The 122,840-nt window shown below is 46.1% G+C and overlaps 2 protein-coding genes and 1 long non-coding RNA gene across 3 annotated transcripts; 2 read left to right on the forward strand and 1 right to left on the reverse strand.

Moving 5' to 3' along the window:
• Positions 1–1,722: 1,722 nt before the first annotated feature.
• LOC144172811 (glucose dehydrogenase [FAD, quinone]-like) lies at positions 1,723–67,203 on the reverse strand. The gene is made up of 10 exons (XM_077701437.1): positions 67,067–67,203; positions 64,385–64,571; positions 60,140–60,274; positions 53,723–53,844; positions 32,983–33,150; positions 21,579–21,723; positions 16,719–16,882; positions 15,938–16,115; positions 5,678–5,897; positions 1,723–1,910 (listed from the first exon to the last, which is right to left on the reverse strand). Exons 1-10 carry the CDS (start codon positions 67,076–67,078, stop codon positions 1,778–1,780), a joined length of 1,464 nt encoding a protein of 487 aa, XP_077557563.1. The 5' UTR covers positions 67,079–67,203; the 3' UTR covers positions 1,723–1,777.
• On the forward strand, positions 42,760–49,284 carry LOC144172810 (uncharacterized). The gene is made up of 3 exons (XM_077701436.1): positions 42,760–43,025; positions 44,556–44,825; positions 47,707–49,284. The coding sequence occupies exons 1-3, from the start codon at positions 42,927–42,929 to the stop codon at positions 47,818–47,820; spliced, it is 483 nt and encodes a 160-aa protein (XP_077557562.1). The 5' UTR covers positions 42,760–42,926; the 3' UTR covers positions 47,821–49,284.
• Positions 67,204–96,307: 29,104 nt separating the features above from the next.
• LOC144172760 (uncharacterized) lies at positions 96,308–105,037 on the forward strand. Its single transcript, XR_013323095.1, has 3 exons — positions 96,308–96,588; positions 100,331–100,600; positions 103,477–105,037. It is a non-coding gene; the product is annotated as an uncharacterized LOC144172760 (long non-coding RNA).
• The last annotated feature ends 17,803 nt before the right edge of the window (positions 105,038–122,840 follow it).

Genomic DNA, 122,840 nt, shown 5'->3' on the forward strand with positions numbered 1-122,840 from the left:
TCCCATATCCCACCAAAACCTCTTGCCCTCCAAGCCACAGTAAAGTCACCCATACCCTTATTTGCAGGCAATAAAGCTGAGTAACAACAGTTTTTTCAGGAGTCCGCGTTATAAGTAGTCTGCACAATGGTTTCTCGATATTTGCTGTCGTTGAACAATTAGGACTGAGCGACTACAATTATGACTGGAATCAAGGTGTTTAACATCGTTGCAGAACATATGAACTTATGTGGGAAGCGCAACAAAAATTTGTATACTCAGCATTATTTTTAGAAAGCAAAATGACGTAGTCAAAAGCTAAGCTGAGACAAGAACATTCAATTTGAAACAAGGAGACTGTAAGTTTCAGCGAAACCTAATAGTGTAGAATAAACAAAATTCAAACGCAATAAAATGGCTTTGAAAGCAATCTTCGCTGGTTCTCCCTTTCAGCAGTTTCAATGTTTCTGGACAGGAACGTATGTTGTGTACATTTTCAAGCATACATCTTTTCGAGCACTCGTTCTTCCAGCGATATTTCAGGCGGTGATCTCGTCACCCTATTTCTGTGGTCATATGATTTGGCAGTGGAGTTAAAATCTAAAAAAAGGTACGGGATAGAGTTGTGCACATTTAATTTCATGTTACAGGCCTGCTGTTCGAAACACCATCCTGGTCAGTGCAAAAACGGGTTACGTTTGGGTATCAATAAGAAGAACGCTGGAATATCTCCTGAGCGCAGCGCAAGCAGTATCAATTTGTGACACAGTATCAATGTGATACTGTGTGATGCCACTCTGAACGCCGTGTACCTTTGAAGTAACATCAACAGAATAAAAAACGATAAAAAGTAATCCGTAGAAACCTCGCCGGTAAGGTTAATGACATTCCGGTTTAATCTGGCGAATGGTGAATTATAGGGCTCAGTAAAGTAAAATTGAGAGCCGAAGTTAAGATGACAATGTATTACAACTGTTGTGCAGCACTAGTCATTCGAACTTAACGGCAACCACAGGAATGGCCGATGGTAACCAGGTAGGATTTGTTTATCTTCTTTAAGACACCAGGTGAAAGGAGGGTCCAAGTATAGTGATAACATTGTGCATTCGAATTGTGAAGGTTTAGCTGTGGTGTACTTTTCAAACCTGTGAGCCAATTTTGCAGTAGAGTGTTTCTGGAAACTGGCAATATGGGCGAGCTTTTGCGAACCGAGGTATGAACTTACTAACGTAGTTACAGTGCTGTCTTTTCGAAGAATTCGCAATGTCATGTTGCCAGTGCCTTTACGCTGCGATCTGAAGCCTCTCGCCGTCCCGAATCCTTATGCAAAAAGCGAAAAGGCATTATCAATGCTGATAGTCATCAGTTCAAACTAGCGAGGTTTAATCCACCGCAGGAAGCTTCTAAACTATGTAGCTGTGGGAATAGGCTCTAAGCTTGTAATAAAAAAAACGTATATGTTCAGTACTGTGGTAGTTGTGCTTCTGTATATATGCGTTTGGTGTTTTAGGGTGTGTTCGTCGTTGGATGTTGATTAATTTATTATTTCGGATTTAAAAAATAAAAACGAAATAAACTCTAATCTTTCACAAGTTTTTCATTCGTAAGGAATAAACAGTGATCCATAAGTATCTACAAAAACAAATTTCCGAAACACCTTCCGAAATTCACAAAAAATAAACTCCGGAAGCATGGAGACCAAAGCACAAGTTATCATTCGCGAAACGTTATTTTATGCCGCGTTCTTGTGGGGCGAATTCAAAACAACAATGCCTATTTTGAAGTACCGGCTTCTTATCTAGGCATTATTCTTCAGGATGATAGCAGCGGCCTTATCGGCGATCATCATTGTGGGTGCGTTCAGATTGCCAGACACAATCGTCGGCATTACTGACGCGTCGACGACTCGCAGCGCTTCGAGCCCTCGAACCCTGCGTCCAAAAGAAGACACCAATGAATTTGCCGTGATTATTAACAACTGAGGGCTGCTGAAATTATTACAAGGTACAGTTAACAATGTGCATATAAAGATTTGACAGGAAGAGGGCAACATTTGTTTCCCTGGTACCTTTTAAGGTTCACCTAAAATTATTTCTAGAGAACTGAATAAACACCAAGGAGGGGAAAAGTGAAAAAAAAACGTGGGATACACTAAGACTCTATGAATAAAAGTGAACTGAAACGCTTCATGGAAAAATATGAATGGGAAAGTATGAATAAAACTTCGATATTTACGCACAGATATCCATCCCGGTTCTAAAGCCCTGAGCCTACGAGCAGATTAGTAACAATATTAGAGCCTATATCCCTTGAAGAACTGATGGCTTTTTGACGGCTTCATCCTCGGCGATAGCTTTGTCCCGCACTATCTACTTTCCACTCAGGCAAGAACACCTATGAAGATTCTTCCTCTGACGCGTGCTTCTTATTAGTATGTTTTACATCCAGCATCCACCACGCTTGCTTTTCTACTGCTTCCGGGCAAGTGCTCAAAGATTAGCATTGCTACCAAAAGAACCAGTCGCCAATATAATTTATTTTCCGCAAAATCTGGAATACAAATGCGATGCTACGTCAAATGGCAGTGGTTTAATGCGCACTCTGCGGTCTTCGGTGCGGTCGCAGCATAGACATGTCGCGGTCGCAGCATAGACATAGGCTCGGTCGCAGCATCAGTGCCTAGACATGTACGCAAGGAGTATGGTTCTTCTATACAAAGGGTTTTCTAAACAAGACACAGGAGAATAGACCGCTAGAACGAGTGTATGTATCACTATGTCAAGTTTAAACACTGGTCCTAGTTGGAATAGGTACAGGATTCTCATCTGCTGTCCGGCCTCGTTGTGGTACATAGATGACGCCAAAATATCTGTCCCACTGCGAACAGGCTCGTTCACGTTTTGTTCGCTGCTTATGTAGGGTTATGTCCACGCTTTAGATCTAACCTCTGGGGATTGTTGAGTTCCTAAAGTACATGATAACTAAGAGTGTCGAACAAGTATACGAACACTACGAGGACACTACGGGCACACTACGTTTTTTTTCTAATAAGACAGGTACGCGTGTTGATGCCTGCAAACAGTTTTAACTCAAAAAAAGAACGCTGTAGATTTTGGAAAAGAATATTTGCAGAAAAAACCTACAATATTGGCTGATTAGAAATAAAGATATAATTTCAGACACAGCGTCTACTAAAGCCACTGCTACGCTACTAACTAGTATATACTGCCCCGTACCACTGCGTCAAGAAGACCACAAGTTAAAGAGACCCTGCACCACACTTTGAGCATTCAAAATAAACCTGCACGAAGTTTAGCGCACACCGCCAGGAGCACCTTAGGCAAATATCGCACGTTTACGGGAAGTGGTAACCTTGCGAATCTTTGGCAAAGATGGGCGAAAACAAACTTGGGGCTCTCGTCAATTCTCCTCATTATGCACCGCTTTATTACGTCATTCAGGCATTACCTGTTCGATTTGCTGTTGCTGGCAAATGTCACGTTTTATTTATCGCATTTGCCGTGACGACCCGACGTCGTCGGCGCAGTGCACCAACCTCTTTTATGCCTGAAGTTCCGCGTATAAATTTGGCTTTTGTTTTGTGGTTCGAGAGAACGCGTAGTGTGATCGACGAAGTCAATACCCTACTTTCGACGAGACCACTCGCAAACAAGCGTTAATTGTTTCAAAAATGACCTGCTACCTCGGCGCGTGCTTGCGAGCAGCCATTTTTACCATCTTTGTGCCGCACGAGACGGGATACAGATATCAAGTCGCGTAGAAAAAAAGAAAAATCCACGCCTCGTGATATATCGAAAGCCGCCAAAGAGAACGGCACGAGCCGCTCCCTTCTCCAGGAGAGAGCCGCATTGGATTCGTCCCGCAGTCCAAGGTGGAGTTTTGGGGAGGGAACGATTATGTGCAATTGTTTATCTTAGGTAGCTCCGGTGATACTGAACGGATTTTTATCATCCCTGCGGGAGAAGACAACTGGGGCTATATACTTTACGGAAAAGTTATTCCGAATAGTGGGTGGTAAATGCTGCAGGGTCACCTTAATTACATTGCTTGATAAAAGACCATCCATGCAAGGTTCAAAACTTTCACAATCACCATATCAAAGTTCACACATATTCTAAACAGCCAATGTAAGGTCACAACGCTGCAAGCAAAGTATAAAATTATATCTACACAGAAAGGTGCACAGAAACCCTCGCCAAATGTGTGCTCTGAATACTGTAAAAAGACGTAAATATGGGTGGGTAATATCAGTACGTTTTGTTTGTCAGCCTATGTCTACTTGACTTCACCGTTACCAATTCAGAAGAGATTCTGTAATGGTAAGAGTGTATTGTTTATGTTTGGGGTAATTTTAATGATATAAGTTATGGTGGTGGTGTACTTTGATTGGTATGCGACTATATTTTTTCAACAGAACTTGGTCGCACTGTAGACCAAGTAGTAGGAAAAAAATCTCTTCCATAAATGCACTGAAACGAATGCCTGAGACATGTGACAAAGGCACTGTGCGCACTATTCGTCTGGAACGTGAAAACATCTTTAAACACTTCTATACCACAAATCAAGGCATTTTTATCCCTAAGCCTACCGAACACGCCATACGTGTAATTTTGGCAAATTCTAGCTCTAGAAACTTCATTCAACACGCAAATAGTCGTACCGAAACACACTATTACACTTGAAATTTTTCGTGCTGACTGATGAGTGCAGCCCCGTATTACTGTCTCCTGTAGGCTAGAAAAGCAGTTTTATTTCGTTTAATTACATTTCACGGCATTTATTCAATATTACGTGCCCGAAGACAGTACATAAAAGTTGGAACAGTGTAATAACAAAATAAAATAAGAAGTTGCACATTAGTACAAGAAAACAAAAAAAAACAAGTATAACAAAACGAAATTACATGAGACAATAACCTCTTTAGTCCCAAGAATGCGCAAATAAAAAGGTCACTTGGGACGCTCTTTCATTTGGCTTCTTGCCTATACAAGCAACACCGAAAATTTACAAACGCGGAAAATTAAATAGAAGTATGAAAATTTGATGGTACCAATTTTGGTACTCTGGGTAGGGGCCTATAGAAACAACTACAAAAGAAGTTACAAAAACATTATAGCATCACAATTTCATGGTGCCGAATGGGGTACTCTGGCTCTCAATTTTTGTGAAACGCAAGGAATCAGTTGCGGTTCTGCAAGCGTAGAAACACATAACACTTCAGGCATCTGACTCTTGACTCCCCGCCACATAAATGGAAGCGGCACTTCATTTCAGAGGTTAGATTTTTGTTTAGTATCTCTTCGAAGATGACTGAACATATTGCGCCATCTTCCAGTATTTAGTGAAACCAGGTCTCCCTCTTGCGGCACTACAAATTTGAGCTCGAGAATTTTAAAACATGGCAAGTTGCACCCTTTGAAACAGTGGTACCCAAATGTGTACTCAGGGACTGAGAAGAATAAATAAACGCTAGCAGCACAGTAAAGCCACTACTACAAACGCAAAAGACAACTACGGCGTTCAGGACGTGACGTCTGGATTTTGCAAACTGGTTAATTTGCTACGTGTTACTGTATTCCCTGGTGGGCGGCGCACGACTAAAACGTGTTTTTGTTATCAGCTGTTACTGGCCACTTTTTTTACGAAGTCAGCAAACTGGGCCAAGACTGATGCCCACCTTAGCTCGTGGTCGAGGACAGCCCGATCGTCCGATCCCATGGGACATGTGCAGCAAGCGTGCCACGTGGTGTGTGCTAAGTGTCGTACCAAGCATTCCAAGTAGGAATCACTCCACAGAGGACCTTGGGATGCACACTCTTGCAGTGGTACATCCCTCAGCTCAGCCCCCTGTGCGCGCATCGCCGGGCTATTGACGAGCTTAATGGCCAGCTTTGCCCCTGTTGGAAACATAAATTAGTGCATGAGATGGACGGGCGTTTGAGCGAAGAAGTTCATGTGCACAGTAAGTAAAATCTGCGCGATAAGGAGAAACAACAATCAGTTCAATGTTGCATTTCGGGGCTTCGTCAGACCCTCGATATTCCGTAAGTAGCCATGCCTTAAATTTACTTGTCATGACATGCACTGCAAATAAGGCAGCGACCACCACAAACTCATCTGTTACCTTTCTGTAAAAGCTACTGTTACTTTTCAAGCTTCGACCTGAAGACATTGTGCTGGTAATTTTAACGAAGGTTGTGGGAATTGCGGAGCTCCGCCATCTTTCCTATCCCTCTCGGCCCGCCGCGGAGGCGAGAGCGGTGGTACCTCTCTCTCCGCGGTCGCGCGCTTTCCCCCTCCGGGACGATCCCCGTGAAAGCGGGGGGGCGCGGCCGACCCCCTCACGTGACAGGTTTGCCCGGGAGTTCCGGCGGCCTGGTCCGAGGCGAACGACGGAGGTAGGGCCTTTTTGGACACGAACCATCGTCGGGAGCGGCCGTAAGTTCGACTCGCTCCTTTTTGGCCTGCCTTTGTCCGCCCTCGCGCCTGTCTCTCCCGCCCTGGCTAAGGTGGTCGGTGGTGTAGAACGACGCGCCCGATGTCTCCTTTATTGCATTGCAATAAACGTCGGAGTGGGCGAATTCTGTGTCCTGTGTTCCTTGCTGTTCGCTGCCGATACGCCAAGTTGGTGATCTGTGGCGGTGTTCAGTGGAGCTAGCCGTGCGGCCGGATCTCAAGGATCGAGCTAGGCCGCCGTCAGAACCCTGGTCCCCACATTTTTGGCGCCCGAACGTGGGACTCGTTTTCAAGTGAATCCGAGGTTCGCTAGCTCCGAGGAATATGGCACAGGATTATGAGTTGGTGGATTTGATGCTGTTGGCCGACCTTTGTGATCATGCCCGGGAGGTCCCGCGATGCTCTTCATCAACAGCGCCCACCGCAGCCGCAGGAGCGGCTCGGGTCCCCCTTCTCCACGGCCCCTACGCAACCGCGAGTGCGGCTTGCGCACCAACGAGAATTTCGTAAAGTTCTGAATTCCGCGAGCGCTATAAGTCAGGTGACGCCGCGCTTTTAACCACCATGCGCCGGGCCTACGCAGATGCTGCGGCTTGCGCACCAACGAGAATTTCGGAAAGCTCCGAATTCCGCGAGCGCTCTGCGTCAGGCGACGACGCGCTTTCAACCCCCATGCGCCGGGCCTACGCAGATGCTGCGGCTCGCGCGGCAACGAAAGTTTCGGAAAGTTCCGAATTCCACGAGCGCTCTACGTCAGGTGACGCCGCGCTGTCAACCACCATGCGCCGGGCCTACGCAAATGCTGAAGCCCCATGCGGCGCGCCTCTCGTGCAAGTGAGCACGCAGGCGCCCGTAAGCGAAGGAATGACTGTGGATGCAGCTTCCATCGCGAACGCTCTCGCAGGCGCCATGCAGCAAGTGCTGCAGGCGGCGCGCTCACCCGCTCCCAGGGTGCAGCTACAGATGCCGACGTATAGCGGTTATAACGATCAAGTGAGCGCGAACGCTTTCCTGCTGGCTCTGTGCCGTTACGAGCAGGCGACCGGCATCAGCGAGAGCGAGGTGCTGCACAGAGTTCTGCCCGCAGCCCTAGTCGACCATGCCGCCCGGTGGTATCGAGTGATAGGCCACACGGCGCGCACGATGGATGACTTCCGAACGATGTTCAGGGAGGAATTCCTGCCCCTCGACTACCTCCCGCGGATGCGTAGAGAGTTGGAAATGCGCACCCAAGCTCCGGACGAATCGATGATCGAGTATGTCCGTGCGATGCAGGAGCTTTACGAGTACGCCGACCTACATGCCCCGAACTCGGAGCGGGTCGATCGGGTCATCAGACAATGCCACCCCACCTTTGCCTTGTACTTGAGGAACTGCAGGTGCAGGGATCTCAACGAGCTGGCGGCTGAAGCTCGTCGTGTGCAAGCAGCAATTGCGGCTGCACGCGCGTATCGGCCACCGCCGCCTCCGGTGGAAACACTCGAACCAAGCTGTGCTTGGCGCGGCGTTACGGGCAGCGGACGAGTCGAGGTCGGCTCTACGTTGATACCCAGCCAGCGAGAAACGCTCGGTTTTGGGGACCGAGCGCTGGACCCCTACTCGTATGGGTTGCGCAACGCGGAGGCGATACGGCCGGAGGTCCTGGCAGCCCCGCGCGCAGTGCACACAACAAACCTGTAAGGTGATCGGCCAGCGAATGCTCCCAACACGGGATCGGCGCTGCCCCAGTTGCCTGCACCCGCTCACAACTCGCCCCCGGAGAACCGGATGCGGCCAGCTGGCCGCGGAGCGTACGAGCAGCCTCGATCGGCGCAGCAAGCAGCACGGAATTCTGTTCGCTGTTTCAAGTGTGGCCAAGTTGGTCACATGATGCGAATCTGCCCAGGTGGACAGGGAAACGCAGCGGGCCGCCGGTGAAGTCGCCGGCGGCTGATCAACGCGCCCGAGAGGAAAACATCACCGCGCCCGCCGCATTCCGAGTCGGAGTTCCGACCAGCGCGCCTGCGCCCTTTCTCGACCTCGCAATTGCGGGGCGGAGTTTTACGGCACTGCTGGACACCGGGGCAAGCACTTCACTCGTAGGGGACGAGGTCGTTTCCCATCTCGAGCGCAAAGCTATTCGGCTGCGCGCACGGAAGTTGCCGCTCCAGCTTGCGTGTGGTGATGTTACGTCACGCGGTGCCGTACGCCTCGTCGTGCGTTGGAGTCAGCGTGTACGGCGAATGCGTTTCGTCCACTTGCCCGGACTGAAGGTCCCAGTCATTCTGGGGAGAGACTTTATGTCCAAGGTTGGACTGGTCGTGGACATCGGCAACGGAGGCTATCGGGAGGGTCCGTTTACGCCGCTAAAGCCGTTCGCCGAACCGCCGCCTACAGCGAGGTCGCTGTGTGAGGTCGCCGCCGAAACGTCCCGCGCGCCGAGGGAAGCAAAAGCTTCAGGCGCAGCCGATAGCCGGCGTGCGCGGCACCCTCCGAGCTCGGGCGTTGCCGCTCCCGGCGCGGTTGATTTCTCCTGCGCCGCCAGCCCTCCAGCCCGAAATCAGAGCGAGGAGTTAGGCGCGCTCCTAGCAGGTGCTAGTGAGCTGACAGCGGCGCAGCGTTATCGCGTCGTGGACGTCGGCAACGGAGGTTATCGGGAGGTCCCGTTTATGCCGCTAAAACCGTTTTCCAAGCCGCCGCCCGCAGAGAAGTCACTGCATGGTCGCGCCGCCGAAACGTCTCTCGCGCCGCGGGAAGCAGGAGCTTCAGGCGCTGCCGGTAGCCGGCGCGCGCCGCAACCTCCGGGCTCAGTCATTGCTGCTGCCGCGGCTGATTTCTTCTGCGCTGCGCGCCTTCCACCCCGAGGTCAGGGCGAGGAAGTGAGCGCGCTCCTAGCAAGTGCTAGTGAGCTGACAGCAGCGCAGCGTGACCGCGTCTTGTCGTTGTTAGGTGACTTCGGCGGGATATTCACTGAGCAAGCAGGTTGCACAAGGTTGGTGCAGCACTGCATAGAGACCGGCGATGCTCAACCATGGAAATGCAATCCCCGGCCCGTCAGCCCCGCCAAGAGGCAGGCAACTGATGAGGCGCTGGAGGAACTGCTGAAAGCAGGCATTATCCGCCGCTCGACGAGCCCGTGGGGGTTTCCAGTGGTGCTCGTTCGAAAGAAGGACGGTAGCTGGCGTTTGTGCGTTGACTATCGGCAGCTGAATGCGGTCACGAAAAAGGATGCGTACCCCTTCCCGAGCGTTGACGAAATCGTCGCAAATCTCGGTGGCGCAAAATACTTGTCCATTTTGGATGCCAGCAAGGGGTACCTTCCGGTCGAGATGCGTCCCGGCGATGAATGCAAGACAGCGTTCACTTGCCATCGGGGGCTGTACGAGTTCGTACGTATGCCTTTCGGTTTGTGTGGAAGTCCGAGCACATTCCAACGCCTGATCGACCGGGTGCTCGGTGAGGCAAAGTGGCAGCATGCCCTCGCCTATTTGGACGATATTGTCGTCTACTCCCGCACCTTCGAGGAGCACCTCTGCCACCTGAGAGACGTCTTGGGACGACTCAGGGCGGCTGGCATAACCATCAATCCTGCCAAGGCGCAAATATGCAGCGCTCAAGTGAGCCTGCTCGGCTATCGGATCGAACGCGGACAGGTTTCCCCCGATCCCGAGAAACTCCGGGCGATCTTGGAGTTTCCCACGCCGAAGGATGTCGCCGGAGTTCAGCGCTTCCTAGGGATGATCGGCTACTACCGCCAGTTTATCCCCGCTTGCGTGCGACTGCAAGCACCCTTGACAAAGTTGTTGAGGAAATCCGCCCTTTGGGAGTGGGGAGAGGAGCAGGAGAGCAGCCTACGCCAGCTGGCGAAAGCTATTGCAGACACTGCATCGCTGAAGCTGCCGGATCTGAACAGGCCATTCGTAATCCAAACAGACGCGAGTGACCTCGGCGTAGGGGCAGTGCTCCTCCAGCTGGATGGAGAACAACTGCGACCCGTGGCTTTTGTGAGCCGTGCGCTGACACCGGCAGAGCGAAACTACTCCGTCACCGAGAAAGAGTGTCTGGCCATAATCTACGCACTTTGAAAGTTCGAGATGTACGTAGAGGGGGTCAAATTCACGATGGAGACTGATCACATGGCCCTCACATGGCTTTCCCGCCTCCGTGAGCCCAGCGGGAGGCTCGCGCGATGGGCCCTGACATTGCAACACTTCGAATCTGAAGTTCGCTACCGCAAAGGTGCCACGAATGTGGTCGTGGACGCGCTGTCACGGGCGCCGGTGGACGACACCCAACCGGCCGGAGAGGCCGAGGAGGACGCTGTAGGTCAGCGACCCTTCTCGGTGCGGGGAGAGCGCGGAACGCGGGAGGACCCAAGTTTCGGAAGCTCAGAACACGTGCATCTCGTCGGGGGAGGAGTTCCGCTCGAGGTTGCGTTCAGTCGGGAAGAGCTAGTCGAGGCTCAGCAGGAGGACGTGTTTTGTCGGGAGGTGATCGCCAGTCTTAATGAAGAGACGGACCCTCAGGCAAATCGAACACCGGTGAATGACAGGCGCCGGGAAGCTGCTGGTATTGCGGCTGGCGCGGGCTCTAATGCAGCTGGTATTGCTGCGAGCGAGTTGGAAAGTTACCTGCTTGACGCCGATGGAGCTCTGCTGAAATACGTGCCCGGCAAAAATGACTCAAGTGAGTGTTTTAAGGCCGTTATCCCGAGCAAGCTCAGGTGTGCTGCATTGCAGCACTACCACGACGCAGACGGCCACGGTAGCGCGCCAAAGACATGGCGGAAGCTTTGTCGGTAGGCTACCTGGCCCGGCATGAAGGCACAAGTATGTAGGTACGTACGCACATGCCACGTCTGCCAGGAGCGCAAACCGCGAGGCGGTAAGGCGCCAGGCTTGCTTCAGCCTATCGAGAGCACAAAGTCATGGGAGGTCCTGTCGTGCGATCTGATGGGCCCGCTGCCGCGCAGCAAGAGAGGGTACAAGTTTGTACTCGTGGTGACATGTCACTTCAGTGGGATCGCTGAACTCTATCCGCTGCGCAAAGCGACAGCACAGGAGGTCCTGCAAAAGCTGTCTGAGGTGTTTTGTCGCTACGGATTTCCGGAGCGGCTGATTACCGACAACGCCACGTATTTCACATCAAGGTTGTTTCGTGAAGCGTGCGCGGCAATGGGTGTCAGGCAGCAAACAACATCGTGCTATCACCCCCAGTCTAACGTGACGGAGCGACGAAATCGAGACACAAAGCCACTGCTTGGGGCATATGCCCGGCGGCAACAAGACTGGGATGAGCACTTGAGCTCGATCTCCTTCGCTCTGCGCACAAGCGTGAATCGGTGCACGGGCTTCACGCCCGCATTCCTGATGTTCGGCAGGGAGCTGAACACACCGACGGACACGGTTCTGGCCAGGAGGTCGACCGCAGTCCCCGCGAAAGCAGCAGATGCGGCTTACGCGCGGCGCTTGCGCGAGCGTTTGGCAGAAGTCATCAAGGAGGCTAACCGCAGCCGCGGTAAGGCCAGGGTCGACGAAAAGGCGGCCTACGACCGAGCTCATCGAGACGTGGCGTACCAAGTGGGCGACACTGTCTTGAAACGCAACCACGCGCTGAGCGATGCCAGCGCAGGGTTCGCGGCCGGTCTCGCACCCAAGTGGGTAGGACCGCTCGTAGTCGCCGAGAAGATCTCGCGGCTGAATTACAAGCTGAAAGACCTGAGGTCTGGTCGAATCAGCGGCCCCATTCACGTGGGCGAGCTGAAGCAGTACTTTCCAAGGGGAAAACTGCCGACGCTCCCACCCCGGACTCGCGAGGTCGCGAGCTCGAGGGTGGTGCAAAAGGAAGGTTCCCGACGCACCGCTACAACACCCGCAACAGGCGAGATCGCTGACCGGGTCACCGCCCTCCAGCGCGCCAAGTTGCGCACAGGAAGGGTTGCCAGAGGAAGCTCCTCGCGGCGCGCCAACAAAACGCGCAGCCTACGCCGTGAGGTCCGGCAATGGGTTGCACGGGGTGACTCCAGAGGGCGCCAGCCGGCAGGAAGCCACTGCTGACGCTCCCACTTCGGGTGCTTCGGGGAGGAGGTGCTGAGGGAAGGTTCCCGACGCACCGCCCAACACCCGCGATCGGCGAGGTCGCAGACCGGGTGGGCCAACGTCTCCGGATGGTTCAAGCCCGCACGCCCAGGGTTCGAGCGACCCTCCAACCACGACGCCTCCAAACCACGCCAGGCCTGCTGCGAGCCAGCCGGGCCAGCCGCCACCCCGGGAAGAACGAGAGCCCAGCGGTATGCCAAAACAGCAGCCCGTACAGCGAGTGAGCTGCGCGGCGGGCCGGCTCCCGCGGTCAGCTGATCGCGCCCCCTCCTCCACGTTGGCGGAGGCACCCGTCCGAGGTGCGCCGAGCGCTGGGCTAACTGGCTACCTGGGAGGCAGCACTACGAACGCGGCCTCCAGCCCGGGTCCGGGCATCAGAGGTGGTCACTGCTGAACCCGCAAGTAGCGGAAGCCGCCGGCGGTGCGGCAGGCAAGCGCCCCGTCGGCGAGGGGCGAACCGCTGCGGGAAGTGACCGCCTGGGCGCAGCCCGCTGCCCGGGCCCTGTGCTCAACCGGCCCAGCCTACTTCTCCGGCGGGGCCTGCGGACCTTGGGCCGTCTGACGAAATTAGGTCAACCGGCGGACTGTGGCGAACTATGTGGTGATTGTGGCGAACTATGTGGTGGCAGTGCGGTGCAACGCGGACGCTGGGGCAGTTGCGCATGTTCGGGATTGGACTTTCTTGGACTTGCTCAAGGACGTGTGCCAGGCAGCGAAACGAACGGTGAGGTCATCGTTCGCCGGAGACCTCGAGGTCGAGCGGCTTTAGTCAAAGCGGGGAGGGATGTGGGAATTGCGGAGCTCCGCCATCTTTCCTATCCCTCTCGGCCCGCCGCGGAGGCGAGAGCGGTGGTACCTCTCTCTCCGCGGTCGCCCGCTTTCCCCTCCGGGAGGATCCCCGTGAGTGCGAGGGGGCGCGGCCGACCCCCTCACGTGACAGGTTTGCCCGGGAGTTCCGGCGGCCTGGTCCGAGGCGGACGACGGAGGTAGGGCCTTTTTGGACACGAACCATCGTCGGGAGCGGCCGTAAATTCGACTCGCTCCTTTTTGGCCTGCCTTTGTCCGCCCTCGCGCCTGTCTCTCCCGCCCTGGCTAAGGTGGTCGGCGGTGTAGAACGACGCGCCCGACGTCTCCTTTATTGCATTGCAATAAATGTCGGAGTGGGCGAATTCTGTGTCCTGTGTTCCTTGCTGTTCGCTGCCGATACGCCAAGTTGGTGATCTGTGGCGGTGTTCAGTGGAGCTAGCCGTGCGGCCGGATCTCGAGGATCGAGCTAGGCAGCCGTCAGAACCCTGGTCCCCACAAGGTCATCGGAAGGGAGGCAGCTATGGACCAACAGAGGCAGTCATTTACTCATCTTGGGTTGCTTTTAAAAACCACGCACAATTTGCAGAAGTCAGACTTTTTGTTCGATAGAGAGCACGTTGACCCATTTTGCATGAAGTTCTTCCTGCTCTAATGAAATTTATTCCGGTTTGCATTGCTAACCTGCACCATAACACCTTCTATTCCCTGTACCCGTTGTCAGTGCTCAGAAATTAGAGATTTGCACTGTTTGTCTAAAATTCCAAGTAATTACGAAGTTCCAAAAAGAGACTAGTTGGTCTCACCCTGCACAGAAAGCCGGAGGCAGGAGATAGCGCTTGTTCTTGAAACCACAACGTCAAGTGACACAGTCTTCTACCTGCCTGCGTCCATAACGCGCGGGTGCCGGGACATCCAGAACGGTTTAAAAGGTGATTCGTATTTGGCTGCGCGTCGTCTGCGAGTCACTGAGGCGTGGGGTCCAAATGTATTTCCTGATCAGGCGGGGTTCCTTTTGTCCTTTTGGCCTTCCACCTTGCGTTGTCCAGTTTAGCTAGTCGTCATCCTCCACTTCCCCTGTCGTCTCATATCGCCTTCTCATTCAATATAGGGCCACTCCCTCCTTCAGGGTAATTTATAGCACAGTAACGTGCCCTACATGAACTGGACACACAACGCAAGAACCTGGACACAATTGAACTGGCGTCATATGAACCCCTAGACCTGAAAGAGATTCTGCTTCGGGCCGCTGGTACGGTAAGCGGTGCAGGAGTCGTCTCTCACAAATTGAATGACGTTTCCACCCCTCTACTATCTTCACAGAAGAAGCACATACGATTCAACACCGGCAAGCCTTCTCAATTTAGTAGTGCACTTCTGCTGCTCTAAAACACGTATCAGTAGTCAGCCACAGACGCTTAATTTCTCGCCATTTTTGTCTGAACGACGCTGTCGAGTCATGGCATCATATCAAGGTTCTTTTATGCTTTCATCTTAATTTTCTTGTTTTAGTTATAACCTCCATTGGTACGTTGTCTATGCTCGGCCGCAGCTTCATACTTGTTTTTGTCAGGCTGTGTCTGAGCACTATGTCGCGGGCGGGTGTTTAGTTTGAAGAACTCCAACGCTGATATAACAAAAAGGGCCACAAAACTACCTCCAACCTGGAGATCGCGCTGTTTCCCTTTGTAACAGCAGCGACAGGGTGACAGGAGGTCTTCCGAAAAGAGAATTCTGCCAGTGGCGTAATAACGGCTTTAAAATGGTTTTGCCAAGTCTTTCCCGCGGCTGTCCCTATAAAACAGCACGTGTGCTAACGAGACGGGCTAACGAGATCCTTGTTACCAGGGCGAAGGGACCACAGCGCCGGGCACCACAAAAAGGGCCACTCAAAAAGAAAAACTCTGGCTTTCATGATGTGTACAGACTAACGTGCTGAATGAAGATGTCAGGAAGCGCTACGGGGTTCACGTGGGTTTGTCACCGCCTCTTATGCTGAACAGTGCTTATCTTCCTGTGGAAAAACGTCTTTCAGACGCAGCCGCCATGACTGCGTATTGAGCTCCAAAGCTTGCTTTATTCAATGAAGGACGGGTTGCGTCAACGCTCCTTTGTCGTACCTGTAGGATCCCGTTGACGTGCAGCCACCAATACACGGACCAGATAGGTCATCAGATTATTCCAAGCCTCGTACGGAAGTGCCTAGTTATAGCTCATCAAAAAAAATTCTCAAGTGCTTGCCACTAGGGTTCAGTCGCAGTGCACCATTGTCTACCACCCCTAACCAAACTGCCGTCACACCTGCCCGTAATGTCCCAACGTACCCATCTTGTACTGTTAGGTCGTACTTCATGCTTGAGTAGCCCGGCACCATCGCCGCGTACGTTGGTTGAAATAAAGGTTACAGAAGCAATGTATTGGTTCGGATATTACAAACAAATAAATGTAAAAAAGAGAATATGCGTGCATGTGAGTGAGTCGAGTGGCAATCTAGTGCTAAGCGACGAAAGTGTTTTAAACTCTGAGCATTGGCGCTGAGTGCAGGAGTGTTTTCACTGACAGGAAAGAACCAGCCAATTAATGGTATAAGTGGCACTAACCTTCGACTGCCATGGCAACGTCCTGGGGATGTGACAGGTAGTTAGGATCGATCACCGGTCGATTGAAGGGGTTTTTGGACCTAAGATTGACGTATCCTGTCGACTTTGGCCGGTTTAAAATTGGCAATGCTAGAAAGCCATGATGTCCCTGTTTATGTTTGTAGTATTGCTCGTAAACCTGTAAGAACAATAAACCACCATTTAGTGATCCTTTGTATTTTTGGTGAGACTGATATAATGCGGGCTTAAGGTGCAACAACAATATTAAACTCTAAGATACTAGAATGCATGTTAGAACAACACATACATCATTATCCTGCACCCTCTTTGTGGTAAAATTGGGCTCGCGAAATAAGCATTTTATGCCGTGGCGAAATATTTTTAACTGTTTTAAACCAACTTCAGCGGCAATGCATGAATTAGATTCCGGAATTTCGAAAGCTATGCAACAATGCTTACTTAGAGGTTACCTCCACAATTACCTACTCATGTTGCCTTTAAGCTGGAGGATTTTAGTCCATCAATATTTTACATACTCCTGACAAAGAAGGTGCACATGAGACTTCAAATCCAATTTGGCCGCCGTGCGCATCAGCCGGTTTCTAGTTTGAGTCCATGCAGTATGAAACATGCCAACAAAAAAGCAACAAAAAGGAACACAAAAATGCGAGTGTACCGCAACCTCGATCTAGCTGAAGAACCAGAGTTGGCTTCTTTACGAGAACTAACACACTAACACTACGTATACAAGTGAAATAAAGCTCAGGGGCCAAGGTCTCACTTCGTGCCGAAGGCCAAAGTTCATTTCAAAGAACTCAAAGAAGATTGTAGCCGCTGAAGCAGATTGCAATGCAATCTGTACGTCGGGAAACTCAAGCGATGCGTTGACGAATGAGGTACTTAGAAATGCGTGGGCTTCGCATGATCCGGGAATAGATAACGGGCCTGCGGAAAACAGAGAAAAACAGACAGGTTATATGCGACCGTTTTCAACGGATGCATGTCCCCGGCCATTGTAGTTAATTTAACTGAAATTTTAAAATATCCCGGACGGTTTGCGGCATGGTTTTGACGGTCTGCAAAAACGTTGTGCTGAGAATTATGTGCAGTAGACTAGCAATGTACAGCGAGCAGTGGACCACGACGATTTTTTTCACAGTAGCGTCTCAACGTGCTGCACATCTTCGTATATCCATTCGTTGGTAAATTGGAAATGGTATCTTAGCACGCACACACATAAATTCCGGAAACGATGCTTGAGGCCATTACTGGGAAGCTACGCCGTTACGCAAGAGAGCCGGCCGAGTGAATAGTGTTTACAATTTTGAAACAGTAGTAAATTAGAACAAAGCCTTGAAGCAAGACGAGCCACCAAATACCCATGCTTTTACTTTGTTCTACGCAAACTGAATTCCAAAGGGGCAAGTATCGGTGGCCGACAAACGTCACCCCTTCCGTAGCCGGTATTCAGTTTTCTTGGGGTCCGAGATCGAGCCACAAGCCCGCAATAAGGGTACTGTTTTGGCGATGGTACTTTACAGGACAGGAAACGCCGCCGCCGGTTTGATTTACAAAGGAGCTTTTCACGTAATTTCATGCCGGGGCTTTGGTACGCGCAAGAGGTCCGAGGGTATGCTCCAACTGGTTTGCACTTGTCCCACGCCTTCAGAATTTGAAAGCAATACATACGCCCTTACATGCAAATTCTGCACAAGCCGTTGCTAGGACCAAGCGTCGCTCCAACGCAAGTCCGATAGCGAGTAGAGGACCAAAGTGAGGGAACAGAAGTAATTACCTGTAAAAGAGGGGTCACTAGCGCCAGTTGGTACATGTTGCCTAAAGAGAAAAACAGCGCTAAAGACAGGACAAAGGGGAGACTAGACACAGCGCTGCGTGTGTCTAGTCTCCACTTTGTCGTGTCTTTAGCGCTGTTTTTCTCTTTGAACAAATGCAGAGTGAATAACGGTCTCCGATTCGAACCAAAGCCCACGCAACGTCATTTGAACCTACACAACCAGCATCATGGCCAATCGCTGAATTTAGCTTACGGTGGACCTAAAAACATGTTGTGTACTTGGAGCTAGAAGCCCATGGTAAGCACATGTACCCAGTCCTGTTGGAGCATTGTAATTACAGAAGTATTAAATGTCGTTTACGATATTGGTGTATGTGTAGGGCTTACACGAGCAAACAAGAAGGAAACAAAAGTTATGGTAACGACGGAACCAAAGTATCACGACGATCATAATGTGTACGGACAGAAAATCAAAGCCCGCTTGCACAGCTGTGCAAGCGTGATGTCAAAGCAGAGCTGTATCTTTTCTCACAAAGCTGAAGTCGACGAGCGCCATATAAGCCGCTGAGAACCATTTACTCTGTGTATGTATATGGCGCGCGTAAGCAGAAGACTATGTCAAACTCAAGGTCAAATATATAAATTCTGTATTGGTACAGTGCCGTCTTCGGTCTTCATATAGTTCATCCTCTGCCACAGCAAAGTTTTCGTCAAGCGCTCCCCCGCCGTTGAAGACCTGCGCTTTCTTTTCCTCTTGTTTTTCTTGGCGATTGCATTCTCGCCTAACAGCGCGTCGCGCTTCCTGATAAGCCGCCTCTTGTTTGGGCGTCCGAATCTTCTTTGGTCTCCCCGTCCTCCAAGTGCGCGGTACAGAATCGGAAAGAGTTCGGCCACCGCCGCTGCTGCTGGTGCTGCAGCCGGGGATCCGAGCTTCATGAGAGCCGGTGCTTTCCCCTGGCAACGCGGAGTGAGTGACATCAGGAGAAGACGACAGTAGTTTTGTCCGCGACGCTGTTGGCTGAATATTTTGTGATTACATGACGTTTCGTAAATGAAATGCTAAGTTTTATAATTCGCAGTTTTGTGCATCGGCCGCATTAGCACTGCCTAGAGGAGTACTGACCCTAAATTTCTCGCCTTCCGTTTTTTATGCTGTACAGAATACCTTTCGGTCCAGTAATTACAAAAATTGAAGCAAAAGCTGTCAGCCGCCAGCGCCGAATTATATAACGCATTTATTCCAATCAGTTTCAACTTCGTCGTCGCGCACCAAATGGCCGTTTAAATGCTGGACGGACAATGTTACGTCACGGTTTTGTGGCCGCATGAACTGCTGGTGCTAACGTAAATAAAAAAAACCCTGATGTCAGGAACGTTTGCCGCATCGTCCGCTGACATGTCGTCAGACTCGGATGAGTCGCTGCCACCCGACAAACAGACAGACAGACATACAGACAGACAGACAGACAGACAGACAGACAGACAGACAGACAGACAGAACAACTTTTTTTTTGGCCGCAGCTGAGGTGATTAAGCCGGCGACGTCTTCGCCGTCGTCCGTTTTTCAATATCGCTGCGCTCTAACCAGCACAGACCATCATAGGAACAGCTTGTCGCCACTCTTCCAATCAATATGATCGCGAAAAAGAAGTTTCATATGCGAGAAAGTAGATGTTAGTGTGGTAAAAAATTGTGCTAGGGATTGTTTTCAGCGCTGAATTTAAAAGCGGCGATCAGGTATTTGCCGCGATGGTGAGCGTACGCTGACGGGCAGCGGAGGTTCGGCGGTCCGACCCGGCATAGGTGGAATCGCGGTGCGGCGGGCTGCCCGAAGATGGCGCCACCTGCTCGGTAGAATCACAAGAGGCTACGGCAGGTGGCAGATGTCTAGGTCACCGATCCCCCAAACGGGAATTTCGCCAAAATAAAGTTCAACATGCGAAAAAGGGGATGAAGGTGTGGTGGAAGGTTGTGTTAGGGATGGTCAGTCGCCGTTGTACAGATAGCGGCGACCAAATATTCGCCACGATGCTCCCAACACCCGAGCTGATCCAAGCAACGTAAGCCAGTTGCAGAACTGGTGGGGATGCCCCTCTTCTAAATCTCTCCGCGCGAGCGCGTTGAGTTTCGGTTGCCCTAACTTCTTGGAGGCCCCCAACGCCGGCTTCCCTTATTCTAAAACTGCCGAATCATTTCCACTCCGCTTTCACTGCAGCTCCTCCGTCAACTTCGGGCTATGCAGGTAGGAGTCATCCGAGAAGTGCAACAAGCAAATTCTGCTCGCTGGCTTCGGCGACAGTTCTTGCGGCCGCCGCCGCCCACGAACTCAGCCCACGTTTCGCGCTGCGCGTCGTCCCGTGGAAAATAATGCATCTTGGGGTCGTCGTCGATTTGCTCGGACCGGCTTAGACTGAGCAGTACTTCGCATTCCGCGACCTTACCATAGCAGAACTTTGGCCCGCTTGGTGACGCGCACGCGCCGCTCAGATAAGACACCGCGCAGTTTTCGGCACCAGTGCAAGAGAACACCATGCACCGGCGAAGAACAGAAGAGCAAAGACGTCGTACACGCAAAGTGTGCAAAGTTTACAAGCATTGCTCACAGAGGTACCCCCACGCATCCTGCCGTAACGATGACCACCGACAACACCAGTGCAGGCTATCGTTTCCGGTTCCAAAAACGAGTATATGACGTCACCCTGTACCGGCCAGGCACGCCTGACAGTGTTTCGTCACGCCAATAGCGATTTCGTTTGTGCTGCCGATTTTGTGGTAGCTCCCAGCGGGGAAAATTAAAATCAATTTTTGATGCGATTCTGGCCTTGGATCGCTGCACAAATTTCTGTGAGACATCTGTACAAACTACCGAAGCCAATTATATCATTTTATAGGCATCAACGTTTGGTGTCAGTACTCCTTTACTCGATTCCTGGCCGATCCCCCACATGGGTACGTTTCTCCGCGTGCTCTCACGAGACGCGCGCTCACGTGCGCGGGAAATTTTGGTTGGCATTTTTTATGTTCATTGACGGGGTTAAGAAGAGTTTAAACAGCTCTTCTGTTGAAGAACTGGAAAGCTTATGTGTTAGAGTAATGGGCGTGCAGGAAAAGCTACTAAAACGGTTGCTTAGGATGTTTCTGGTGTTTCTTTAAGCAATAATGGGCATGTGTAATGCCGTTACGTCCTTGGCGTAGTTTGCCACAGGCTGGTACTTTTAGTGGTTGGCGTTCTTTGCCGCGAACCCCTCCCCCCCCCCCCTCCCGGCCAGGACTGTGTAATGCCCTGCATTTCTACAAAAATGCTGATTTGGCGGAAGTAACACGTATAATCGTTGCAATAGCCCAGATGAAAATAATTGGTAGAACAACATTTTGAAAACCAAATATAAAAGAAATAGAAAAAATAGCAAAAATGGCGATGCCTGTAGCCCTGCATTTCCACAAAAACGCATATTTTGCTGAAGTAACACCTGTAGTCGCTATAATAGCGGGAATGGAGGTAATTGGTGGTACAGAATTTAGAAAAACCAAGAAATTGGGCTGCAAAAAAACCACACTCTGGGCAAGTGGCATACGAATATTACGTATACTAGACCATTTTCTGAATTACCGCAGATTTTTTTTTTTGCGCAGAGGCGTAAATTTCTACAACTTTCTTTAGTTTCCAATCGATCTTCTTCAAGCGCGCGAAACTCATCAAAATCAAACAATGTTTTCGTTTTCCTCGCACTTGCTATGTTGACAATTTTTGTAAAAAAGCAGCGCATTAACAGTAGACTGATTCAAGCAAGTAGTATTCTAATTGGTAGAATAAGAAAGGTAATGCGACTGATCAAGTTGCTTTACCTGATCGAGAAATTAGGTAGTCAGTCAAAGTGCTGATCCGCAATAAGTCGATCGCAGCACCTGACCTGACGGTCCCCGCAATGCCTCCGACATGCATGTGATCCTGGAGGTTGCGGCCTACTGGCAGGTCAGCAACAACTCGAATCTGTAACGAAACATTAGACGTCAGGGGAGAAAAATAAAAAAATTGTCGTGGTTTAGCTTTAGTTAACCCTAGTTGATAGCGAAATTTGCATTGCGCTGATTAGGCCCATTGTCGAGGTGTGGTCGAGGTCTGGTTTCTGAGTGATATAAAGACATGTTTGAAATGAATACACTGCTTTGTCATCATTTTTTCGCCTCACGGCGTGGTTTCGGCCTCACCGCTGTACGAGCGGCCACAGTTGGATGTTCTTCTTCCTCCAACGCCACGGCTCTGCGCCGCACCCGGCCTTCTTTTGCGGCACGCGCTTATCGCTGCAGCGCCGGCCTTCTCCCCTTCCTCCGCCAGGTGGCAACATGGGTTCCGCTCATGTTCCCTCCTGCGTTCCCTCCTCACCTATCTCTCGGCAGAAGGATTGCAATCTGGGCTAGTTGAAAAGCCATATTCTTGGATGAACCCAACGCGAACTTAAACAAAGACAAAGGAAGTGCAAGACAAGTTGTATCAACGTGCGTTTGAGAAAGCATGAACTGTCGTTAAATTGCCCCCATTATCCCATCTTTCTTCTAAACCTAATTTTCCTGCCACTGAAATTTCATTTGAGCTTCGTGAACCAACGCCCCATGAAATAATGGGAGCGCTCCACATAGCAGAAAGAGTAGACAAGTGTGTCACCAAGCAAGCGTGTGCCTTTATCCCAAAGAGATTGCATATCTGGGTCCGCCTTGACTGTAGCCGGTGTTTCTCAAGTTGCCTTATCACCGCGGCGTTTGTCAACTTGTTTGCTCATGCGCAATATTTTAATGTGTGCTGTTAAGTCTTTTGTTCAGCCTTCTTGATAGCAAACTTTAGTTTTTACACCTGCGGCTGTCCTTGTGTTCCACTTTCTTCGTCTTTGTTTATCGCGCTGGTTTCATGCAAGAATAAGCCTATCTCTCCCCCGCCGCCAATCTCTCCCCGTTTTCGGGCCGCTGCTTCGTGCCGGGTGCCTGCAGAAGGGGGCGTGGTTTTACCTCTAGCTCTGAAGAGAAAAACTGGCCACCCCGCGAGGACTGCCCGAGGTAGCGTAGTAAAGCTTTTGCTACCAAATTACAGCAGTTCCACTCCAAGTGAAAGCTAACGGAAGTGCAGAGCAGTGATTCGCCATAATGCGCTGTAGCCCCGTCATCTGCTCACTCCTACCACCCATCACGCTCTTCACCACCCTGTCTCACTCCTTTCTTGATGAATGAAACGGAGGTTTGTCCAATTCAATTCAAATTTCCCGCATTCACACTGATCACCTGCCCCTGCCTGAAACTGCGCCTGCGGGAATTCTGCTGTAGTTGTGCTTGCATTTCCTTCCGCACGCACCGGCTTTGCACTGCCCCTTTTTTTCCCTTAATATCTCAAAAACCAACCCAACGAGTGCTCATAACTACCTGAACGCGACCGATGCGGGTTAATTACGTATATGTTGCCTGAAATGTGCCTGCAGTTTTTTTTTTTATTTGCTCTAAAGAAGGGGGAGATGTATGATAAGCGCCAGTGGTTCGGGGGTTTTGAATGGTTATGACTATTTCAGCCGCTTGCTTTTCGAAGCCCCTGTGGGACGCCCATACAAAGGTACGCCGGGCTATATTTGGAACCGTTATCTCGTTGCACCGCCTAGTTCCGGCAGTTGCTCGACATCGAGCGTTTACAGCGAGCTGCGCCGACAAGGAGAGCCCCTAAAGTGCTCGGTGCTTTATATTTCTTGAAGTGTGCAAGGGTGTTAAGCTGAAATTGTGGGTGGAGCCCTGCCTTCAGGGTTCATTTTCCTTCGCTCCTCTCTAGGCTTTAAGTGTCAGGTCCCTCTCGAGCCCTTTCTCGGAGCTGGCCCGGGCTGTAGCTCATAGAACAAACCGATTTACGTTGTTGCCTGCTGAGCCATATGTGGCGACAACGCCTAGCAGCATTTAAAAGGCTGAAGGGACAGTTTTTGTTGTATGGTGGATACATTCTTGCTCGCAGTGTCTTGTAGCAGATGTGCTGATCTGCAATTGTCTGAGTGTTGAGGCTTTTAACACCGTGAGGAATTGTCCCGTGATTGTTTTATTTTGCTCACAACTCTCGTTGAGTCTCTGGGCGTTCTCTATTACCGGACGGGGGAGGGGGGGGGGGAGGGGGCAGAATCACCTTTTGCGAGGCTGGTGAGATCGCACTGAGCTAGTTTCACCCTCTCGTTTCGCTTCTGTTTTCATGGCCTGGGGAAAACGTGATTTATTGTGGGCACGTGCATATGTGGGCTGGATTTATTCAAGGCGTTTGTCCGTGCGCCAATTCGTGACGATTGGGTGGCCTATATAGATTTGGGGATTATGTCAAGGCGTTCTTGCGGTATTCGCACCATCTCTGGTCTTCGGAGCAGGGCGCCGTATTTTGCCTTGCTTAAATCCTCGTGCCTGGTCATCAACTACTATAGGTGCCACATTGTAGTTGGAGACGACGTCAGGGAAAGAGGGAAAGATGGCGTTGTGGTCCATAGCGATCGCTATTTCCTGTGGAGTTTCGTACGATAAAAACTGGAGAGGAATCTGGCGCTGCGATCGTCCACTGCGATGCAGGTGATCGGTAAAAGTTGATTCGGATTGGCGCGCGGTGGCTCGCAGAAAGTACTGTGGATTGGATCCTGCAGCCAGTTTCGTTTTTCCCGTTATCTTGGTGGATCGCATTTGCTAGTGTAGGTAATATGAGGCTTAATAAGATAAAGCTTTCGGAATTGCGTTTGCCTTTGAAATCAGTGTTGCATGCGTACTGAGTGAAAATGTTCAATAACATGAAAATTATCATTTGAGCGATCCGCACGGCCTGCTGCACTACGCGGCGAGCGATTAATTCGCTTCTTCTATCGCGATCAGCCGCTCTGGTCTGCCCCCTTTCCTGCCCCTCAACGTGATGACCGCCGCCCGGAAAAGCCGCACGTGGCAAGAAATATGCCGCGTATCTGCTTTTTTCGTTGCAAATGTCGACAAAAGAAGATTGGCTTTGTCGCAATTGGCCATGTAAATGCCTCCCTTCGCTTTTCCGATCACATCTCATGTTGTCCCTCTTGCGTCGCGCTCGTCCAAAGGTAAACACGCTGAAGGGTTGCTCAAGTCAATCTAAATTAACCGCGTTCCACTGCTCCAGGCCGGGTGCCTCGATGCCAGTGCTGCCGTACGGCGGAGACGCGCGTAAATCGAGGCGCCCCACTTCAACTTTTTTAAAGCCGCGTTGCCCTAGTCCCCGTGCGTTTGAAGCAGAACTTGAAACCTATCTAGTGGAACCTTTCGTAACTGTTGCCGCTTGATTTCTTAAAATGCCGCCAGAAACTATAGTGTCGCTGTGACAGCAGGCGGCGGAGTGAGTTTTTATTCTGCAGTGGATGTAGTACATTATTTCGCAGAAATCAAGCATCCATGAATTTTTTTACAAAGGAACAGTGTAGATATCACTAATGTGTAAATTTTCGGCCTTATATTTGCGTGATATGATGTTCTTGTTGAACATTGGTGACAAACTTGAACATAAAACAGGACAGAGACGTTTATATTTGGTTGTGAGTATATAAGACTATTGCGCAGATTATGTTTCACTTTTACCGGGTGGCTGAATGTAGTCACAGATAGACAGACAAACAGACATACAGACAGTCCAAAATTTGTGGGTTTATATAGCCTTAAAAGATGCGTGACGCAGAAGCTACGGGTGCGCCACTAAAGATCTTCGAAACTACTCAAGCCAACGACACAACAGGCGCATCACCATTTGAGCGATTCGCGCGGCCTGCTGCAATACGCGGCAAGCGATTAATTCGTTTCTTGTACACAGGTTAGCACCCGTTGTTGTTTCTCTTTTTTTTAGCTTTTCTGCTTCTGGGCATTGCGGATCGCTCACTTGGGGATTCCACAATGCCACCTACCTGTGCTGAACTAGATAAAAAGGTGCTGTTGCTGAATATGACAATGGAAACCGAATTCACTGCACTGAACGATGAACTTTGCGCAGAATTGGCCTTCAGCGAACAAAAAATGCCCTTCTATCAATCAGAAATGCAAGAAGACACCAAGAGCTTGACCTTCTTAAGCAAGTATTATGATAAAATTAAGGCTGAACGTGACAGCCTAATTGCAGAGAGCAAGGCCCTGAAAAAAACTAACGAGGAACTTCAGGCTTCGAACCCATCCTCACAAAACATTGATTTGATTGATTCTGGGGTTTAACGCGCCGACGCAACGCAGGCTTATAGGCGCGCCGTAGTGGATGGCTCCGGATTAATTTTGACCGCCTGGGGATATTTAACGCACTCCGAAATCTCATACACACGGGCGTTTTTGCTTCTCGCCTCCATCAGAAAAGCGGCCGCCGCCGCCGGAAATCGAACCCGCGACTACAGAGCCACTGCGGCGGGTCCATGACAAAACAAGTAGCCCAAATTCAACAATACTCTCGTATGAACAACGTCTAGATACGTGGTGTGCCAAATGTCGAAGACGAAAATCTTCCGCAGCTGATTACTCACATTCGATCCAAGGTGAAATGCCCCATCACCCCATCAGATATCGACGTTGTTCATAGGGTGCCTACTCACAACAGTCCGACTGCAAACATCATAGTCCGCTTTGTTTCTCGAAACAAAAGGAACGACTTCCAGAACAAAGCAAAAAGGCTGGTTTGACGTCGTATGATCTTCGGATTTGTACTCCAGCGGCTCCAGTAATTTTTAATCGTCATCTGATGCCAAAGAACAAGGCACTGTTTTCAGAAGCGCTCAAGCTAAAGAAAGCAAGGCAGTGGCAGTTCTTATGGACTGATTAAGGCGTCATCAGAGCTCGGAAAGAACCTCAGAGCAAAGTTTATAAAAGGTAGCGTGGCATGATGACCTGCGTATTATCACCTGAAAAAAAAACAGTGTCGTATGTCCCTGCGAAGTAGTCGAACCGATAAATTTTCCACAAAATATGAAAGATTCATCGCAACGGGAACTTTTGCGCTTAAACATCAAAAGCTGGCAAGCGCACTATGACGCCCTGTATGATTTGTGCGCAAGCCTTAATCACAAGTTTCATTTCATAGCTCTCTCAGAAACATGGTTATAAAATCAAAACACCTGTCCTTATAATTTACCAGGTTATCAGGTAGAAGTCACCCATCGGTCACGCTCGAATCTAAATCAAGTATCTACGCAGCCGTCACATGGGGACAAAGGGCTATACATCAGTTCTTCCCTTCCGTATACTGTTAGCAATGACGTAATTATTTCGTCTAAATGGTGTGAATCACTCTGTCGAGGTGCTATCTGACTATACATCGCGAGATGTAGTTCCCCACAAAACAAAATGTACTCCATGAGGAATAATATATTGGTCACCTCAAAATAGAAGAAAACACTTTTTAGCTGATGTAGGAAATGTACTCTGCAGTTACCGTTATTCTACAACACAAAAAATTATTATGGGCGATATTAATACCGACGTTTCCAAAACGACTGATCTAAATTCAGTTTTATCTGTAGACCTCCTAAGCAGTCAAGGCTTAGAACAATTAATAACGTCACCGACTTCAGTATTAGATAAGAAACAAAGTATGCTTGATCACATAATTACAAATTATTCTTTAAGAACGTTACGAACAGGTACATTTTTGTCAGGAATAACAGATCATCTGCCTGTGTTTGCAATAGCATACTCACACCATAGAATAAAGGAAGCAAAGTCGCGCACTATTTACATTCGCGAAAAAATTTTGAGTTGTCTATCTAGGGTACGTTGGCAGCCTCTGTATGAAGCAGAATCCACTGAGGATAACTTTGACTGTTTTCTAAACTCTTTCGTCGAGAACATAAAACGTGGCGAAGTTACTGTTACCCAATATAGAGCCTCAGTAAAGCGCAAACCAAGGTAACGACTGCACTTCTAAAATCGATCAACCATAAGTATAATATGTAGAAGAAACTCAAGGTCTCTGCAGAACAAGTATACAAAGTTTACAATAAGTTGCTTACACCCCTAAATAATGTTCCAAACCGCAACTATTTCCTCTTGAGAATACCGCAAGCAAATGGGAACATCAGTGAACCTTGAAGGTTATTGATTCTGCCTTAAACAAAACCTGCCCGGCGAACTACGTAAGGAGGCTGGTTGTCAATGATAGCATAGTAACGAGTAGTAGTGCAGTTTCAGAAGTATTTATAATTATTTTGCCACAGTGACTTCTAAGTTAATACAGACTCCGTCAGGGGAAGTATCAATTGACCACAAAAAATGCATAAGCAGTGCTAGATCTTCCTTCCTGCAACCAGTAGACGCAGACAAAATTTATTAGTTATTTTAAATTTAAAACCAACTCCATCAATAGGATACGATTACATTTCGGTTTCTCTGCCTAAAAACACGCGCAACACATCTAAGTGAACATTTAGCGCATATTATCAACGACATGTTCACCTTTGGTGAATTTCCAAGAGGACTTAAGATGTCAAAAATTGTACCGATATTCAAAAAGGAAACAGAACAAAACCATAAAACTACCGACCTATTTCAATCTTATCACCATTGTCGAAAGTTGCTAAAAAAGCGATGCTGTCTTGTTTCGATCAATTTTTTACTGCGAACGGACTATAGCGCAAGAGCAATACGGTGACATAAAAGGAAAGTCAACAGAGCTGGCTCTACTTAACATAGCTAAAAAGCAACAAAATATTTAAAACAAGCTACCTACTATGGACTTGTTCATAGATTTGACTAAGGCGTTTCAGTGATAAGCCCCAAAGTATTTTTAACCAAAAATAGAAAAATACAGCATTAGCAGAACCCCTCCCGAACTGATAAAAAATTGTCTGCTGAATTTCGAGGAATACGATGCGTCAGGGGTGCTTCATCCCAAAGATTTATACAAATAATGGTGTACCAAGGGGATACATTTTAGGCCCTTTTTTTTCGGTGTCATATCAATGATGTACCTGTGTATTTAGAAGAACCATGTGTTTTGTACACTGATGACACTAACATTTTCCTGACAGCCAGCAATCGATCGGACCTCTACAAAAAAGCTTATGGCGTCATAGCCAAATTGTCCGAATGGTTAAAAAACAACCATCGTATTGAAAATGTTTCAAAAAGACAAAATGTTGTCTTTTCAGCTAACAACACCCCTCTATTAAACGATGCAGTCGTACGGCTAAACAATGTTAACCTCGAAAACATGAAACACCCAATGATCTTAAGCGTAAACTTGATTGATTGATTGTAGGGTTTAACACGCCGACGCAACGCAGGCGATGAGGCGCGCCGTAGTTGAGGGCTCCGGATTAATTTTGACCACCTGGGGATCTCTAACGTGCCCCGAAATCTCGTACACACGGGCGTTTTTGCTTTTCGCCTCCATCAAAAAAGCGGCCGCCGCGGCCGGGAATCGAACCCGTGACCTTGTGCTCAGCAGCGCAACGCATTAGTCACTGAGCCACCGCGGCGGGTTTAAGCGTAAACTTAGACAACAAGCTTCTATGGCACAAGCATGTTAAAGAAACTGCATGTAGAATCTACCCAAAAAATTCCAATGCTTTGTAAGGTACGCTTTGTGTTACCCCTTAAAACTATGATTATAGTGTACGCGAGCTTATTACATTCCTGCATTACATATGCAGTCCGTTTATATAGATTAACTTATCGCACAACTCTTCCACCTATCGAAATTGCCCAAACCACAGCTCTTCGGGCTATGCTATGTATACATAGATATGAATCAGTTAAATTTGCATATGAAATGCTCAATATAATGCATTTAAACACTTGTATAAAATATCACGCCCTGATGTTTCTGGATAAGACAAATCGCAATCTTATCACCGGTCCTTCGATTACAGTTACACACCGCTGTGCAATAACTCCCTTCGAACCACTTACCCAACCACATTAGCAGTACCTGAGATAAGAAGTAGCTATTTTTCCTTCACGGCTGCACGCGAATGGAACAAACTATCAGAGAGCATCACGTCAGTACCACCAGTTTATATATTTAAAAAACAACTCAAAGATGAAGTGTTTACATTGCTTGACTCATTTACCCATCTTAGTATTGTTCATATAACCAGTGATCCACTTTTATTGCTTTTGTCTTATACTAGCTTTTTAACATGGTTTATTTTTATATTTCTTTTTTTGCTCTTCCTTCTTTTTTTACGTGGCCAATGACCTTTCTCCTCCTTTATGATTGTCATTTCTTTTTTATTACGCATTTATTCTACAAGTCTTGTTAACAACTGTCTGTACGAGGAGAATGACTCTTTTGTTCATAAATGCTAAAATATATTGATATCTCCTACATCGTAGGGACCCCTTTTACAATTCATTCCCGAGTTCAGGGTTCCCACGTGTATTCTTCCACGCAGATGTATTTCTTTCTGGTACAATAAACTTGAAATTTAACTTGAAACAAAACTTGCCACTCCGGCAAGTTGTCAACCAGTCATTGCCCGCAGAACGAACACAAAAACACAAAGACGGCGGTGAATTTACCTGAGAATTAGGTGTTGCGGCGCCGCTTAGGCGGCAGAGCGATCTTTTTTTTTTTGCAGCTTAGGCAAACTGCTAAATATTTGGGACGGCCAAACGTTTCGTGTGAATGCCGTTTCTACCAGCGTTTATGTTAGTTTCTACTGCGTAGACAGGCCAGCCGGGCCGGTCCGTAGCCACACAGCTACGTGGGCCGCCCGTCTCTGAACCGGGAGCTAGGTGAATGCCCCGGTTGCCGGCTAAAATAACTTTTCAGAGGTGAAATGGTTTTTAGCACAAAAACGTTTGCTAATAATGCAAACTGCCATAGTTTATAGTTTTACAAATTGTCTCTGAAGACGTACTCGTCCTGCTATGTTTAGCAGCAAATGGCCGGCGTGCTCCCAAAACCACCGTGACTTCGTGTCTGCTTTTCATCTAAACGCACCGCGTTATTTCGTTCAACACCACTTTTAGGTACTACTTTTTTCGTGCACGAAGCTATTTCTAGAAGTGAACCGTGCAGGTAATGTCTTCTGGCATAAAAACGCATTGCTCACAGCTGCCGCCATGTTTAAACTCCTCGCAATCCGGTTCCACTATAATGCTTCGTTCCCATCGAAAAGTAAGCGCAGTCTTTGAGTTCGCGTTTACTGTAGCGCCAGATTCCGCTCTAGTTATTATTGTATATAACTCTATGCTCTCTACTATCATAATACCGGTTGGCGCTAATACGGACTGGCATATCTTGAAGTAGCGTCAGAGTATGCTTGATCTTGGAGTCGAGATGTGTCTCCGTTATCAAAAATTCCGTACATGTTATAGCAACAATGTTTGGTCCAGTTACATTTAAGTGACACGCGCATTGTTACAAATATAATCTCATGCTCTGACAGCACGAAAAGTAACGTGCTCCGGCGTACCCATTTCCCGTGACTAAGGGGGCAGACAAAAAATCACGCCATATCCACGGAATGAATGATGATAAGTGGGACGAAGCTCGAGAGGGGGAGATCATCGGTAACCGTAACTCTCCCGTGAAAGTTCGCCCATTACATCATTAACAAAGACGTAAGACTGTGTGCGTACATTGTACAAATCAACTTTTATTTTCGGAGTCAATGCTCCCAGGCCCAGACCTGGTGAAAGACCCCGCGCCATCGAGGACTACCCCGCACCTCCACCACAATTTGTTACGTAGGATGGGACACAACGGTAAAGAAAGAACTTTTATTTAGGGCGAACTTGTGCCCGAACAAGACGAGAGGAAACGAGCAAAGGTCCTTGCGTCTCGTTCGATCTCCGAGAAAGACTGCCTGCGTTCGTGGCGTGATATCTTGCGTGATCTCCCCCTCGCAGTGCACGTGCGCTCGCGCCTCCGTTGGCGAACACAGACAAGCTCGCGCTCCCGGTGCCGAATTTGCGCTGCCGTTTGCAGCCGGTTCTTGCGCGTGCAACGCGGCCCACTTTGCGACATCTCCGAAAGCATGCGGCGGTCACGTACCACGAGACACAAGGGATGGACAGACCCATGGCTTTAGGAGCTTCGCCCCTAAAAGCGACGCGGCATACATGCGGAGTACAGATGCTCAGGGTTCGTGAAAGGAAGTGATCAATTACGCCTAAATAGTCAAATGAATAAAAAATGCTAATTCATAGTAAAATAGCTCCATTTTAAACAAAAATTAAACACATTGTATATTTGCGTCCAGGAGACATATGTTCAGTATCAGTGTTATTGTCGAAAAAAATCCGCGCCAATCCACCCTGTGAAGGCGGTTGGAAAGCGAAGCTGCAAACGACACCCACAACGATTACCCATGCGGCGTCACTTGAATTCGCACACGTGGCTCTACAAAAAGTGAAACCAGAAACAAATAAAATCCCTTAATTGCACCCTTTATTACCGCAAAGAGATGGTCTTTGTTGAGGTTAAATCAGTGCATGATTCCTGAACGGTGGTTGTTTGAGTTGCATTGGTGAAGCACACGAATTAATTTCTTTTTTTGTGCAATGTAAAGGAAGCTCAAACCCGGTGTTAGACGATTTAGACGACTAGCTGGTGTTAGGTAATACACGCGTCCAAGTGGGAAGTGTGCTTTTCTTTTCTTCTTATTACGCAAATTTCAAAATGTCAGCCTTATTCCACTATGCCTTTCTTGGCTTTGTAGACTGCCTGCCTTTCTGTATTTCCTCAACCAGCCCCTAATTTCTTATATATATATATATATATATATATATATATATATATATATATATATATATATATATGTTTGTGTGTATAATCTGGAAGCACACAAACTCCCACAGAGGGCGAAAAAAGTAGGGTAAGTAGACACACAGACACACGAGAAAAACATTAAAAATTAAAAAAAAAAGAGTTTACTGACGTTTCCGGAAGAGGGCTTTCTTTCTTCAGAGTAAGAGTACTATGAAGATAGGAAGTGCACTTCCTGTAACGTCAGTAAACGTTTATTTTTTTAGAATTATAACATCGTAGAATTATAGAATTATAACATCGCAGACGCGTATCTGGTGCAGTGATGATCGATGGTGGCAGCTGCTTTTCTACGCATTTCAGCTAACAGTAATATACTCACCACATTACAAATAAAGGTAATATTCGAGAATCGGCATGCATAACACAAAATATTTTCTGAGAGTTTGGTGCCCTAATTTTTCGTCTTTCAATCTACTTGTTGCGGAGGATCTCTGGATTACTGTCGAGGCAAAATTTGTATATATCATTACCTTTTAAGTGAAAACAAACCTTAAGTTGTTCCAACTCGGACTTGGGGCCCACTCCGGACAACAGCAGCAGCTGAGCCGACCCAATGGCGCCTGCTGAAAGGATTACTTCACGCGACGAACGCACCGTTTGCATCCGACCCTGTTTAAGAAAGCGCACCCCGATCGCTCGCTTTCCTTCGAAGATTACCTGTGAGATAAAAGAATAACACGAAATATTGACGTCATAAACGCAAGCTCTGTTCAGGCCTTCCAATACATCAACACCGATAAAGCCGAAAAAGACAAACTGACAGAAAAGAGGAGCAAGACCGACAAAGAAGCTCTAGTGTGTGCGGAACCAAATTCCGCAAATACTACTTTTCCTTCTTCTCGCAAAATTTGCGCCACCATAAAGCGACGTAACTTTGTTGGCGAACATAATTAAAGAAGGTATTTTTCAGTTACGCGACCACAGTAAAACTGTGGTTAAGCGTGTCCAATCTGCGTGAAGAATATGCAAATCCTACATTGTCGAAAATCGTCTTCACCTATTTTTATCCCCTACTTTATGCTGCGTCGCCTTGCATGAAAAGTGCTTCGTACTAAGTGCTACTGGCAGTATTGGCCTCGAGCACGTATCATGGCGCCACCTTCGAGTGAAGTGACTTGTAGGACGCCGGGTTACACACTAAACTTTTTAACACCCTTAAAGGTGCTAAAAGGGTGCACTCAACATTTTGCACCCTTTTTGCACCTTTTAAGGACTAAAACATTGCTCCGGCACCCAATCATGAGGGTGCCACATATTAAGGGGTGTAAATCTTAACATTTTTACACCCTTTAAGGTGCAAGGAGGGTGTACTGAACATTTTGCACCCTTTTTGCACCTTTCAAGCACCCAAATATTGCTCGGGCACCCCACCTCGAGGGTGCCAAAATTCAGGGGTGTAATCAACAGTTTCATAGGGTGCTACGACCGTTAAAGGGGTGCTAAAAACTATTTCTTCTCGATTGGGGTGTTACCACGGCACCTTATCGTTAGGGTGCCTAAAAGAACGGTGTGTGAATGCAAGCATGCAAAATTGCACAAAAACCGGCTGAATGTTTAAACCACACATTGCACTATTTCACCGCCCGTTGAGAGAATAAATATGAACTCTCCACATAGACCAGGGGAAAGGCTCTAAAATTGCTGTTCGTAAATTGAACAAAACGTGCTGAATGTTTGAATTCCTCTCTGCACTAATCTACTGCTTCTAGTGTATCACAAGGTTCGTTTCGATGTCTGGGTGCACGGGAAGGAAAGGCTACAAAATGCCTCTTGTAGTCCTATAAATAAAACTTTTACGCGAGGCATCGGTGTCCTCAACGAAATCGAATTTACCTAAGAATTTGTTCCCGTATTATTATGCCCCGGGCAAAAATTCCAACAAGACTTTCTTGTTGGGCTCACAGCACGCCTGTGGGGCCAATACGAAGTTCTGTCGGCACTCTATCGTTCCAATAGCCTAGTCTTCCAACAGGGAGTTTAACGTTGATGGCGTTTGTGGGGCCAATAAGAAGCTCTGTCGGCACTCTATCGTCCCAACAGCGTAGTCTTCCAACAGGGAGTTTAACCGTGATGGCGTTTACCGGCTCGCCAACACGATAAGTCAACGCCAACAGACGCATCGTTCGTAATCAGCGGCGCGAGCGCGCCATCAGACAGAACCGACAGACGCCCTGAAGGTGGTTTTTAGGGCCTAAACAGCAGCGTCTATGTCTGGCATAGACGCTAGACGTCAACGTTTGTGTTCTGAATTTTCCCTTCACTAAGTAACAGTCAGACGGACGATAACATAACTATGTGAAGATATGCTTTGGCTCATACCACGGCAAGCGCAATCGTTTGTGGCTGCAGCCTCGGTTGCTCTTCGCCCACAACAAACTGAATCGGCTGTACAGCTTTCTTCGAGGGCGTGCATGGCCAGGATTTCGGGACACGGCGTCGAGTTTCGAAAAACTGACACCACGTGGCGTCGCGACCTGAAGACACAATTCCTTCTCTCTTGTTCTCTCCCCCGCGGTGCGAGAAGCAGGGCCTTCACACAGGGTCTAGCCGCTCGCGACGGTTTCCCAAACAGGCCAGCTTTTCGCCTTTGAAATTCGCCGAACCAGGAAGGAAAAAAAAAAAAACAAGAGGGGAGCCCTCACAAAACGACCCCGCATGGGCTGCGGTTCCCCCGTGTGTAGACTGCCTCGATGCGCCCCCGCTCTGCGGGCGCGCATCGAGGCACCCTACCCGTGTGGACGGGGAGGGCTCGCCCCGCTCGGACGCCTGCTTTTTTCGTGGCGCTCGTGCTGCATTTCTCACTCGAAGGAAAGAGCCCGGTAAAATTTTCTTTCGACTTGTGAAACAATGTGCGTTAGTACGTATCGAGCAGGCTCGGGTCAACTGCAGCGTCGCTAATGAGTCAACTTTTGCCAGTGTCGTCTTGTCGTCTGCTACGGACGCATCGTCTGCTCACCGCGCCGCTCGACCAGCCCGGTGTCCTGGCTATTTCACGGAATGAAACGTGTTGTTGGGGGACGTCGGTTCCGAAAGCCTTTCAGGTCCCATGGGTCACCTTTTCGACATTAAGGGGTCATCTGTTCAATTTGTCACAGGGCATTTTTATTTCCTTCCGCTTGCATGATACTTGTTCGCACTTGGCACATCCCGAACTTTTTTTTTTTTTTTGCTGTTGAACAACTTGCACAAATTGTGTTGGTACATTGATTCGTACATTAGAATTAATCAGGTGTCTGATATGTGGGCGTCTTTTGAAGACGCATGCAATTAAACGAAACGAGCTTTTCTTTTTCTGCTCGCTTTTAATTTCTACGCGCGAACATTCACACCCGAATTCAGGAAAATAATTTTTCCTATGCTAATATCTGCATTGACAAATAATTTGCAGCACAAAAACATTTTGCGTTATTGTTGCAAAGCACAAGCGGTAGAGCAAGATCATAATCTATTATTTCGGGGTTCATAAAAAACCAAAAATCAAATGCCTCAACCCTTACCTACTTTGCGTTAAGGTTGAGGTGCAAGTATACTAACATTATGAGTAACGGAAAACAAAGAAATACGCAATTAACGCGACAGTGCCAAAACAAGCAGATGAGCATATGCAAGTCTTCGGCAAGTAAAAGAAAAACACGTTATGAATGTTTTCTATTGCGTGGGACGCGTCCGCTCAACGGGCTTTCCGGTGCCTCCAAAGCTAAAAAAGACGCACGCCGGCCCGACGAGAACGCTTCTGAAAAGAGCACGTGCTGGATCGACTTGCACGCGCTAGCCCCTGAGGCAGCTTTGCTCAAGAAGAGAAAGGTGCTACTGATTGCGGGTAGGTTCTTCTTTTCTTTTAGACGTACACTAAAATATTTTAATACTCCCCGCCCCAACCACCGGCTAGTGTGCGACATGATCAGTGAACAATATTCTTGGACTAGCGCTCTTACGTGAAACGCCCTGTCCGTCATACTACCTGAAATGGGGTATGCTATACGTTCCCCGGGTATGTGCCGAGTCATAGACACGAGGAGAAGATAAGAAATTGGCTGCGTATCTGGTTGCTTCGCTGCAAATGTATACCATAGCCTTCGGCCGCCCCCGCCTCGTAACATCCTCCCCTCTCCCCCTCACGCTGTTCTTCTCCCCCTGCCTCCCCCATAATTAATGCAATTGAAGTTTGATGAATTAGATTCAATTTTCCCTCGTTTTCTTGGTTCGCGCGCCACCTGTTGGGACCTTTTCTTTCAATTGTTCTTGGAACAGCGCCTCAAAAACCTCACCCCGCCTGGGTTCCTGGCTTCTCTACCTACGCTTCCAAGAGCTGCTGAGGTATTCGTGAACAAGTGCCACTCCCTAACCAAAGCTGATCTGCACCACCTCATTTGGTTTTGCCCCAAATTAACTCGCTATAGAAATTTCTCTGCCCCCACCAACGATCCCGCGATAGCCATAGACCCTCACTCAGTGGGCACTCCCATCCTTCACAAGATTGCTGTATTCGCAGTCACAAGCGGTCTAGCACGAGCTGTATAGAACGGCCGGTCTGCTCCCCTTCCTTACCCATTCCTTTGATCCTATTCCCCCAACAGGCCTAGGGCCAGCCTTGCCCCAAATAAAGGTTTCTCTCTCTCACTCTTGAGGAGACATCTTTCTTTTATTATATTTACTTCTATCTGGCCTGTTTTTGACACCGTCTTTTACCGCATTTTTATTAAAACCAATCGCACGTCTATTTTTGAATAAAAGAACGCTGCTGCGGCCAGTTATGCACTAATGTTTTGCCTCAATTATGCCTAATGCTTTTTTAAAGACGATAGTCTTTCTTGGGCTACTTAAACGCGATTGATTGATTGATATATCTTTATTTGGCGAGCATGAAGCGCAGATGTTAGGGCGCCCGCCCGGTGGACGGCACCGATTCAGCCACCGGTTCAAAAGTTATAAATATTATTAAACAAGACGCTTATATACGCAAAACCGTTCCAAACTTCTAAAACTGCCAAGATTTGTCATACATGTCCCAATAATATGGCGCGAAGGAAACCCCAGGTACATTTGAGGCAAAATGTAAGCACATAACCGGGATTACGCGCGTTCTTTTAAATAAGCATAGACATGGCCTTGGTTTTCACGATAGCAATTTAAAAAAGAGGCGTTAAAACAATGGTTTGACCAAAAAATACGAAAAGAAGCTGGCGCCCGAGCCTCGAGCTCGAGCGCAACCCTAAGCCGAACAGTAGCAAAGGTTCCAACAGATGGCGTGCGAGCTCTGCAGCGCGGGAAAGTGGATTTAATTTAGCTAACCTCCATCGCGTCAGACGCGCGAGGAGTGAGAGAGGGGGGGGGGGAGAATGTATGAGACGGCAGGGGCTGCAGAAGACTATCGCCTTTCGACGACATTTGCAGCGAAGCGAGCAGATACGCGGCCAAGTTTTTCTTCTGAACAATATTGACACATAGAAATATATGCACTCCGCCAGGTTCAGTAGCTTGGGACGGTTTTGCCTATATATACTCCTTGTTCCAGCATTGTTTCATGTTTGGCCCAGCGGCTGAATCGAGTGACAGACGGACAGATAGACAGACAGAAAAGAAAAAAGGACGATTGAGAGTGCACGTTCGGCAACTGGACACTAATGCTTTCTCAATCACTGTATCATAAAAAAGTGCTTAGGTGTCCTCGGAATTTACACCTAGGAAAGAGAGCTGCAATTATTGTGTGTGGCACCGAAGGGTGCACAGAAAAGGCACAGTTCAGAAGCTTGGTGCGCAAGCTTAGCAATAGACGTCTTTTTTTGGAAGTGCCTACGTTCAGTGAGCCAGTTTTATTTGTTACAAGTCTTAATGAAAACCGTTTCTTCAGCTCATTTACACAAAGTTTCATGAACGACAGCATAAAGCTTTAAGAGCTGCATAATTTGTCCCTTTCGACGTCAGTGTAACATTATATGTGCCGTAACATCGTTAAATATCTCTTTTTGCGCAGATGCAAGGCGCCACACAAGGCGGCAAGAAGCTGCTCTTTTTGTGACTTTCTGAACCCTCGCCCGCGCCCCTAGAAAAAAATAAGATACATAATAATTGGTATTGCCTAAAGGAGTTATTAAATAAAGCTCTAAAAAATCTCAAATTCTGACCGAAAACTTTCAAAGTATAAACACAAACGATGCAATCAGTGCGCAGACAGTCATCCATAACCTAATACCTACGCAAATAATAAGTTGCCGAAAGTTTCACACAAATAAGCACACAAATCCGTTCGCAGAAAAGTTGGCGTACGAAAATGTCGGTGCACCGGAATGCTTGCACCGTAACATCCCGCATTGAAATGTTCCAGTACATCGAAATGTCCTAGACCCGTCTAAAATGGGCCGTTCATAGGCGTCTAAATAGTAGTAACTTGGAATCCCAAACATCAATGCTCAACATTGGGGTTAATTTCAGGTGCAGCACTACCATTGCGTTCGTATAATTCACGACACTTTAACTGTAACAGTGTGCTGTAAATGTATAATTGCTTCCATTTCGGTTAAGCGCCATTGACTTTTTCACGTATATGCATGCTTCTTACGGCGTCGTTTATACTTTTTATAACCGTTTTTAACGCATATCAGTTTTTAACTGGTGCTGTTCTGATGGAAGCGCCTTGGAAGCAGTGGAGCGCGGCCACAATTTTAATATTTACAATTAACAAAATATCAAACACATTCTCTAGAGCGCACACAAGAATGAGAAAATTCGCAAAGCTTAAAGGCAACAAATATTGAACAAAAAGCTGCGGGAAAAAAACTGCGAAACTACGGCAATATACTGGGAATTTTTCAAAAGGATGAAAAACAATTAATTAAACTTGAACACACCTCTAATTAATATATTCCCTCTGGTAAAAAGCGTTTAAATAGCATTGGGATGAATGGTACATAAATTGAATAAAATAACAATTTAAACGAAAAAAACCAACGAACATTGGTGAATCTATAAACCGGCATTCGAGAAAACGATTTTTGATAAAACGGACGCCGCTTCGATATAATAGCGTTAAAAAAGCGGCGCTCGTTCAGCTCTTGGCAACCCCCCTTGCGCCATAATTTCAGTCTCAGAAACTTGAAGAAAGTGCTTTATTTTTATTTATTTACTATTTATTTCATACTTCCAGCCTGAGTGCCAGGCCTTAGGCATGTGTGGGAATAGATATATACAGTAACAAGGACGGCATGATTACCTGTATACATAAGAAAAACACAATACAGCAAAAGAAAAGAAAACGCTAAACAGATTACAAATACATTCATACTAATCCGTATGTAAAAAAAGACAAAATGGCATACCTGCGCGCAAACATATGCGTTTTACACCATTTAACGCATCACTGCAGGAAACCGTGCGGATAACTTATTTTCACATTTGACACCGTACTAACATAGCGTTATTTGCCACCTCAGAAAAAAGAAAGAAAACGAAGAAGCAAAAACTGTACACAGTAGCGCGTGTGGACACGTCGTAGGTCCTTCAGGCACAGTTCTTGTGCTGGAAAGTCTCCCCCCCCCCTCCCCCCCTCCCCCCCCCCCTCCCCCCCTCCCCCCCCCCCCCCCCCGCGCGAAAAAACCAGGGGAGCACGCTTTGTTTGCTCTGCGCAAACTAAAAATGAGGAGGGGGGACAGTCAAGTCAGCCAAACCTTTTCAGTGGCAGCAATTATCTCCGCCACTTCCTTGGGATAAACCAGGGGAGCAGGCCTTGTTCGTCCTCGTGCACACTACCGACTGCCTCTTTGTTACTCTCAGCGACAACAGATGGGAACCCTCCCTGGTTCCGCTGAGGAGAGGCGAGTGTTCGGCTGGAGACGGTCCTCCTCTCCACTCCTTCCAGGAAAAAGGAGGGGACGGGGGCGCCACGTAGCGTCAGTTTTTCGAAGTTTGTGGCGATACGCCTCACCCCGGGCATGAAAAGTGTTGCAGGGAACCTACACAAACAACGTTGCAAAAAATCTACAATAACAGGTTTGTAGCCCACAACCTGAAGTACTCAAACCCGGGAGTCATTTTTTCTATCTGTTTTCTGAGCGCCACAATGTTGTGTTAACTAGTGCGGAACGACCTGAAATCCAGCCTGTTCTCATAGGCCGCAGCAGAAAAATTTTAGACGGCCCGGGAACCTCGTGAGTTAGTCGTACAAGCCCAATATTTTGCCACGGCATGCCGCTAGAGCCGTGCTACGGATATCCCGGAGTCGATTTTTCTAGCTGTCTTCGTTATTAAACGGCGGCCGTTTCTTTTTTCTGCCCCATTCAGTTACGCCCCGGACGGGCGAAGCGCCGGGAGAGGGGCGCAGTCAGGTTTCCGCGGCGCGTGTCCCTCAATCCTGGGGATGTATGCAGGGGTTCTATCTTCCTTGTTTGCGCAGGCCGACGGGGGCGGTCGTGTAAAATCATTTTCGCTCGTCGCTGACGTAGGGTTGCCACCTTCCTGGTTTTGGACCGGCCCGACCGGTTTTTTAAACAGCGGGCCGGTTGCCGGTCCATATCTAAAACGTGCCGTCATCAGCCGGTTTTTTGGCTTTTGTGCCGTGATTATGCCCGTTTTGGCGTTTTATAAGCGTCAATTCAACAACTAAGGCGATAAATACGTGTCGACAAGCATAGGCGTGCGCACAGGGGGGGCAGGGGGGGCGCGCGCCCCCCCTAATCATCTGAAGGGGGCGCCAAATTTGCCCCATGCCTTGCCGATGTAACACATGAAAGTAAAATTTCTGCTCAGAAATATTTTGTGTGTGTTGCAATTCCATCACATTGAAATAAAAATTTTATAACCATCCCTCTTTGCACTGCGTTCGCACCGCAAGGCCTTCAGTGAGAAGAGGTCGGGAGTTGCTCTGGGGGGGGGGGGGGCGCAGCGTTAAGACTTTGCCCCCCCAAATTGAGAACTCTGCGCACGCCTATGTCGACAAGCTGCGCAAAGACACGCGAGCAGAGAAAATACGCGGGCGAGCGCGCTGCCTCAGATGGAGGGGGACCTAAGGGAAGAACAAAATAACGAAATTCTACCGCCGCGGTCAGCAATTGCGGTTACTTTTCAGTGAAGCACATGCAGTGCGATTAACCAAGCTCTCAATCACTTTCAGTACAAACGTTATGTTGATTTCTCTCTAAGAAAACACTACAATAAATGGCACTGCATGTTAAAAAACATGGCGTCTTTTTTCAACACAATCCCCCCTCCCCCCCCCCCCCCCCCCGGAAGGCCCGTTTTTTTTTTTCGGGGAAAGGTTGTAACCCTACGCTGCTGTTCTGCCTGCCTGCTTGCTGTACCTATTACGTCGCCGCCACCGCAAATCCCCACTTGTTACAAACTCAGAGGTTTTCGCACTGTTAGCAGTCGTTTTACACGATGGGTTTGATGCGCCTGACATGCCAGGAGTGACATCGCTTGTAGTATTAGAGCGACGTTGCTTGTCTCCAAGACGGTGCCGGTCAAACAAGCGTTATCAACGCCATAATTCTAACGGCACATTCCATTTATTTCGTGGCTGCCGTGGCTTGCGCAGAAAAGGTTGGGTTGACTCCGATAGCTTTTCTTGAGTCAAATAATTGAGCTTTGGCTCAATCGCTTGCAGCGCTAGCAATGCGGCCTCGTCTGCAAGACCGGTGCGTGAGAAACAAGCGTTAGGACAGCCAGAATTTCAAAAATGCAGCATAAACTAGACCATCGTTAAAGGAGGCGATGACTAGACACAAGCGACAATATTCGTTGACAACTTACGTAAGTATAGAGTTGTTTTAGGCGCCTCGAACACCGCCCGCCGACATAGCTGTTTGTTAACGCGTCCGTTTACTGTTTTGTAGGTCAATGGTTCGATTCCTCGTCGAACGTGTTTTTTTTTTTTTTTTTACGTGAGGGTTTCATTAGCTCCTTTTTTAACGACCAGGGTAAGCACCTGTTCCTTGCTTTCTATCACGCCGACATTTACCGCCCTCTTCCTAAACCCAAAGTAGCTCGTTTTCTCGCACGTTCTCTCTTGAGAAGCCCGCCGTGAAAACAAAACCAAAACAAACGTCAAACCTCTTTACAATATCAGTATATATGTCAATTACTTTATGTGTTTTCACTTTTTCTGTTTAAAAACCTTAAATTTAAGTTATAAACACATTTCAGACTTTGAAAGCAGAAAGATAATTACCAACATTACAGTAGTAACACAATTTTCGTCAAACATAGAGGTGCTGCATTTGAAGTCTGGCAACTATCTTTCACTTTTGTGTGTCTTTTTTCATGGCGTTTGTGCCGAGTGGTTGGTGGCGTGATTTAATCTGTTTTATCTATTTCAAGCTTAAATCATAGTTATAGAAGCTTTATGGGTGATGTCTACCCTTCCAACCTACGCGTGTGTTGAACATGGGGACCCCGGAAGAACGATCATCGCCGGATAAAATACTGCGCGTCAAAAGTGGATGACATTGCATCAGAACAAAGCGTGTTCGTGTGTCCGCGAGATGAAGACGACAGTGAAGGAGAATTGTACATACGTTGGAAACATCGTTTTTGCTCGGGTAAGTACGCATTTTTTATTATTCTGTATTTGGTTGGAACGAGTTCTGGTGTTTATGGGTCAGTAATTCGCTAGACCCCCATCTCGTTTGCTCTGAGAGCCTACGTGAGTTAGTATACTTGTTTGGCGCCCAGTCCACCGTTTCCGCAGAAGTCAGCATCAATTTACGCTGAAGCTAGACCTTGGCTACGATGCTCGCGCTATGGTACACGGCTGCTAATAATTTCACATCACGCAAGGCTCTTTAACACCGGGGCGTTTGTTTATGTGTCTCTCAAACAGTGCCTTTGCGGTTGCAGATCGCAGTCGCAATTTCGCGTGAGTGGCACAACGCTGTGATTAGTCCTCCCTCGTGAATACCCGCGGTATACCAAGAAATAACATGAACAGGAGGTTCCCTGGAAGTGCATGTGAAAACGCGTACACGTGATTCCATGGCTGGCGTCTCGTAGGTGTTGTGAAATCTCTCCCCCCCCCCCCCCCCACGAATTCCGTGCAGTGCGCTTCGCAGCTATTGCGCTCGCGAGACCGGCGACCGTACGCCTCGCGGTCTTCGGGCCGCGATATGTGTGCTGTTCTCGTGAAGCTCGACAACAGCGAAATTGCCGTACTCGCTCGCCAACGCGCCCCGACAGCGTACGCGTCGACCGGGTGCTGACGGAGTTGTGCTGGAAGAAAAGCAGGCAAGAGATGAGGGCGCACGAGGTGTAGTTAAACATGAGAATTTACAAAGTGCAAGGTGGAGAAAATAGTATGCAAGGGCCGGAAACGGTGAGAGAGTTCGGGCCGCGCGCCAGCGAGCGAGTGCGGTAATTTACGTTGCCGAGCTTCACGAGTCCGGCACGAATATGACGACGCCCGTCTGAGAGTTCATAGAGGTATAGAATTCACATACGTGCAAATTGAAGGTGAAATGCGCGCATGTGGCCTCGCAGGGAGTTAGCATAGTCTCGGGGTAGGGGAGATTTCACAACGCCTACGAGGCGCCTGCCGATTCTGTCAGAGTAGCTCTCGGGAAGTCTGGGGCTTGATATCAGAGGCATATGTATTGTTTAAATTAGTGCAGAAAATTGAGCCAATTCGCAAGTTCTCATTTTCGCAAAACCGCAGGCCATACAGAGACTAACAAGAAAGCTGTAGGCACTCACTCAACTCGATTTATATTGGAGAATTGAACGTGCAGATACAAGTCGGACATTGAAATGGAGGAGCCTCAACTATCACACACCAGTTCAGATTGAAAGCAAGGGATACAGATGAGCTGCTAGCATGCGTTCCATGCAAATTAGCTCAGTAGCTAGCTTTGCATATATCATGCATACCCCACTCACAGTACCTGCGGGTCTAATAAATACATTCTTACTGTGACCTAAATTTCACTTGGGGTGTTCCGGGAATGTTCTTATTAGTGCCTTGGAGGTTACTGTCTTTAAACGATTAAAAAACTACTTGATGTAAGCATTCGTGCTTTGTGTGTGCTCTTCTTGTATTTCAACAAGTGTCAGCACACTCACAGATTATGCACCTGCAGGTGCTGCTGCTGGCTGTCCTGGGTCAGCTGCCTTCCAGTCCAGTTTCAAAGGCTTTGCCAGGGCCTCCCTTGGCCAACCGACACTACACCTGCTGTACCCAAGTACTGCCTGGCCTTTCGTTGGTGCTCCGTACGCTTTGCCGCCAGGAATGGTCATTCATCCATCATCTGGCCGCTTGGACCACCCATTCAGAAGTCAGCGCATTTGCTCCACACATCGGTCCAGGCACTGCTGCCATATCGGTGCACCCACCGATTATGTACTTTCAGGTTAGTTATTGCATGTTGTGGAACTTGCCATGATGTATACCTGTTAGCAGTGCTGTGGCCTCTGATTATTTGAAACATTTTCATGAAGCAGTGCTGTGCGTATGGAGCATGTCATTGCTTAGCAGAGATATTGAAGAGAATCTGGGGCTGACGACTAAAGGGCAAGAAGAGAAATTGAACTGACTTTGAAGCAAGTATTCGTATGTAATCAAGCCAAGCAAACATTTAGGATCTTTCGATATGGTTTTAAACTTGCAATACAAACTGGTCTACTTCAGATCATACTGGTAATAATCATACTATACCGAAAAGTACATCCCGCAGTCTGTAGAATTCTGACAGCGCTTTTTTCGCAGTCTCTCATGACAGGCACTAATCTCAATGGTTGGAAGATAGTCGAGGTAGCACCAGTCTTTAAATCAGGAGACGGTACTTCACCATTAAATTTCCCTAACAAGCACCATATGCAAGGTCAGGAAACATTTCATCCACTCTCAGGTCGCTAATTATTTATAAAATCACAATATCACATTCGAGTATCACCACGGTTTTCACAAGGGTTACTTGAGAAACAACTTTCAGGATTTGTTCACGATCTACATTGATCCATTGACACAGGCTTACAAACTGCGGTAGTTTTTCTCGATTTTTCTAAAGCATTCAATCGCATTGCACACCACAGACTACTTCTCAAACTTCACCCTAATGTCCTCACTTGAGCAAAAGATTTTCATTCTTCTCAAATGCAGTTTACTTCTAATAACTATATACTTCTTTTGCTCGTGCCACTTTGTTGTCCCCCCAGGCAGGTTGCTTGGTCTATCTTCCATGTTGCATATCCTCCCATGTAGGTCTATTTGCAGATGATGTTGTAATTTATCACACAATTTCTTTCAACTACTACCGTCAATGCTTTCAATCTGATCTTAACACAATTAACTCCTGGTGCTGCAAATGGCTAATGTCGCTTATCTCTAAAACAAAGTGCATGACTTTAACGGTGGCAAGTCTCGGATTGTAAATACTTACTTCATTAACAACAGCCTGATTACCTCTTGAGACAAAGGTGTTTTGGTAGGCCGGTAGGGGAGGGGGGATTGCATGGTAGATTTCAAAAGGTACATCGATTGGGAAAATAAGACGTGTGATTAATATTTTCTTTTGCACTCCAAAACTCGCTTTATTTCATATGTTTAACCCACTGCCGTGGGTAGGGTGGTGTGCTGTGGAGGCGAATGTCGGTTAGATACCGCTTGGTGTAGCCGCTTTTCAGATGGAGGCAACACGTAAAGACGCCCGTGTTTGGAGATTTCGATGCGCACAAAAATACCCAGATGGTCAAAATTAATGCGAAGCCTTCCCCTACAGTGCTCCCCATATCCCAAGTGTAGCTTTGGCGTGTTAAACCACCGTTTTTTTTTCATGTTTTTGGTATAGTACCAGCTGCTGTAGCAGGTGCAACTTAAAGGTAAAATTATACATAATGTTTCCAAGAGCTAAATATAAAGGCCATATTGAAGTGCGTTTATGGGTCTATCTCATAGCAGTAGTGAAAGGTTATATACTCTGGTGCAGGTTAAGAACGCCAATGGCTCATGTGGTGTAGTCCAGTGTTTGACGGAATGCCGTGTAGGCAGGTAAAAGCATTATTGCAGTGATGAAACGTAGGTCACTGACCAAGTCAAGAAAGCCATTTAACGGTTTGTTGCTTGTTCACGGTGAGCATGTGTCGTGGAAAACGAAGCTATATATTGGGCATTACGCGGCGCAATGAGTTTGCATAGATATGGTGCAGATTGCCATCCATTATGTTGATAATGTTGGGCGTCGTCTGAACAATGAGGGACTCGAGCAGTAATCGAGAAGATAGATTGCACTCAGTTGTCAGTAATTTTGTCTTGTTCCAGTCGACCACGTGTCCCGTCCTCTCACGGTGCTCTGCCAGTGGACTTGTTTTTGCATGGCCCTTGTTCACTTCGTTCGAGTGCTGCATTAATTTTCTGTGCAGATTGCCCGTTTCGCCAATGTACACTGATTTGCATTCAGCGCATGGAATCTAATAAACAATACCCGGAAGCCTGGAGCGTGAGAGGGGGTCTCTCACGCTGACAATGTCAGAACGCAGCTTGCTAGTGGGCACATGCACAATGTATGCACTGCGTGTCTTGAAAATGTGTGCGAGAGTTTCACCGATGTGTGGGACGTAGGTAATGGCTGCACGTTTTGATGCAGTCGTTGTCCTGAATATAATGCCTAAAGCATTATATTCAGAAAGAAGCGAAGAGGGCGACTAGCAAGAATCCACATTGACATTAGCAGGCAGAAGCGTCCACAAGGCCTGTGTCAAAACGTGCTGCAATTCTCGTCCTACACATCAATCAAACTTTCGCACGCATTTTCAAGAAACACATTGTGCACATCGTGCAGGTGCCCACTAGCAAGCTATGTTCTGACATTGTCAGCGTGAAAGACCCCCTCTCACGCTTCAAGCTTCCAGGTGTTGTTTATTTTTTGAACAAAAAAAGTGCCATTTAAACGTGACACCTCCTTCCTTGCCGATTTCTGATGCCTGATTGTTCAGTTTGTGGGGATACGTTTAGCAGATTGCTCACATGTCTAACCTGTATTTGTGCTTGAGCAGTCAAACGCTGATGTTAGCAGTGAAGTAGGTGAAAATTGTAGTTTGATTGTAGTTGTGTGCAGATTACCTACATTGTGTTAATTCGTAGAAAAGCAAAATTGAGGTAACCCTGCTAACTGTTCCGCATTGCAGCATTTTATTATGCGAACGTTAAGGAGTTCAGCTGCTTGTTAAAGGTGAAATAAACAGTGGTACAAAAAGAAGAGCATCTACTAAACAGAAATATCTTCACAATCGCAGGATGCCAACGGTCCGCCTACCAACTTGTGTCCTGCATCGTTTCTGCTGGCTGGAGCGGTTCATGGAGCATTTTCCAGCTTCTCAAAGTTTGTGGTCAAGCGCTCCTCCAAGTGAAAGATGCCGCAGAGGGATCTTTTGTTTTAATGCCACAATTTCACGTGCTCAGCAGCAAATTTACTCGTAAGGCTTTTTAAATATTCATCACCCAAGAGGGCATGTTACCTTCGTCTTCGGTGGAATGTGTCTGCACTCAGGTTATTTGTGACAGAAACAAGTGGACCACGTCATGAGAGTCATTGAGGCCTTGTTGATTGTGCATGCTTCTGAAATGACATTTTCATTAAGCTGAATACTTTCCACATATTACGATTTGTGAACAAATTATGGTAAAAGTCATGATTAGTTGTACTACACTGCAGGAAGGAAATGCCAACATACGTTTTAAGCGCCTCTGATATTTCAGATCGTTGGCTGGTGAGCAATAAAACAAAACTGAAATTTTTAAAAAGTAAAATCAAATATTCGTCGTCACCAGTGCATGACCATAGTAAAAGCTATCTAGTCACCAAATTTAGAATTAGACGCGAAATGCCAAGAAAAATATGGAAATAAACTAGACAGCTGGCTACAATAAACCAATTCGTAAAATTCCTCAATGTCTATCAAGTGATGATTCAGGCAGGTTAGTTAAGATGTCAGTGGGTTTACACACCCAACTTGCAGGGAAGCACATGAGCTCCCAATATTAACAAGTTTTTAGTGAAGACCGTCTTCCTTCATTAAGCTGCTTTGCACATTGATGCCAGTCTGATAAATGTCCTGAATTTTTGTTATGATCAATCTTTGTATGGGAACCATATATTTTTATATGATGTCGCTGTGTATTTCTGAAACTGTATCTAGTCACTAATTCCAATTTGTCGTGGTGAGGTTTTTTCAACTAATTCGTAGCTTTTTTGACAATTATGGTATATTTTGTGTGCCTAAAGGAATGCCTCATTGCATGTTTAGCCTATCTAGTGTTGAAAGCGGACATTTTGCTTCAAAGTGGAATGTCGGGCTAGCAACAAGGTACTTCGCGTGCTGCTCACTTTCATTCATGCCATTATTTTTTTATATTATCATTTAAAATTAAAAGCCAACCAATTTGCTGTCATTTTAATTTTGTCACCTACTTTATACTTTCTTTTTTTTCAACTTTGTGTAAGGATTGACTATCAATATTTTTATGATACCAAGGCGTTGGACTGGGCTAGCTGGTACATGTTTGAATGGATCAAAAACCATAGGAAAACCCAGGACACAGAAGAGAACGACGGGACAAACTTGTGCCGTCATTCTGTTTTAACTGTTTCCTGTGTTTACCACTGGTTTTTTATGCATTCAAACATTTTTTATGAGTTTGTTGAACAGTGATTAGTTTAGGTGTGTTCAAACAATTGTTGGCTGCGAAGGCTCCCTGTAGCATTTGTATAAGTGCTCTCTGCTTTTTTTTTGAGCCAATACCCCACCACCAGTCTTCATGAGGTGGTCTTTTGTAGAAATAAGTTGAAATAAATATTTGTTTGCATTGCTTTACATGTTTTGAAAGAATTTCTTGTTCATTCTTGTTTCATTCAACCCCGTTTCAGAATCCTGCTTAAGGCATTTCCTCTGTTATTTTTTTTCAGAACCAGGAAGGGTGCTCATCCTCGGTTCTTGCTGAAGCAGCAGTATCTATACTTCACACGTGAGCTCTGAACACACAGTAATTATGGTATGAAACATTATACCAGTATAAGCCGGCTTTGTAGACGTCATTGTAGATGTCAAAGCTCTTGACAGTGTAGTCCAATGTCTGGTGTAACGGGCAATGTCTACAACTTCTAAAAATTAATTTTGTGGCTATAATGTTTGTGATTATTTTAAAATGCACGTCAACTACTATTTAGAATCGCTGTCTAAATTGGCAGCCATTTTCCTGGTGGATACAGAAAGTGAAAAAGCGCATGTGTAGAGATTTCAGTGCACCTTAAATGTCCCAAATTTGCTAAAGCTAATCCAAAGCCCTCCTTGTGGTGCACTTCATATCCCATGTACAGTTTTGCGTAAAAACAGCTAAAAATTTATGATCAATTTAAACTTATTTTAATGTTTTTAAATGCAAATATTCTCAATTTAAGCTGCCATATTTAGAGTAAAATATTTTGTAACAATTATATAGCTACCAAAGGTTTACAGAAAAGCTTTTTGCTTTTGGTTGTGCACCTTCTTATCAAAAGAAAAATGTTGTTAAGAAAGGCAGAAGAAACCCAACTATGGAAATTAGCAAACCCTAAAGCTGCGGATAGAATGAATGTTTTGTAGAGAATCTTTTGCTGATTTCAGTTCTAGTCAACTCTAAAAAAGTCTATCGACGTAGAATGCTTACCGTGAGGCACCTCGTAATACTAGCCAAAACTAATGGGCCCTGGCTGTTGGCTTTTCATTTGCAACAGTGACAAATGACCCCACATCCACCGGCAGGGACATAATGCAAGGCACCATGTACAAGCTAGCCTCATGATAAAATAATGTTTTCTGAACAATGGCATTACATTTCAACCATGGGCTTCACCAGGGAACTTGTATGCATTGTTCTGTGATGTTTGCAGTTCTTGTTATTGCTATGTGGGGTCATTTAGTCTAGAGGTATGTTTATAAAACTCCAAATACCACCAAACCTTGCAAGTGCTGTACCATATGGATATTTTTCCGTAAAGCAAAAAGAATAATGCAAACGAAAATAAATGGCTTGGGTACCCAACTTTTATAAGTAGATTATGAGCCGCAGTACGGAGGGAACTATATTATGAGCCGCATTACAGAGGAAACTATACATTTTGCATTTGGTCTTCCTTGATATTGAACCTTCCTGCTCAGCTCAAGAATAAGGCACTAAACATTGCAGGTAGCTACCTTGATTGGAAGTTTGATGCAATACTAAGAAGCCAAGGGTTTTAAGGTTCAAGGAAGTTTTGTGTGGTTGAAGTGTTGCACACCTAATTGCTTTCACTGCACAGCATGGTTAGGCTCTGCAGTGAATCTCGAAGGATGTGTACTGCAGTTCGGCAAAGTGAACATATAATTGGTTTTTTACGAAGTTTTGGGTAATCAACTACCTCTAAAGTTATAACTGTACTGAGATGTGGCTCCTGACTTTTTAAATTGATGTTTTAACAATCGGTGACACAAGTTCAAGGAAATTGTCAGCTGATGTTGAGCTTCAATGGAATGTCTCACAGAACCGAGCTTGGAAAGCACGAATGTTTCATACCATAATCGTGTGTAATATTGTGCAATATGTGGTCTCACACCTGCTGGACCTGTGAACCGAGGATGACGCACCCGTTTTGTACCCCTTTAGGTGGGTGCTTTTGCAGAAGATGCTCCTACAGATTGGGGTGCTAAGTAGCACCCTAGGATACTTTTAGGCGGAAAAGGGTGTTATAAGGCACCTGTCTTCTGGGGTGCTTCACAGAGGGTGCTCCTGCGGCGACAAAATCCAAGCACCCTAAAGGGCGTAAAATATTCAGTTTTTAGGGTGCTCCTGCGGCGACAAGCTGAAGCACCCTTTTGGGCGTAAAAATTTTTAGTGTGTATGTTGTCGTCTGCTAGAACACATTTCATTTAGTTATGCGACCGCACGTTTTTTGTTGTAGCCACAGTGAGCTCCCTCCTCGTGGTTGTGATGCAAATTACAGAGAAAAGTTGCCTAAAGACCGCATAATCCGGGCAAGCAATCAGAGACTCGCTTGTTTCCCGGCGACACCGCCGCGGCTAGGTAGTTGCTACCATCGCCACCGACAGCTCGTACACAGCGAGCTAACGCCAAGGACGATACAATTGGTGTCGAGAAAAAAATTCTGTTAATCCATTATGAAATTATTGCGACGTGACATGTACGAGACTGTGTGTGCAAAGAAAATAGACCTCGCTGCAGCGGCGGGAACGGGCCGCTAGGTTGTGATCTCGGCACGGGTACTGCGCGCATTGCCTTTTGCGGCGCATTGAATAACTACGTCGGAATTGTGAGCGAATTCCTTCGCCGCACATGCTTAAAAGTGCTGGTATGATATTCAATTTCTCTTAAGCAGTGCCTATATGCCCTCCCATGTTTTTTTTTTAAATATTTATGCCCTGATTTATTTAACGACGACAGTACTCTGTACTGCTAATATGTTTTCTTTTCGTGACAACTTATCTGCAATGTATGAATGGTATTAACACGAGTTTTCAACGCACTCAGCGGATTTAGATGCGCCTATGTTTATTTTTATTGAAGGCCTCACCGTGAAAATTTATAATTGCAACACGGGCTTTTGTCTCTTTACAATGAGCCTGCCCCTTTTTCTAGCATCGTTCGAGAACTCACGACTGCTCACAGAAGCCACGGCTGGGTACGAGGCGAAGCACGTTGTGGGGTAATGGGGAGTTTTAAAAAAGGGAACCACGCGTTGGGGGGGTGAATAAGTTAGGGTAACCCGAAGCAACACGCTTACGCGCGGCGAGTTTTAGAGTGTCTTTTCAACAGTTATCTCGCCGCCGGTTTCCGATTCCCGGAGTCCGATGTTGGGAACTTTAGCCTTAGCGTCGCGGCAGATATTTCATCCCCGCTATCGTTAAAGTCGCAAAGGACCGTCCCTAACACAACTTTTCACCACACTGTGAACCCCTGTCTCGTATGTGAAATTTAGTATCCGCGGTGAATACTATTTCAGCGATCGATGATCAACATACCTGCCCAGGCCTCGGCCAATTTTTGCGCGCAGGTATCGCTACCCTTCGGCCGCTCGCCGCACCGTGCGTGAACGGGCCGGCAGTGCTGGGACCGACATCCGCGGCAGGTCGGCGTAGATTGCGGCAGATATTTGAGCATCGCTTTGAAAATAACAGCTGATGACACTACCTAGTACAATTTTTCTCCACATTAGAATCCACTTTCGTGAATGTGGAACTCCTTTTCCGCGACCACTGTGATTTTAAAACGCGGCAACAAGGCGTTGCTGCCGAGACCTGCGTCGGTTCGAACCACGGCGGGCAGGCATGGCAGACGTGTGTGTGGATCGTTTCTGCGAACAGTGAAATCTTGATGATTTTCTGCTTCATCCATTTCTTGCGAACGACAAGTGAAACCTAGAAATTTAGTTCGGCGATCGTCGTAGCCTACAATGGTAATCGGGGAAATGAGCCGCAGCTTAGGCTTAATCCGGGTACGATCGCATACGTCCAATTACACCACCATGCTTAGGTCGTTTATGGGCAGCCTACAATGGTTGACAGGATTCTAAAGTCCAGATGAGGTCAAACTACGCTTCACGCACTGATAACTTCAAACGCCGAAAAATAACACGGAAATACACTCAGAAGGCGCGTCCTAAACGAAATGTCACGCGCTGCAAGCCAACTACGCCGCAAGGTAGGAGCGGGGATCCTACAAGTGACGTCAAAACAATCGCAGTACCGGCCTCTCCAGTGGTGGCCGTCGCGGCCAATGGTGACCTGCAGCGGGAATTGAAGCGTAATATAAAAATGTTCGTAAGTGGCGGAGGGGACTGCCTGCCACAGAAGAAAGGCTACCAGAGGGCTAGAGAAGCAGCCGAAGTTATCTGGCAATGTCTGGAGTGTTTTTGGCAAAATGCAATGCAGGAAAGAATTGTGCGCAAGAAGAGACTTACGACGCACTTTTTATTGCTCATGCGCCCTGAAACTATTTAATCCATCATCATCACTCAGACGTGAATCCTCAGTTGTCCCACACAGCGCTGGCCGTGTATCTTCTTTGCCAAACATCAACAAACGTCCCATTGGTTACACGGAGCCCAAAACCTTTCCTTCGAGTTTCCTTCATTCCAGGACACCCTAGGTGTCCCGGTTACGTTTTTCTTGTTCCAGATACGAGAGTGTCTTCCTAATGAGCGGAAAAATACAATGCGGGAAAACTTTTAGAAAGCTTACGTCAAGAAGGAAGGCGTCGAAACGACGTCGTGCCACTTGCCTTCGTGACGTGGGTGTTAAGAGAAATGTGCAAGTTTTCCCTCCAAAGAATTGGCGTGATGAAGGATTTGGCCGCACTGTGGCGCTCTCCGTTCGGTGCGTTCACTTGAATTCGAGAACAGCCTGCGACAGAACAAACTTGCTAAAGCGAAGCTTTTTATCTTTCACCGATTGCATATGTCGCGTCGAAAACACATTGAAGGAGAGTTAACTTTCTCCGACGATGATGAAGATTGTGGACGAAGTGAAAAAAAAACGCTTCCAGTCGTCGGAATCAAACCTGGGTCCGTCAGGTCATAAGGCCGATGTCCGACCACTTCCGCCTTTCCAACGCTGCTGCAGCAGTATGGATTTGGAGAGGGGAGCAAGGGCGTGCAAAATTAGACAGAAAAATTATGAAACTGTCTGTACAACGACGATGGTAGTTGAAGGTGCAGGCTTCTTCGTGCGAAATAAAATGGTGAAAGGTCAAAGTCAAAGCCGCTGCGATGACAAGTTCAAACTCCGTGGGAGTCAGGTTCAAAGCTCAGCGAGTCAAAGTCCAAATCATGTGCGAGTTTGGACTTTGCGTGAGAGTTCTAGCAGTCCGTCTGTTCCGTCGTGTACGTTGTTACCGTAATGACCGGGACCCGACTGCGCATGCGCACGCAGAAGGGCGAAGAGGAAGGACGAAGAAGCTCACTACACCGTGGCGAATGCACGGACATGGCAGAAGGCCGGCCCGCGGAACTAATCCCCCTACCGCGACGAATGCCCAAGTGCCTACACGGGCCCCGGTTACCACGGTAACTACGTACACGACGGAACGGACGGACTGCTAAAACTCTCTAATGCCCAAACGCAGACGACCACAAAGAATTCTCTCACGAGAAAGATTCGCTTTCAACCATCGTTGTCTTTAGACTGACGGATGCTTAATTGTTTTGGCTGCAACTTTCCGTGAGTTATCAATATCCCCCAAAATTCACTAAATATTTACTGTTAAACCTTTGCCGCGTATCTGCTCACTTCGTTGCAAATTTCGTCGGAGGACGACATTATTCTGCCACCCCTGCCACGTAAATACCTCTCTTCTCTTTCCAGTCCACCTTTAACGCTCTTGAGCTCACGTTTCGCTCCCCCTATTGTGAAAACGGGGGAGGTTTGCTGAAGCGAATTCAATTTTACCGCTTTAAAAGTGGAAAAGCTTATTTTTAAACTTGGAACACTCCGACGAGGGGGCGCTAAGAGCGCTTTTTGAATTTTCAGGTCAGAAAAATTTTTGAGGCAATATTTTTTAATTTGCAGCCAGTTATTTTTGGGTAAATACAATGCAAATATCACTTATGTTGATGTGTTCCCTACAATAACCCCAATATGTTCTTTTTCTTCAACAATGCTGAAAGTGTGAACATAGCTACTGAATTTAGTGGCTTGGAAATGCCTTGCTTTTATAAGAGCCGTGTTCAAAACTGCGTTTAACGTTTGGCTGAACGGCATGATCCACGCACTCGCAGAACAAATTTTTACATGCAAGTCGTCCAAGAAAGACTATCGTTGTTAAACGTGGCACGCGGTTTCGAGGCGCCATTCACCTAATTTCGTGCGAGAGCAGCAGACATTCCTGGTGATGAACTGTTCTCCAATACAGGTGTGCGGGTAAGTGCTTCCAATTTGTTTGTGATAGTTGTGTAGGCTTCAGAGTACACACACAGGATTAGCGGCGAAGAGTTCTTCCGATCAACCCTCCCAGTGTTTCCATTCTGGCTAGTTTATTGATTGTCTCGCATGCCCCACCATGCATTGCTACCGGGAGCGTCTGTACCAACGGCGACTGTCGCAGTACCGAATAGGAAAGATGCGTAAGGGGGATACCCGCTCGTGTACTGCACACATACGGCGTGAACATTCAGGTTTACGTCCTGGGGTATCAACAAAACGCCCCGTTGCCCAGAGTTGTCATAGCGGTCCTTGCTACCCCCCTTCGCCAAGCATAGGAAACAGATTTATTCACATAGCCAGGAAGAATCTCGAGGAGGAGATGGGGGATCTTAAAGAAGGGCTTTCGTTGGGGCTAGTTGGTATTCCATAACGTCCATCTTTAGCGCATAAAAAACACGCTTGCTTTTGTCCTTGCCTTCAGTATCCGTGTGTTTTTTATGCGCTTAAAATGAACGTTATAAGGGATCTTAGACTCCACAGTAGCTTAGTAGGTAAGGCACCGAACCGGCACCCGAACTCCCGGAAGGTCGTGGTTTCGGTCTGGTGTTCTCTCCATTCCCAAAATAAAACGTACCTTACCATGAAAACTGACTAAGGGCTTCGCCTTTGCTAGATTAGGATTCCTACACTTGGACAGGGGTACCGCTGTAGTCTGTTTCCAACAATTCCACTACCTGAGTTTCCTTCGTAAACGGGAAGGCAAGTTCTCTTGTAGAAACGTTGGCACCGTAGTGAGGAAACTTGTGAAAAATTGTTTTTCCACCAGCTTCCAAGCGCCGCTTGTTCCCTCCTTGCCTGTGTGTCGCTCTGTCTGTCTTTCTCTCTCTCTCTCTCTGTATGTACATTAAGATATATTGTTAGATGATGGCAGAACACGAACAACGGGTGGTCATGACCGATCTATTTACAAACAGATGGGATATATGTACAAGCTGCCATTGCAGAACGACCAATGTGTTCGTCCCGAAGAAGTGCTGCTTCTTCGCCGTCGTTGGTGGATACAGCTGGCGCTACGCCCAATGTGCACTTCTGTTACAGCCTTTACAATATATATATGTAAATATTTATAGATATGTGTGTGTGTGTTTGTGTTTGTGTGTACAACGTAAGTGGAGACAGCGACACACGAGAAAACAAAAAAATAAACGTTTACTGACGTTTCATCAAGAGGACTTCCTTTCCTCATCCTGAAACGTCAGTAAAGTTTATTTTTCTGCAAAGCAGTATCTGTCTAACCCCCCCCCCCCCCAAGTTTTTATTCCGGTGTCATCGATTCACTCGGCGCCGTTCCGGGGCTCCTCCTCCCCACCGGTAGCACCTCTTTCAACACTATTTTCCTTCTCGCCTGCACCGATGCCCCCTCCTAAAGTTGTGCTGGTGGCAGCTAACAGCGTTATGCGGCAATCAGATGATTCCGAAAAAAAAAAACTGAAGCACGGCCGGGCGTAAAAAATGCACTGACGATTACTACAAATTGTGCGCAGCAGGAACTGTAGTCTTCTCGGTCACGGTGCATTTCTGCTGCGTCTGAGGAAGTGTTCGCGTGATCAGTGAACGTACGGCGGCGTGCGCTACTCCGCTGCTACCTCGCAGTCCGCCGCCGGCGGCGGCCAGCACGTTCCAAATCGTGTGTGAACCTCTTGCGCAAATGTCACATGGTTCGGATTAGCCCCACGCAAGGGAGCAGCAAGCATGTTGTTGCATATTGTGTTTGAACCTCCCGCGCAAATGTAACATGGTTGGATTAACGGAGAATGGAACAGCGCCTGGGGAACATGTCAGGGGAAGGGAGCTACTTGGTGGCGACGCATGAAACATGTTTGAGGGCAAGGCAGTGAGAGAGATGTCACCGTAGCCGCACGTGTCGTACTCCACTTCACCCTTCGCTAGACCCTCCTCTCCGTTTTTTTTTCTTTCGTCGCTGCTGCGCTCATTCACTTTGTTACGCAGACGTAAATAGACGCCGCTGCCGCGAATCGCAGGTAACGGCTGCCAAAGGGCTGTCCCCTAAAACGACCAAAACCCGCCGTCGCGGCGTATGTCACTTCTAAGCACGCGTACGTGACCGGTTCCCGGTTTACGTGTGCGCAGTTTGGTAATGAAAAACAGTGGTAGGGAAGAGGGGAGGCGTGCACGCGCAGCTATAGGTTTCATGCCCGTACTGATGGATGGTATGTCTGTTGTGCTGGTACGAGATTTAAACGGCGACGTTAAACAACCCATTGGGACCTTTCCGGAGTCCTTTGTGGTAGAGCGGATTGGGTTTGTGTGTTAGGCTAAGTTCAGATTACAGACGCAAAACCCATATCGTGATCTATGGACGTAAAAAAAAATGTCATGTCACGCAGTTCGGTTAGCTGAGACGTGAAATAACGTCATTCTTTAAGTCATTGCGACAGTTGCGGCAACAGTCTGAACCCAGCCTTACACAAACAGTAAGATGCTTACGATGCGGGAGGGACACAGGCAGTTCCATGTTTATTTGCAAGAACAAAGCTTGGATCCGTCAGAGTGTCATTCAGCTAATGGGCTGGGAGGTATGCTTCATCGCAAATTACGACAAACGTGTTTTGTTTCGTTCGCTCCGTGGACTGCGGCCAGCTTTGCAGATGAATCCGTCTTCACGGAGTGGAAAGGCACTAATGCACTAATTTTTTTGATCTCCTCGTGCGTTTCGCTGTATCTACTCACGTTATTCTCTCGCTGTGAGTATTTCCAGACTGTATATATATATATATATATATATATATATATATATATATATATATATATATATATATATATATATATATAAATTATAAGCTACTGCTGGGTGGGTAGGATGCAGGGCAAATGCATTGTAACAACGTTCAGGTAACAACAATACAAAATATGCAATAAATGACGGGCAGAAGTTAAAGCAAATCATTGTTCTTTTGTTATTGCTTCGTAAGTAAGGCTGATGAAATTAACAGCACTTGAAGAAAAAAAGGAATATTTGAAAGAAATATCCCTGGGTAGAAAAAGGTTTTTGACCACCCCTTGGGGAGTATTTTCTTATAGCCGATCAGTGGGGAATATATGAGAGGCTTTGAGGTAATATTGTCATTTCGAAAATAAAAGAAGGATTTGCTGTGGCAATTGGGGTTTCTTATTGACAGAGAAAAAAAATACTGCTTTAACGGGTGGTGGAATTTCTGATGCGGACATAAGGATATTACAGGCAGTGCACCAGCCACTTTTGCAATCTTTGAAAGGACCTATATTTGTTTAAGAAAACAAGTTACGGATTACCACTGTGTAATCTATAATTATGAAATAATTGTGCTTTCGCGAAGAAGTCACTCATTCTCTGTGGAGGATGTCAAGGAATGCTATAGGTATAGCAGGGATAAGTTTATTGTTATGTACTTCTTATGGGTAAATATTGTTAGCTGGGTGCAGACGCAGGCGGAGGGTAGTTGACGAGTTATTTTTATGAAGAAGGTTTGAGATAGAAAAAAACATTTGGGGGTCGCTGTTCCGCCGTTTTTAGTGAATTGTGGAGATTCGCTTTTTCTGTGTCTTATTCATGGGCTAGTGGGAACCTTGATATCAATGGAGAGGTCCCAAACTGTCGTAATAACAATAAAGCGCATATTAAAAACCGCTGAACACCGGTAGAATTAACAGGTACCCTATAGAAACCAGTGTTATTTATTAAAACTAATTCATTTGAATTTTAGTAGGTATGCTGAAAAATGGGCACGTAAAATATAGGACTGTTTGAGCAAAGGATTTAGCGTGGGACTTTCTGCTTAAGACTATAAATATTCATGCATATACGGTAAAAAACCACCAGGTAACATATAGAGAGAAAGGAGGGAAGTACGAGCTGTTTGTGCTCTATTTTTTGTTGAATGAAAGTTGTGGAATGCCTCTTGTATGGTACAAACTCGCACCCTTCTGTAGTGTGAACATCGCCATCAGCCTATTTATGTCTACTGGGCGAAGAAGGCTATGAAGAGGAGAGATTCATGCACCATCAGCGCATATTGGAGTAGAAGTGGAGACACCGACCAAAAGAAACTTAAAAACTTTAAAACAACAACAAGAATATTTCCTTTGGTCGATGTCTCCGCTTCTACTCCAACATGTTTCCCGACCAGACGGGTTTCCGTCAAACCCTCGACTTCCCTATCAGCGCAGGCATTATAAATAATGTACTGCATCGCCCTGCTCCCCACATGTATGCTACCAATATTCTGCGGTGCTCGTGGTGTAAGAGGAGAGCCAGCCTTGAAATCGTGATCTTGGGAGTAATTTTTCCACTGGTATAGGCTCTACCATCCTACACCTGCCCTTTTTAAACTTGGAAAAGGAGATGGCTGATCAGTACTGCAGGCTGAAGAGGCGTAAATTGAATGAATTTTTGAAGACCCTCATCTCGCCTCAGCTGCAGAGCCACCCTGTAGCTACATTTGTGGCGACTTTCCAAGAGGCAGTTTGGTCGTGGAACAACCAACCTGCAAATTGGACACAGAAGTTATTTCTCAATGGTTCGAAAATTTGCCACACGCGAGTTCGACCTAGCTTCTAAAACTTATTAGTAGTCGGCAGTACGTGAAAATACTTGAAAATTATCAGAACAACAATCAAGTGACCAGAAGTCAGCCTTTCGTTATCTACTCAACGGGCCGATTGCATTCACCTGCTAGTAAACATAGAATCCAACAAAACAGGAGCGACGAGTGCTTACCCGCCTGCGATCGGCCATTGTAGTCAATTATGGGGTAGCCATTTTCTTGACAGGCGTCCAAGAACGCTTGGCTTACAGGCGTCTGAGTGGGGGCGTAAACCACTGGCATTTCACCACTGGTTCCGCGGTATTGAGCTGCAATCAGAAATTACGGGCGGGTTTTGTTGCCTGTTGCAACAAAATGTACCCTGCCCATCTCACAAACCGTCCCAACACAGGAGCCGTCTCAAATACCCGAGCTCTATTAATGGGCGAAAGGCGTAGAAAGCCAGAAAACCATAAGCGGTGTTAATCAGGAGCATGGCAATCAGTGAAGTGGAGACATAGACGTTATTTTCTCATCGTACACCTTTGGAGACACTGTTCCGCAAAATTTGAAAACTGCACTTTCTACTTCGGATGTTGGTAAGGTAGGAAGAATGTAGATTCTGCAGATGATCTAGGAAGAGGCTTGTGTTAAAAAGGAGAGGAATTGGGTTAAGCAGTACCTTATGGTTTTAGGCGAATCATAAATATTTACATATATATTTTATGCCCTGGAAGCCAAAAACCATAAAAATATAGTAAAACTTTCTGGGTATGTACCAGTGTGTCGAACCGAAAAAAATACCGGTTCGGTTACGGTTCTGGTTTACGCGAAATCATTTTTTTCCGGTTCAGTTCCGGTTCGACAAAATAACGTACCAAACCGGTTCGCGATCCGGTTCGGGAGCTTGAACCAGTTCGCGAACCGGTTAGATGAGTTGAATTATCACTGCAATTAAAAAAAAACATTCAGTAGTTTAAATCGACAGTCAAATCAAAATACAAATAAAAATTGAAAATGCTGCTGTTCCCCAAGGGCAGTTGCGCAGTTGCAAAGCAAACTTTCGACAATTACGAGATATTAGAAAAACAGATGAGGTGGTGACGATTTCCCACCTACTTTCTCGCCCAGACTTTATCTTGTCCTAGCGACTATTCATAAAGCCACCGCCAAAAGATTTCACGGTGGGGTATATTTTCTGCCCTTTTCTTTTTTGTTGAAATCGCAATCGTCGCTATGGAGTCGCCTATCACGCTAACCTTGAAGCCTTAAATTTAGGCCTGCGTAATTTGTTAGCTGTCGCCTTATCGAATGTGTTAGCCACACTTTTGTTAAAAGTAAGCTTTAGTTAACGCTCGGTAACTGCATTATTGCTCTGACCACTGCAATTCTTTTTCGATAGCTACACCGGATGTGTGCATTACAATCAGTATATCATCGTACAACCTGACCCCTTGCCATCGTTCCGTGTGCTACATTGCACAATCATATAACAGATGATGCTGTTACAAAATGAAAGGAAAATATGACGCGCGGAGCATGAGATGAGGCTTTTTAGGGTAGAAGCTCTTTAATTCGTCCACAGCAGTACTCCCCGCCGACCCGCCGCGGTGGCTCAGTGGCTCAGGCGTTGTGCTGTTGAGCACGAGGTCGCGGATTCGATACCGGGCAGCGGCGGCCGCTGTTCTGATGGAGGCGAAAAGCAAAAAACGCTCGTGTGTTCGACATTTTGCCACACGTTAAAGATCCGCAGGTGGTGGAAATAATCCGGTGCCACCAACTACGGCGCGCCTCATCGCCTGCGGTGCGTCGGCGCGTTAAACCCTAAAACCAATAAATCGGTACTCCCCTCCGGAACGAGTAGCAGAAGTAATATAACGAGTTGGGAAGTCAATACAAGTGCACCTTCGAAAAAAATCACATCTGAAAGAGACAAAACTACAGAACAAGCCGTAAAGATGATCGCTAGGTGAATAGGACAGTGTGAGGTACCGGACTGCCTTTCTGCACGTGTCATCTGCTTTATTACTGTTTCTGCTTCCAAGACAAGGTCCAGGGCTGGAATTATTTACCAAGGGATCAACTGCGCACCTTAACAGTTTTCCCTGACATATCTGTTGTTATTTGCATGTGTAAAAAAACGGATCTTGTCCCCTATACTTTCCTCAAAAACTGACCACGGAACTGACATACGTCGCATTTATGACACGTTTGGTTGTGAAAGGGAGGGGAAAAAACTATAGAGAAATATTTACGTTTTGGTGCTTTTTTTTACTCATTTGGTTTTACTCAATTTTGCGTAATATTGTAAAACAACGTGATTCTCCTTTCTTGTTTTTTTTTCGTGTAAATACATTAAAAAAACTGGCGCGTTTGATGCCCCGTGCTATATTTCTGCTCCGAGGCGAAGCTTATGTTGCAGGCCGGCATAGTTATTTTAATGAGGTGCTGATAATAAACGTGGATCAAAATCTCGATACACGGAAGTTCACGATTTCCATCTACCTCAGAAAAACGGTCGTTGGGAAGGGAGATCGAGGCCACTTGTGGTCCGAAGCAAACTGCTTAGCCACTGAGGAGCTCCTGCGGTCACACTTGTCAATATTAACAATTTGCAAGTGTCAGACCTTTTAAACAGTTAATGAAATGCATAAAGTTTGCACTAATCGGTTGTGGGCTTTCGCTGTTGCGCAGTGGAGCACTCTTGCAGCTTCATTGCTCCAATAAAGTCCCAGTTAGGGAAGGAGAGAAGGGCAAATTCATTTTATATCCCTTGCAAGCTGCCTAGAATGACAATAATTCGGTCAGCTTGAACTACGCTCGCGCTTCCAGCAGCACCAGAACATTGCTACATTCGTGCTCGTTCAGTTCCTCTGTTATTACATAGAGCGTGATTATGTTCAGTTGCCTGGAGGGGAAAGTGTGCGAGTGGGTATGAAGTTGATGGGACGTGAAAGAAAAAAAAGGCCTAATTTCATTGACTGTGCAATATTAGCAACGAAGGGTCGAACCGTCTCGGCATGAACCAGTAACCGTTATTTCTTTTTTCGGTTCAGTTCCGGTTCGGTTCAGCTTGCTCAAAAAATAATGGTTCGGTTTCAGGTTCAGTCCGGCCAAAATACCGGTTCAGTTCCGGTTTTCAGTTTGGTTAAGTTCCGTTTGGACACCCTAGTATGTATATATATTGCCTAAAAAGGCGTTCTGTGTCCTCGACAAATTATGTAATGGTATTATGGTGGCGTAATCCTGACTGCGCGGATGTCGTAAACCTTATAACTCGGAGACCCGGGTTTAAAAGATGTGACTGCTTCATCTGTACTTCCTTTGCGTTTTAGCGAAAAGTTTTTAGCTCCTCGGCCCACAATGCATATAGCTATATATGCTTGATTGTTCATAAAAGTTTTGGGTGACCAAATAAGGTTTCAATTTGGGCTATTTGGTTCTTCATTATACGGTGAAAACAGCGCTTAAACGAGGACAGGCAAATAAGTACACATATACGCCAGTCCTCGATGAAGCGCTGTTTTAACCGTATAATTGACGTGTCTGGCCATGTAAATAAGATTGTGAATTGTATACCACTGTTGCAATGCTAAGAATATAATCCCGTCTGGAGAATCTCTAAGCTTTTATGCCCTAAAGGAAGGATGTATGAAATCTACAATAATACCCGCGTGCAAATGGGCTTTCATCAGGTAACCATGCAATCAAACAAGATCCCTGAACTCCACGCAGTCCCACCTTCATAGAACAAAATTTTGTAAGCATCCGTTTTTTCCATTACATGTATGCATGTATGTATGTATGTATGTATGTATGTATGTATGTATGTATGTAGGGATGGATGGATGGATGGATGGATGGATGGATGGATGGATGGATGGATGGATGGATGGATGGATGGATGGATGGATGGATGGATGGATGGATGGATGCATGCATGCATGTATGTATGTATGTATGTATGTATGTATGTATGTATGTATGTATGTATGTATGTATGTATGTATGTATGTATGTATGTATGTATGTATGTATGTATGTATGTATGTATGTATGTATGTATGTATGTATACCTCTCGGTTGAGGCATTAATTTCTAATTTTTCTTTCTTGAGAATAAAGCTACGCGATTCCGGCTCAGTTAGTTTCATAACAGCCTTTTGGCGCTGAAGTGTTCGAAAAAAGCCATCTTTTTCCTTGTGGCTGAGGTTCTCAACAGATAAACACTTTTTTCTATCCCTCTCTTCTAATGTGAAGTAGTGTGTTAGAGATTCAAAAAATACTTTGGAGGAAGCGTTTGGCCGAATGGCCAACTATACAAATTATTTGTAGTCTTCCTCAACTAAGAACATTGCACAGTGATTCAAACAAAGCAGCGAAAATGCGAAATTGAGAATGATCTTCAAGGGCGCCCAACACATCCGGCGCGGCACTAACCGTCATGGTCGGGCACGTAGGATGTCTCGATATTCCGGAAGTGCGGAAGCACGTCTTCGTAGGACCAGCCATATGCCCCGAAATTGTCCTGCCAGTTGTCGTAGTCCCTTTTGTTCCCCCGCACGTAGAACATGAAGTTTATAGAGCTAGAGCCTCCAAGGGCACGTCCACGAGCCCAGTTGCACCTCTGGGGGAAGAAAACGGCAAGATAATGAGTAAATGCAATTTTAGGCTCATTGATCTTGGATGGTTGTAAAGAAAACCAAGCTAAGAAAAATGAGTCTTGGTAGATAAGTTCCAGATATGGTTGATGGCGTAAACATTTTGCCAGAAGTGCTGATAGGTAACTGCCTAAATCCAATAAAATTGCCAAAATTTGTCATTGGGATAGAAGTATCAATGGCTGTAGTGACCATTCTGCAGATGTTATATATAACGGTGTTACTCTTTCTGCTCTGATCAATTCAAGTTACCTTGCATTGTCTATACTGAGACAGGAAAAGAAACCAACATGATCTAATCATATAGGTTATGGTGTATGATGTGTATGGCATATCGTGAGTTTCCCTCGCGATACAGACAAACGTACTGATCACAAAACTGTGATCCAAAATAGCCAATTGTTAAACCATGGCCTTGGAGTGAGCGGTTATTACACACTCCCGAGTCCGCAGAACAAAATATAACATTTTGAACCAATTCTCTCGCGAACAGACTCCGGGAGACCACATAACGGTATGAATAACCCCAGGAAACAGAGATTTTCAAAGTTCTACGAGTGGTGCACCGGTGAGCAGAATTTAAAGTCAGTGGGAGGTCAGCGGTGTGCATTGGAAGGTGACCGTGAAGGGCGCCTTTGTTTTTTGACGTTGCATTCAACGACGACGGATATACCCAAAAGTACGCGACAAACGCCGGAACGGAAAATCTTCAGCCATTTTGCTCTGTGAAGGCGGAGGACCAGTTGAGCTTCTCTAACCAAATTTCTGTTCTTTTAAGCGTGGACAGAGGTTCCTTAAGAAACAGATATGCATACAAGCACTAACTTAGTACTAATTAGCACTGAAATAGTGCTAATTACTGATCGGTCAAAGTGCATATTTAAGAGGAGACACGCTTAAAGGACAAAATCGTTTGTTGAACGGCGTGCGACTTTAATGGCTTGCGCGCGTACTAGAAAACACAATATCCGAAGTTCGTTTTTCAACTTCCCGCACTATGAACAACTATCGCTCCTAGGGCACTTCGAATGACGGTAGTTCTTGTTCTCATACATCAAAGTACATAAAACCTTGTTCATATGTCATCCAGCTAAGAGATGGGACAAAATACAGCAAAAACCTATTTAAAGATGTTTGGGTAAAAAACACGAAAAAGACGAAAATAGTTTCGACACCTTCGATAAGCTTTTGCGGTTATTCCAGAATAAAGTTTTTTATTCTAATTCTTTGTTTGTTATTGCGGCCATTGTTGCCAAATGTTCATTTCTACCCATTCATAAATAAGTCTAACGAAATATAAAATATATAAAGTATGTACAAAAACACAAACGGTTCCCCGCGCTTTACAGATTCAGATATTTTCCACCTAAACCATCTTTTCGAAGATCTTGTGTTTATTCAATAAACATACTGTAAGCCTGCTTTTGAATAAAAGAGCATTACAACACAGGCAGTAGAAACTCTGAGACACAGTTATAGCGAGTCCTTCGTACCACCTGTTTCAGGGTGGAATGGAATGAATGACTTTATTATAGGAGGAGGTCAATAGGCCCTGTTGTGGGACACGGGGAAAAGGGGAGGGGAAGATTGTTCATATAAAGTCTGCACTGCACTGTGAGCGTTCACTTAGCACGATATGCACAGGTAAAGTTGTGACCAGGACACTCAAATGCGACGATGATTGGGGCATCCGAAAGGAGCCGTTCAGGAGCCACAAAGGGTGTGTTTGGGGGGACATCTAGAGAGTGAATGAACGATTCGCCATCATACTACTTTATAGAGACCTGTTTTGAGACCGAATTCTGTAATTTTCTGTAAAATTTGGGGGTTGTCTCTGACGTGTTGGACGTGTTCTTCAGAAGTCGTCGGGAGTACTTGTGTGTTAAGGAACTGGTCGCGCTCAGTCGAGTAAGCTGAACAATCCCAGATGAGGTGGAAAAGGTTCGGTGTATTGTTGCTGCCACAGTAGGGGCACCGAGGACTAGCAAGGTGCCTATGCGTTGTCCATTTGGAGATGACGTCCCGAGTGTAGGCCGAGTCAGCGTAGACTTTATTAAAATATAAATTGAACAGGCCTGTGTCACCGCACCGGCAAAATTAAAACAGTTGCACCTGTTTTAGAAGTATCCAACTTTTTGCTACAACAGAACTGCTAGTACTACAAGCTGGAATAAATAAAATGAGAATTCAACATCCGTATTCCCAGTTTTACAAATAGTTACCGCTCCAGAAAAACTCCCAAATTGTATTTTTCTTCGTCATTTAAGTAATCAAACTAATCAGGTTATACCTTTTCTATTATTGCCCTTCAGTGCCGAAAGGAAGGCGCGAAGAGTTTCTTTGTAACAGGTCATCATGAAATACTACAAGAAGTATAGGACCAGTCTTTAAGTGGAAGTACATACAACCGACCACATTTGTAAGCCTATAGTGTTTTAATAAGCGGTTTTAGAATACACACCTTGTCTACCATAGAGAGGCAGGCGTTTCTCTGGGGTTCCGTTTTGTATACCCAGTCGTATTTCCCTCCGACTAGGAGCGGTGCCACGATGGGAACCTGAATCAAGGCGTCCTCGACTCCGCCTGCCTCGACGAGAAGCACGCTTTTCGTGGTATCCGCCGACAGCCGGTTGGCTAAGACACACCCGGCCGAGCCTCCTCCAACTGCAGTGAAATACCTAAGTTATTCTTAAAGGCATTGACATTCAAAAATGCATTAATACGTTGGCAGCTAAACCTTCTGCTGTAATGCCCTGAGTCGGAGTATATTTGCATACAGCTGTGTAGAACAAACAAATTGCAATTAGGCTAACTGCATATTGCTATGAGGCAAGCGAATTTTTGTCTGAAAATTGAAGACATATAAAGAAAGAGCTCAGAACTTAGTTTGAATAACTTCGTGCACATCAAAGCATTTCAGAACGGGTGAAATTCAAATATTCTTGTGCAATAAATCGATGACGAATTTTATCCAAGGCTTCCGCCTTGCCCGGGGAAAAATTGCGCAGATATAAGTACGCCCGCAATGGCAAACGGCGGAAATTGAAAGGGCTCTAGGCAGCCGTGTTAGTGAACGTATGCGCCTGTGGTAACTAAAAATAAGCAATTAACTAGGGTGAAAAGAGGACAACTACCATTTCCCAATTTCTGCTCGCTGGGTGTCTGAGGCAGCGCACCACCAGGTTAAAATACTATACAGGAACCACAAATTTTACCGTCCTGAGCTGTAACTAGAGTATGTCTTCAAAGGAAATTCCGCAATCGTAATTTAAATGAGTAGCGTTGCCGCAAAGTCATTGCCAATTAGTAGCAGTGGTCACATTGGGTTTATTGTTGTAGGCATGAATAGACTAATCAGCCAAATAGTGGCTGCACACAGTCCTCCTCCTCATCATCATCACTACCAGCCTATCTACGCCTACTGCTGGGCAAAGGCCTCTCCCATTAATCTCGAATTATCCCGGTCCTGTGCTAACTGCAACCAACTTATCTCGGAAAACTTCTTGATCTCATCTGCCCATCTAACTTTCTGCCTTCTAACTTCTACACTTTCCTTCTCAAGGGATCGACTCTGTTACCTTTAATGACGAACGGTTATCTTGCCTTCGCATTACACGCCCTGCCCACGTCCATTTTCTTCTTAATTTCAAATATTATGTCTTTAAGACGCGTTTATTCCCTGACCCACTCTGCTCTCTTGTCCCTTAATGTTACACCTGTCATCATCCGTTCCGTTGCTGGCTGAGTCGTTCTCAATGTAAGTTTAACCCTCTTAGTGAGCCTCCAAGTTTCAGCCCCGTAGGTGAGTACCGGTATGATGCAGCTGCCATGCACTTTCTTCTTCAGGGACAATGGTAGGCTGCCATTCATTATTAGAGAATTTCTGCCGAATGCACTCCACCCCATTCTTATCCTTATAATTATCTCTCCCTCATGGTTGGGATGTGGGTTCACAACTTGGCCTACGTAGACCCGTTCGCTTACCACTTCCACTGCCTCGCCACTTTTCTCAAACCAAATTCTTGGTTGGTACCAAATCGATGGTTGCATGCTCTCGGCTGGTTGGTCAGCTCTGCAGTCAAGGTGGGGTCGCTAGCCAAATGCCTGATACAACACCTGTAAACCAATTCCTCTCCAGCACCGATATATATTTGCATTGAAATTACCTTCTACGACCACACGATTATTGCCATGTAATCTAAGCCGAAGTCCTAGGGCTGTACGAGGAAACTTAGGCAGTACCAGAGGCGTTAGAGTGAGAAACATTCATATCTGTATTGAATCACTGAAACTTGTTGCTTACGCCTCACGTTCTTGAAGGGGTTTGGCTTCTTGCCGCTTGACACGATTTGTTTCGCGATTCGGTTTCGCCTTACGATTGGAAGGCAGGCAGATGCTCGGTACATAAGCAAGGAAGCACGCGCACAAGAATATACTGTTGTGAAGAACTCGTCGTACTTTAAAGAATCATGCGTAAATTGAGTTGTTTTAGGAGTTTTGATTTGAGGGCCTAAAATGTATGAAAATAAAGCCCTTATCAAACATTGATAGCTTTATTAGGCCTCGGTAAAATACGTTTTTACACCAACTTGGTCTCGAAGCGCCGCTTGTACCCTGACGGTGGCTATGCAAAAATATCACGGGGCTTAGAATCGCGGTACCTTCAAGGAAAATCAATGCTATATTTGCGGGTATTTTTTGTTCGCTTGACGATGAGACGGCGAGGTAACAAAATCAAGCACAGAACCTTGCCAGGCCAAGTGTTCCTGCGAATATAGGTTTCCCTGTTTCTTACGCCAATATCCCCTCTCAGCTTGGCCCAAAATTATTTCAGTATGTGAGGTTTGTCGAGTGAAATGTGTTGATTTGTATAACACTCGCAGGCCCTCTGGCGGGATCAGGTGGGTGAATATCATTGAAAAAAATATATATATTTTTTAGTAGGAGGAGGATCTGGGTGAAGTTTGCACTTTCGAGGTGCAATGCTTGTTCTGAGAGAGTAGACATCCAACATCGACAATTTTTTTAATGCGATAGATTGCGCTACGGCATTAAAAATTGCGCCTTGTTTCAACAAGGGCAGCCGTATTGCTGTTAAGCGCCATTTTAGGGCACAGCCCTTTGTCGCCCGTCTCTGGGCAGAACCACGTCGCCGTCGTCTTGCCTAAGCGACCGAAGGGGAACTCCTTCAAAAACTTTTAGACAACCAAAATCAAATGGAGGCCAGGCTTGCTAATATTGAGGACAAAATTCATTCCCTGGCGGACCAGTGTGGAAGGCTCCTTGGCCTTGAAGAAACCGTCCGCAACAGAGAGCGAACTGTCCAGTGCAAGCAGGAAAGAATAACTACAATGGAAGATATAGCCCGACAGAATAATTTGATTGTTTTTGGTATTCCGGAAACTGAGAACGAAACGCGAGAAGACATACAGGACAACATGCTAAAAAGCGGATTCACTGAACGTCTTGGTGCCACTGTGTCATCCGTAGAGCGAATTCATAGGCTTGGTTGAAAGAAGGCCAACAAAGACAGAGCTATTATTACGAGGCTTCATGACTATAGCGAACAAATTGCGATATTCAACCAGTGTGAAAACTGAAAGGATCAAAGATCAGTGTATCCCATGATTACTCACAGGAAACTCTTGAAAAGCGGAGGTTACTTTGGCAGTCAGCCCAAAAAGATAAGAAAGAGGGAGCGAAATTCCAGCTTGTTCACGACAAGCTTGATATTTACGGTACAATGTACACGTGGACAAGCAGTCTAATGCTCAGGCCAGAATGCGCCGTGATAATGGAACTGCTTCGAGGGATCGGGGCTGGCAGCAGGCGAGCAATGGAATTAAGCTAATAAACATAAACGCCCGAAGCGTAGTGAACAAGCTTGAAGAATTAGAATGCGTATCGTTGCAGCATGATCGTGATTTAATTGCCATAACTGAGACATGGTAAAACGAACAAATTACGAATGACGAAGTATTTCTTAGTCCATACGGCGTAATTCGTAAAGATAGGGCAACAAGAGGGGGTGGTGTGGCCTTACTGATTAAAGGTTCCATCAAGTATGAGCAGTCACCCCTTTTAGATGACCACGAAAGTGTTTGGTGCAAAATATTTCTTGATCAAACAGCAGTAATAATTGGCGTCATTTAGAGGCCTCCGGGAAGCCCTGTCGAATTAATTCAAAAAATAGATGATCACTTAACAGCCTGAACTAGTACCAAAAGAAGGATAATTAGACTGGGGGATTTCAACGTGGCTGGAATACATTGGGAGGCACGCATTCCTGGGCCTTTAGAGAAGCCTCACGCGGAATGCATATTGGAAACTATGGCAAGACACCGTCTTATTCGGGTAGTTGACAGCCCCACGCTAATACAAGGACAGTGCCAGAGTTTGCTGGACCTCTTATTTTTGTCAGACGAAACATTTCAATACACAGTCCAAATTGAGGAAGGCATCTCTGACCATAAGATTGTCGTGACCATGGTTAAAATTGCTAATAAGGGCGTAGTAAAGAATCCAATCGTAAAAGTTAACAATTTCAAACGAGCCGATGACACATCCATTCTTGGTTTACTAGAAACTGCTATTGATAAGATGCCCAGAGGGAATAACCTGCAGGAACTTTGGGAACACTTCACAGGTACTGTAATTGAATGCTTATCTCGTTTTGTGCCGAGAAGAAAGAAGTGCTTACAAAAAAGAAACCCATGAATTAATCGACATTTATTTGATTAATTGTACACACAGAACACAAATAGGCCGGAATGGGAGTAAATGGCTTGTGTTATAACTCAGTACCAATTCGGAGTTTTCAAAACTCCTTCCAATGGGAGTTTCGCATTACTCCCATTATTTCGGCAGTTTTTTCAGTAGCATATGGGAGATTCATTTTACTGCCACTACAATGGGAGTTTCCTGGGGTACCATTGGGAGTGAATTGTTTCCTCCAACTGGGAGTTTTCAGGGGGCGCATTGGGAGCAGTGTTGACCTGCATTCGAGGTTTTTTTTGTGTGTTTTTGTGCGCCTCATATATATGCGCTGCAGTGGAATTTATTACTGCATTTGGGAGTTCTTAATAAGGGCACAGGCCGCATTTTTATTTTTCGTTGGGGATCACGTAATTTCTAGTCTTTTTCCGCTTCAAACGTTGAATGGCGAAACGTGAAAAGTTTGTTTTCTGCACAGTCATTTATTGCATAAAAATTACATGAATACGATATACGTGTGAACACGTTAATAGGACAATAAAAACACTGAATCAACAAAACACCTACATCGAGAACACAACGTATCTTGGTAAGAACTTTATCTTCTACAACACTCCTCAACGAAAAAAATTTAAGCCATTTGAAAACCATGAGGTCAGCATGTCGTCGATGCGCTGTTTGCTTGCACCTGCCTCCCAAACGCTGACGTTGCCGCACCCCCTGGCACGTTCTCCTGGAAGCCACAGCAGCACATTAATTAGAGGGATAGCAAAACGCTTTAAATCTGCGGTAACAAATACATAAGCATATTGGGCATCTGACCTAAAAAAAAAAAAAAGAAACGGCACTGTAAAGACGCTGAACTTGTCACTCTTGTGTCCGCAAAGTTACGCCAAAATTGCACTTCTGTCCGAGACACCTGCGATCACTAGTTCGTCAAAACGAAGTGTTCTGCTGTTCAAAAAGGTGCGCGACCCTTGTGGCGACCAACTTCTCAAAATGCTTCCTTTCCCTCTTTTCCTTGCGTGTAGTGTTCTGGGAACGAGCTTCAGGTTTTACACCCCGCACTGCCCCTCTCTCCCCTCACCGAAAGTTAAGGAAAAATTTCGGTCGGTGTGACGCCTGCGCGTGCCCCCCTTCAAAAAAAAAATAAATAACAATAAAATAAGCAGTCGTCTGTCGACTCTACAGAATGCTCCCTCGAATGGCGTTTGCTGGTTATAGTTACACGCGCCTAGCGTACGGAGAGCTCCCACGGGGCCCCGACCTTTTCCCTTTCCAGTGAAAGCAATTAATCGCGGCGGCACGCGGCAGTCACCCCCCTCGTAGCAGGCGCGGCTGGCACCACACCTACTTCTCAAGAAAAGCGGCCGCCCTGCGACGTTTGACCGGCCAACTTCACCCTCGCCTGCCAGTAAGCCACAGACACAGCCTAACAAAAACACCTAACAGCCGTCCAGAGTTCGGACAGTTTTCATTCTGCTTGCGAGTGTGAATGAGTGAGTGTTCTGCTCGAGACCCGCGCAAATACGCATTGCTTACATACCGTTCCGCCTCCCCAATGACGTTCCGGGCATGGTGCCGTCTTTCACGCAAAACGCTCACCTCCAGTGGCGGAGAATCGCCCGTGCAGTGGCGCGGGAAACACGTTGAGTTTATTTTACGCTAGGAGAAGCACAAGTCTCCCAAAATGTTGCGTACAATAAAAAACGTGGAAATCTTACCTTGAACCACCTCGCAGAGGCACAACCGCGTTGTTTTTAACGAGCCACTCTCAGCGATCACTGCATTTAAGCCTCGCGTCGGCTCGCTGGCGTATTCCGTCGGCTCGAAGGTCGGTGACACGGAGGCGACGTTGCAGTCCGTCGCACGTCAGTCGAGGCTGGTCCCACAATGTTCGCAGCGAGCTTCGGTTGTTGGGAAGCACTTCACATCCGTTCGTCCGGCCGCAAGTTCACACTGGCAATAAATTTTCGGGGACGCTGGAGCTCACACGACACACGACACCAACTGGCGGCCATTTTGTAAGGACGCGTAGAGGAGGAAAAGGGTGAAGGAGGAGGAGAAGGAAATGGAGGTGGCGTGGGAGTTTTTAATACTCCCATTAGGACCAACGCAGTAATCACAGCCAGATACTGCGTTTTTTGAAGAGGTACAACCGTGGTAAATGCGCTTATTTACGACGGCTTGTGGCCCCCGGTGTAAACTAGCAGTTTTTCCACCATCATACTACCACACGTGGGAGCAGGCCGCCTGTCGTGAGGAGTTTAAAAGACGTATTCCAGCCAAGAAACTCCCATTCAGGCTAACTTGTGTTTTGTGTGTAGGTTTAACGCGCCGACAGTAAAGGGCTCCGTAGTAAAGGGCTCCGTAGTAAAGGCGCGCCGTAGTAAAGGGCTCCGGATTAATTTTGACCACCTGGGGATCTTTAACGTGCGCCGAATTCTCGTACACACGGGCGTTTTTGCTCTTCGCCTCCATCATCGACATAATATTTATTTGAAACGCCGACTGTGCCGGGCACGACAAAAAAGACCGAGAAACTCTGTTTCCATCGCTACGCTTAGTACCCAGGTACGAAAGGAGTTAAAAACTGCTAAAAAACATTATTTTCGACAACGATGGCTGATTATTTGAAAAATTCACCTCAGAAGTTTCGGAGATACTTGGTTGGGTCAAAGCCGGCTACAACCAGTGTACTTTTAAATGGAAAGATTTGCAGTGACCAGTTTCAGTTTCTGAAGCTTTTAACAATTTCTTTAACAGTACATATACTAGCCCAACGGACATGGCCTCGATAAATAAAGAACATGGTAGACATTACGAAAATGACATTGTTATCTTTAAGAAAGGTATAATTGAAATAATTAAATAACAAGAACTCTTCACGACCTGATAAAATACCGAATGAAGTTTTAAAGCGCTATTGCGAATGGGTTGCATTATTCTTAGTCGATATTTTGCCTCGTCATTGGAAACTGGTGCTGTACCGAGTGATTGGCTGCTAGCAAGGATTGTGCCCGTGCCCAAAGTTGGAGACAAGCTGATGGTTGAAAACTATCGCCCCATTTCCATTACATGCACAGTGTGTAGAATTTTGGAGCACATAATTGGTAAACATCTTGTTGCGTACTTCGAAAATAACAACCTCTTTTACAGCAAACAAAATGGTTTTCGCCGACGCCTTTTCGACTATGACACAGTTGTTTGAAACATTTCACTACTTTGCTGCAGCTTTAAATTAAAGAGAACAAATTCATGTTGTTTCATTAAATTAGCAAAAGCTTTCGGCAGGGTATGTCAGGCGAAACTTCAAAATAAATCGCATGGGTAAGGTGTGAATTTACAAATAATTAGGTGGATTCAAGCTTAGCTGAGAAATTGCCAACATTTTGTGGAAATAGCCGAATAGGGTGGTTCGCCGTGGCGGCGCGGGCCAGTGCTCTCCGAAAGTGTGCGGTGGGGAACAGGAGAGGGCAGTATGCTGTGCCCGCACGACCTGCACGACGGCGCGACTCCTTGGCGAAAACGTGAGGGGTGCTCGACGGCGCGACTCCTTGGCGAAAACGTAAGGGGAGAGTGCGCGTGACTGTGATATGCGTTCGCTTAAGACGCAGTTCGCGGTCGCTTACTGAGACACACTTCGCGCCGCCGACGCCGAGGCCCATGATCACAGCCGTCAAGAGAACCCACGAGTGAGTGCTGCCTCGGCGCACCGCTGCGGCGCCCAAATAATGCATTAGGGAGGTCGTAGTCGCCCACCATTTTTTTTTCTTTCTCCGATCACTGTTCATCTACCTATTTATGGATAGATTGTTTAAATGTTCTTCTTATTCTTGTCCTAGTAGCGATATTTTTCCTACATTTAACCCACATCACGACAGCGCAATTATGTACATTATTCCGTCGTTGAAGCTGCCCCCCTGATTGCCGAGCGCCCTACACAAGGGGCTCCGATCTCTGAGATCAAGCAACACACGCGCAAGCGCGAAAGTGATAGTCGCTTCACTAAAATAAATGCAAGTGGAAACGCCCGATCTGGAGGCGTGCCGCTTTGATGCTTACGATGGCAGGCGGCGTGCTCTCAATGCTGCGTAGAGTCCCTCATCGAAAATGGTTCGTGTTGCCTAACTACGGGCTTACTTACTCGCGTGGAACTTTTTCAACTTTCACCTTGACCGAGACGCGTCACGCACTGACATACAGGTTCTGACCAGCAACGCTACTTGTTGGCTGTCAGCATTACAAGCCGGTGCCCTTGATTCAGGTGCTTGATATGTACCCGGCACCTGTGTTCTTTATAGGAGCACATAGGCTCGTCTGCAACAGCTGGCCTATCACTCATTCGGACGTATATAGCCACGAAATGACGTATTCTCTTTTTTTTTCGGCAGCGCTACTTTCAATGTCAAGCATACGGTGGTTTTGTTATACATTTCTGTCAGACCTTCACCTTGGTGGTATACTTCAAAGTGAACTTTTGCATACAAGTGAGCATGCATATATGTTGCACAGAAGGGAATAAAGAAGGAAAACTGTCAGGGGACCTCCTTTGGGAAATCATAAATGGTACATTGCTAAAAATAGGTAGGTTAGGAATGGAAGAGAGCAATACCCTGCAAATTGAATAGAAACCTAGAAACAGAACTGTTAGAAGAACTAGAAATAAGCTTAATACAGATACAAAAGCAAAGAAAAATTGGCCGCGTATCTGCTCCTTTCGTTGCAAATGTCGTCAAAAGACGATAGTCTTTGTAGACATTTGCCAAAAAAATGCCCCCCCCCCCCGCCCTTGCTTTCCCGCTCACCTTTCCTGCTGTTTCTGTACCGTCGCGCTCATCCCAAGGTAAACACACTAAAGGTTTGCGCAAGGCGATTTGAATTTACCGCGTTCCACTGCTACAGGCCGGGTTCCTCGATGCCAGCGCTGCAGTACGGCGGAGACGCGCGTGAATGTAGGCGGCCAACTACAAGGTTTATAGATCCGCGTGGCCGTGCTCCACGTGCGTTCCAAGCAGAACGTGGAACCTAGATAGTGCAACCTTTCGTTGCTGTTGCCGCGTGATTTTTCATATGCCACCAGGAGGCGGCGGTTTTCTTCAGTAGATGTAGAATGTCATTTTTTATCGAAAAACAAAGCATCCATGAATTTTTTAATAAAGGAGCACTGTAAATTTCCCTTGTGTACTAATTTCCTGTCTTATATTTGCGTAATGTCTTGTTCTTGTACAACAAAGTTGACAAGTATGAACATATAAACCAGGCTTAGACGTTTACATTTGGCTGTGAGTATATAAGACTATTGCGCAGTAAGCAGTTTACTTTGGCCGGGTGGCTGAATCGAGTTACAGACAGACAGACGGACAGACAGACATACAGACAGACCAAAATTTCTGGGTTTAAGTAGCCCAAGAAAGACTATCATCTTTAAAAACCGTATGATATGTGAAATCATAATACAATATTAGTGGATGAAGAACACATCCGGACATAAAAGAACAGAAAGTGAAAAAAAATCACTGCTGCGGTTTACAAAAAAACGATATTTCCAAATGGTGGCGAGATGACCGAGAGCTGTGTTATTTAATGTTGAAATGTAATGAGTTCCGCAAAGAGACTGCTGAGAAATAAGCTGTCAGTTTCCCTTAGTTGGTTCTCACATGGGGAAGTAATAGGCTAAACTGAACTAAAAACCAGGTAGAATTTCTAATAAACAGCTGGTTGATATCGGTGCTCACCCTGAGAACAAAATATTAGCGTGTTTATTTTCAGTTCAAATTCACGCATCACTTGCAGAATGTGAAGGTCACGGTGACAATGTAGGACAGGTGCTATAAACGTAGTTAACATAATTACCCGCAGTGCTTGATTTTGCAGTTGGTGAAGGCGCAAGGGATGAGTTTTGTATGTGGTACACCAAGATGACAGGCAGTATATCAGGTGGGTATAAATAAATTAGCAATAAAATGAACAAAGATTACGCAGTGCAAAATAACGGCGCGTTCTGATCCAGATGCGAATACCAAAGGCAATTTTAGACGTGAATTCTTTTATATGCAGGGCAAATTTTAAGTGCTTGTCTAGTACAACGCCAAGAAACGTTATTGAATTATAAGTGTGAATTTTAATGTTTTCGAACCGAATGAGTGGTATCGCGACACCTTCGCTGGGGCGAGAGCCAGAACCATGAAATTAGCTTTTTTTATTCTGATTTGGTTCATTGGCACCAGATGCCAACATTAATAAGATCATTGTTTAAATTAATAGTGAGCTCATCATTTTTGTTGTCTGACGAAAAGATAGTTGTACCATCAGCATACAGAATGGCCTTCCATTATTACATTAGGCAGGTCATTAACATATACGAAGAAGAATAAAGGTCATGAAAATTGATCCCTGAGGGACACCCCAGTTAATTAGAGTCTGGTCAGAGAAACTGTTCAAGTAGAAGGGGAAGTGGAAGTAAAAGAAAAAAAAAAATTGGGGATGTAGAAGTGATGCTCTCTCGCTCTACAGAACTACATGGCGTCCACCTCGTCCAAGAAGCGAATGGGCGGGCCTACTGCAAAAGCAATTGCTTTTTAATGCAAAGCTTTCTACCTCTACCAGCCAACGGTTCTTTCACGGCATGTGGGTCAATAAACTCCCAACGCGGCGGAAGCAGGGGCTGGAGGGAGGGGTGGTTTACTCACGGAGCACACTCTGGATGGCGCGGTGACTTTACCCAGCGTTCCCCGCGAGGAGGTGCCTGCGCGCCGGTGGCCGTGCTGGCGGTACAGCTTTGTCGTCTGCTTTAGCGACGGTTGTTTTGAGCCTGTTTTGGAGTAGCTTCGAGTCCATTGCGCGCTTTCTTCGAACCCCTTCGGGTGGGGCCTGGCACCGCTGGGTACCAACCAGTTTAAAGGGTACAGCGCCCCCTGTCTCGGCAGGATGTGAAGGGCTTGGATGCGCACTACCACTGAGGCAGATGTGGTAAGTTCCTCTGGAGCCGGAGGTTCTCCGACCTAAATAAAAATGGGTACGGGCGTCCGCCGTACGGGAGATCGAGGGTACTGAAACCGTAACACCACGTCTTTTGGTGATATGGGGTACGACAATGTTGGAGATTCTTCGGTACCGCAGGCACCAACCAGTAAAAATTGGTAGAACCACTCCTGTACATGGGATTTTCCCTCGGGATGTATATACCGCAACAGCACTGTCATTGTATTGTTAAGAAGCTTCCCAAGAAGTAGTAGTAGTAATAACTGTATTTTCCCCAAAATTTGTAGTGATTGCACCATTAAGTTGTTTACTGAGTCATCTAGACAGTGGCGAGGGCTTATTGCAAGAGGGGAGCTGTGCTAGAGATGGCAGCCTCCCACTCTGGAAAGGATGATAAGTTATGAAGGGTGCGATGATTTCTTCTACTTGATGCGGACGTTACTGGATGTTACTGGAGTCATGCACGTTTCACAGAGTCGAAGGGGCAGGCTTCGTTACATTTGCCAGGGCATATGATAAACATAAGATGTGGAGTGGGGAATGAGGATGTTTGAAGTTGCCTCGGAAGGACTGCGTGCCTTCGACTGAGCGATGGATGCGGTTAAATAAAAAAGGCAAGATTCTGGCGGAAATAGTTGAGGACACTGCCGAAATTATCGACGCGGTCCTCATAACCAAAAGGTTTCGGGCTATCTTCAAGGGTCCTATGAGGCCCTCGGTGTACCCTATCTCGAGCAGTCTCATTGCCTGTTTCATTTCCAATCAGGTCAGAATGTGCCGGTGGCCATTTGATGTGGAAATCCGGTTAAGAGGTGCGGGCCCTTGCTAGAGGCTTGTCAAGGTTCTAGATGATACCCTGCCATTTAAAAAAATTACTACGGGCAATTTGAAATCGGTTATGATGTTTAGATGTGGAGACCAGCTGTAGGCTATGGCTAGACCACTTGTCGTTTCCTCTGCCTCTGTGCAGGACGTGTAGCTTACAGTTGCTGCAGTGATGGGGCTCCCGTTGAAGTCGACCACCGCTAGTACCGATGCGTTCCCGTCTTGATATGTGGGAGCATCTGTGTATTCCCCAAGTTGTTTGGCAAGGGTCTTCGTTATTGCCTCACGGCGTCCTTTATTGTCGATGGGGTGCATTCGCCTAGGCGTTGGGGACGCTGATGACATCCCTCAGAGGTGACGGAACGGAAACAAGTCGTGTGTAGTGTGGTGTTTGTGGTACAAGGACGAAATACCTCAGAATGCACCAACCGGCAGAGCTGTGCGAGAGCCTCTCTAGCGGGGGGGGTTCACTGTGCCTCTTTAAGTTGGGAAAGCGTATTGTGTATCCCGAGGTGCAGTAGGTTTCCAGTTGATGCGTGTTTTACCTTTTTCAGAAGAGACCCCCCTGCGAACGGAGGCATGTCTTGCTTGTGAATTACGCCACTTGGAGCATCTGGATATTCAATCTTCCTTACGTAAATGATGAATTTACATCGCTGAAGGTAATAAAAATACACTCATATTTTCGGCATTGTTCCGGCCACGTAAAATGTGCTTTGATACCTTGTGAGCATCTCGCAAAAATAGTTGATCTTAGGGCTGGTATTTCTTTTCGCGAATAGATTCTCATCATGGTAAAATCGTATCTTGAGATAAGTACCAGTATATATGGTATTCATAGTTACCCATAGATGTATCTCTCATTTCCGAGGGGACCAAGGATATTAAAGTTTAAGCACCCTATGTCCAGGGCGTCACACTCAACGTGAAGGCAATAATGAACCATTTGAATTACCGGATAGTGGTCAGATGACCTGTAAAAATGTTCTCCGGAGAGGCGCAATATGTGCTTGCTCATTGCACTTCAAGCCCAAGTACTTGGAAGTAAAACATTGTTGAACGTTTCCTGCTGCCATCCAGCGCGGCCTAGCAGTCTGTTTTGCTGTCACAGGTGATGAAAGAATAATTCTCTGGTGACAGCTTGCGAGTTGGTGAACATGATCATTGGAGGCGGCTGGGTTATGACATTACTACACTCCGGTCGTAACAATTTTAATTTTACAAAAACCCACCTGCGGTAATTTGGGGTGAACCTATAGCGAGAAACGTCAGGGTTCACATTCCAATTTTTAAATATATTACCCCTGATCGTTTGATGCTCCGCAAACATTTTAACGAGTGGGGAACACGCTACGGTCTGATTTGTATTGCACCAATATTTTCTCCGAATAACAGAATAACGTCGGCCACCACGATTTGTGTCGCCACGCTGCTTAAACACAGCAAATTAAATCTGATGAGATTTATTTTAATTTAGTGTGAGTTACCCATGAATAGGGGGTTTTAGGAAAGTCAAACGTTGTGTTTTGTACCCATGGCAGCATTACAAAATTGATCATTTTTTTCAGGGCGCTATATTTACGTCTATATATACTCAGTGGTGCCTAAGAATAGCTTCTAGCAATCATGCCTGTGCCAGAGCCGTGGAGACATGCTCACACCAATTCTCTCAAAATCAAAGCCATAACGGCGAGCCACCGCATTGAAAAATGTGATTATAGGCTTAGATGAAAACATAGACCTAAAAGCCTACTATTGAACAGGGACTTATAAAAACATTTTTCTTTCAAGCAGAGCCCCACGTAATTGTATAATTGCTGGCTTATCAACGTTAACTATTTCTGCATTCATGTATGCTCCCTTCTAGCCCTGATACATCTTGTTGAAATGGTGTCTTGCCAGACGCAGCCCGAGTAATATTTTGAAGTCAGTGCTGCATTTAAAGTATTTATAAAGGAAGACTAAGGTTCAAGGTAATAAATCACGTAGAGTGATAACTTCATACATTTCAATCGCGCTTAGTATCGTGTAACTTTGTTGTAAGCAGCCTTTTATGGTGTTTTTGCAGAACATAAGCAGCAGGCAGCAGGGTAGACTCCCTTAACTAAAATGTTTCTAAATTAGGAAGCAATGTAGAGTATTCCACTTTCCAATTATATAATCATACGTCGTCAAAAACGTCCCAGTGTCCACGATGACCGCAGAGGGTGGTACGTCTACGAGTTGAAAGAATGACACAAGGCCCGAAAACAACGTCATAAGCGTACCAACACTGATCCCGACGCCACCCATTGCGAAGGATATAGCATCCAGAATCAGACTTAGTGCCCCCGCCCTACCACAAAACGCTGTTTCAACCCAGAGGGAACAAACCGCTTTGCTGCGCTCCCAGCGCTAATGGAATGTAAAACAGCGCACTGACCTGCAACACCTGTTTTGGCGGCATTGTCGCAGCAGTTGTTTCGCAACTGGCTCTTTTTGCTACTGATTTTTTGGATGAGAAGCTTGTGATAACAGCCAATTCAGCATCCAACGTTAATCCAGCTGAACGAGAGCCGAAGAATTGGCCTTTACTCACGGAGAACTGCTTGCAATAAACCAATGTCAGCATGATAGTTTACCGTAGTTCGCTAATATCATTATTTCCCACATTCATTATTTGTTAAACCACTTTTTCAGTGTTAGCCACACCTGAATCAAGGTGCGTTTTATTGTTCTCTTTTTGTATAGAACAATGAGAACTAGGGGTGTTGACACCGGTGATCATGTTTCGAATGGCCTATGCTCACAAGAGTGGTCTTAGAAAACGCTATTTTGACTTGTCTTGTAAACCATTCACATTGAGTAATTAAAAACGTAACAACAACGTTGACGAGATCATCTACGCTTAGGTCTTAGATGTATGAGGGGTGAGCGTCACGTCGATGTCGACGGAGGATCGTTCTAGACTGTAACTAATGTATTCCCCAATAAGAAGCCCCACGTTTAGAAAGTTAGCTGAGGGGCAAGAGTAGACGCAAATATTTTAAACGCACGAAAAAGAAGAACACGAGCAATCTATATTTGTGTCGCTAAGATGTTGGCGTTGACTTCACAGGATGTGCGTAATGGTTATTTTAAGAATTACGGCGCGGTTTTAGTGTTTCAAAGTACTTGTCCTGTAGCGTGATGATGTACCGAGCGATTTTGTCAAAGTGTTTGTCCTGTAGTGTGATGATGGTACCGATCGTTTTTGTCAAAGTGTTTGTCCTGTAGTGTGATGATGGTAACGACCATTTTTCTCAAAAAGTTTGTCCTGTAGTTGTATGATTGTACCGAGCGTTTGTATTTCTCTGACGTTTGCCATGGGGCGCAATCTATAGTTTTCCAAAAATGATTTGCGCGACAATCGGCCGCAGAGACTTCGGGAAAAAAAATAGCACAATGCTGTGTTGAATTTGGAGTTTCGATCCAATTAACTTTGCTTCTGCTCGCATATCGGCATGGCGTTAGGTTATTACAGCCCGCCGAAAAATTTCGGCCACATGATTTTTTTTTTCATTTCAATGAAGTAAACTTGGCGCCAGCATGAATTTAGTTGAAAATACCTCTTCGGTAACACTTGACCAGCACCTGTTCTGTGGAGGCGTATTACCCCACAAAATCGCTCAGTGAGCCTAGTAATACTGTCGTAATAAAACTTTCAGTTTCTGCAACACAGAATTCATGCAAAATAAACATAACCCAGGTCGTACCCTATTCACCTTGATAGCATATTTTAAGAAACCAAAATAGGTAAGTTGGAATAAAAACACCTGCGCAACTTTTTTGCTTCGTCCTTCGTGCCTAATGCTGTATTTTTAGCGCTCTAACATCCACGCGAATAACTTCCCACTCCCCGCAGCGGGCCCCCGACCCTACCAACCCGCATTCACCACCAGCGGGTCTCTGGAGGAGCAAGAATTTTAGGAGCGCTGGGGCTTCTACGGCACCGGCGTGATGGGTGGCGTGCCTACTTCGGAATGTCCTGGCCTTGTCTGGCAGTCTATGACATATTCACCGGTGTGTGCTGGCTCCAAAGGTCCAGTATTTTCTGACAGATCACTCACTGCTTTAAACAGGGGGAACGGTTAGAATGTAGGCATGAGGTTTTTCCGCACTGCCATATTGATGGCATAGGGTGCCGGGTAAGGAACATAAATTACAGGTGGCCGGGTAGCGTATTCCCAAACCATATCCCGTAGGGGCCCAGGCCGACCACGCCCACTAAGCAGGGGCGCAGCCAAAGAGATTAAAAAAATTGCAATATTTTAACCTCCTTGGACGTAGCACCGTGACGTCTCTACCTATATCTGCGCGACTTCATGCGACGTGGATTTCTTCTTTTTTCCCCCTCCCCTCGTTTCGACTGCTTGGCGGGAGGCCGATGGTTTCGCTCCATGGGCGGGGCTGGCCTGCGGCGCTGGGGAAGCTGACGCATATGTGGTAGAAGCTAACCTTCTGTACCTGAGCCCCTGATCTCTCCGCGCTCTTCTTGCGCACCTGCAAGTTGACGCTGACCTCCCATCGTGTTCCTAAATAAGCGCTCGACTCGCTGCTCGAAGTGCGCGCGCGCGGATGGACGCTTTGACGCGCATGTGGCAGTTATACACGGTCCGGAAAGCAAACACCCTCATTGAAAGCTCATTCTACAGCACACAGAAGGGTATACAATTGAGTTGGGTGCTCTTTCACTATACACGCAGCTCATAACACGATTCGGTGCTGCAGGTAAGGATTACAAGAAAGGCAGCCAATTACCCATGACTGCATTTACAAGCTGTCCTACTCTTGCGAAATAATACAGCTGCATGAGCTGCTAGATTTTGGCACTTTCATAAGCACTATTACATTGAATTTCGTTAACATTAACTTCATTGCGTTATTCTTTATCAGGAACAGTGCCACTAAGGAAAACATTGACATTTTGTTAACAGCAATGGAAGGTGTGAATCGTTCTTGCAAGGGTGATATATTGATATGAAAGACACCAGCTCAAACGTACACGTTTTACACTCGGTCATGAATTCTGCATAATTTACACTGCTGGTCATAACAATTTAGGGAAACAATATCGAAAATATATACCAACCAAGGGCTAAGTAATAGTTGGATTGTACAGCAACTTAAGCACTCGAGGAGTTTAATATATGTCTTCTGTACAGGGCTATTGACCACAGTCTCTTCACTGAAGCCACCAGGCCGAGTTTGATATCAGTAATCATGCGTGCTACAACTCACGCTGTTGCCAATGTCGATTAGTTATTTTTAACAAGTTGTGCTTCATGCACACAGAGATTTTGCTGCATAAGATACGTTATTTATAAATAGACAGCTCCAGCAGGATCCGAATGGCGCTGATGCCCCCCCTGTAATCGGGATAGCACACCAAATCGTTACCAGTTAATTTGGCTCTGTCCATTATTCGACCCTAATCGCCATCAGCTTTAGGTCCCGCTCTAGGCCCCGCCCCTGCGACTGAACCGGAACATGTTAGTCGGGTCTGTGACGATCCCACCGCACTAGAAGCAAATACCGAGTACGCCCTTGAAAACAGACTCTACAAATTGGTGTAGCAGCCTGGCCGACTTTCCCGTTCGGTATACAATGTGAACTGTCTGCAGCGTGCACTGTTTTCAGTATGAACCGCATTGCCCACAGTGTGAACTGTACATTTAAGTGTGAACTGTGCGTTTTGCTGCCACTGACTGACTTTAATGTGTTCATTTTGCGATTAGGACCCCAAGACTGCAACTGTGTTCATTGTGCGAGTTGTGACCTTCCCCTTTTCTCCTCATCCTTGCTCCCCCAGGGCCCCATGGCCTCTCATTTATTGCAGTGTTACACTCACTCAAATACGTATATTCTTTTCGCTGGGACTAATGAGTAGTTGCCCGTGAGCTTGAAGACACGGTAGTCGCAGCAGCGATAAAAATAAGTAAAAAGTTATCTCCTTGGCGCACTATTTTTACGATAGTGAACTCGGAGTCCAAATAGGGCAAAAAATAGTGACTTTTAGAGATCCACTGATGGGTATAGATGAGCAGTTTGTGTCTGTTTTCTGCGACGCATGTTTAGCTACCACATATATATATTTCCGTAGTGTCTGGCCTTTTAATTCGCCAGCATTGTGTCACAGCTCGTGCCTGAACTGTAAGCCACACACACGCAAAAAAGTATACAAATGTATAAACAAGAAATAGCAGGAATAAAAATATAAATAGTACAACACAAGTTGCCCGCTGAGCGAAACCATCGGTCACCCGCAAAGCAGCCGAAACGAGGGGAGGGGGAAAAAAGAAAAAAATCCACCTCGCATGAAGTCGCGCACATATAGGTAGAAACGTCACGGTGCTGCGTTCAAGGAGGTTAAAAAATTGCAATTTTTTAACCTCACTGGCTGCGTCCCTGCTTAGGGGGTGTGGTCGGCCTGGGACCCTATGGGATATGGTTTGGGGATACGCGGCCGGCGTGGTATAGGGCGGGGTAGATGGCATAAAGAAGGGTGCGGTAACGATAAGAATAGGTATTTTTTGGATGTCTGTGGCTCCTTGTTGGCTAACTATGAATGTACAAGCGGGACTATTCTTCAGTGTTGGTGGTAGTGGGCCAGAATGCCCCCATATTCAACCAGAGGTTTCGTCCTGGGAGCAGCAGGTGATGCTTGTCCCTCATCGATAAGGGTTCGGTGTCTATGCGCGGGGCGAGCGGCACGGACCACCCCATTACCTGAGAGGGTTGGGCGTCCGGGTACGCCACCGATTTTTATCTTCGCACCATCACCAGCTCATGCCATTAGAAATGCCCAGTTTTTCAACCGCTGCGCATGAGCTGTAGGGATCAAAAATCCCGGAAATGCGCTTACGGTTTTCTTCCGAAAAGATTAAGAGGGTTCAGCAGTGCCGGCCTCCCGTAGACAATACATGGACACTTTCAGAAGCCATAGCGCGCCTAATATTTGGCCTAACCCTATGGGGTTAGTATCAACTTTTTCCGCTTTCAAAAACGGGGGGAATGTTGCGGACAGATTTTTAAACTGGGATCTCGTTTTTTTACAAACGAGTAAGAAATATGAGCAAAAACATGGGTTTTCGGGGTGCCTGTGTTTCTGCGCGCCGCATTGAAAAAAATATCCCAATATCGAAATTCTGTTCGCAACATTCCCTCCCTTTGGCTCTTCTGATTGCATACATGCCGGTAGAATTCTTCTGACGCGAATAGTTTTAGCGCTAGGCTTTCTGAAAGTTCCGCAGCTCGAGAACGCTCGCAATCAAATTTCCCACTCTTGTTGGTGGCTCCGTCTTTCGTAATCAGGAGGAAACATTATTAGGCTCTAACACTCACCGCGTACACGCTGCGGTCTTGCTATGTTACTGCGCGGATAGCCGGACTTTTGGGCTTATGCGGAATGCGCGCGAAAGAGCGAAGAAAAGTTTGCCATCACTCAAGCGAGTGGCACCACCGCTTTGATTGCAACTATGCATTGCAGCGTCATATCTTGCGAGCCGGGTTCCACGCTTATCAGCGCGCGGGGAAGAGCACGGTTAGACGGATGGCGTTGGTCGAAGCGGTGAATATTTTGCTTTTTCACCAAACGACGGCTTGATTCCGCAGTAATGCTGCTTATTTTTTTTATTATTAAACTCTGAGGAAAGACGAAGCGCTTGGTCCAAGTGACGCGACCTCAAATCTTGCGGGTAAAGCTGTTGCTTGTGTCCATTGCATACTGGCGGTGTCACGGTGCAAAAATGCAGGATTATTATTTTTCTTGTACGATGGGGGAAGAGGGCAAGGGGGTGGTGTCGCACTTGAGCGGCTAAAAAAACTTTAGTGGGGCTTCCTGAACGGAAAGCGCCACCTGACTTCTTTATTTTTCTGTTTGCTCATTAAAACGTTTTGCCTCCTCTTTCTGATCCTCCTGCTTCTGACAGCTTTTTCTTTATCTTCAACTTTGGCATTCACGCAAACGGAGACTTAGCTTATGCAGCCACTTGCATCTGCGTACGCGTGCGTTAGCGGAGTAATGCGTAAACCCGCTGACTCGTACGCTAATATGAAGCAGGTGTACCACATTATTGTATTGTTCAATTAGCGTAGCACTGTTCTTAAATGTCAGCGCGCCTTAATAGAAATCGTAAAATGCAACGTTTTTATTACTTGATTCCTTTTTTATATCCATTCAAGGCTGAAATTGCTGAAAGTTGCAGACGGAGGTCAAGCGCACAGATTGTTCATCTTACTTGAAATTAAGTATATTAAATCAAAAGTATCGCTCTCCTTGTACTGCAATTAATAGAAATTATTTAGGCTGACCAATGAGTTACTTTTACTGTCGGTATGAAGGTTACTTTTTCTGCAGAATAAATGTGCCCTTCCAAAATTGCTTCCAAAATCCTCCTTCACACGGTTTGATTTTCAGTCCCCAAGGCAAAGAAATGCATGGTGTGCTGTAAGATGCACTGATACAGCGTAGAGGTAAGAAAGCCATGCTCGGAAGTTTAGCTTAGTCTTTGAAAGAACTAAATTTGATTTTTCTGTTTTTTTTTCGATTCTTTCTTTCATCTTCTTTTCCATCCCTGCTAGCGCGGTCTTTGTTCAATAGTGACTGTTTTTATTTCCGTTCTTTTTATTACGTCTAGGGTTCATCGCGCATTTTAAACCCTTTAAAGCATGTATAAACGATTGGTCGTCCATGACCGTTCACCGGTGTTCGCCTTCCTTTATTTTTTTTTATTTTTTGTGTCAGTCCACGCACATACATCTTTTATTTATTCTCGCAGTCTGGTCAGTTTGTGTACAAATGAGACACGAACGTTACAATGTGTTTTCTAGTATCAGCGGATAATACGTATTTTAAAGCGAAGGTGCCACTTGCATGTAATTGTAACTTGTATCAACCTGTTGAAGCTTACCACAAGACGAGGGACAAAAACGCAGAAGACGGAGATCGCACAGTGTGTCTTGTCACTGTTCTTTTCCCTCGTCTTATGCTGCGCTTCCACATGTTGTTATGTACCAACTCGTCAAAACCACTACTCTGCTGTAACTCGTATGCATTCATGTGTCAAGTGGGTTGGCTACAACAGCACTTGCCTTGTTTATGCGGCACTTTTTTCGTCAAACCGATGAACGGCTTTATGATTTTAACTGCCCTAAAAGCAAAAACGCCCTTGTGTACGAGATTTCGGCGCACGTTAAAGATCCCCAGGCGATCAAAATTAACGTAGTGTCTAGAGTTACGTCCGACGGAACCCAAAATCGAAAACTAGAGGTACGCCCGACGGAACTTTAAGCCAGTTTCTAAAGTTACGTCCGACGGAACCCAGTAATGAAAACTAGTGTTACGCCCGACGGAACTTTAAGCCAGTTTCTAGGGTTACGTCCGACGGAACCCAGAACTGAAAACTAGAGTTACATCCGACGGAACTTTAGGCCAATGTTTTGAGTTACGTCCGGCCTAACGTAAAGCACAAAAAAAAAATTTACAGCTAACGGCACCAGCTACCGTGGCGCTCTATATATGTGTAATCTAGACGCAACGCTATAGAAATGGTCGCTTGTACGATAAATGACGTGAAATTCGGAAACACAAATGCTGCAGCTTCACGGCAAAACCGGGTGAGAAGGAGTAAATCAAAGGTAACATGTTCGACAGTGCCGGCTCCCCGTCGGTCAACAGGAACGTGACATAAGCGCCCACACTATATACTGCAGTGATGTGGGTTCGAATCCCAGCTGGGTAGATGGTGTTTTTTCTTAATTAAAGGATTCAAATTTTTCTGCACTAGTCCACGAACACTTCTTTCCATATCCAACACGTGTACAGCCCGTTCTACATGGGGCGAATTTCGCCTGCGAATTCGCAGTTGCGGCGCTGCCCGTGCGGCAAAACGATTTATTTTCTTATTTTCCCTGCTGCGACATATTGCAAAATGCTAAGCCGCGTTCACAAGAGAAGTTCGACTCTTCCAAACATTTGGAAATTCGCCACAGCAACGAGAATAGATCGTTTTGGTGGACGAGCGGCGCCGCAGCTGCGAATTCGCAAGCGAAATTCGCCCCATGTAGAACGGGCTTTTGCAAAGGAGAAGACAGGAATTAACAAAATTAAACCTCGTGCAGTTGGCGCAGTGCCAGTTTGTAGCGTCTGCAGTTTGCCGAGAACAAATTTACATGGGCCAAGAGTCTTTTAATAAATGTAATTAATAGGGCTAGGCGTCGATTAATGTTTTAACCCAATCAATCGGCTGGCTTTTCGCATCGATTATTCGGTTGTGTTGGTTTGAAAGAACAAATGACCAAAAAACATTATGTAGTAGCAGAAATAAGATCAATATGCTCATACACTTGTTCACACACATTCCAGATGAGGTAAGTAGGTCATCGTCACGGCGCATGATGCGGGTGAGACGCTCATCAGGTCGTTCGTCAAACACACGTTTCTAGAATCGGGAACATCAGCACCCGCCGTGAGTGCAGATGGCGCCGATTAAACGCGCCTTGCTTACCGCAGAAATAGTTTTTACAACGGAAAAACGGCATATATAATTGCCTATTCGTTTTTTGTGCGTGTATATTTGTAGGTTTTATTCAAATTTTGCCTTGTGGAATGAAGATACATGGGCTCAGAGGTACACGATCAAGTCGACTTCGTGTATAAAGTCTAAGAGCTGTCGATGAAATATTATCGAGTTATCTCACCAGCTTAACCGGTTAAAACAATTAATCGCGGCTAATGCATTAATCGATTAATCGGAAGGTTAATAGATCAATAACCTACCCCTAATAATAAATAATTGATTAGCGGTAATAAAGCGAATGTCCTGGTGGTCCTTTTTCTCTTCGCAGAAAAAAATAAATGTAGATAAATTTTAGTTAATTGATTTGTCTGACCAAGGAAAAACGCAAGGAAGTTCTATTTTGTTATTCCCGTCTTGTCCTTTGCTTGCATGTGTTAGATGTGGAAAGAAGTGCACAAGGACTAGTACAGAAAAATTTGAATCTTTTAATTAAAAAAAACTCCATCAACCCAGCTGATATTCGAACCCAGATCGCTGCAGTGTGTGCGGGCGCTTATATCCCGCTCCTGGCCACTCTACCGACGGGGAACCGGCGCTGTCGAGCATGTTACCTATGATTTTCTATGATTCCGAACCGGTTTGGCCGTAAAGCAGCAACATTTGTGTTTTCGAATTTGTCGTCATGTATCGTACAAGCAACCATTTCAATAATTTGCCCACTCGATTTACCAGTCCCGGGAAGACCGAGGACTGCTTTCGGACCGGAAGTCCCATTGGAATACATGAGAAAATCGAGCATCGGATCGCGTCTCGGGCAGTCCGCGGATGATCCTGGACTGATAATCGAGGAACCACAATGTTGCGATGGATTGCACATATAGAGCGTCCGGGTATTTGGTGCCGTCAGCCGTAATTTTTTTTTGTGCTGTACGTTACGCCGGACGTAACTTAAAACAGTGGCCTAATTTCCGTCGGACCAGGACTCTTGTCGGACGTAACTTAATTTTTAATTTTTTGTTACGTCGGACGTAACCCTAGAAACTGGCTTAAAGTTCCGCTGTACGTAACTTTAGTTTTCAATTCTTAGTTCCGTCGGACGTAACTCTAGAAACTGGCTTAAAGTTCTGTCGGACCCGCCGCGGTGGCTCAGTGGCTAAGGCGTTGCGCTGCTGAGCACGAGGTCGCGGGTTCGATTCCCGGCCGCGGCGGCCGCTTTTCTGATGGAGGCGAAAAGCAAAAACGCCCGTGTGTAGGAGATTTCGGCGCACGATAAAGATCCCCAGGTGGTCAAAATTAATCCGGAGCCCTCCACTACGGCGCGCCTCATCACCTGCGTTGCGTCGGCGCGTTAAACCCCACAATCAATCAATAAAGTTCCGTCGGACGTGACTATAGTTTTCAATTTTGGGTTCCGTCGGACGTAACTCTACACACTGCGCAAAATTAATCCGGAGCCCTCCACTGCGGCGCGCCTCATCGCCTGCTTTGCGTCAGCGCGATAAAACCCTACAATCAATCAAAATTTAGCGATTTATAAAAGCGAAAAGAAAGCACTCGGGAAGGTTCCCATAGCAACCATGCAGTACCCGTGCACAACCGGACAGCCTAAACAAATATGTCCACATAACCGTCACTGCGTGGCTGCGACAGAAGCCCAGCGAAGATGCGGGTGCCATCCCGGCCGCTCTTCAGATGGAGGCGAGAAGGAACAACGTCCCCGTGTCGAGATTTGGCAGAACGATCTGCAGGTGGTTGTAATTCATCCGGAGCCCCCCACTATCGCGCGCTTATATCCCAGATGTGGCTGCAGCGTGTTACAGTCCCAAAATGTCAATTTTTTCAAAGCGCCCCGAGCGCAGTCCAGGACGAGTTGACCTCATGCCCGTACATGGTACACCACGTTCGGAAGTCGCCTTGTAGTCACAGCAGTCACAGCGTCAGCCGGCGCATATTCGTTATCTCGCCGCTGCCTCAGCTGGCTGCGTCGCGTCTGTCGCAGCACGTGAACGCTGCGACTATTGATAACGCTGGGTCATGTAGTCTTGGACAATGCGTGAGACTGCCCAGTTCGCGTTATCTGTTACAGTAAACGGTCTATTTTTTTATTTAAACGTTGTTAACGGCAGGTTGTAAGATAGTTTCAGGAAGTGACAGAAATGTTGCGTTCGTGGCAGGCATTCAATTAATCTGCATGGGTCTTTCAATGGTTCGAAAGAAAGCAAGAGCGCATCAGACAGGACGGAAAGAGAAGTATAAAAAACACTTGCGCAAGTGTTTGTCAAGTTCTCTTCGTGTTCCGCCTGATGCGCTGGTTTCTTTCAAACTTATGTATTGATCAGCCAAACTTTTCACTCCTGTTTTTGGCGTTAGTTTCTGGTAATTACTGGGGTCATTGCTGGAGGATAATTTTTACCAATTGCTTTAACTGTTTCTCGGACGTGTCGATTTCTAATAGTTCACAATGGAGTATTCATTGTTCTTTACGTTGTCTGTACATATTAACATTGAAGCTTCTCTTTCACAGCACAAAAAGTCCAAAAATATTCATGAATGACCATACATACGTACAAAATCTTCTTTGTTAGCTGAATTTTTCCATTTTCTGGGATGTTTGGTTTATTTAGGAAGACGGCTACGTTCACGGCCGCCAAGGCGTGCAACCACGCACTATTTTATTTATTTATTTGAAGCGCTCACCAACAGTGGTGTGCCTTTCGGGTGAGGCACTGGGTAAATGAGGAACATAACCCAGCCGAAAAAAACCATTGGCCGACCAATTGGTCGGCCATTTGGTCGACCAATTGGTCGGCCATTTGGTCGACCAATTGGTCGGCCAATAATGTTTTAGGCACCCATTGGCGTACCCATTGGCCGGCCAATTGGGCGACCCATTGGCCGTCCAATTGGGCGACCTATTGGCCGACCCATTGGAACGCCAATAGGTCTTCCCATTGGCCGCCAACTTGTTGCACTTTTAGTTGGTTCATCCCACTGCCGCAGCCACTCCATCTGAGCTGCCGCTGCAGTGCGTTGGTTACCTGTATCACAAATACAAGAACTCTTGGAATGAATGAATACCTTTATTGCTCTGTTTGTATACACAGCATGCAGACAGTTCGTCGTTTAAGCAATTTTTCACAGGCCGTTGTCCAAGCCGTGCTCCGCTCGCCGCAGGCTGGCTGGACCTTCACAAAGTGAGTGGCAAAAGCGAACAATGGGTTACGTTTATAATAAACCGCAGTTTCGCGCATTAAAACAAGGCACCGAAATGTTGGGTGGCGTGAGCGTGCACCTCTTCAACAACGTCCCATGCATGGCGAACTGCGTTGCGCGGCGATGTCGTGAACCCGTCAATCGTAACATGAACAGCCCTGAAATATATTTAGGCAGACAAATTAATTCTTAATAACACCGCTCACGCTATGAGGAGTAAAAATGGCAAGGAAAAATCACATACACACTAAACTTTTTAACACCCTTAAAGGTGCTAAAAGGGTGCACTCAACATTTTGCACCCTTTTTGCACCTTTTAAGGACTAAAACATTGCTCCGGCACCCAATCATGAGGGTGCCACATATTAAGGGGTGTAAATCTTAACATTTTTACACCCTTTAAGGTGCAAGGAGGGTGTACTGAACATTTTGCACCCTTTTTGCACCTTTCAAGCACCCAAATATTGCTCGGGCACCCCACCTCGAGGGTGCCAAAATTCAGGGGTGTAATCAACAGTTTCATAGGGTGCTACGACCGTTAAAGGGGTGCTAAAAAGTATTTCTTCTCGATTGGGGTGTTACCACGGCACCTTATCGTTAGGGTGCCTAAAAGAACGGTGTGTGAATGCAAGCATGCAAAATTGCACAAAAACAGGCTGAATGTTTAAACCGCACATTGCACTATTTCACCGCCCGTTGAGAGAATAAATATGAACTCTCCACATAGACCAGGGGAAAGGCTCTAAAATTGCTGTTCGTAAATTGAACAAAACGTGCTGAATGTTTAAATTCCACTCTGCACTAATCTACTGCTTCGAGTGTATCACAAGGTTCGTTTCGATGTCTGGGTGCACGGGAAGGAAAGGCTACAAAATGCCTCTTGTAGTCCTATAAATAAAACTTTTACGCGAGGCATCGGTGTCCTCAACGAAATCGAATTTACCTAAGAATTTGTTCCCGTATTATTATGCCCCGGGCAAAAATTCCAACAAGACTTTCTTGTTGGGCTCACAGCACGCCTGTGGGGCCAATACGAAGTTCTGTCAGCACTCTATCGTTCCAATAGCCTAGTCTTCCAACAGGGAGTTTAACCTTGATGGCGTTTGTGGGGCCAATAAGAAGCTCTGTCGGCACTCTATCGTCCCAACAGCGTAGTCTTCCAACAGGGAGTTTAACCGTGATGGCGTTTACCGGCTCGCCAACACGATAAGTCAACGCCAACAGACGCCTCGTTCGTAATCAGCGGCGCGAGCGCGCCATCAGACAGAACCGACAGACGCCCTGAAGGTGGTTTTTAGGGCCTAAACAGCAGCGTCTATGTCTGGCATAGACGCTAGACGTCAACGTTTGTGTTCTGAATTTTCCCTTCAGTAAGTAACAGTCAGACGGACGATAACATAACTATGTGAAGATATGCTTTGGCTCATACCACGGCAAGCGCAATCGTTTGTGGCTGCAGCCTCGGTTGCTCTTCGTCCACAACAAACTGAATCGGCTGTACAGCTTTCTTCGAGGGCGTGTATGCAGGGGTTCTATCTTCCTTTTTTGCGCAGGCCGACGGGGGCGGTCGTGTAAAATCATTTTCGCTCGTCTCTGCCGTAGGGTTGCCACCTTCCTGGTTTTGGACCGGCCCGACCGGTTTTTTAAACAGCGGGCCGGTTGCCGGTCCATATCTAAAACCAGCCGTCATCAGCCGGTTTTTTGGCTTTTGTGCCGTGATTATGCCCGTTTTGGCGTTTTATAAGCGTCAATTCAACAACTAAGACGATAAATACGTGTCGACAAGCATAGGCGTGCGCACAGGGGGGGCAGGGGGGGCGGCCGCCCCCCCTAATCATCTGAAGGGGGCGCCAAATTTGCCCCATGCCTTGCCGATGTAACACATGAAAGTAAAATTTCTGCTCAGAAATATTTTGTGTGTGTTGCAATTCCATCACATTGAAATAAAAATTTTATAACCATCCCTCTTTGCACTGCGTTCGCACCGCAAGGCCTTCAGTGAGAAGAGGTCGGGAGTTGCTCTGGGGGGGGGGGGGGGGGGCGCAGCGGTAAGACTTTGCCCCCCCAAATTGAGAACTCTGCGCACGCCTATGTCGACAAGCTGCTCAAAGACACGCGAGCAGAGAAAATACGCGGCGAGCGCGCTGCCTCAGATGGAGGGGGACCTAAGGGAAGAACAAAATAACGAAATTCTACCGCCGCGGTCAGCAATTGCGGTTACTTTTCAGTGAAGCACATGCAGAGCGATTAACCAAGCTCTCAATCACTTTCAGTACAAACGTTATGTTGATTTCTCTCTAAGAAAACACTACAATAAATGGCACTGCATGTTAAAAAACATGGCGTCTTTTTTCAACACAATCCCCCCTCCCCCCCCCCTCCCCCCCCCCCCCGGAAGGCCCTTTTTTTTTTTCGGGGAAAGGTTGTAACCCTACGCTGCTGTTCTGCCTACCTGCTTGCTGCACCTATTACGTCGCCGCCACCGCAAATCCCCACTTGTTACAAACTCAGAGGTTTTCGCACTGTTAGCAGTCGTTTTACACGATGAGTTTGATGCGCCTGACATGCCAGGAGTGACATCGCTTGTAGTATTAGAGCGACGTTGCTTGTCTGCAAGACGGTGCCGGTCAAACAAGCGTTATCAACGCCATAATTCTAACGGCACATTCCATTTATTTCGTGGCTGCCGTGGCTTGCGCAGAAAAGGTCGGGTTGACTGCGATAGCTTTTCTTGAGTCAAATAATGGAGCTTTGGCTCAATCGCTTGCAGCGCTAGCAATGCGGCCTCGTCTGCAAGACCGGTGCGTGAGAAACAAGCGTTAGGACAGCCAGAATTTCAAAAATGCAGCATAAACTAGACCACCGTTAAAGGAGGCGATGACTAGACACAAGCGACAATATTCGTTGACAACTTACGTAAGTATAGAGTTGTTTTAGGCGCCTCGAACACCGCCCGCCGGCATAGCTGTTTGTTAACGCGCCCGTTTACTGTTTTGTAGGTCAATGGTTCGATTGGTTCGATTCCTCGTCGAACGTGTGTTTTTTTTTTTTTTACGTGAGGGTTTCATAAGCTCCTTTTTTAACGACCAGGGTAAGCACCTGTTCCTTGCTTTCTATCACGCCGACATTTACCACTCTCTTCCTAAACCCAAAGTAGCTCGTTTTCTCGCGCGTTCTCTCTTGAGAAGCCAGCCGTGAAAACAAAACCAAAACAAACGTCAAACCTCTTTACAATATCAGTATATAGGTCAATTACTTTATGTGTATTCACTTTTTGTGTTTAAAAACCTTAAATTTAAGTTATAAACACATTTCAGACTTTGAAAGCAGAAAGATAATTACCAATATTACAGTAGTAACACAATTTTCGTCAAACATAGAGGTGCTGCATTTGAAGTTTGGCAACTATATCTCACTTTTTTGTGTGTTTTTTCATGGCGTTTTGTGCCGAGTGGTTGGTGGCGTGATTTAATCTGTTTTATCTATTTCAAGCTTAAATCATAGTTATAGAAGCTTTATGGGTGATGTCTACCCTTCCAACCTACGCGTGTGTTGAACATGGGGACCCCGGAAGAACGATCATCGCCGGATAAAATACTGCGCGTCAAAAGTGGATGACATTGCATCAGAACAAAGCGTGTTCGTGTGTCCGCGAGATGAAGACGACAGTGAAGGACAATTGTACGTTGGAAACATCGTTTTTGCTCGGGTAAGTACGCATTTTTTATTATTCTGTATTTGGTTGTAACGAGTTCTGATGTTTATGGGTCAGTAATTCGCTAGACCCCCATCTCGTTTGCTCTGGGAGCCTACGTGAGTTAGTATACTTGTTTGGCGCCCAGTCCACCGTTTCCGCAGAAGTCAGCATCAATTTACGCTGAAGCTAGACCTTGGCTACGATGCTCGCGCTATGGTACACGGCTGCTAATAATTTCACATCACGCAAGGCTCTTTAACACCGGGGCGTTTGTTTATGTGTCTCTCAAACAGTGCCTTTGCGGTTGCAGATCGCAGTCGCAATTTCGCGTGAGTGGCACAACGCTGTGATTAGTCCTCCCTCGTGAATACCCGCGGTATACCAAGAAATAACATGAACAGGAGGTTCCCTGGAAGTGCATGTGAAAACGCGTACACGTGATTCCATGGCTGGCGTCTCGTAGGTGTTGTGAAATCTAGAGATGCGTCGCTCAGGAGTGATCCGGTTCTTTTGAGCCGCTCTTTTTGAAGAACGAGTGAGCCGTGGCTCAGTAAAAGTGAGCGGCGGTTCTTTTGGAGAGAGGAAGACCCTTCTCGCCCCCTCAGTGATCAGTGTCGAACGGGGCGAGCCACAGCACTGCAAACCATGGAGAAAGAGCCAACGGAGCCTAAAAGCCGGGTCAACGCTGTCTCGCGCCAGCTATTGCCGGCGCGAGAAAGCAACTCCACTGCCGGGCCAGCTGGGGCTAATTTTCCAAATTTCTCCAGCGCCCCCTGTCGTGGGAGCAGACAATTCGAGCCAGGAGAACCGGATGCAGTTTTGACCCGTTTATCGGCTCTTCCGGTGAGCGGATCCGCTCAGTTACTGAGCGAAAGAACCGAAGACCCGGGTCAAATGAGCCGTCGCTCTGCGCCATCTGTTATCGGCGCGGGAAAGCAACTGTACTGCCGGGCCGGCTGGGGCTAATTTTTCAAATTCCTCCAGCGCGCCTCCTGTCGTGGGAGCAGACAATTCGAGCCAGGAGAACCGGATGCAGTTTTGACCCGTTTATCGGCTCTTCCGGTGAGCGGATCCGCTCAGTTACTGAGCGAAAGAACCGAAGACCCGGGTCAAATGAGCCGTCGCTCTGCGCCATCTGTTATCGGCGCGGGAAAGCAACTGTACTGCCGGGCCGGCTGGGGCTAATTTTTCAAATTCCTCCAGCGCGCCTCCTGTCGTGGGAGCAGACAATTCGAGCCAGGAGAACCGGATGCAGTTTTGACCCGTTTATCGGCTCTTCCGGTGAGCGGATCCGCTCAGTTACTGAGCGAAAGAACCGAAGACCCGGGTCAAATGAGCCGTCGCTCTGCGCCATCTGTTATCGGCGCGGGAAAGCAACTGTACTGCCGGGCCGGCTGGGGCTAATTTTTCAAATTCCTCCAGCGCGCCTCCTGTCGTGGGAGCAGACAATTCGAGCCAGGAGAACCGGATGCAGTTTTGACCCGTTCATCGGCTCTTCCGGTGAGCGGATCCGCTCAGTTACTGAGCGAAAGAACCGAAGACCCGGGTCAAATGAGCCGTCGCTCTGCGCCATCTGTTATCGGCGCGGGAAAGCAACTGTACTGCCGGGCCGGCTGGGGCTAATTTTTCAAACTCCTCCAGCGCGCCTCCTGTCGTGGGAGCAGACAATTCGAGCCAGGAGAACCGGATGCAGTTTTGACCGGTTCATCGGCTCTTCCGGCTCTTTCCGCTCAGTTACTGAACCGAAGAACCGAAGAACGGCTCCCGCTCTTTTCGAGAGCCGCTCTTCGCGAAGCGGATCTTCTGAGGCGCCATTTGGGAACCGCGATGGCGGCGGCGGTGAATGACAGATCGGGAGGCCGCAATGGCAGCAGTGAACGAACGGCGTCTGTATTTTCAAAGTAATAGGAAAATAAACTCCTGTGACCATATAATTCACTAGAATCACTACAGTTACATTTGTGCGTGTAGCTGTTGTCCGAGTCAGGAACGAGCCGCATCTTCTTAACCGCTCAGTTCCGCGGCGATTATCGGCTCCCGGCGGTTCTTTGGCAGAGCGGCTCTCCTAAGAACCGACGTTCAGCGGCTGCTCGCTCGATTAGAGAATCGTGCTGAGCATGGCTCTGAAGGAGTCGTGTCGGCACGTTCCGGTAGAGTTATTAGAGGCGTATCGGCCGACCCAGCTGGGTCTTGTGTGCAACTTTCGCGTCATCTATTATCGCTGCCAGAAAGCGGACCCGTCGACCTCGCTTCGAATAAACTGAACAAAGTGTTGTTCACCACCACAATATTAAAATTAGTTTCTTGTATTATGTCCAGAATCATTTTTTCTGGCGTCACAGCTCACTAGTAGAGATCATATTTGTGAGGTTATAAAGTTGACAAAAAGTTGTATTTTCTTCTATATATATCGACCGAGAGTGATTCTGAAATACCACTGGCACATAAAAACCTTTGTAATGATGGTGAGGCCAATTCTTTTCAGCACAAATACAGCGGATGTTGTTACAAAATAAATGACTAAATAACAATTGAGTAATAATTTAGATTATGGATGCTTAACACAGGTTACAAACCTAAATGAACCGCTGAACCGTTCAAATGAACCGGTTCACTTCAGTGAACTGAGCCGTTCTGAGCCGCTCACTGAAGTGAGCCGTTTTGCCCATCTCTAGTGAAATCTCTCTCTCCCCCCCCCTTCCCCACGAATTCCGTGCAGTGCGCTTCGCAGCTATTGCGCTCGCGAGACCGGCGACCGTACGCCTCGCGGTCTTCGGGCCGCGATATGTGTGCTGTTCTCGTGAAGCTCGACAACAGCGAAATTGCCGTACTCGCTCGCCAACGCACCCCGACAGCGTACGCGTCGACCGGGTGCTGACGGAGTTGTGCTGGAAGAAAAGCAGGCAAGAGATGAGGGCGCACGAGGTGTAGTTAAACATGAGAATTTACAAAGTGCAAGGTGGAGAAAATAGTATGCAAGGGCCGGAAACGGTGAGAGAGTTCGGGCCACGCGCCAGCAAGCGAGTGCGGTAATTTACGTTGCCGAGCTTCACGAGTCCGGCACGAATATGACGACGCCCGTCTGAGAGTTCATAGAGGTATAGAATTCACATACGTGCAAATTTAAGGTGAAATGCGCGCATGTGGCCTCGCAGGGAGTTAGCATTGTCTCGGGGTAGTGGGGGAAATTTTACAACGCCTACGAGGCGCCTGCCGATTCTGTCAGAGTAGCTCTCGGGAAGTCTGGGGCTTGATATCAGAGGCATATGTATTGTTTAAATTAGTGCAGAAAATTGAGCCAATTCGCAAGTTCTCATTTTCGCAAAACCGCAGGCCATACAGAGACTAACAAGAAAGCTGTAGGCACTCACTCAACTCGATTTATATTGGAGAATTGAACGTGCAGATACAAGTCAGACATTGAAATGGAGGAGCCTCAACTATCACACACCAGTTCCGATTGAAAGCAAGGGATACAGATGAGCTGCTAGCATGCGTTCCATGCAAATTAGCTCAGTAGCTAGCTTTGCATATATCATGCATACCCCACTCACAGTACCTGCGGGTCTAATAAATACATTCTTACTGTGACCTAAATTTCACTTGGGGTGTTCCGGGAATGTTCTTATTAGTGCCTTGGAGGTTACTGTCTTTAAACGATGAAAAATCTACTTGATGTAAGCATTCGTGCTTTGTGTGTGCTCTTCTTGTATTTCAACAAGTGTCAGCACACTCACAGATTATGCACCTGCAGGTGCTGCTGCTGGCTGTCCTGGGTCAGCTGCCTTCCAGTCCAGTTTCAAAGGCTTTGCCAGGGCCTCCCTTGGCCAACCGACACTGCACCTGCTGTACACAAGTACTGCCTGGCCTTTCGTTGGTGCTCCGTACGCTTTGCCGCCAGGAATGGTCATTCATCCATCATCTGGCCGCTTGGACCACCCGTTCAGAAGTCAGCGCATTTGCTCGACACATCGGTCCAGGCACTGCTGCCATATCGGTGCACCCACCGATTATGTACTTTCAGGTTAGTTATTGCATGTTGTGGAACTTGCCATGATGAATACCTGTTAGCAGTGCTGTGGCCTCTGATTATTTGAAACATTTTCATGAAGCAGTGCTGTGCGTATGGAGCGTGTCATTGCTTAGCACAGATATTGAAGAGAATCTGGGGCTGACGACTAAAGGGCAAGAAGAGAAATTGAACTGACTTTGAAGCAAGTATTCGTATGTAATCAAGCCAAGCAAACATTTAGGATCTTTCGATATGGTTTTAAACTTGCAATACAAACTGGTCCACTTCAGATCATACTGGTAATAATCATACTATACCGAAAAGTACATCCCGCAGTCTGTAGAATTCTGACAGCGCTTTTTTCGCAGTCTCTCATGACAGGCACTAATCTCAATGGTTGGAAGATAGTCGAGGTAGCACCAGTGTTTAAATCAGGAGACGGTACTTCACCATTTAATTTCCCTAACAAGCACCATATGCAAGGTCAGGAAACATTTCATCCACTCTCAGGTCGCTAATTATTTATAAAATCACAATATCACATTCGAGTATCACCACGGTTTTCACAAGGGTTACTTGAGAAACACAACTTTCAGTATTTGTTCACGATCTACACTGATCCATTGACACAGGCTTACAAACTGCGGTAGTTTTTCTCGATTTTTCTAAAGCATTCAATCGCATTGCACACCACAGACTACTTCTCAAACTTCACCCTAATGTCCTCACTTGAGCAAAAGATTTTCATTCTTCTCAAATGCAGTTTACTTCTAATAACTATATACTTCTTTTGCTCGTGCCACTTTGCTGTCCCCCCAGGCAGGTTGCTTGGTCTATCTTCTATGTTGCATATCCTCCCATGTAGGTCTATTTGCAGATGTTGTAATTTATCACACAATTTCTTTCAACTACTACCGTCAATACTTTCAATCTGATCTTAACACAATTAACTCCTGGTGCTGCAAATGGCTAATGTCGCTTATCTCTAAAACAAAGTGCATGACTTTAACGGTGGCAAGTCTCGGATTGTAAATACTTACTTCATTAACAACAGCCTGATTACCTCTTGAGACAAAGGTGTTTTGGTAGGCCGGTAGGGGAGGGGGGATTGCATGGTGGATTTCAAAAGGTACATCGATTGGGAAAATAAGACGTGTGATTAATATTTTCATTTGCACTCCACAACTCGCTTTATTTCATATGTTTAACCCACTGCCGTGGCTAGGGTGGTGTGCTGTGGAGGCGAATGTCGGTTAGATACCGCTTGGTGTAGCCGCTTTTCAGATGGAGGCAACACGTAAAGACGCCGGTGTTTGGAGATTTCGATGCGCACAAAAATACCGAGATGGTCAAAATTAATGCGAAGCCTTCCCCTACAGTGCTCCCCATATCCCAAGTGTAGCTTTGGCGTGTTAAACCACCGTTTTTTTTTCATGTTTTTGGTATAGTACCAGCTGCTGTAGCAGGTGCAACTTAAAGGTAAAATTATACATAATGTTTCCAAGAGCTAAATATAAAGGCCATATTGAAGTGCGTTTATGGGTCTATCTCATAGCAGTAGTGAAAGGTTATATACTCTGGTGCAGGTTAAGAACGCCAATGGCTCATGTGGTGTAGTCCAGTGTTTGATGGAATGCCGTGTAGGCAGGTAAAAGCATTATTGCAGTGATGAAACGTAGGTCACTGACCAAGTCAAGAAAGCCATTTAACGGTTTGTGGCTTGTTCACGGTGAGCATGTGTCGTGGAAAACGAAGCTATATATTGGGCATTACGCGGCGCAATGAGTTTGCATAGATATGGTGCAGATTGCCATCCATTATGTTGATAATGTTGGGCGTCGTCTGAACAATGAGGGACTCGAGCAGTAATCGAGAAGATAGATTGCACTCAGTTGTCAGTAATTTTGTCTTGTTCCAGTCGACCACGTGTCCCGTCCTCTCACGGTGCTCTGCCAGTGGACTTGTTTATGCATGGCCCTTGTTCACTTCGTTCCAGTGCTGCATTAATCTTCTGTGCAGATTGCCCGTTTCGCCAATGTACACTGATTTGCATTCAGCGCATGGAATCTAATAAACAATACCCGGAAGCTTGGAGCGTGAGAGGGGGTCTCTCACGCTGACAATGTCAGAACGCAGCTTGCTAGTGGGCACATGCACAATGTATGCACTGCGTGTCTTGAAAATGTGTGCGAGAGTTTCACCGATGTGTGGGACGTAGGTAATTGCTGCACGTTTTGATGCAGTCGTTGTCCTGAATATAATGCCTAAAGCATTATATTCAGAAAGAAGCGAAGAGGGCGACTAGCAAGAATCCACATTGACATTAGCAGGCAGAAGCGTCCACAAGGCCTGTGTCAAAACGTGCTGCAATTCTCGTCCTACACATCAATCAAACTTTCGCACGCATTTTCAAGAAACACATTGTGCACATCGTGCAGGTGCCCACTAGCAAGCTATGTTCTGACATTGTCAGCGTGAAAGACCCCCTCTCACGCTTCAAGCTTCCAGGTGTTTATGTTTTGAACAAAAAAAGTGCCATTTAAACGTGACACCTCCTTCCTTGCCGATTTCTGATGCCTGATTGTTCAGTTTGTGGGGATACGTTTAGCAGATTGCTCACATGTCTAACCTGTATTTGTGCTTGAGCAGTCAAACGCTGATGTTAGCAGTGAAGTAGGTGAAAATTGTAGTTTGATTGTAGTTGTGTGCAGATTACCTACATTGTGTTAATTCGTAGAAAAGCAAAATTGAGGTAACCCTGCTAACTGTTCCGCATTGCACCATTTATTATGCGAACGTTAAGGAGTTCAGCTGCTTGTTAAAGGTGAACTAAACAGTGGTACAAAAAAAAGAGCATCTACTAAACAGAAATATCTTCACAATCGCAGGATGCCAACGGTCCGCCTACCAACTTGTGTCCTGCATCGTTTCTGCTGGCTGGAGCGGTTCATGGAGCATTTTCCAGCTTCTCAAAGTTTGTGGTCAAGCGCTCCTCCAAGTGAAAGATGCCGCAGAGGGATCTTTTGTTTTAATGTCACAATTTCACGTGCTCAGCAGCAATTTACTCGTAAGGCTTTTTAAATATTCATCACCCAAGAGGGCATGTTACCTTCATCTTCGGTGAATGTGTCTGCACTCAGGTTATTTGTGACAGAAACAAGTGGACCACGTCATGAGAGTCATTGAGGCCTTGTTGATTGTGCATGCTTCTGAAATGACATTTTCATTAAGCTGAATACTTTCCACATATTACGATTTGTGAACAAATTATGGTAAAAGTCATGATTAGTTGTACTACACGGCAGGAAGGAAATGCCAACATACGTTTTAAGCGCCTCTGATATTTCAGATCGTTGGCTGGTGAGCAATAAAACAAAACTGAAATTTTTTTAAAGTAAAATCAAATATTCGTTGTCACCAGTGCATGACCATAGTAAAAGCTATCTAGTCACCAAATTTAGAATTAGACACGAAATGCCAAGAAAAATAGGGAAATAAACTAGACAGCTGGCTAAAATAAACCAATTCGTAAAATTCCTCAATGTCTATCAAGTGATGATTCAGGCGGGTTAGTTAAGATGTCAGTGGGTTTACACACCCAACTTGCAGGGAAGCACATGAGCTCCCAATATTAACATGTTTTTAGTGAAGACCGTCTTCCTTCATTAAGCTGCTTTGCACATTGATGCCAGTCTGATAAATGTAGTCCTGAATTTTTGTTATGATCAATCTTTGTATGGGAACCATATATTTTTATATGATGTCGCTGTGTATTTCTGAAACTGTATCTAGTCACTATTTCCAATTTGTCGTGGTCAGGATTTTTCAACTAATTTGTAGCTTTTTTAACAATTATGGTATATTTTGTGTGCCTAAAGGAATGCATCATTGCATGTTTAGCCTATGTAGTGTTGAAAGCGGACATTTTGCTTCAAAGTGGAATGTCGGGCTAGCAACAAGGTACTTCGCGTGCTGCTCACTTTCATTCATGCCATTATTTTTTATATTATCATTTAAAATTAAAAGCCAACCAATTTGCTGTCGTTTTAATTTTGTCACCTACTTTATACTTTCTTTTTTTTTCAACTTTGTGTAAGGATTGACTATCCATATTTTTATGATACCAAGGCGTTGGACTGGGCTAGCTGGTACATGTTTGAATGGATGAAAAACCATAGGAAAACCCAGGACACAGAAGAGAACGACGGGACAAACTTGTGCCGTCATTCTGTTTTAACTGTTTCCTGTGTTTACCACTGGTTTTTTATGCATTCAAACATTTTTTATGAGTTTGTTGAACAGTGATTAGTTTAGGTGTGTTCAAACAATTGTTGGCTGCGAAGGCTCCCTGTAGCATTTGTATAAGTGCTCTCTGCTTTTTTTTTGAGCCAATACCCCACCACCAGTCTTCATGAGGTGGTCTTTTGTAGAAATAAGTTGAAATAAATATTTGTTGGCATTGCTTTACATGTTTTGAAAGAATTTCTTGTTCATTCTTGTTTCATTCAACCCCGTTTCAGAATCCTGCTTAAGGCATTTCCTCTGTTATTTTTTTTCAGAACCAGGAAGGGTGCTCATCCTCGGTTCTTGCTGAAGCAGCAGTATCCATACTTCACACGTGAGCTCTGAACACACAGTAATTATGGTATGAAACATTCTACCAGTATAAGCCTGCTTTGTAGATGTCATTGTAGATGTCAAAGCTCTTGACAGTGTAGTCCAATGTCTGGTGTAACGGGCAATGTCTACAACTTGTAAAAATTAATTTTGTGGCTATAATGTTTGTGATTATTTTAAAATGCACGTCAACTACTATTTAGAATCGCTGTCTAAATTGGCAGCCATTATCCTGGTGGATACAGAAAGTGAAAAAGCGCATGTGTAGAGATTTCAGTGCACCCTAAATGTCCCAAATTTGCTAAAGCTAATCTAAAGCCCTCCTTGTGGTGCACTTCATATCCCATGTACAGTTTTGCGTAAAAACAGCTAAAAATTTATGATCAATTTAAACTTATTTTAATGTTTTTAAATGCAAATATTCTCAGTTTAAGCTGGCATATTTAGAGTAAAATATTTTGTAACAATTATATAGCTACCAAAGGTTTACAGAAAAGCTTTTTGCTTTTGGTTGTGCACCTTCTTATCAAAAGAAAAATGTTAAGAAAGGCAGAAGAAACCCAACTATGGAAATTAGCAAACCCTAAAGCTGCGGATAGAATGAATGTTTTGTAGAGAATCTTTTGCTGATTTCAGTTCTAGTCAACTCTAAAAAAGTCTATCGACGTAGAATGCTTACCGTGAGGCACCTCGTAATACTAGCCAAAAGTAATGGGCCCTGGCTGTTGGCTTTTCATTTGCAACAGTGACAAATGACCCCACATCCACCGGCAGGGACATAATGCAAGGCACCATGTACAAGCTAGCCTCATGATAAAATAATGTTTTCTGAACAATGGCATTACATTTCAACCATGGGCTTCACCAGGGAACTTGTATGCATTGTTCTGTGATGTTTGCAGTTCTTGTTATTGCTATGTGGGGTCATTTAGTCTAAAGGTATGTTTATAAAACTCCAAATGCCACCAAACATTGCAAGTGCTGTACCATATGAATATTTTTTCGTGAAGCAAAAAGAATAATGCAAACGAAAATAAATGGCTTGGGTACCCAACTTTTATAAGTAGATTATGAGCCGCAGTACGGAGGGAACTATATTATTAGCCGCATTACGGAGGAAACTATACATTTTGCATTTGGTCTTCCTTCATATTGAACCTTCCTGCTCAGCTCAAGAATAAGGCACTAAACATTGCAGGTAGCTACCTTGATTGGAAGTTTGATGCAATACTAAGAAGCCAAGGGTTTTAAGGTTCAAGGAAGTTTTGTGTGGTTGAAGTGTTGCACACCTAATTGCTTTCACTGCACAGGATGGTTAGGCTCTGCAGTGAATCTCGAAGGATGTGTACTGCAGTTCGGCAAAGTGAACATATAATTGGTTTTTTACGAAGTTTTGGGTAATCAACTACCTCTAAAGTTATAACTGTACTGAGATGTGGCTCCTGACTTTTTAAATTGATGTTTTAACAATCGGTGACACAAGTTCAAGGAAATTATCAGCTGATGTTGAGCTTCAATGGAATGTCTCACAGAACCGAGCTTGGAAAGCACGAATGTTTCATACCATGATCGTGTGTGATGTTGTGCAATATGTGGTCTCACACCTGCTGCACCTGTGAACCGAGGATGACGCACCCGTTTTGTACCCCTTTAGGTGGGTGCTTTTGCAGAAGATGCTCCTACAGATTGGGGTGCTAAGTAGCACCCTAGGATACTTTTAGGCGGAAAAGGGTGTTATAAGGCACCTGTCTTCTGGGGTGCTTCACAGAGGGTGCTCCTGCGGCGACAAAATCCAAGCACCCTAAAGGGCGTAAAATATTCAGTTTTTAGGGTGCTCCTGCGGCGACAAGCTGAAGCACCCTTTTGGGCGTAAAAATTTTTAGTGTGTATAAGCAGTATACTCACATAAACAGAGACACGCTTCCTTCGGTGCCAGGCTTAGCGGCGTTCAGCGTAAAGATGCATCTTGAAACACACTGCTATGGGTGTGCGACATCATCGTCGCCACTTCTCACACTCTTGCAGACCACAAGCTTACATTTCCAATGCAATGCAGTCAGAGAAGACTGCGTGTGCAACCGACCAACACGCTCACAACCTACACCGCCAACACCACGTTGAATACCACTTATCCACTGTCCGTCTATGGAGTGGATTCGATTGGATTGGATCGGGGTTTTATTTCAAAACAATTTTGCTATTCGTGTCGGAAAGTTTTAATTAGTGTTTGTTTGTTATGTTTTGTTTAAGAACTTTATCTTGAATTGCTGATTGTAATATCAAAATTAATTGCCTCATAAATATACATTTGTAAAGGTTGAAGTTGTGAACATTTCTGAAGGTTTCAAATTAAGGGTAAGAGAGAATTAAATTTCAGCCAATTGTTGTCGTAATTGAATACTATCCAAATACTATCCAAAATGGCTCCCCGATTGGGTCATCACATGGAGGCATCATGTTGGAGCAGTCAGTAGTATTAACTTTTTAGTTGGAGCCAATGGGTCCAATTGGGCCAACTGGCCAACCTAATCGAGCCAATGGGCACAATTCGGATCGCTCCAATTGGAACAATTGGACCCATTGGGTTTCCATTTGGACCCATTGGGACCCATTGGGATTCCATTTGGACCCATTGGGTGGCAAAATGGACCAATTGGTCGGCCAATGGTTTTTTTCGGCTGGGAAGGCATACAGAGACAACACATAAGCAAGGGTAGTAAATAAAAAATGGGTAAAGGAAATGTGCGGGTATACGGGGTGTTTCATCGAGACTAATTAATTTTTAAAAAATGGGATTTTGGAAGTAAAGCTGTCTTTTTTGCGCTAAGTGATCAGGGGCCGTGGCAGGTGCCAAGTGCTATTTATGGAAATAAGTAACTCGACTCGGTTAATCACCGTTTCAATTATCCAAAGTTAGATGCTTGATTTTAATGATTAACGTGTAGAGGATCATGAGTCCATCTCGTATAGATTATTACATTTCCGAAATTGTAACTGCGTGCAGAGGTACAGCGCTCAGAACCTAAGGTCACCACATGTGCGTAAAGGGCTCCGGGCGGAAGCTGAGCGCCGCGAAGCTGCGCCCTCAGGCTCATGTCACTCGGAGCTGTACATGCCACACGCACGCCGGGCTTTATCTTCGGCCCAAACAGAGGCAAGGGGCACCTGAACAGCCGAAATGCATCTAATAGCCGGATTTATAGGTTACAAAGTTCCCAGTCTGGGAGTTATTACGTCAAAACAATCTTCGGTCGGCCCATGTGGCCACCGAAACAATAATGACAAAAAAAGCGCCCCGACATTGGGAATGAGCGTCTCGGGTTACTGTGTTACTGGGGGGGGGGAGGGGGGCGAGGGAATATACCACTGAAAGTGAACTAAGGGAGGGCATGTTTTGGCCCAAACGGATAACCGTTGGACCACCGTGGTAACGGAATGACTACCCTGAAATGAGAATAGAAAGAGCAGATGACCGCTAGCGCTATGAAAGAATGAAATAAAGAAATTAAGCGGAAATGAGTTATTCGAAAAGAGCAATATAAAAGCAGTTGGACTTCCCCGAGCAACGCCCTTGATAGGCTGATCATTCATGCATTCATTCATTCATTCATACATACATACATACATACATACATACATACATACATACATACATACATACATACATACATACATACATACATACATACATACATACATACATACATACATACATAAATACATACATACATGCATACATACATACATACATACATACATACATACATACATACATACATACATACATACATACATACCTGCGTATGCGCATGCGTACGTACGTACACTACTCAATTTACGCAGTGTGGGCTTCTTATCAGAAATTGAGAAAAAACGTGAGATAATTTAAGTAAACCGGCATCAAATTTTGTTAGTCACATGTAGCTCAATGTATAACATATGACTTCAGCGTTACGGTAACGTTTACCTAAGCTGTGACCTACGCATTGCACCTGTTACATGCGCTTTCGTAGTTCCGTAATATTTATGGTCACAATAATTTGTTATATTTCTTTACAAAAATAAACAATACAACAAAACGCCTCAAATAAGTGCGCTGCGTAGGATTTAAAGCCGTTTAAATAAACATCTTGGTACACCAAACACATTTCGCGGAAAAGAACAAAAAGAACGAGCTAAGAGAGAAATCACCATTGTTACATAGAGGACGAACAGGTCATAAAAGAGCGTTCTAAGCAGAGCCATGGCTGGATCCCATCCGCAACACCCCGTTTCCCGTTTCGCTTCTCATGCTAAATACACCGGGAAGCTAGCCAAATTGAATTGTCCAAGGACTCACAAGTCGTCGCAGCAATGGCCGCAATTACTACCGTTCGAACCACTATGTGCGTAGCTTAGATTGGGCTTAACCGCTGGCATAATAATGTGATCGGGAAAGTGATAGTTCTTCTTGTTTGGTGATTTTTTATGACGCTTGTTATCTCGTCCATACTCGTGTACTTTTAGTTCAAATCCCACGTTGCATTGGACGAAACTTTTCAAAAGCAATACAGCGGTAATAAATTACAACTAAGCTGTTTCACTATTCGAGAAATGTTGTAAATGATGTTATATCGACTGCGGAAAATATTAAGAAAGAAATTTGCTCAGAGTACAAATGTTTGCATGTTAAAAGCGAAGCAGGTGACAACTTTAGGCATCCTTCTTCACCTTGAAGGGCTGATAAAGCTGTAGTTATCGCCAGCACAACGCCGCACAGCGTGATTTGCTCGCCCGCAAGAGATCTGTTTTCAGTTTCGGCTCTGACATTGGTGTGATTTTCTTCATGCGTAACACTCGCAATCGTCGCTGCAGTAATTTAACACGCATAAGTGGGATAGAATTCTCCATGAAGAAGTCACGTTTCGTGGCTTCCACAGAAGCGCAGCGAACCAAGCTTCTATCCCGCAAACGGCAGGATTGACAACGAATCAGTGCTGAGGGAAGCCTGCAGCCCAGTAGGTCCACACGCACCCCTTGCCACTTCCGTAGCTCGCTGCAATGCTCTTGTGTCGGTCGGAGCCATGTAACCGCCGCCGTTTATGCTGGCGCGAAAGTGAATTGTGTATACGCGCTGTCGTATTTCTGTGTTCTTACCTGCGCGCGTAGATTGATGCCAAAAGTTTAGAAAACCTCTAAATACATTTTCTGTCGCCTTCTTAGACGCAGTGGCCTTATCTGGGGGTCGCAGGAAATGAATGTATCTTTTCATTCGCACCACGAGAAGCACCCTCCTCGCCCTCTTTGCAAGTCGCCGACTTCGTGTTCTCCAGAAAAAACAACAGCATGCAAAAACGCAAAAAAAAAAAAAACATCTGGGCCAAGTCATGCCGGTATTCATTCCGTACTGATATCTGACATTCTTGGCCACGATCTTCGGTCGTATCAGGGAATGCTCGTGTCATCCAACGACCGATGCATGCCGTCATCGGAGCTATATTTCCTTTCGTGCGGCGGAATAAGGCGTGCTTCGGTGTCCTGGTTGTTTTTACACTGCTAGATTGCAACTGCCTGACGCAGCTTTTTGGGGGCGGTACGTGATGCCATCTATGAAGCGAAAAAGTGCGAATCTGAGTTGGCGCCGAACTGCTGAACCCTCTTAAGGTCACGGTGTGTGAGGAGCAGTGGTTTTAGGGGCGAAGACTTCCCCGTTGGCTTCGACGCGCCATGTGATTGCAAACGTTGTGCCAGTAAAGGTAACGCGATGTTCAACTGAACACCCAGTACCATGGGTAGTCTCCTGGCTGACGTTATGCCTATCGTTAGGCTACGCGGTCCAATTGTCGTAATCCAGTGTGCGCAGCATGACGCACAAATGACTTTGAGATTGCTAGCACATGTCGTTAAGCGGAACGTTAGCGCTGTCTAAATTTAAGCGTAAATACAGGCCTAACGGGTTCGGCCATGTCTTTTAATCGTAGAAACGGAAGATACGAAAAGAAATAAAGAGAATAATAGCGGCGATTATGATGATGATGACGACATTCATGACGGTGAGGGCACAAGAAATTTCATCACTCGCCTGTCAAGCTTGCCAGCCCACAGCACCCACCCCAAGCGGCTCAGCACTCACCAGTGACAAAGGCGGTTCTGTGCAGCGCACAGCCGTGCCCACAATACCTGTATATGCGTTCTGCAATTGGGCGTAGTTGCGATAAATTTCAAGGTTATCACTCGAGCGGCGGAAACACAAGCAGCAGCACAATGTTACGGGTAGTGTCATGTTTGTATCACCCAAGATACTACAAAAGGCAGAAGGCAGTTCTATCTACCTCCAAAGTTCTAAACTCAGACGTTATGCAGCGTGAAAGGCCCGCCATTCGATGCTCCCCGATCACCTTCAAATTGATAGTGACTGCAAATGCTTTTAGATCACAGGAGACGCCTAGTTCTTAAAATGTATAACAAGACAGGACTGTTGTGAAATAAGTGGATATCCATCTCTCGTGCCCCACTGTCATCATCAGAAGTATGTTCGATTAAAGGCACCATCGGGAGGGGCTCCGCGGCTCGTCCCTTTCTCCACATATTTTGGTGCCGTGAAACCCGGGAGAAGGGACCTCCAGAGGTGAGCTACAGCGAGCGTATTTCGCTTCTGTTCGACCGCCTTCTTACCTCTGGAGATTGGGAATGAAGCCGCACAGGAAGCCACCAACTCGGAGAACAGCGGGGCAGCCTTAGAAGAAGAAGAAGATTGATCGAACCCAGCCACAAGAGATATCTGCCCGACACAGCACGAGATGTCCGTGAGAGGAGACAAGACCGACACGGAGACGACGCCGACTTCTGCCTTCTGCGCCCGGTCGCCAGCTGTTACAATGGACGCGACGCTGGACCGGACCATGGAGGCCCATCTCGAAAGGCGGTGCATCGTCCGACTAGAAATCACGACAATCATCGGCCAAGTTGAAGACCTCCTCCCAGTGACAAGGCCATCAATTAGTGAGTTGAGTGAGCTTGCTACTAAGTTAACAGTACATCACGACGAACTGCGCCAGATTAACCGAGAAGTGGAATATTGTGTAGACATTGATAATCTGGAGGCCGAGTTTGAAGACGCATTCAACTTTGACTACCTAGTTTTTGTGGCAAAATCCAAGATTGAACTTAAAATAGTTGAAACAAAGAAAGCTCGTGAAAACCTAATTCCTTCTCTCAAAGAACGAGTTCGCGCCGAACGCAGGGACCGCCGGGATAATCAGACCAGATATTTGGAAAGTAGCAAAACTTCATATGCAAATCAAACTCATGGAGCGGAAGATGATGGCGGACGACAAGAACTGAACAGGAATTTTCAATATATTACCCCTATGGAAGCCAACGGTCTTGTGAATTCACCCGAAGAAACTAGAAGCGAGGGAAAGACAACCACCACTACGTTCATGAAGCGAAAGGCAATGATTTCTACCAGAACTGGACTTGTGCAAACAAAGGAAGCCATCAACGACTTGAACACCGATGACCTGACTCCAAAGATACCCCAGGAGAAGCCTTCTTTTAATGTGGAAACAGTGCTCCAAGAAACCAATGATGGCGAGGGCAAAATATGGATCCCGCGATGTTTGACACTGATTTTCCTGGTGAAAGGAAGAGTATATCTTCGTTTCAACCTGACGTACATAGTCCTTCATTGCTCAAACGTAAGGAACTGAGAAAGAAGTGCGTGCGAAAGAAAGACGGCCCTGCTAAAATGAATCGTTCAAGGACAACGGACCTCAATGAAGGCGCTCATAATTTGCCACAGTTTAAAAGGAATTACTGCCGCCAGCTGACGTTGGGAAACCGAAGGAAGCATCTTCATCTTCTTGCAAGAAGACGCACAGTTAAGCACAACTCAAAACGCAGAACTGGAACAGTACGGAACACAACAAACCGTATCGTGCGCTTTGAAGAGAGCCGCAACGCGAATGAGACCCACGCATATCCGTCTGCAACAAAAAAAAATGATGCCTCGTCCACACGGAAAGAAATACCCGCCACCAAGACACGCAAAAGCAGCTTAACCAGTCTTAGAAAAGTGCATCTATGCGCTCTAGTGTCTCGGTTCTTGGGCCCACCAAATCCAAGACATTCTTACCATAGGTGGAGGTGGAAGCCTACATGTGTTGAACTTTTTTGGCCCACTCGGACATGAACTTAGCTCTCCATGGACTGAACAATTTCTCTGACACGAACCATACTCATTGTCGCGCGGGGGAGGATGTTGTGAAATAAGTGGATATCCTTCTCTCGTGCCCCACTATCATCATCAGAAGTATGTTCGATTAAAGGCACTATCGGGAGGGGCTCCGCGGCTCGTCCCTTTCTCCACAAGGACTTCAGCAAAATGCACCGAAAGTCGGTAAAGACGTATCTTGCGTTATTATAAGGACCTTAGTCAAAGGGGCAAAACCGAGCCAATTTATTTCAGAGGTAGAACGGAGGCACTTACCTGAAGGCTTCCATGCGCTGGCAATTCGTTATTTTATAGCTACCACGCTTCGACGGAAAGCATCGTGTATTTTGGCGCTCATGAATTTGCCCATGAGCATGGAATGTCACAGTTATTCACGAAACAACTAGAACAGCAATAAAAACCTTTTTCATCATAGATAGATTGCACGGTTTCTACACTCACGGCGTGATTCACAAGGCTGCAAATGTAGGCTTCGTATTTCATTATGAAGGTCCACCACTCAATGCCGCCGAATATGAAGCCAACACTTTTGCCCTTGAGCATTCTCTAAAACCACAACTACTGATTTAAAATTTGAGATCAGCCATCTTAAAACTGTATAAAAACTGCGAACCGCGCATTTTGTGCTTATACAAACATTTTATTTTGCAAGTATACGCAACGTAAGAGTTGGTGCGGGTATGCGCCAAGGGAATACGTCCCAACAACTTTTTTCCACGTTGAATAAAAGACTCAGCCCAGCACACGAAAACATTACTTATGTTAGTAAGTGTAGTAATAAGGAATAGTTTTTCGAGAGCAGAAGGCTACTTTTTTATTCGTGGCGGGTGGAGTATCAAGACCAATACCTGGTGTTGTTGCTGCCGGGCTGCCCCTTCCACCAGCTAGAGAGGGTCGGGACTGGCCAGGTGGATCTTGGTTAATTAACGGGTGAAAACTCGGTGACCGCACTTTCCCATACCATCTGGCACAGCTTCTTTTCACTTTGGCACAGCGGCGTTATGGAGCGCAGGCTTTTTAGAGAAACATGTGTTTACTGAAGCGCAAAGATGTCTAATACAGCGTTTCTAAAACTGCACATTTTGCTCGTGCGTCTAAATATGTCACTTCAGCATGACTCATGTGTGAACAGGAGCAAAATTGTATGTAATGTACCGCCCAGGCTGCTCTCGGTCCTGGTATCCGGTAGAAAGGACACGTGTACAGGCCCTTGAGTTAACTTGCAAATACCGTCTTGTTTAGGAGTACCAAGTGAACAAATGTTACCCACCTTCAGAAATACGTTTCTGTCTTGGAATTAAACTGATGCACGCGGATGACACGATTCGCAAGCATACTAAAATGCGTAAGTGCCGCTGAGTTCCAAGCGTCACACGTCTCCATTTTCCATCAAATGTTGGCCCGTATAGATCTTGAAACATCCGCCAAGACGTTGTGAATTATGTCATTGGCCCCTTTCAAGTATCTACAAGCTTCTAAAGGTAAATGACGTCGTTTCACCACTCGTTTAAGGTATCAAAGTGTTTGTTTGCACACAGGGCATTCACAAAAACAAGCATATGCTGAAAGGGCAGGGTTGGTTGAAATGCTGGCATGTCTGCTGGAAGAAGTACAGGAGCTGCACCGGATCTCGCCCCACATTAGCGACGGCTGTTAAGAGCAAAATAACCAGTTTCGCTGATGTCCTTCCTCTTGCTGCCGTAGCTGGCTAAATACGGAGATGTGGTAGTGGCCATGATGTCGTCTGATATTCGAGGGCATAGGTGTGACGTGGAAGTTTAAAAGCGCGCAAGGAACGAGTGACGCACAGAAAGGGCAGGAACAAGCGCGGACTCGTGACTGCGGATTTGCTGAAACACACGAATTTCAGACATAAATATAAAGCAAGGTTAGAGAACCGTAGTGCCGATAACTGCTCGCTCTATCTTATGTACAGTGATTGGTGTTTTGCTAACACGCTTGCTAATATGTAAACTGATATTAAAGGCCTCAACCAGCTTCCTAATAGTTTGGACATTATGCAGATACAACACCACAGTTTCTTTGAACTCAGGATGAGAGCCACATATTTTGCATGCGTGAAAGTTGGCGCTGGTGAAATTTGTTATCGGAGATATATGTCCTCGCAAACCTGTGGCACAGATTGGACGGTTCCTGAATTTACGTTTGAGAGAACATGTTCGCTCGATAACAAATTCCACCAGCGCCAACTTTCATGCATGCAAAATATGTGGCTGTCATCCTGTGTCCGAAGACACTCTGGTGTTGTATCCGCATAATGTCCAAAGTGTTAGGAAGCTGGTTGAGGCCTTTATATCAGTTTACATAATAACAAGTGTGTTACCAAACATCAATTACTCTACATGAGGAAGAGCGCGCGCTAATCGGCCCTATGCTTCTCTAATGTTTATGTGTAAAATTTGTGTGTTTCAACCGATCGGAAGATTTGATTAAGCGCTTGTTTGTGTCCTTTCTGTGCGGCGCTCGTTCCTTGGGATCTTTTAATTTTCCATGATATAGCAACCAGCCCAAATTTCCGTGTTTCCTCATAGACGTGACGCTTGATTTCCTACTATTGGCTTGTTACCTTCTTTCTCTTTTTTTTGAGGTCCAGCCTTTTTCTGCACCTTACCATGCTATGATCGCTGCTCCTAATGTTGCATGCACATGTATTTTGTGTATTTCTTGTATTTGGTTAGTTGTATTTGTATTATTTGTATTTTGTACGCCGTGGGTTGAACCGAAGAAAATAGCGGTTTGGTTACGGTTCGGGTTCGGGTGGAGTTATTTCGTTCCAGTTCAGTTCCGTTTCGGCCAAAACACAACCCGATCCGTTTCACGAACATGTTCGTAATCTTAAACTGTTTCTCGAACTGGTTTGGTGGGTTACAATATTTTCAAAGTGCGAAGAGAATGTTTTGTAGTTTAAAGCGACCATAAAATCTAAACACAATTGCGGTGCACTTAATCTACTACTTTTTTCGAATAAAAGTTGAGCAATTATAAATCCAGAAGTAAGCAATTAGGCTGGATATTAGGGAAAACCACGAAGTAGCGGTGGTTTAACACCTACTTTCTCGCCCAGCCCTTATCCTGTCCTAGAGATAAAGCAACCGCCAAAGGCATGACTGATTGTCGGATGTACTTTCTCCCATTTTTTTTGTTTTTGTTCTTGATATCGCATTCCCACCTCTAGAATTTCCCGTCAACCTCAGAGCAAATCTTTTAAATTTGGGCCTGCGTACCGGTGAGCCACCTCCGCCCATTAAATTACCACGTGTTTCAATATGCCTGTGTTGTACTTTTTTCAGAAGTAGTAGCATAAGCAAATATTACAGGAGCCAATAAATGCTACGAAGTAATTGCATTATTTTGCCACCGTGGACAATATGTTAGCAACCACATTCTCGAGGATGTCACCAAATATTTTGTTAAAACTTAGCTGTCGTTAATACTCAGTCACTAATTATTGCTTTGATCTCTCGAATCCGTTTTGGTATAGCTGTTTGGGATGTGCCATCGTCATCATCATCAGCCTACCTACGCCCACTGCAGAGCAAAGGCATCCCCCAATAATCTACAGATATCCCGCTCCTGTGCTAACTAAGAACAATTTATCCCCGCAAACTTCTTGATCTCATCTGCCCATCTGACTTGCTGCCACCCCCTGCCATGCTTGCCTTCTGTAGGGATCAACTCTTTTACCCTTATTCTTGTCTTCGCATTACATGCCCTCCCCACGTCAATTTATTCGTCTTAATTTCTACTCACATATCCTTCACACGCGTTTGTTGTCTGACGCACTCCCCTCTCTTCTTGTCCCTTAATGTTACACCTATCACCTTCCGTTCCATAGCTTGCTCCATTCCATTGCTCAATTTAGTTCAAATTCAAATTCAAATTTATTCCGAAATGTACAAGTGGAACCCTCTGAGTGAGCTTCAAAGCTTCTTCACCGTAGGTGAGTAACGGTAAGATGCAGCAGTCATGCACTTTATTCTTCAGTAACAATGGTAGGCTGTCATTCATTATTTGAGAATGCCTGCCGAAAACACTGCACCCCATACTTATGCTTCTAATTATCTCTGCCTCATGGTTGGGACCTGGGTTCACAACTTGGCCTAAGTAGGTACATTCGCTTACCACTTACACTTCCTAGCCACCTATCTCAAACCGCTGTGCTGTACCGAGGTTTTTTTCATTACTTTAGTTTTCTGCATACTATTTTTGGGCCCATGGTCCTACTCTGTCCAGTGACCTAAGCATGCTTTGCAATTTGTCCCTCGAATCACTTAGCAAGGCAGCGTCATAAGCAAATCTGAGGTTACTGAGATATTCTGCATTATCCCCTACTCTCACCTGTTCCCAATCCAATGTTCTGAATACTTCTAAACATGCTGTGAATAACAGTGGAGAGATTGTGTCTTTTTGTCTGACGCCCTTTCTTAAAGGTATTTTACGGCTATATATAGGGGTTCAGTATACTCCGCGCACTTCTCTATCACATGATTGATCGTGTGAATATGGTCCATTGTTGAATAGCCTTCACGAAACACTGCTTGTTCTTTAGGTTGACTGAAATAAAAGGTGGCAGAAATTCTGTTTGCGATTACCTTGGTAAGTAAGTACCTTGTACACGACTAACAGAAAGCTGATCGGGCTGTAATTTTTCAAGTCCTTCAGGCCGCCTATCTTATTGATAACGGATTATGTATTACCTCCCATGAATACGCCAATTACGGATGTGTGCGTCACCATGAATACATCCCCGTTCTGCCTGACTACCGTATGTACCATATTGTATGTCAACCCACTTATTCAAAATTTCGTTCTGAAGTTAGGGGGTCAACCGACAACCGAAACTGATACTTGTACCGCCGGCGAGCGATGTCAAGCGAAGCGAGAATTAGGGGATGCTCGCAACGACGGAGTTGCAACCGTGCGTTCGCGGTTCGATTATATGTGTTGCGTAAAGCAGTTTTCCGAACACTCGTTTGCAATGCTTTTTGCAAGTGCGCGGTAATTAAGCGTACGCTACTGTGGTTTCATGGCATCACCATGCTTAGTAAGCGAGCGAATGAAACACACACCGAAGACAGAAGGAAAACGGACGAGGAAAGTATGGTGAAACTGCGAATGGGGAAACAGTGAGAGCGAGGGCACTATGCCAATCCCGCGCCACAGAAGCTCACCACACGCTGCATGCTGCACGTACATGGGTCGCGCGATCACGGTGGTGTAGCACAAACCGCCTCATTGTATTTGCATGTGACTAAACAATGCACGCTGCGGATATGCACCTTGTTGTACGCAGCCATTACGAAAGCCAATTTCCGAAGAAGATACTGTATGCCTTAAAGCCTGAAGAAAATATCCACACGAACCTTGTGAGCCTCCAAACATCCCCGAACCTACTAATAAGACATTTGTGACAGTGCAGAAATATTAATGCGTTAGGCACAAAACGAAATTCATCTGAAACAAGTCAACGAAAACGAAAAAAATACAAGACAGCCAGTTAATTTCCTGCTGTGCGATGCGTGTGTGCGGGCCCATGGCTTTGTAAGTAGCATTAGACTGTTGAGTATTCAAACGAGCATCTCAGAAATACTGCAGGGAAGTCCACGCATTTGGAATACTTACCGAGGAGCTCTGAGCACTGAACCTCGCGAATAAGCTAGAAAGGACGAGCTACACACGATCTTCTGGCCGACACTCCGAAGAAAGTTGTTCTCTCTGTGCCCCTGCGGTGCAAACTTTTGGGAAATACAGCTCGAAATAATTTAGATGTGTCAGAATCTGGCAACAATAACTGCATTACTAGAAATACGCTTTTTCATGCACTACAGCATCAAAGGGGCGATTTCTAGCGCAGGCACTGCTGCCCCTCACGAGAGGAGCGTAGCAGACGACACCAGCGCAAATACCTAAGCCGACGTCAGAGCCAGGGTGCGCCACTCAACATCTCACCGCCAATATGCATTACCATCGTTCCTGCCGTGCTTGTGTGCACAAAAAGGTACAGCGTTTGTATAGGATACAGGTACTATTACCTTCTTCGTATAATAAAGCTCCGAAGAACGTCCTTTTATCACAGTCAACGTAGGCTAACATATATCGGCATATGAGCACTGCCTCGCTTTAATGTCCATCCACCGTAATACATTGCACAGGGTAAGATTCCGTAGAGTAACACGGGATGCGTGAAGTCTTCAACGCCACTACCGAAACAAAAGCGTTTACCAACGACGAAACCAAGTACCATCCACTCACTGGTGATACTACATGCGCGAACACTGCGAAACTAGCCAAGCAAATGTAGCCTATCCCGCTGAAAAGCGTTTTCTATGTACTCAGGTCAATTGTTTGCTGGCGTGCTTGTTCCGTCTATGTCTGGCGCCAACGCGGTGACAAAACATCAGGTCATATTTGCTTACACATTTTGCTTCTTAAATTTAGGGTGCTTCAGAACTGCTTGAAACTGCTTATTATTTATTTGATACAAGTTGGTTTTCGTTAGTTGCAAAACCTCTCCACATTCTTATACGATACCGGATAACGCGAGAGCCTATATCCCAACCAGCACACCACCGTTGTCATTATTATCATCATCGCCGACCCACCCATGTTATCGCTCAACTGAGATCATGCCGGTCCTTCCAAAATCAACTTTAAACTGGTGCTAAACTCTACTTTAGGGTTACATGAAAAAAACGGCATTGCAGGGGAATGTGACGGCCAGAAGTAGAAAACATGAGTTGAAAAGTCGATAGTTCAGAAGATACTGCTCGAATTAAGTTCACTCTGTCGCACTGTTTTCCCACATGGTGCGAAAATAGAAAACCAAAATTGTCTCCAAAATAGGAACTCGGTGGCAAACCAACACACGGGTAAAAATGGCCCATCGCGGTCTTTTACATGACAAAAAACGCAAAAAAAGAAAATTTAGAGAAATTAGTTATTTTCTTCTTAAAATCTGTCTTGCATCACTTGCTTTTGATGATGTGCGAGGAGTGTGTATGTACTAAGGAAGAGCTGTCGGTGGCGGCCGCCACAACGTTTATATTGGAAGGACCTTTACGGTGCTGTTTCGCATAGAGGAAGGTGAAAAGTCTGCTAGAAATTAAAACTTGATTTTTCACTCTATTGTTTCTCAGTATCCTAGGTTTCCCATCCTTAGAGTCCCTTGTGTAAGTGTGGTGACCTTCTCGTCCATACATGAAAACCATATTTCATCAAATTAGAACGCAATGCTCAACACATGGATAACGCGTTTGTCACATGTGGGCTGCCACGCGTAAAACAGGAAAACGTTTATTCGAGGAACGGAGAACTACGACGCGGGCAGGAACTGGTTTGATCCATGGGTTAAGCACTAGTTACATCTGGTCCACCCTCAAGAAACAGTCAGTGACGCGATGGCCGCAATTTTGCAGTTTATTAGTGGTCTCAAGATATTTGACCTCTTTTTGACAACATCAAACACGGCGTAGCAGCCGTAACATCATTCCTGCACTGCGGAAAGAGAACGATCCTGCAGACTATATACTGCGTCGTCGAAAGCTTAGTTACCATGGTAGGCGTTGTAAATGCAACACAGAAAGGTTATCAAAATACGTAGTTAACATAAAATAAAACGAACACAGCCGACGTACCTATGACAATATTAATTAAAGGCAATATTTATATATTCGACGGTATAGGGAAACTTCCCTTCTGCAGAGGTTGCTGTCCAGCAGATTTTCTTTTTTGCAATTTTAAATACACCTCCCTCGTGAGAGGTCGTTTTCTCAGTATATATTTTAGATGCATTCTAAAATCAGTACTTGAATGGCAGTCCGCTGTACCAGTTTGTATGGTTTGTTAGGTTTACCCACCTATAACCTGCTTAGACAATTCCATATTCTAATGCGCTACAATGCATTTGTATCTACTTATTAACATTAAAGGGACACTGAAGTGATATGTAAACATTGCGGGATTACTAGCGCAAATTGTAGTCCGGAGTCCCCAGGCCACGTTTCGACCACTCTAGGCGCGTTTACGCGATTTTATTTAGTAGAAAAACTAATTCGAAAACGCTGTCCTCCTCTCTTTACGCTCGCCCATTTTCTGTGGCGTTTTCGGGTGACGTCAGGAGGGGATGAGCTGGCAATTGGCTGCGCCACGGCTGCGCTACTGCACGGCTCCCCGGCCGACAGAGTCAGTCGGCCCAGCGTTTCGTCCGCCGGCCGCCGGCGGGTCGTCGCAATCAAGGAGGTTAAAAAAAATTGCTTGGTCGCAATTCGTTCGCTTAGTTGAAACGAAGCCAGGACACGTTTGTGAATGGAAGAATGTGCCTTTCTTTACTTGGTTTGTTTGTACACTGTATCTAGCTCCAAGTCAAGGTCGCTTCACACAAGCGCTGCACATGCGACGCTTTGCTGACTGGTACGCCAGTAGGAAAATATAAGGCCTCTTGAAGGCGGGAGAAGAGTCAGCGAAGTCAATATAGGTACTAAGCAAATAAAATCAACTGATATTTTTACCGTACAGCGTAAAACTAGGGCGCGGGAAGCACTTTTTTTGCGCTGGGCGAACAAGCACAGCGGTCAGCAGCACGACTACGCATCTGCGAACGCTTTTCCGTCTACGAAATGCAATTGCTAGACGTGAGCTACTGTGGAAACTCGGGCGACGCTTACTGCACGATCGCAGTACAACAAATAGTCACCTAAGCGGCTTGAAATGCCAAAACTAAATAAAAGTGTAAACCGGTTGTACAATATATACCATATATTAGCAACCCATTCGCGTGCCGCTCCGTGGCCTAGCAGTCTGGGGCGCTGGGAATTCACTCCAAATGTTTTGCGAGTCACGAGTTCGAATCCCCGCGGGCACGTGCTTTTTTTTTGTAAGTTAACTTTTTTTGTTTTCCGCCGAGGTTTTCTATATTGAGTTCACCTTTTTTGGGGCCGCAACGTTCATGGCTACACGAACTAGTTCCCAAAACGCGCGCAGGCTGGCACTGGCGCGCTAGCGAGTTCTCGTTGGCGTGCTGTTGCCATAAGCACCGACTGCTTGCAGGCAGTGGGCACAGGCCAGAATCAACAGACCCTTGGCCTGGTGCGAGCACGCTTTTTACGATACAGGCATGAGTGCGGCAAGCTCCAAATATGGGGAAAAGCGTATGGCATTTGAGCGTCTGCGGGGACGCGGAGGGCGTTCATGCACTGCGTAGGCCTCGGGTAGTGAATGCTACGATTCCAAGCTGTCCTGGGAGGCTTATCTTACGCATTTTACAGCCGACAGCATGGCAGAAGCGCGGTACGATGATTACTGAGATATTGAGAATGCCCATCCAACAAAGCCATTGGTTATGTTTTACAGAACCGAAACCGAAACCGAAGCTTGTGTGATTGCTAACCTTGGGCATCGTCC

This window comes from Haemaphysalis longicornis, unplaced genomic scaffold (assembly GCF_048455015.1).
Source record: "Haemaphysalis longicornis isolate Haplotype H1 unplaced genomic scaffold, Haemaphysalis longicornis Haplotype H1 scaffold_26, whole genome shotgun sequence".
NCBI lineage: Eukaryota > Metazoa > Arthropoda > Arachnida > Ixodida > Ixodidae > Haemaphysalis > Haemaphysalis longicornis.

Coding starts and splice junctions, on each gene's coding strand:
- LOC144172811 (XM_077701437.1), bottom strand. Junction 16,883..21,578: donor CTACCTAATTTCTCGATCAG/GTAAAGCAACTT, acceptor TGTTTTCCGCAG/GCCCGTTATCTATTCCCGGA. Junction 16,116..16,718: donor ACTTTGGCCTTCGGCACGAA/GTGAGACCTTGG, acceptor TTGTTCTTACAG/GTTTACGAGCAATACTACAA.
- LOC144172810 (XM_077701436.1), top strand. CDS start 42,927: ATGACATTGCATCAGAACAAAGCGTGTTCGTGTGTCCGCGAGATGAAG. Junction 43,026..44,555: donor GAAACATCGTTTTTGCTCGG/GTAAGTACGCAT, acceptor ATGCACCTGCAG/GTGCTGCTGCTGGCTGTCCT. Junction 44,826..47,706: donor CACCGATTATGTACTTTCAG/GTTAGTTATTGC, acceptor TCACAATCGCAG/GATGCCAACGGTCCGCCTAC.